Genomic DNA, 144,179 nt, shown 5'->3' with positions numbered 1-144,179 from the left:
AGATCTCCTTGGAGACTCAGTGCCCAAGGTTTTGATTGTGCACGCAGGCAGCCTCTGCCTGGAACAAGCCCAAATTCCAGACTCTCAGAAGGAAAGCGGGGGTTGAGCATAAACCACGTTGTTTGTATAAACAGTTTGGACACAGCAAGCCGGTCTTATCAGTTAAGGGTGGGAACCTCCTTAAAATCTATGTTCCCAGACACCAGCCAAGGGCCAACCTTGCAAGCAGACCTCTCCTTGTAGAGCAGTTTAGGCCTGTGTATTGGTTTCACATGATTTCAAACCCACTTTTTTTTTTTTGATCTAACACTGAAGTTTTGATCCAAGAGTGAAGTTGTTTACATTGAGGAAGCTGTGTCCTGATGTCATAAACATCTATTGTCGTCTCTAAGCGCTCAGTAGCTCAGCTGTCGGCAGGCACTGCTGGGGGCCTATGGATAAGAACGCGTGAGGAGCCACTCTGGCTAGGGGACATTTCAGCCTTAAACACCAAGAGTGGGTGAGGACTTACCAAGACCATTCGGTCTGGGCAAGGCTACCCTTTGCTGATCTTAATAGCTCTCTGAAGACCTTGGGGCACTAGCCCCTGCCTCGGCAAGGTGACTCTTCGCCAGCAGTGGTGAAAACCGTGCAGCAGCCTCATGAAGGGAAGCATCTTGCCCGCCAACACCAATGCTTTCATCCCTAGCAACAAGGGACTTCCGCTTCTCTAGCAGCTGGAAGTCAGCTCTTGGTTGGCTAAGCTGACTATTCTGAACCAGCTCGTGTAAAGGCACACCTCACCTAAATTTGGACTTTATTCATTTCATCTCCCCCTTACCTGGAACAATACTGTAGTTAATCTATCACTGGTTTGGACTATGTTATTTTTTTACTGGCTTATTAAGAGACTTATCCTGTATGCTACTGGCTTGTGAAATTATTATAATTCCCACAGTGAACCTATGTTAAATAAATTATTGGCAAACACATTCTCAGTCTCTGAGCATAATTTGTCTGAAAATAAAAGAGCCTGCTATGTTAACTCTTTTCTGCACAAATATCATCAGAAGAACATCAATAAGCATGATAATGACATTAATAAGTCTGAAGTTTTTTCCCCTAAGTTGATGTCTAGTTCCTCTCTTTGATCATTATGTAATTAACATTTATGGAGTCCTTATCACATACTAGGCACATGGTTTAAGTCATTTAATTTTTACAGTAAACCTAAAAAGCAGGTCATGTTTTTGTCCCCACTGTACAGATGAAAACATTTATATCCAGTGCAGTTAAGTAACTTACCCACTCTTACAACTAATAACTGGTAGTACTAGGATTGGCCAGGAAGGTCTGACTCTAGAACATGTGCTCTAGGGGGAGTTCTTAAAAATTTCACTATACCACTTCGATATCTTCTCTTTCTTTAATGTGGTCATTGAAAAATCTACACACATACACACACACACACACATCTATATCTCTCCATGTTGTACTAGTAGGTCACAAGGACAACCAAGAACAGAACCTGGTGTGGGCCAGCCTTTAAAGACATACTTAAATGAACAAATGATTAACCTTAACAACTGAATGCCTAGTGTTTATGAAATTCATCCTTAAAAATAACATCATGTTGATTCTTGAAACTCAGCAGAAGGAGCCCAATGCAAGAAACCTGGGCCAGCCACACGCATAAGTACTTTCCTTACCTGTCCATTTGGACCTTCTGTGAATTGCTGTGTATTTTTTAAAGTTTAGAAGACTTAATATCTTACAAAATAATGCATGTATTTTTCATCACTTTTTGAGTTTTTCCAACATGTAGGCCACAGGATTTCCGCTTTTTTTTCCTAAAAAACAAGAGCCATGAGCAATGGAAAGTGTATTGGAGGCCTGCCTATACACTGTTCACAGATTTCTCTGGAGCTCAGCTTCCGCCCAGGTGAGGCCAGAACACTGTTGTTATACAGCACAATTTGATTTGTGAGAAAGTCACGTTGGCAACCCCAGTGCCTTTTGAAAGAGGCCAACTGTCCTAGAGAGGTTGTAAAGGGCCTGGAGGACCCAGCATCTGGGTCCTAGGGCAGGGAGGAAAGCAAGTTTGAAGAAGAAGAACCAAGAAGCGTGAGGCTGCCAGGAAATTAGAGTTGAAAAGATTCCAGAAAGTATGAAACTGAGGAAATGATAATTGTTTGCTTCTTTGTAATCGATTCTTTCAGGGCTCTACCCCAAGGTGATAAAAATACCTAATTTTTAGATGGTGCTTTACTGTTTTTTCAAAGTACTTTCGCATTCATCATCACACATCCACCTCAGAGCAGCCTGGAAGGGAGGCCACATCTGTATTATTATGCCCATTTTGCTGATAAGAAACTAAGACTCAAGGATAAGGTGACTTTCCCAATACCTTGGGACTAGTGATTTATGGTCTTTTAAGCTTGGACAGTGCTTCTCAATCTTTAATGTGCAGTCAAACCACTGGGGCTCAGTAGGTCTAGTAGGTCTGAGGTGGGGTCCAGATTCTTCATTTCTAACAAGCTTCCAGGTGACATGATAAGAAATGAGAATGCAGAAGGCACTACTTTTAAATTATTTTTTTATGGTGAAATAAAACCTACATTCACAAAAGTATGCAAATTACGTGCAGAATGGGAGAAAATATTTGCAAACAATGCAACTGACAAGGGATTAATTTCCAAAATATACAAACAGCTCATATCAAAACAATATCAAAATAACACAGTCAAAAAATGGGCAGAACACGCGGAGCGGCTGGGCCCGTGAGCCATGGCCACTGAGCCTGCGCATCCGGAGCCTGTGCTCCGCAACGGGAGAGGCCACAGCAGTGAGAGGCCCGCGTACCGCAAAAAAAAAAAAGGGCAGAACACCTAAATGGATGTTTCTCCAAAGAAGACATACAGATGGCCAACAGGCTCATGAAAAAATGCTCAGTGTCGCTAATTATTAGAGAAATGCAAATCAAAACTACAATGAGGTATCACCTCATACCAGTCAAAATGGCCACCATCAAACATCTACAAATAATAAATGCTGGAGAGGGTGTGGAGAAAAGGGAACCCTCCTACACTGTTGGCGGGAATGTGAATTAGTGCAGCTGCTATGGAGAACAGTATGGAGGTTCCTTAAAAAACTAAAAATAGAATTGCCATATGACCCAGCAATCCCACTCTTGGGCATATATGTGGAAAAGATGAAAACTCTAATTTGAAAAGATACATGTACCCCAATGTTCAGAGCAGCACTATTTGTAACACTTAAGACATGGAAGCAACCTAAGTGTCCATCGACAGATGAATGAATAAAGAAGATGTGGTGTATATATATATATATACATGTACATATATATATATATATATATATGTATAATGAAATATTACTCAGCCATAAAAAAGAATAAAATAATGCCATTTGCAGCAACACGGATGGACCTAGAGATGATCATACTAAGTGAAGTAATTCAGACAGAGAAAGACAAATATCATATGATATCATTTATATGTGGAATTTAAAAAAATGATACAAATGAACTTATTTACAAAACAGAAACAGACTCACAGACATAGAAAACAAACAAGACCAGAGGGCAGGCAGCAGAAGCAAGAAGAACTACAATTCTGCAGCCTGTGGAACGAAAACCACATTCACAGAAAGATAGACAAAATGAAAAGGCAGAGGACTCTGTACCAGATGAAGGAACAAGATAAAACCCCAGAAAAACAACTAAATGAAGTGGAGATGGGCAACCTTCCAGAAAAAGAATTCAGAGTAATGACAGTGAAGATGATCCAGGACCTCAGAAAAAGGATGGAGACAAAGATCGAGAAGATGCAAGAAATATTTAACAAAGACCTAGAAGAATTAAAGGACAAACACCTAGAAGAATTAAAGAACAAACAAACAGAGATGAACAATACAATAACTGAAATAAAAAATACACTAGAAGGAACCAAGAGCAGAATGACTGACGCAGAAGAATGGATAAGTAACCTGGAAGACAGAATGGTGGAATTCACTGCTGCGGAACAAAATAAAGAAAACAGAATGAAAAGAAATGAAGACAGCTTAAGAGACCTCTGGGAAAACATTAAATGCAACAACATTCACATTACAGGGGTCCCAGAAGGAGAAGAAAGAGAGAAAGGACCTGAGAAAATATTTGAAGAGATTATAGTCTAAAACTTCCCTAACATGGGAAAGGAAATAGCCACCCAAGTCCAGGAAGTGCAGAGAGTCCCATGAAGGATAAACCCAAGGAGAAACAAGCTGAGACACATAGTAATCAAACTGACAAAAATTAAAGACAAAGAAAAATTATTGAAAGCAACAAGGGAAAATGTCAAAATAACATATAAGGCAACTCCCATAAGGTTAACAGCTGATTTCTCATCAGAAACTCTACAAGCCAGAAGGGAGTAGCACAATATATTTAAAGTGATGAAAAGGAAGAAACTACAACCAAGATTACTCTACCTGGCAAGGATCTCATTCAGATTCGATGGACAAATCAAAAGCTTTACAGACAAGCAAAAGCTAAGACAATTTAGCACCACTAAACCAGCTCTACAACAAATGCTAAAGGAGCTTCTCTAAGTGGGAAACACAAGAGAAGAAAAGGACCTACAAAGACAAACCCATAACAATTAAGAAAATGGTAATAGGAACATACATATTGATAATTATCTTAAACGTGAATGGATTAAATGCTCCAACCAAAAGACACAGGCTTGCTGAATTGATACAAAAACAAGACCCATAAATATGCTGTCTATAAGAGATCCACTTCAGACCTAGGGACACATGCAGACTGAAAGTGAGGAGATGGAAAAAGATATTCCATGCAAATGGAAATCAAAAGGAAGCTGGAGTAGCAATACTCATATCAGATAAAATAGACTTTAAAATAAATAATGTTACAAGAGACAAGGAAGGACACTACATAATGATCAAGGGATCAATCCAAGAAGAAGATATAACAATTATAAATATATATGCACCCAAAATAGGAGCACCTCAATACATAAGGCAACTGCTAACAGCTATAAAAGAGGAAATTGACAGTAACACAATAATAGTGGGGGACTTTAACATCTTACTTACACCAATGGACAGATCATTCAGACAGAAAATTAATAAGGAAACACAAGCTTTAAATGACACAATAGACCAGAAAGGTTTAACTGATATTTATAGGACATTCCGTCCAAAAAAAACAGATTACAATTTCGGGTCACAAATCAAGCCTTGGTAAATTTAGGAAAACTGAAATCATATCAAGCACCTTTTCCGACCACAATGCCATGAGATTAGAAATCAATTACGGGGAAAAAAAAGTAAAAAACACAAAGACATGGAGTCTAAACAATACATTACTAAATAACCAAGAGATCACTGAAGAAATCAAAGAGGAAATCAAAAACTACGTAGAGACAAATGACAATGAAAACACGACGATTGAAAACCTATGGGATGCAGCAAAAGCAGTTCTAAGAGGGAAGTTTAGAGCAGCACAATCCTACCTCAAGAAACAAGAAAAATCTAAAATAAACAAACTAACCTTACACCTAAAGGAACTAGACAAAGGAATAAGAACAAACAAAACCCAAAGGTAGTAGAAGGAAAGAAATCATAAAGATCCGAGCAGAAATAAATGAAATAGAAACAAAGAAATCAATAGCAAAGGTCAATAAAACTAAAACCTGGTTCTTTGAGAAGATAAACAAAATTGATAAACCTTTAGCCAGCCTCATCAAGAAAAGCAGGAGAGGACTCAAATCAGTAAAATTAGAAATGAAAAAGTAGAAGTTACAGTGGACACCACAGAAATAAAAAGCATCACGAGAGACTACTACAAGCAACTCTACGCCAATAAAATGGACAACCTGGAAGAAATGGACAAATTCTTAGAAATGCACAACTGCCGAGACTAAATCAGGAAGAAATAGAAAATATGAACAGACCAATCACAAGTAATGAAATTGAAACTGTGATTAAAAATCTTCCAACAAACAAAAGTCCAGGGCCAGATGGTTTCACAGGTGAATTCTATCAAACATTTAAAGAAGAGCTAACACCTATCCTTCTCAAACTCTTCCAAAAAATTGTAGAGCATGGAACACTCCCAAACTCATTCTACGAGGCCACCATCACCCTGATACCAATACCAGACAGAGATACTACAAAAAAAGAAAATTACAGACCAATATCACTGATGAATATAGATGCAAAAGTCCTCAACAAAACACTAGCAAACAGAATCCAACAACACATTAAAAGGATCATACACAAGGATCAAGTGGGATTTATCCCAGGGATGCAAGGATTCTTCAATATATGCAATTCAGTCAATGTGACACACCATATTAACAAACTGAAGAATAAAAACCATATGATCATCTCAGTAGATGCAGAAAAAGCTTTTTACAAAATTCAACACCCATTTATGATAAAAAATCTCTAGAAAGTGGGCATAGAGGGAACCTACCTCAACATAATAAAGGCCACATTGGGGCTTCCCTGGTGGCGCAGTGGTTGAGAGTCCACCTGCCGATGGAGGGGACGCAGGTTCGTGCCCCGGTCCGGGAGGATCCCGCATGCTGCGGAGCGGCTGGGCCCGTGAGCCATGGCCGCTGAGCCTGCGCATCCGGAGCCTGTGCTCTGCAACAGGAGAGGCCGCAACAGTGAGAGGCCTGCATACCGCAAAAACAAAAACAAAAACGAAAACAAAGGCCACATACACGACAAACCCACAGCAAACATCTTTCTCAATGGTGAAAAACTGAAAGCATTTCCTCTAAGGTCAGGAACAAGACAAGGATGTTCACTCTCACCACTATTATTCAACATAGTTTTGGAAGTCCTAGCCACAGCAATCAGAAAAGGAAAAGAAATAAAAGGAATCCAAATTGGAAAAGAAGAAGTAAAACTGTCACTGTTTGCAGATGACATGATACTATACATAGAGAATCCTAAGGATGCCACCAGAAAACTACTAGAGCTAATCAATGAATATAGTAAGGTTGCCGGATACAAAATTAATGTACAGAAATCTCTTGCATTCCTATACACTAACAATGGAAGATCAGAAAGAGAAATTAAGGAAACAATCGCATTCACCACTGCAACAAAAAGAATAAAATACCTAGGAATACCTTGTACTTTGTACTCAGGAATACCTTGTACTCAGAAAACTATAAGACCCTGATGAAAGTAATCAAAGATGACACAAACAGATGGAGAGATAAAGCATGTTCTTGGATTGGAAGAATCAATAATGTGAAAATGACTATACTACCCAAAGCAATCTACAGATTCAATGCAATCCCTATCAAATTATCAATGGCTGGCTTCCCTGGTGGCGCAGTGGTTGAGAGTCCGCCTGCTGATGCAGGGAACGTGGGTTCGTGCCCCGGTCCAGGGGGATCCCACATGCCGCGGAGCGGCTGGGCCCGTGGGCCATGGCCGCTGGGCCTGCGCGTCCGGAGCCTGTGCTCCGCAACAAGCGAGGCTGCAGTGGTCAGAGGCCCACGTACCACAAAAAAAAAAAAAAAATTACCAATGGCATTTTTTATGGAAGTAGAACAACAAATCTTACAATTTGTATGCAGGCACAAAAGACCCCAAATATCCAAAGCAGTTTTGAGGGAAAAAAATGGAGCTGGAGGAATCAGACTGCTTGACTTCAGACTATACTACAAAGCTACAGGAATCAAGACAATATGGTACTGGCACAAAAACAGAAACATAGATCAATGGAACAAGATAGAAAGCCCAGAGATAAACCCACGCACCTATGGTCAACTAATCTATGACAATGGAGGCAAGGATATACAATGCAGGAAAGACAGTCTCTTCAGTAAGTGGTGCTGGGAAAACTGGAGAGCTACATGTAAAAGAATGAAATTAGAACACTCCCTAACACCATACACAGAAATAAACTCAAAATGGATTAAAGATCTAAATGTAAGGCCAGATACTATAAAACTCTTAGAGGAAAACATAGGAAGAACACTCTGTGACATAAAACACAGCAAGATCTTTTTTGACCCACCTCCTAGAGTAATGGAAATAAAAACAAAAATAAAGAAATGGGACCTAATGAAACTTCAAAGCTTTTGCACAGCAAAGGAAATCATAAACAAGATGAAAAGACAACCCTCAGAATGGGAGAAAATATCTGCAAATGAATCAAGGGACAAAGGGTTAATCTCCCAAATATATAAGCAGCTCATGCAGCTCAATATTAAAAAAACAAACAACCCAATCAAAAAATAGGCAGAAGGCCTAAATAGACATCTCTCCAAAGAAGACATACAGATGGCCAAGAAGCACATGAAAAGCTGCTCAACATCACTAATTATTAGAGAAACGCAAATCAAAACTACAGTGAGGTATCACCTCACACTGGTTAGAATGAACATCATCAGAAAATCCACAAACAACAAATGCTGGAGAAGGTGTGGAGAAAAGGAAACTCTCTTGCACTGTTGGTGGAAATGTAAATTGATACAGCCACTATGGAGAATAGTATGGAGGTTCCTTAACTAAAAATACTACAGTGATCAAGACAGTATGGTACTGGCACAAAAACAGAAATATAGATCCATGGAAAAGGATAGAAATCCCAGAGATAAGCCCACACACACATGGTCAACTTATCTTTGATAAAGGAGGCAAGAATATACACTGGAGAAAAGACAGCCTCTTCAATAAGTGGTGCTGGGAAAACTGGACAGCTACATGTAAAAGAATGAAATTAGAACACTCCCTAACACAATACACAAAAATAAACTCAAAATGGATTAAAGACCTAAATGTAAGGCCAGACACTATAGAACTATTAGAGGAAAACATAGGAAGAACACTCTGTGACATAAAACACAGCAAGATACTTTCTGACCCACCTCCTGGAGAAATGGAAATAAAAACAAAAATAAACAAATAGGACCTAATGAAACTTAAAAGCTTTTGCACAGCAAAGGAAACCATAAATAAGACGAAAAGGCAACCCTCAGAATGGGAGAAAATATTTGCAAACGAAGCAACTGACAAAGGATTAATTTCTAAAATATACAAGCAGCTCATGCAGCTCGATATCAAAAAGACAAACAACCCAATCCAACAATGGGCAGAAGACCTAAATAGACTTTTCTCCAAAGAAGATATACAGATTGCCAACAAACACATGAAAGGATGCTCAACATCACTAATCATTAGAGAAATGTAAATCAAAACTACAATGAGGTATCACCTCATACCGGTTAGAATGGCCATCATCAAAAAATCTACAAACAATAAATGCTGGAAGGGGTGTGGTGAAAATGGAACCCTCCTGCACTGTTGGTGGGAATGTAAATTCATACAGCCACTATGGAGAACAGTGTGGAGGTTCCTTAAAAAATTAAATATAGAACTACCATATGACCGAGCAATCCCACTACTGGGCATATAGCCTGAAAAAACCATAATTCAAAAAGAGTCATGTACCACAATGTTCATTGCAGCCCTATTTGCAATATCCAGGACATGGAAGCAACCTAGGTGTCCATCGACAGATGAATGGATAAAGAAAATGTGGCACATATATACAGTGAAATATTACTCAGCCATAAAAAGAAACGAAGTTGAGTTATCTGTAGTGAGGTGGATGGACCTAGAGTCTGTCATACAGACTGAAGTAAGTCAGAAAGAGAAAAACAAATACCATATGCTAACACATATATATGGAATCTAAAAAAACAAACAAAAAACGGTTCTGATGAACCTAGGGGCAGGACAAGAATAAAGACACAGATGTAGAGAATGGACTTGAGGACCCGGGGAGGGGAAAGAGTAAGCTGGGACAAAGTGAGAGAGTAGTATTGACATATATACACTACCAAATGTAAAACAGACAGCTAGTGGGAAGCAGCTGCATGGCACAGGGAGATCAGCTCAGTGCTTTGTGACCACTTAGAGGGATGAGATAAGGAGGGTGGGAGGGATGCACAAGAGGGAGGGGATATAGGGATATACGTATGCATATAGCTGATTCACTTTGTTATACAGCAGAAGCTAACACAACGCTGTAAAGCAATTATACTCCAATAAGGATGTTGAAAAAAAAAACAACAACCTAAAAATAGAACTACCATATGACCCAGCAATCCCACTACTGGGCATATACCCTGAGGAAACCATAATTCAAAAAGACACATGCACCCCAATGTTCATTGTAGCACTATTTACAATAGCCAGGTCATGGAAGCAACCTAAATGCCCATCGACAGACAAATGGCTAAAGAAGATATAGTATATATATATACAATGGAATATTACTCAGCCATAAAAAGGAATGAAATTGGGTCATTTGTAGAGACGTGGATGGACCTAGAGACTGTCATACAGAGTGAAGTAAGTCAGAAAGAGAAAAACAAATATTGTATATTAATGCATATATGTGGAATCTAGAAAAATGGTACAGAAGAACCGGTTTGCAAGGCAGAAATAGAAACACAGATGTAGAGAACAAACATATGGACACCAAGGGGGGAAAGTGGGGCGGGGGTGGTGATGGGATGAATTGGGAGATTGGGATTGACATATATACACTAATATGTATAAAACAGATAACTAATAAGAACCTGCTGTATAAAAAATAAAATTTTAAAAATTAAAAAAAAAAGAAAACCAACCAAAAGAGAAGAGGGTGAGGGATAAATTAGGAGTTTGGGATTAACAGATACACACTACTATATATAAAATAGATAAACAAGATCCTACTCTATAGCACAGGGAATTATATTCAATATCTTGTAATAACCTACAATGGAAAAGAATCTGAAAAAGAATGCGTATATATATATAAGCTGAATCACTTTGCTATCCACCTGAAATTAACACAATATTGTAAATCAATTATACTTCAATAAAAAAATTACGTGAATACTTTAAAAAATTGCTATGCAGCAAATGCCATGTGACTCAAGCACTCAGGTAAGAAATGGAGCATCACCTGAAACCTTCTCTCTGTGTCCCTCCCTGATCATTAACCCGCTCCCTTCTCCTGGGAGGAAACCCTATCTTGACTTTTGTGATTGTCATTTTCTTGCTTTTCTTTAGAAAACTGAATTTTTGAGGTGATGCTTTTTCATCATCCTGGTTCCTGACACTTTGGAGTCACCAGTGTTTCACACATGATGATAGTACACAGGCCAAAGTGACAGACCTTGTCTTTGGAAATCTTTAGTAGGAGAAGATCCCTTAGAGGAGCCTGCTATGCAAAAGTGTGCAGAAACAGCGGCACCCCGTCCCCCAAAATACTCACTATGGGAATGGAATGTCCTGGAAGAAATGGATCCTGGATCCTCGCTACTGTACCAAGTCAATATTTAACACATCAGTTACAGTTGGTCAAAGTCCGTTACTGATGGTGGGACAGATAAGAAATGTCAGTATCCAGAGGAGACAGTGAAACAGAGGAGGAGGGTGTTATTAAATGTTCTGTCTGCCTTTGGGTGGCCTTGCTCATGGGGGTTCCAATTCCCCTCACTTCATGGAATTATCAGTCCTGATTTTCAGTAAAACACATTTTCCTAAAACCACTGTTTGTAAATACGAATCTTTGCTTTGTGCAGCCCCTAGTCTGATTAAAAATTGGACTGGCGGCATATTCAAAGGGGCTAGAACATTGGAGCTGCCAATGCTTATGTTCAGCACTAGGTGTCCAGGAAGTATTGGTGTAGCAAAGAGATTGAAACTTCCCAGATAACTTGTGAATAGGGCTGAGGATGAAAAAAAAGGGATGGGAAGGCTAAAAAAAGGCTCTTGCTTCTCTATAGACTGACCCTTCCCATGCAATCTGTACTTTATGTGTATTAGGTAGCAATTGCTGTATAACAAAGCATCTCAAAACTTAGTGGCTTAAAACAATAACGCATAATTTCTCATGCTTCTTTGGTTTGGCTGGGAGGTTCTTGTGCTGGTCTCACCTGGGCACACTTTGGCTGGAGAGTCAGGTGGGCTGGAAGGACCAACAAGATTTCACACACATAGCTGATGGTTGGTACTGGTTGTCATCTGGGGTACCTCAGATTTCCTCCATGTGGCAACTCATTCTTTTTGCTTTTTTTTTTTTTTCAGCTGTACCACGTGGCATGCGGGATCTTAGTTCCCTGACCAGGGATTGAACCCATGCCCTCTGCAGTGGAAGCAAGTGTGGAGTCTTAACCACTGGACTGCCAGGGAAGTCCTGCAACTCATTATTAAATGTTTGTCCCAGGACAGCTAAATAGTCGGGATTTTTGTGAGCTAGTTGTAAAACCTTCGGTGGCTTGAAATCAGCCACAGTGGGAGTGTTTCAACTATAAAAATTGGCAAATGCTATAAATCAGGGCATCTTTTCTGGAGTGCTGGTTTACCAGGGCACTACTACCTACATCTGTGTGGGCCCTGCAGAACCTCAGAGAGTGGGTGCTCAGCATGTGCTTGTTAAATTGAGTCTTTGGTTAAGAGGTAGAGAGTTGCAAACAGTGCTGCAGTCTTATTATCAAAAATGTCAAAAAAACTGTAAAACGAGGGGACTAAATCCAAGATAGCTGAGTTTGTTTGAGGGATGTGATGTGACTACTAAACACACACATCCACACATACCCTGCATATTGTAAAGAGTATCAGCAGCTCTGTTAATTTAAACTGTTATGGTGGGTTTTGGATGGGGAGTTTGTGACTCTGGCATAAATATGTAATTGTATACTTACATATCCTGAAACATACAAGGGAATAATTGAGTTTCCCACAGGACCTTATCCATAAAGCGACACTGATGTTGTATCTGAGAGAGATACGAACTTGAGGAAGAGGTCGCACAGTTCAAGAAACATGCCCCTTTGCTATGTTCACGTATCTTTGTCTCTTCTCACTGTGTTGTCTATGTTCTATAGATTTTGATTTCTGTCCACCTGTGGCTGCCTCTGCACACATCTCTGCCTCTTCTGATGTTGACAAGTGGCTAGTTTGTCCATATTTCTCTGCATTTGTTTGGGTTTTCCTCAGATCTCTGTTTGGGTGAAAGAGGAGCACAGGCAGCAAGGTTGTTTAATAATTTTTTCTCAGGGTTTGCCATGCCACTTTGCTGAGCATCTCCCCCGTGCCCTGGAATGCGATGGGGAACGTCTCACCACTGACCTGCTGTGTTTCTAGGGGTAGTTTGCATCCTGAGAATGACTGATTAGGTCCTTGGGATACCCTTCCATTACCATCCCAGGTAGAGTCTTGATTTCTTCTACTGCTTTTCTTTCTTTCCTCATTGATCAGCCAGAAAAAAAGGAAGAACGAAAGCAAAGTACATAAACATATTCTACCCCTTTTTAACTGTGTTAAAAAATTCCATCTCCTCTCCTGGCTTTCTTTCCTCTGCCCAAACTTAAAAGTTTGTGTTCCCCAAGGTTGTCTCTTCTGAACTTTGGCTTCTGCCTCCCCTCACTCGCTCAATGCTCCTTGGTGACTTAATCCAATCTCAAGTACTGAAAAGGATGATTCAATCCAGGCAGCCCCAGACCCATGTATTCACCTAACGGCTGGACATCTGGACACACTGGAATACCCCAAAGGCTCCCAATGCTCATTACACCCTCATCTACATCCTATATCTATTTCTTTAAACCTCAATTAATGGGAGTCGTTCTAGTCATTTTATTCCTCACCTTCCAACAAATTCTAGTGATTCTACCTATATCAGTTATCCACTGCTGCATACCACAATGCCCACAAACTTAGTGGCCTAAAACAACAACGATTTACTATTTCTCATAATTCCATGGTTTGGCTGGGAAATCCTCTTTTGTTTCTCCTGGGCTCATTACGCTGCCTGCAGAGAGCTAGAGAATGAGCCGGCTGGGAGGTGCAAGTGGCCTCACTCACAAGCCTGGCAGTTGGTGTTGGGGGCTGGTTGCTGGCTAGAGAGCCTCGGCTTTTCCCCACCTGGCTTCTCGTTCTCCATCAGGCTAGACTGGCTCCCTCATAGCAGTCTCAGGGCAATGCTCCAAACAAGCAGCAGGTACCATGCAGGTTAGGCCTAAATTTCAGAACTCTCATGTCACATCTGCTGCATTTTATTTGTCAACCCAAATCCCAAGGCCGACCCAGATTCCAGGAGGCGGAAAAATGGACTCCACTTCTCAGCGTGAGAAGCAGCCAAGTCACATTGCAAAGGAGCATACATACTGAGATGGGAGGAATGTGTGGGCATTAAACAAGCGACCACATGACCATACTAAGGATTAGGGAATTTGTCCTATGTCAAGATCTATCACAATCTGACCTGCATTTTAGGAAGATAACTCTGGTAGATTGTACATAATGAATTAGAAAGGCCAGAGATTAGAGGTAGAAAGCCCGGTAGGGAGTTTGTTGCAGTAGGCCAGGGAAGAAATGTGAGGGCATTGGTCATGGGGTAAGGATGGGGAGTGTGAATAGAAGGATGAGTGTAGAATTTCTGGAGTAGAATTCAGAGAGAGTTGAGTATTTACTATATGCTCAGTACTAGCGTAGGTGATATAGAGAGATGAGATGGAAGATACTAGTAAAACAGAATCCAGCCAATGTAGAAGCACTTAAATGTTTGTATAAGTTGGAACTTAAAACATATTTAGGGGGGCTTCCCTGGTGGCGCAGTGGTTGAGAGTCCGCCTGACGATGCGGGGGACACGGGTTCGTGCCCCGGTCCGGGAAGATCCCACATGCCGCGGAGCGGCTGGGCCCATGGGCCATGGCCGCTGGGACTGCGCGTCCGGAGCCTGTGCTCCGCAACGGGAGAGGCCACAACAGTGAGAGGCCTGCGTACCGAAAAAACAAAAAACAAAGAAACACATATTTAGGAAAAGGAGAAACCTAATGCAAAAAATTAGAGGTGGTAGTGAAGTGTACCCCTCTTTTCTCCTTTTGATAATAGAAGCTTTCTCCTGGTAGATCCATTTGCATGTTTCAGATGGGACTGGTTGGCCTGTCTACATCCTCCCCCAAATACACATATCTTCCCACTCTGGGGGCACAAGGTCCAGCACTGGCCAGAGCGTCCCCCACTCTGGCCATAGTACTGGTTCAGGGATGCACATATGTCCGAAACCTGGACGAGAAGCATCTGCCCCGGGATGGCCCACAGGCACTGTCTAGTAAGACTGTCTCTTTCTGCTGGGCTTGCCAAGCCGTGAGGACATGAGGCTGGAGCTGCCAATGCCATGTTGCTCATGAGGGATGGAAAGACTGAACTCTAATGGTACACTTTTTGCTCCTGGATTCCAGCCATGCTTAAAACAGATGTAGCCAAGATTTCTCTTTTACACAAACCGAGAAATCCTCTTTTTGCTTAAGCCAGTTTAAGTTGCACTTCTTTCACATGCAATTAAAAATGTTCTGACTAATAAAAAACAACCACAGATTGTACAATCAGGGGTCATGAAGATTCTGGTCTGTTACTTCTGTGCACTCCTCTCCATACCATCCTGCACACTTCCACTACATTGTTCTTCTAAAATATTATTTTTTGTATGCAAAAATATTCTGAGCATCTCCATTATTTATATACTACTTTGATTCAATTCAAACACAATCCAGATTTAATTTGCTTTTTTAAAAAAGTCAATGTTCTCCCTGGTATTCTCTCTAGTCAAATTGTTTTTCTGACTATTCCTCAAAAAATTACTTTCTCATTTCTGTCTCTGTTTTCTTACTCAAGCCTCCTATTCATCCTCTTCGCAATGTCCTCCCCATTCCCTCTGCCCATTTGGGACTTCCCTGGTGGTGCAGTGGTTAAGAATCTGCCTGCCAATGCAGGGGACACGGGTTCAATCCCTGGTCTGGGAAGATTCCCACATGCTGCAGAGCAACTAAGCCCGTGCGCCACAACTACTGAGCTCGTGTGCCTCAGCTAGAGCCCCCAAGCCACAACTACTGAAGCCCGCGCCCCTGGAGCCCGTGCTCCGCAACAAGAGAAGCCACCACAATGAGAAGCCCACGCACCGCAACGAAGAGTAGTCCCCGCTCGCCGCAACTAGAGAAAGCCTGCACGCAGCAACGAAGACCCATCACAGCAAAAAAAAAAAAGAAAAGAAATCCCACTCATACTTAATGTCTCAGTTCAAGTACACATCTTCCATAAATGCTCTCTCTGAACATAACAGCCCAAGAGTCTTTCCTTCCTCTGAACACCCACTGTATTTACCTTCCATCCTGCTCATTGCACATGTAATATATTCTGCTTTCTGTTGTTATTTAACCTTGATTTCCTTGTGAGATTTTAAATCTGTGAAAAGTCTAATGATGTGAGGTCAATCACTCAGGAAACTGACACAAGAGGCTCTGTGTCATCTCAGAAGGAAACAAATTCACCAAAGAAAACACAAAAGGAATTAGAGTTGAGGTGTAGTAAATCTTCTTAAAAATACACATAAGATGATGAGTGTTCACAAAGACGACTGTGGTAGCTACCAAATTCTTGCTTCCTTTTCTGTAGTAGAGAGTTGTTGTCAGGAAGCAGCTTCCTGGTCAAGGACCACATTTCTCAACCCCATCATCCTTCTTGATGGAGTCATGCGACTAATGTCCAGCAGTGGAAAATGAGTGGAAATGATGTATGTCTCATCTGGCCAAGGTGGTTTAACAAGATGTGCCTTCTCTACTCTCACTTTCCTTTCTGCTGGCTGTACGTAGAGGACTCAAGCCTGGAGGAAAGTGGATCATAGGATGAAAGAAGCCTGGGTCTCTGAATCACCACATAGTGGAAAACTGGCCCCTGACAAGGAGCCCTGGTATTGGGAAGCTCCCTGAGCAAGACATCAATTCTACTGTGTGCAGCCAGTGAAATGTGCAGGATTGTTTGTTACAGCACTGTATTCATCAGGATTCTCCAGAAAAACAGGATCAGTAGGATGTGTGTATCTATCTATTTACAGAGAGATTTATTTTAAGGAGCTGGCTCATGTGATTGTGGTAGATGGCAAGTTCAAAATCTGCTGGCTGGGCCAGCAGGCTGAGACCTAGGAAGAGCCAACGCTGCAGTTCAAGTCCAAAGACCATCTGCTCAGGGCTTCACTCTTGCTTGGGGAAGGTCAGATCTTTGTTCTAGTCAGGGCTTCAACGGATTAGATGAGGCTCGTCCATATCACAGAGGGCAATCTGCTTTACACGGAAGCAACCAATTTAAATGTTAATCTCATCCAAAAATGCCCTCGCAGAAACACCCAGAATATTTGACTCCGTATCTGGACACCATGGTCCAGCAAAGTTGACACATAGAATTGACCATCACAAGCAGCAAGTATTGCCTTAATTTACACCAAGATGTGCTGAGAATAGGGAGCCACCCATGCAGAAATGGCATATTTCTCATGCCCCCGCCTTCACTCAGAGGCTGTTCCTGCTCTGGTAGAGGAAGACGCGTTATTTTCAAAATATGCTGAAAACATCAAACTTTCTACAAAGGCATAATAAATTATTTGCCAAAGCACTGGAGAATACACTATAATCATTACACCGTAATCCATCATGTCTGCATCAGAAAAGATACAGTCACCTGAGTTTTAATAAACAATTTGTCTCTCTTCCTAGAATCAGGCACAGTGAAGATTATCACCAAGGAGTCTGCCCTACGTGTCCATCTTCAACAGAACTAAGTGATGTGTTATTCTTGTGATGAGTGGTCTTTCAAGTGAGATCACCCGACCCCTGTTGTTCACCACTGAGGATTTCATGACATGGTTCTTATTAGGAAGCTTGTAAGCAGAGGAGAAAAACAGGACTGAAAAGAGGATTGCTGTACATCCGTATCTCAGGAAATAACTTCCTTGCCTTCAACAGCAAAAAAAGATCACTCAAAAGCTAAGTGTCTCACTGCCTCCCATACATCTTATAAGAAAGAGCTGGAAGGGAATTGGTATTGCTTCTTAACGTTTACACAACACTACATGTTGTGTAGCTCTGACAATAACATTGAAAATTTACTATACCCAACATTCTGGTCAATGCCGCATGATGATCTGGCAACTTACTACCTTCTCCCTGAAACCCACCCTAATCAACGCAGAGCTCCTTATTCCAACAGGCATGTATTCATTTATTTAACAAATATTGATTGAGCAGCTACTATGGCTATAGCACTGTATCGGGAATTATAAAGGATTCAAAGAAGTACAAGTTGTAGTCTCACACATCTCAGTAGACTCTTACTATATAATCTCCATGTACGGTAACTTTGTGTGTGTGTGTATACATGTAAAGGATAAGGCTATTCTATTTTAACCGTGTGTTCTGGAAAAAGGGGCCTGTTTTCTGGGTCTCCTCCCTTGAAGGCCATTCCACCTCTCTGATCCTTGAACTGTAATGGAATTACACACTCACGACGTGGACAAGACGGGACATGGAGACCCATTCTTTTGTGGGGTCGGGGTGGGAGTGCCCAGCAGCCCATGGCCCCTTATTCACTTCCCAGTGGCCCCTCCTCGATTCTAGAAGGACATCATGGCAGGTGTGGCATGAGGAGAAAGTCTGTTCACTTGCTGACTTGCAAAGGGTGCTAGCAAAGAACCAGAGCTACTGCACTCCCAGGCAACAGGCAAGGCCACCCCACAGGCTCAGCTTGGTTGGTGCCTGTACAACCTGACTGCTGGAGACCAGATGCTGGAGCAGGAAGCCACCCGTCCGTTGCCTCCCTCCCCTCTTCTTCCTTTTATTTTCCTGTCATTACTTCTTGAAGCTCAGTGGGTCTTGGAACCATGAACCTGGAGCAGATCCTCCTTGTTTGACACCATGGCAGGGATACCCAGGCCTTCAGTGTGCAGGCCTGTCAGCCCGTCCGGCGTCTTTCATGCCTCAGAGAGGAGGGGGCCATTGGGAGGAGACTTCCTACCTCCCCATATGGTGCAGCTCTTGGTTTATTTATCAGACTGAAAGGTTTATATTGAAGTTTAGGTATTTTTGTTGAATTGAACCTTTAAAAACTCCCCTGGCTAGGCTGCAATTCCAACATCTCAGCTTACCAGTCCTTGCTCCCGAATTTACGTGCTGCCCCCCTGCCCAGCCCCGCCCTCACCCCTGCTGAGCCTCAAAAGGGCAGGGCAGCCGGGAAGGCCTGGAGGAGGGTGGGATTCCCGCCCCCCCCTCACATAAACAAGGAAGTGAAGGAAGCTTCTGTACTCTCACAACGCCAAGCATGAAATGCTGTGAGTCTGAGCATTTATATTACTCACCTGGGATTAAGCATGAAAGGCTTTACTTTTTCAAATCAGTTAAGCATGAGCCTCCACGATCTGTTTCAGGACTCCTGGTTATCCCTGTAATTATACTTCAATGCATGCACTGGATGTTCTGAAAAGCTTTAATAAGACAACAACAATAATAGCAGCTACCATTTATAACTATGCTCCTGGCAGGGCACCAGGTGCTTTAATGGGTACCTTTAACATCTCCAAGCATTCTCATTTGTACGGAAGAGACAACTGAGGCACGGAGAGGTAAAATCAACAAACAAAAACTTGCCCAAGACATAAAACAGGTCAGAGGTAGAAGCAGGATTCAAATGTCAGGGCTTCCGTTTTACCAAAGTTCTTTTCATCTACTCCGCTATCTCATAGGAAAAATGAATTAACTCAAATTACACTTTAAACCTACTGAGATTTGCTATCTATAGGACCTGGGGAATCCTTTCATCAAGTAAACAACAGTCTGTGTGTAAATCCAGACTTTATATACATACGTGTATAATACATAATTTTTGGCATGTTTAAGGTGAGCTCAATGTTTGGTCATCCTATTTGGGAAAGTAAAGATGTTTCAAGGTGCACTAAAGAGGGCTTTGTTATTCCTTGGCAGATACTTATCGAGTGTTGCTCTGTGGGAATACAAAGGTGGGAACAGCAGAGGGTCCCTGTCCCCACAGAGTATATAGCTTTTGGCTTCCTGGAGTGCACCGCTCTCTACTACTGGGTTGCTTAGAAAGAGAACGTCCGTTTTATTTGCGGCAACAAGTCAATAGTTTAAAAAACTTTCTTTTCTACTTATCACAGTGATACATCTCACTGTAAAAGGGAAAGAAGCAAACATTACAAGAATATGAAATATACAAAGTTAGTTTCCAGTATTGCCAGACCCAAAGAAACAACCAGAATTACAGATGAGAAAACCTTTCCTATTTGTCTCTTCCTCCAAAGGGGAAACAGAGGATACAGGCTGGTACCTCGTCCCCTGGCACAAGCAGCCCTGCAGGCTTTGTGGAGACTTTGTTTCTAGACAGCTCCTAAGCTTGGGGCAAGCAAAAACCCAGCTGAAAGTAAATACAAAACAAAACTCTGGCCAGCGGGTCCGACAAAGGCTTTTTTCCCCCCTGCCTTGTTAATTTATTTCCATGAAAAGACGCCAAAGACATCTAAAATTGGGATTGTTCTAGAAAATCCAGGGTGGATGGCCACCAGATGTATATGGGGAATCAGGGCACACCACAGTAAGCACTCAACAGATGTCTGCTGAATGAAAGGAGCGAAAACTCTGTCCTGATATTTAGAAAATCAAACCAAAACAACCTTGAAATACAACATGGAAGACTTTACAGGTTTTATAGGTTTTCCGTTTAACTCCCCCGCCCCACTTTTTAAAAAATACACAGCAAAGGGAAAAACAGCCAACCGTTTCTTGGCTGAATTTTAAAATTTTGCTTTCGGTTTCTGCCATTTCAGTTCCGGTATCATGCTCCGAGGTGCACTGAAGTGCAGCAAACCCCGGGGGTACCCAAGGCCGTTTGAAAAACTTTGACTGCACCCCAGGCAGCAGGAGATACTAATAATGGGATGTCAACACAGTCCACACTCAGGAACCTCCGGGAGAAGAACCCAGAGATAACCCTGGGTCTGCGGTACAGAGCACTTTGTGAAAATGCCTGACTGCAAAAGGGTAGCACGGGTTTTACAAGGGCCATGAAGAAATGAATTTGAGTTAGTAAAACTTTTCATTGTGCTGCAATGTGCTTTACATCTATTACCTCACTTCATCTTCAAAACAACCCTCTAAAGAAATCACAACTATAACCCCCACCTTACAAATGAAACAAATGAGGCACAGAGAAGCTCTGTAACTTGCCCAGGGTGAGGGGAAAAGGCAGAGACACGAGGTAAATGCAGGCAGTCTGGCCCCAGACCTCAGCATTAAACCTCTCTGCTACAGGGAACTAGATTCAATATCTTGTAATAACCTAGAATGGAAAGGAACCTGAAAAAGAATATATACACATATATATGCATGTATGTATAACTGAATCGCTTTGCTGTACACGTGAAACTAACACAACATTGTAAATCAACTATACTTCAATTAAAAAAACCCCATCAAGCCAAAAATTAATTAATTGATTGATTGATTGATTAGCGGGACCAAAGGGGAAAAAAAAGCCAACCCCACTCTGCTAGAGGGCCTGTCAGATGACAAAGAAACTTGATCGATTACTGCGTTGCTAAGTTTTAGGTGGTTTTTACCCCCCAAAACATGAACAAAACATAACTGAAATGTAGACAATAACATTTTTAAAAGTTCTTATGCTTAAATCTATCATTTGTTCATTCTTTTCGGGTTTTTTGTTTGTTTTGTTTTTTCGGCTACACCACACATCTTGTGGGATCTTATTTCCCCTACCAGGGATCAAGCCCGTGCCCCCTGCAATAGAAGCGTGGAGTCCTAACCACTGGACCACCAGGGTATTCCCTGTTCATTCTTTTTGACAGCATTTATCAAGTCCCTACTATCTGTCGAGCAATGTGCTAGCACCTGTCGGGAAAACAAAGGTGAATAAAGTGTAATCCCACCCAAGAGTGTTTCGAGTGAGTTTTGGAATCACACCTATGTAGGTTTGAATCTCAGTTCTGCTGCCTATGAGCTGTGGGACTTTAGGCAAGTTTCCCAACCTCTTTGAGTTCAATTTCCTCGCATAGAAAAGAGGGATAGTAGCAGCTCTCTTATGAGGTTGCTCCGAAGAGTAAATGCGCTGAGGTGTGCAGGGTGCCAGCCGAGTGCCTGATACATCGTGCACACAGCAACCACTAGCCAGGCTCTGGCTCAGACCCTTACACCCTGTGAGGGAGGTGAGACTCACTAGACAAAACGAATGATGCCTTCCCTCTGGGATATCCCAGTGTGAGACGTAGAAGACCACTGGGAAGCAAAACCTCAGGGTAGAGAATTCTTTTTTCTTTTCTTTTTTTTGGTACTTAAATTATGCAAGTAACATATAATTACCTGATCAGGGAGAAAATTCAAATACACAGAAATCTATACTCTAAAAAGTGACTGTCCTTCACTTCCCTAATTTTATCTCCTCCACAGTATAACTTTAAATGAAGAAACTGATTTTAATGAAGTCAGTTTTAGAAACTGGTTTCTGGCCTGAGAACCAGAATGACAAAGTTCACGCTTAGCCCTTTGTTGTGTTCTTGTTATCAGTTATTCAGTGATAGGCAGGAGTGTCTTTTTAGCTTTCACTACCATAGTTCCTATCTGAGCTCCAGATATGTAATTGTGTTTTTACTGCATATTCTTTAATGGCACCGTATGCTAAGTCAAGTCAATTGTTCTCACTTTACTTCTTTGGATGAGATGCAGTGGAAAGTAGGCCTAGGAGTTAGGACACAGGACTAACTTTGTGACTGGCTGGCTCTGTGTTTTGGAGTGTCTTTGGTCCTATGTCCTCACCTGTTTAAAAAGAAAGAAAAGTGAAGGTGTCCACTTATAAACCTTCCATCTCGAAATTCCATGTTTCCACATCTGAGCTATTAACTTCTCTGTATGGTACTCACAGAAGACAAATAAAATATCCAATTGAAATAAGTTTTCTTTTGCTGACTGCAAGCAGAATTAGCATATTTGTGCTTTGGCAAACTGTTACTCCTATGGTCTTTTGTTTTGACCCCAAAATGGTTTATTTTATATCTCAAACTTATATTCAAATGATTATATCTGATTTATTTTGCATGTCGGCCTAACCACTAAGCATATGTCATCACATCACTTAATTTATAACAGAACATAAATTTGCTGTGTCGGCTCCTTTAGCTAAAATAGAATCTAGTAATTTACAGTCATCCACAAAAGAATTCACAGGGACTACTAAATAACGATAACAATAGCCAAAAGACTCTGGAGAGAAATTTAAAAATTCAAGGCAGATTTCTGGAAAAAAATTATTTTCTTTAAAAAAATTTCCATTACTCTTCTTTTTTTCTGTCTTCTTTCTTGCATCCTGCTGCCTTCAGAGAAGGCTTTACACACACACACACCCCATTCATTTTCAGGAGTGGGATGATTGAATAGGCACAGAGGGAAAGGAGATAGGTTGTTTGTTTTCTCAAGCCTCAAACTGAAGAAAAGATTTTAAAATAAATAAATGAGTCCTTAAAAAGCCTCAAAATCTTAAATACTTAGTTTTGTTTTGTTGCCTTTTTTGGGGGGTAACAGAAGCGTTACAGAAAATCTAAGGAAAGCTGTGGCCTCTCTTTCCAGAGAATGCATAAATCTCAAAACTTGCAAACGTTTCCATGGACCCCAGTTTAAAGATCCCTGGCTTAGTCACTGAAGAAAAAATTATTGAAAAATATTGGATGTATGGAACTTCCCTGGTGGCGCAGTGGTTAGTACTCCACGTTCCCAATGCAAGGGTCTCAGGTTTGATCCCTGGTCAGGGAACTAGATCCCACAAGCATGCCGCAACTAAGAGTTCGCATATCACAACTAAGGAGCCCACCTGCCGCAACTAAGACCTGGCGCAAGCTAATAAATAAATAAAATGAATAAAATAAATATTAAAAAATATTGGATGTATGATTATCAGATATATTACATAGGTAATAGTGGTAAGCTAAATCCTTAGTTTTCCAAAATATTTAATGCATAATTTGTGTATGGTGTAGATCAATTCCCATTTATTATCAAGTAAACTTATGAAAAAAAATAATGTTTACAGGTTTGGTTAGACAAATCTGGGTTTTAGACCATTATACCCCCTCTCTGGAACAGTAGAGGGAAAAGTAAGGAAATCCTTCCATTGTACTAACTTGTTTCTTTCTCAAAACTTGAATACACCTTTTAACACATGTTGCCTTAAATCTACACATTCAGTATCCTCTGTAAGCCAGGACTCACATGGTGACACTTTGATACTTTGTGTGGACATTCACCTCTAAACTATTGTTAGACAATAGAAGCAGCAACAAATCCATAAAATCCCTGACACTGAATGGGAATTGTCTTGATTAACATCAAGTTAGAACCTCCACAAAAATCCCTGATGCTTATAAGAATTCAGTGACTTCTGTTGTTCAAACCAGATCACTCTAGTCTACGTTGATAAGAAGTATGTGTTGGCAGCCCACCAAAGACGAGTTGCCACTTACCCCATTGTTTTTAGGACAAATAAAAACCTGTCTTGGTTCTTTATGAATTCCTCCAGGGGTTCTCATTGATCTCCAGAGAGGCAGTCTTCTAAGAAAAAATTGTAACATATGGGAAGTTGTAGTAATAATTTGAAACATGGGTACATAAAGAGAAAACCAAAGAGAAAGACAAAAGAGACTCCACTGTAGGGGCCTGGAGTAGCTTTATTAAAGCCCATGACTTGAAAGCATGTTGAGAAGCAGACAAATTACTTCCATAACCAGTATCCTGAATAACCTTTTTCCATCCAAAAAAGGCCTTTGAGAGGTGAGTAGGTCATGAGGCTGGAGCCCTGTGAATGGGATGAGTGCCCTAATAAAAGAGACCCCAGAGAGCTCTCTTGTCCCTTCCACTACGTGAGGTTATATCCAGAACACGGACGCCTATGAACCAGGAAATAGCTCACACCAGACACCAAATCTTCAGGCACCTTGATTTTGGACTTCCTAGCCTCCTGGAATGTGAGAAATAAGTGTATGTTGTTTATAAGCCACCCAGTCTATGATATTTTTTCATAGCCGCTCGAATGGACTAGGACAGAAAACATGGCAAAAATGGAACAGGCATATAGATTCTAATGCCCATCAATATTCTCAACGATGCCACACTTTGGGTAAGAGAAGATGAGAAGGGGCGAGATGGTGCAGTAAGCACAGAGGCTAAAAGCACAGCATCTCAAGTCAGGCACGTCTGGGTCTGAATCCTCAAGCTGCTGCCCACTGACTTCAGGTAAGTCAACGAATGTCCCTCAGTTTCTTCATCAAGGAAAGGGGAATTATAATAGTACCTATTGTTCATGGCTGTGAGGGTTCAATGTAAGTGCTAAGTGCTAGGGGCACCGTGAGTACCTAAAACATGCTTGTTAAAATTATCAGACACTATTATGAATCTAATTTCATTGAATCATAGAATTCTTTTTAAAAAAACTGAGCTTGGAGTCCTTTGAGAGCAAGTGCTTACTTCTCATTTTATATGTTAACATTAAAATAAATGATTAGTAATTAAATATTCCCTAGTCCCCCACCAGCTGCCTTTGGCTGGATGCAAATTTAAGAAGCTGAGACCAGGTTAGATCACTCCATCTACTAAAGGGATAGAATATATCAATAAAGTCTGCTGCCATATCCTCCAGCACCAAGAATAGTCCTGGCAAGTCGTAGGCACTTGGAATAGGGAGAAATCTTGAAGAGGATGGCTCGAGAAAGAAAGGGGCAAAAAGGGGTGTGTGTGTGTGTGTGTGTGTGTGTGTGTGTGTGTGTGTGTGCGTGTGTGTGTGTGTGTTTTAAAGGGAAAAGGAAACAGAAAAAGAGAATTTGGGAGGCTGGTAGAGGAAGAGGGAATTTGGCAGAAAAAAGAAGTATTTAAAGGAAACAGTAAGGATGTTTTGCTGGTGATGTGTGATGCAACCCTCCTCCACCTTCATCTTCAGCAGAAATCAACATTGTCATTCAAAGCCTTTGGAATCATACTTAGGGTATTTTGGCAGGTGACAAGGCAGTCACTGACCTCCAAGACAGTCCCTGGGCCCAGGAAGTTCTATTACATTTGTGTTGTATCTAGATCAGGGGTCCCCAACCCCTGGGCTATGGACCACTACTGGAGGAAGAATGGGCACGTGAGGGATCTAGGTTGTGTGCTCCCTATGAGGATCTAATGCCTGAGGATCTGAGGGGGAGCTGAGGCGGTGATGCTAGCGCTGGGGAGTGGCTGCAAATACAGATTATCATTAGCAGAGAGGTTTGACTGCACAGAGACCATAATAAATCAATTGCTTGCAGACTCATATCAAAACCCTATCAGTGAGTGGCAAGTGACAATTAAGTGCATCTGGTGGCCGACTTTATAGTGGCAAGTGAGTTGTACAGCTGCATCTGGTGGCAGGCTTTAAGTCAGAATCCGACACTTACTTTAGTCCACACACGGCCCGCCCATTGTTTTATTTACCACTTCCGTCTGCGCCTCTTTCCTGCACTGTGCACTTGTCTCAGTCACAGTTTTGGTAAGGCAACAGGCTAACCCTAGCCAAAATGAGTGAAACACAAATGTTGCTGGAGAGTTTCTTTGAAAAGGGGGAAAGACCCAATGATGAGAGCAGAAGACTCAAAGACTGCCAACAGAAAGAAAGTTGCATTTAAAAGAAAAAAAAAAAGAGTCCTACTTAAATTACGGGTTCATTGCAACGGGTGATTCACATTCTCCAAGCCCGCTTTGTATAATATATGATGATTGGCTAGCCAACGAAGCCATGAAATCTTCAAAACTGCTTTGCCACATTGAGACCAAGCACCCTGCATTAAAAGACAAGCCTTTGGAGTTTTTCAAAAGAAAAAAAAGTGAACACGAAGAAGATAAGCAATTATTGAAGGCCACCACTTCATCAAATGTGTCTGCACTGAGAGTATCATTCTCAGTGGCTAACCGCATTGCTAAAGCTAAGAAGCCCTTTACTATCGGTGAAGAGTGGATTCTGCCTGCTGCTAAGGACATCTGTCGTGAACTTTTAGGAGAGGCTGCAGTTCAAAAGATGGAATGTGTTCCTCTTTCGGCTAGCACCATAACTAGATGAACTGATGAAATAGCAGAGGATATTGAGGCACAACTGTTAGAGAGGAAGTCTACCGATGTTGACAACAGGCAACAATGTTTGTTTTTGTTCGATATATTTTTCAGGAAGATGCACATGAGGCTATGTTATGTGCATTTTTGTTGCCAACCAACACCACAGCTGCAGAACTATTCAAGTCTTTGAATGATTACATATCAGGAAAACTGAACTGGTCATTTTGTGTCGGTATATGCACAGGACAGAGCGGCTGCCACGACTGGACGGCTTCCTGGTTTCACTACTCGGGTCGAAGAGGTCGCTTCTGAATGTGAGTCTACGCACTGTGTCATCCATGGGGAAATGCTGGCTAGCCGAAAAATGTCACCTGAACTTAACAATGTTTTACAGGATCTGATTAAAATTATCAACCACATTAAAGCACATGCCCTTAATTCATGTCTGTTCATGCAGCTCTGTGAGGAGATGGACGCAGAGCACACACATCTTCTCTTATACACAGAAGTGAGACGGCTTTCTAAACGTAGATCACTGGCCAGAGTTTTTGAGTTACGAGAGCCGCTCCAGAGATTTCTTTTAGAAAAAGTCACCACTGGCAGCACATTTCAGTGACGCACAGTGGGTCACAAAATTGCTTACTTGTGTGACATATTCAGCCTGCTCAACGAACTCAATCTGTCACTTCAAAGGAGAACGACAACTGTGTTCAAGTCGGGGGATAAAGTGGCTGCATTCAAAGCCAAACTGGAATTATGGGGGCGATGAGTGAACACTGGGATTTTTGACATGTTTCAAACATTAGCAGAGATTTTGAAAGAAACTGAGCCAGGGCCTTCTTTCTCCCAGCTGGTGCATGATCACCTATCTCAGCTTTCAAAAGACTTCGAGCATTACTTCCCAACCACAAGAGAACCCCGAACTGGGAAGGAATGGACCTGCATTCCATTTGTGAATAAGCCAGGTGAACCGACTTTGTCCGTGCTAGAAGAGGATCCACTGCTTTGAGATCGCAAATGACGGTGGCCTTAAAAGTATGTTTGAGACAACTTCAAATCTCCATATGTTCAAGGCGGAATATCCTGAGACTGCCACGAAAACACTGAAAAGCCTGCTTGCATTTCCAACATCCTATCTTTGTGAAGCAGAGTTTTCTGCAGTGACAGCAACCAAAACAAGATTACAGAGTAGAAGCAACACACTTCGGGTGTCACTGTCTCCCATCACCCCCACATGGGACCATCTAGTTGCAGGAAAACAAGCTCAGGGCTCCCACTCTGCATTATGGTGAGCTGTATAATTATTTCATTATATACTACAATGTAATAATAATAGAAATAAAGTGCACATTAAATGTAATGCGCTTGAATCATCCCCAAACCATCCCCACCCACCCACCCTGGTCCGTGGAAAAATTATTTTCCAGGAAACCGGTCCATGGTGCCTAAAAGGTTGGGGACCGCTGATCTAGATGAATAGGGGTCCAGAGAGGTCAAAGGATTTGCCCACAGACCTAATCAATGGCAAGACCAGAACTCAGATCTCCCGATTCCTATCTCATGGGCCTTCCCATGAACTGGTGTGAGGCTCTCTTCATCTGCTGCCATACTTATTCAACCTCACTGTGAAGAAGTTAGAACATGGTCAGTACAACCTATTTCTGGCTCTGCCCACAAACCGGGCCTCTGTTCACAGATGCTGCACTGTGACTGAGTGTCCAAAGATTTCAGACCTGGCTTGATCATGTACCATCTGTGGAGCCTTGGAAAAGTCATAACCTCTCTGAGCTTCATTTTCATCATTTGAAAAATGGAAGCCAAGACTACTTTCCTCTCAGTGTCTTTGCAGGGATCAAGTGAGATGCTGTGAAAGCTGCGTGTAAGACGGTATTAGTGTTTTTTTTTCTGGGTGGGGAGGGCCGAGCTGCAAGTCTTGTGTGACCTTAGCTCTCCTAACAGGGACTGGACCCGGGCCCTTGGCAGTGAAAGTGCAGAGTCCTAACCACTGAACCACTAGGGAATTCCCTAGACACATGTTTATTAAGTAGTTATTTCTATTATTATTTGTTATACTGCTGTATAATATTTCTTAGAAGACATTATGTTTCCTTTTTTCTACTCCCTAAACTAATGGTTCACAGGAATTGTCATTTTTTAAAATCTTATTTTCTTTCATTATGTAATACATAATCAATATAGATTTTTTAAAATTATAGAGCAAACTTCATACATAATTTCTTAACTCAGAGAGAGCCATTTAAAACCTTTTATATGTTTTTATCCCTTTTTAAACTTTGCATATATTTACGTAGATTTTCAAACTGTGCTCGCAATATACACTTATTTGCATCATTTTTAAAAATTTACTTAATATAGCATTTTAAGCATTTTTTACACCATTAAATATTCTTCAAGAATATGATTTTTTTTTTTTTTTTTTTTTTTTTTGCGGTCCGCGGGCCTCTCACTGTTGTGGCCTCTCCCGTTGCGGAGCACAGGCTCCGGACGCGCAGGCTCAGTGGCCATGGCTCACGGGCCCAGCCGCTCCGCGGCACGTGGGATCTTCCCGGACCGGGGCACGAACCCGTGTCCCCTGCATCGGCAGGCGGACTCTCAACCACTGCGCCACCAGGGAAGCCCAAGAATATGATTTTTAATGACTGCACAAATAGTCCATTATCTGGACATATCATAAATTTAATTTATTTTTTTAACAAAGTATAGCTGATTTACAATGCTGTGCCCATCTCTGCTGCACAGCAAAATGACTCAGTTATACACATGTATACTTTCTTTTTAAATATTCTTTTTTTTTTTTTCACAGTTCAGGTCTTTTATTTTCTTTACACCCATCATGCCATGAATTCATAGGGAATGGGCTCCAACAGTTCAGGCTCCTTTCCATTGGTTCTCACGAAGTGTGCTTCTCTGGGTGGTGCAGGCTGGCGCTTCAGTTGAACCCAAGTACCTTTCTCTTTGGCTTCCTTCTTTTTCTGATCATTTTCCTTCACCCGTTTCAGGAAGCTGTCTCGGCTCTTAGAGTGCTTAATATGCTCGATACGCACGTTAATTCTCTTGGCAAGAATCTTGCCCTTAACTTGTTTGTTTACAATGATGCCAACAGCATGCTGGGTAACATTGTAGACTCTCCCAGTTTTGCCATGGTAACATTTGTGGGGCATTCCTTTTTGAACAGTGCCCATTCCCTTGATATCTACAATATCACCTTTCTTGTAGATTCGCATGTATGTGGCCAAAGGAACAACTCCATGTTTTCTAAAAGGCCTAGAGAACATGTAACGGGTGCCCCTCCTCTTTCCTTTTGTGTTGGTCATTTTGGCGAATTACTGGAAGACGGCGGTTCCGGCCGAAAAGAAGCTTTTTTAAAATATTCTTTTCCATTATGGTTTATCACAGCATATTCAATATAGTTCCCTGTGCTATACAGTAGGACCTTATTGTTTACCATTCTAAATGTAATAGTTTGCATCTACCAACCTCAAACTCCCAGTCCAAAATACCGTATGCTAACACATAAATATGGAATTTAAGAAAAAAAAATGTCATGAAGAACCTAGGGGTAAGACAGGAATAAAGACACAGACCTACTGGAGAACTGACTTGAGGATATGGGGAGGGGGAAGGGTGAGCTGTGACAGGGCGAGAGAGAGGCATGGACATATATACACTAACAAACGTAAGGTAGATAGCTAGTGGGAAGCAGCCACATGGCACAGGGATATGGGCTCGGTGCTTTGTGACCGCCTGGAGGGGTGGGATAGGGAGGGTGAGAGGGAGGGAGACACAAGAGGGAAGAGATATGGGAAAATATGTATATATATAACTGATTCACTTTGTTATAAAGCAGAAACTAACACACCATTGTAAAGCAATTATACCCCAATAAAGATGTTAAAAAAAAAAAACTCCCAGTCCATCCTTCTCTCTCCCCACGTCCCCTTGGCAACCACAAGTCTGTTCACTATGGACATATCATAATTTACTAAATGTTTTCCAATTTAGATTGTTTCCAATTTTCTTCTATTATAAATACTACTTTGATAAACCCCTTTGTGTGTAATCTCGGTTCTAAGCTTACCATTCTTTCTGTATCTCGGTTTACTCATCTGTGAAGAACTAATAATATTAGCTACTACATGTGGCTGTGTGAGGGTCGAGTGAGTGAATTCATGCAAAAGATGAAGGATTGTGCCTGGCACATAACAAGCACTCAATACCGTTAGTTACTATTATTAAGACTAACTTTAGATATTTGTGCTTAATATCTAACACAGCTAAATTGAGTACTTGGTACTAAATACATCAAATTATGCCTTCTAAAAATACTGCAAGAATATTTTTATAGCTTTGTTCAGAAATTTGCTTTTTCAAATTACCTATAATTTGCTGGATGTTTCATGATGAATAGTCATTGAAAGCATGTTTGGTTAGATTTTATTTCTGTGCCTCAGGATGTCCTTGGAGGGAAGGTGGGGGTCTTAACATATTAGAAGTCATTTCCTGGTTTTAGAGTTTAAAGGAAATCAACAAAGGCCTACTTACTTGATTGGCCAAACACTTGTTTAACAGGGTTAAAATCTAGTTAAGGTACCTTCCTGATATTCCGTGTTTGGTCTAGCAGTTGTGGGTCAGAAGTTCAGAACAAAAAGTGAAATCCTAGGATTAACTGTCATACTCTTACATCAAATATTTTTCTGTTGAATCAACCTCCCATGGTAATTTTTTCTGGATGAGGCTTGGCCACCACTACTGTCTGCCACATTCTTAGTTGGCACCAATAACGTAGTTGGGGGAAGAAAAGCAGCTTAACTGGTGGAAGATAGCTTTTCAGGACCTTCCCTGCATCTCATGAGGCCCTTGGGGATCTGCGGGGTCTGCAGATTTCGCTGGGTGGCAGCATGAAAGGCAAGAGAGCCTGGAATCACAAGGACAACACTCTGAGCCCTGGCTCCACCACTAACCAGCTGTGCGACCTCAGGCAATCACTCAAGCTTTTTGCGTCTCAGTTTCATCCTCTGTAAAAATCGATGGTAATAATAATACTAATCTCATTATTCCCACCCCTAACATTTACAGGACCCCAGCCAAGAGCTTAAATAACTCCCCCCCGCATTGTCCTTCTCTTTCTACCTCATTCCACCGAGGAGTTTTGTGCCTTGTGTCCTGCCCCCAGCCTGCAGGGCCTAAAAGCCTTCCTTACTCATCCCCACCGTAAACCAACCTGGGAGGGCACACCTGAGGAAGAGGACCCCGCAAGTCCTAGAAGCAGGCCTGGGCCACTGAGGCAGGGGATTCTGGGGTCCTTGGCAGCCAGAGCTTGGTCCAGAAAGGGAGTGTGGGCTCGGGTGGTCGCACCCTTCTGGCCCCATAAGGAAGGAGTGGCAAGTGGAGGGGTCTCTATAAAGTGTGGGAACTCCATTGCCTGGGTCTGAGGATTAAATGAGTCACTGCACGCACTGTGCTTAGTGCAGTACCTGGCACTGTTGCTAGCATGTGATAAATCATGCAAGCTACTGTTACTATTGCTGTGGTGGCAGTGCTGTTGGAAGGGATCTCAAAGATGATCTCGTCCAAATCCTTCATGTTACGTACGTGGTGAGGAAACACAGATATATTACAATTAACCGTGATTAAACACATGCATAGGGCTTCCCTGGTGGCGCAGTGGTTGAGAGTCTGCCTGCTAATGCAGGGGACACGGGTTCGAGCCCTGGTCTGGGAGGATCCCACATGCCGCAGAGCAACTGGGCCCGTGAGCCACAACTACTGAGCCTGCACGTCTGGAGCCTGTGCTCCGCAACAAGAGAGGCCGCGATAGTGAGAGGCCCGCGCACTGCGATGAAGAGTGGCCCCCGCTCGCCGCAACTAGAGAAAGCCCTCGCACAGAAACGAAGACCCAACACAGCAAAAATAAATTAATTAATTAAGAGTAAGGACTTCAACATATTTATTTTAAAAAAATAAATAAATAAAAATAAACACATGCATAGTGGCAAAGCCACAACCTGACCCAGGGCTCTTACCATGCAGCTGCCTTTCCTCTGCTCCACAATGCCATCTCCTCAGCAGCACGAAGACTTTAGGGTCAGCACTGACTTCAATATTCCCAGTCCACAGAGGTGACTTGTGCTCTTGCCGTCTTCTGGATAGGAGCAAGGAGTGTGTCCTTGGAGAAAGGGGACACCTTCAGTGGGAGTCAGTGCCGGGAGCCTCCTGTGAGGGTCTCATCAAGTTGAGGTGGGAACACCTCAAATATTTACTGAACAATGAGAAGCACAGCCCTTACATGGATAAAGAAGAAGGTGACATTCTGTACTCCAGAGCAGTGTAGTGAAAGCTCCAGGACTGAATATTCTAAGTCAGAAAAACGTATTCTGGTTCAGAAATCAGATGTGCAGACTGACTGAATTTTGAGTTAAATACGAACAAATGTAATTTGTAAATTTCCTTCCTTGTTCTCATTTTAAAACCTAGTTTGTTTCATTTTACCTGTAATCAATATATTCTTTGACTGTTTCGCAGTTGAAGATTGCTAACATGATTTATATTTTTGAAACTTTTAATTATGGAAATGCTCAAATACATACAAAAGTAAAGGGAATAATATAATATGATGAAGTTTGGGTATAATGATGCCCAGTGTACCCACTGTCTCCTCCGCCCCAATTCCAGGGAGATCACCTATGGCTAATCCTGTTTCATCTGTAAACCTGCCTTCCTTCCCCACCCTGGCAATGAAGTTTGCCAAAATCTCAGGCCTTTTATCATTTCATCCATAAACACTTTGTTTTCTATAAGATTTTGATGAATTTTAAGCTCTTTCTCCATCTGGCCGCTTTAGACTTTAGTTTGTTCAGCTGGGGAATCAACGGACCAAAGCTTAGGCCCTTCTAGAGGCCTTGCATGGTCATAGGTCCAGAAAGTTCAGAGCAAGTCAGCTTGAAAATGGAGCCTCTATCATTTGGCTGCCAGGCTGGAACTGAACAAGGCAACATTTTGGATACTTTTTATTCCTTGCTGAATTTCTGCCAACTCTGTATATGGTATTTCCATAAAAGTCTTGTTTTCTTTCTCTTTTCTTTGAAGAATGAAACTTCTTTCCCCTTTTTTCAAAAGAGGAGAAGACTGTCATTCCAGATTCCATCCCTCCTGCTGCTGTCGCCTTTTCTTCTGTTTGATTTCCGCACTAGTCTCAGTTTGCAAATTCTGGGGTTTGGCAGTTCACAGGAGGACCCAGGGATGGGGAGAGTGGCCCTACTCAATGTCATTGAAAGATTACTGTACTTCAATCACTGGAGCTCAGCTGAAAACTCTGAAAAGTTCTCTTCATAATCATTGAATTTTAAATAATTCTCCTAAAAAGACTGAGGGAAGAAAAAGGATGCCAAGTTCACATTTCCCTGCCAGAAACACTGTTCTTATTTTCAGTTGAATGGCTTGGCTATTAATTAAGGCTTCGTGCTCCGCAGCTATCTCTTTTTCTACATTCTTGCCGCTAATCATCATACATGTGACACATGACTTCTGTTTAAATGCTAAAGTTTATTAGAGTGGAAAAAAAAATCAGTTATACAGGGAAGGAAGAGAGATTAGTCATCAAGTCCAAGCATTTGCTTATTCATCTGCATATGGTTAAAAGATTTAAAAGAATCCATTGGTTTCTATTTCACTGCTACATGCAGGCCAAGGAGCAAGGAGAAAAAAAAAAAAAGCCTTTTCCTATCCATGGTGTAGAAATACATTTTCTTCCTTTTGCCTTGGAGGGAGAAATCGTCTCCTCTCCTAATATTAAGCCAAAGTAACCAAACTTTAGAGGGACTGGCTCCTTCTGAAAGGTCATTGTTCTAATTACCTATTGCTTTGAAATGAACTCCCCGAAAACTTAGTGGCAGAAAACAGCAACCATTTAATTCTGCTCATGGACGCTGTGGGTCAGAAATTCACTGGGCACAGAAGGGAGGGCTCTTCTCTGCTCCGTGGTGTTTGAGCCTCAGCTGGGAGGACTAGAAAGGCTGGGAGTGACTCAAATGGCGGGGCTGGAATCATCTGGAGGCTTCTCCCCTCACACGTCTACCACCTGGATTGAGATGACTCAAAGCCTGTGCTTAGCTGTGACCATGACCCTGAACACCTACACCTGGCCCCTCCGTGGGGCTTGCGCTTCTCACAGCCTAGTGGCTGCCTTCTGTGACGGCATCCCCCGGGGGAATGTCTGAGTTAGAATGTCACTTCCCACTCTCGCTGCAGTCTGGTGGCCGGTTTAAATTCCAAGGGAGAGCAACCAAACTCCACTTCTGAGTGAGGAAGCAGCCGGGTCATACTGCAGAGCATGTGGCTGGCCAACTTTGGAAAATACAATTCACCTCCGTGGTCTGGGTTGAGGCCCTTTAGGGAGGAGGTGGGAGAGGGAGTTACTGCGTGCCAAGGCCATCTTCTCCCTCCAGGCCCCCCACTGGCTCTTTTCACCCAGTTCTTACTCAGCTCTTCCCCAGTGGCCACGCTTTGTCCCCAGACCTTCTGTCTTTGTTCAGTCTCTGGTCATGGGCAGAGATGGAATCACAATAAACAAAAACACTCCCTGTAGCAGCTTCCTGGCTGCTGTGCTTAGTTTTTGGTTTGTCTTTCTTCATCTGTATACACAGCCACAAATATCTAAGGACAGATTCCCTGACTACTGATGATAGCTTTTTTCATTGAGAAATAATTCACATGCCATACGGTACACCTTTTTATAGTGTACAACTCAGTGGGTTTTAGTATATTCATAGTTGTACAACCATCACCATTATCGAATTCTAGAACATCTCACTTAAAAGAAAACCCCACATCCATTTAAAGTCACCCTCATTGCCCCTTCCCACAGCACCTGGCAACAATGAATCTACTTTCTCTCAATGGATTTGCCTATTCTGGACAGTTTATGTAAATGGAATCATACAATATGTGGGTTTTTATGATTGGCTTATTTCCCTTAGCATGTTTTCAAGGTTCATTCATCTATGCTGTAGCATGTCATGAATTAGTCACATCCTTTTTGTGACTGAATAATATTTCATCATACAGATATATCACTTTTGTTAATCCATCCATTAGTTTGGTGGACATCTAGGTTGTTCCCACCTTTTGACTATTATGAATAATGCTGGAATGAATGTTTGGGTACAGGATATGTGTGAACATGTTTTCAGTTCTCTGGGGTATACACCTAGGAGTGGAATTGCTGGGTCCCATGGTAACTTTAATTCTTTGAGGAACTGCCGAACTGTTTTCCACAGCTGCTGAACCATTCTACATTCCCACCAGCAACGTATAAGGGTTTCAATTTCTCCACATTCTTGGCAACATATGTTATTTTCTGCTTTGTTTGATAAAGGCCATCCTAGAGGGTGGGAGTGGTTGCTGGGCTTAGTCTAAGGAGAGCCTTCCTTTAGGCCACTACATACCAAGGAAGCCACCTTGGTTGCCTGGAGACATAAGGTAACTGAGGGCTTACTATGTGTTAGGCTCTGTGCTAAAGGCAGTACATGTATCATCTAGTTTGGTGTTCACAACTCTAGAACTAGGTACCATTATTATGCCTATTTGACAAGTAAACAAAGTGAGGCACAGAATAACTTGCTAGAAAAGGGACGAGGTTTGGAAGACACGAATTTCCTGTACTAAAAATAAGTTAGAGAACTTGGATACTAATGAAGGAGTCTGGTGGTCTAAGTAAAAGTTAAAAAAAATTTTTTTTTCAAAACAAAACAAAAAACGCCAGGTACATTGTAGCTGGCCAAATTCGAAGCCGGCCTCCAGTATTCTAACCATGATGCCCACACCCCGTATGACCCCCTATCCTGAAGTAGAAATGGGACCTATGAATATCATGGGCTATTGCTCTCCTGAATATGTTATATTAATATGGCAAAAGGGATTTTGAGGATGTTATTATGGTTCCTAGTCAGCTGACACCGATTTAATTAAAAGGGAGAGAGATTACCGGAGGTGTGCCTGATCCCAGTTACGTGAGTCCTTAAAAGAGACAAGGTGCAGTAGAGACTCTCCTGCTGGCCATTAAGAAACAGGTCACCATGAGCCCTACAACTGCAAGGAACTGAATTCAGCCAGCAACACCCTGAACAAGTTTGGAAGATCTAGAGTTCCAGATCAGAACTCAGTCCCGGCTGTCACCTTGATTACAGCCTGTGAGACCCTGAGTAGAGAACTAGTTAAGCCCTGAACGGGTTTCTAACCTACGGAGCTGTGAGATAATGACTGTTACTTTAAGCCACTAAGTTTGCCGCACTTTGTTACACAGCAATAGAAAACTAGTACACAGAGCACAGACTGACTAAAGGCTGCTAGAGGAGATGAACTCATTGGTGTGTCATACATAAAGAACAGCACTTCTCAAAATGTGGCCCAGGGACCCCTGGGGGGCCTCAAGGTCTTTTCAGGGCTCCACGAGGTCAAAACTATTGTCATGTGATTAAGGCATACTGAGGTGTTATCTGTCTTTTTCCTTCTCATTACTTTATAGTTTTCTAGATGCTACAGGATGTGTAATGATGTCATTGCTCTGATGGTTAATAGTGTCCCCGTCTATTCCTATGTTTAAAAAATTTCTGGTTTAATTTCTAATGTGGTAAATATTGACAAATATAGCCCCCATAAACAAAAGTTCATTGGGGTCTTTCAATAATTTTTAATGAGGTCTTGAGACCAAAAAGCTTGAGAGCCACTGGTCCAGATGAAATGGAACTAAGTAGGCCTAGGCAAAGTCTGAAAGTATAAGAATTTATATACTTACTTAATGGCTACATTCTGTCCTGAGCTGTAGTAGGTGTGACCAAGAGTGGAGCAAGGGCACAAAAGTAGCATGAGGTACAGTCCCTGAAGTAAGGCAAACATAAAGAATTAATTAGCAAAAGCATCCGTGTCTTCCCTTCACAGGTGTTTATGTAAGTACAAGGTACTGTAATATAATGGTACATAATCTGTGCTAACCTTAGGTGTGGGCAGCTAGGACACAGTGTGTAGAGAAGAAGTTGCTGAAACCAGGCTATGGGGGAACAAGGGATATTTTACTGGAGAGGTGAGACGTAAGTTGGGAGGGGAAGTGGGAAGAGGACAAATATTTCAGGCACCCTGACTCAAATCTTAGCTGAAATGTCGCTTTCTTAGAGAGGCCTTTCCTGATATCCCTGTCTAGAGCAGTCAGCACTGTGCTCCCTTCACAGCACCCTGCTGATTTCTTTTCTAGCACTTTTAAAATTTTAAACCTAACATAGCTGTTCAAATAAGTCTGGCTGGAGCTACAGTACCTTGGTTCAAATGCCAGCTCTGCTACTTTCTAGTTGTAAAATCTTAGATAAGTTACTTAATCTCTTTATGCCTCAGTTCCTCAAAAAATGTGCTAACAAAGCAAGGAATTTATGTTAAAGCGTTAGCTTAGTTGTGACCATGGGACTAAAAAGGAAGGCTGGATATGAACTAGTTCAAACGCAGAATCAATGGGTGAAATCAGATGACAAGGAGAGAAGAGGATGAAAAGATAAGGGAAAATTCTGGGGATATTAAAAAAAAAAAAGGCAACCAATTATACGTAGATTAAAGAAAGAGTAAAAAAACAAAAATTATTCCAAAGTTTGCTGTTTGAGCGAGATGGCAGAGCCTGGCATCAGGTGACTGCTTTGAAGGGAAAAGGAGGAGGCACGTCAAATCCACGTTTAAAGTGAGTGGGAACAAGAACACAGACCACTTGATTTGAGAGTCCTGGGGTGCTGGGGCTTACAGAAGCAAGCTCATGGCAGATGACGAAATCTGGATGTCTGCTCATCGTCTGCCAAAGCTGAAATCATGGGGAAGAAACTACACAAGGTCCCCAACACCAAGCTGTATGGAGGACGACCTTCTTTAATATTCACGATGGCATTACTGTGGATAAAAGAAGCTTCATACATTGCTATCAAACTCTTTTTGGTGAGATGGGGCTTTTTAGGAGATATGAAGCACAGATTCAATGCAGGGAGCTGCACAGTAAGAGGTGGCACATTTCCCAACATTAACCTATCTTGGTAAAGACAATTAAACAGTGTGTTTCCAGATGCTTTTATACGGGGAAGCTTGGGTCATCTCTCTTCTACCAAGGACCTCTTGCTATTCAGTTTAAAAGTGTACAACATTCCTCTTGTTGACATGGTTTCATAGCACTCTTCGTTCCCGGCGAAAGCTTCCTGTGATGACTTTTGGATGTCCCTTCTGAAACATTTAGGCTTTGACCTGGCAAGCTGCTGAGACCCATTAGGACAGCTGAACTGTAGATAAAATCTTCCAGGGAAGTAGGTGTGGGCAGGATGTGTGGTTTCCCTGCCTCTCATTTAAAGACTGATGCAACAAATTTTTCATGAATAGTCTCTTCCAGTAAGAGTTGCATTCCAGAGTGCCTCAAGAGAAATTGGAAAGGACAAGTTAGCTACTGATTTCTTCAGTTTCAGTTGAGACTAGAGCACTAGCTTTCTTCATGCCGCAGAAATGCACAGCAGGGATACAGCCCCTACTGCAATCTCAAACCAGCTCCCTTTGCTAGTGTGACCCTGAGGACTTGAATTAGCCATAACAATAAGACACAGGGGAATAGGCATTTGTTTACCAAATGATCTGGAACTGAGAAAGAAGGCATGATCACATGTGCCTCAGCTGGGCTCTGAAACGTGTGCATAGCAGCCCGAACCCAGGAAGATATTTCTGAACTTTCAGTGATATAACACACACAGATTCTTTCTCTGACATTCCAGGCTAACCACTGTCTAAGTTAAGGCTCTGCAAAACATCTGGGACATACGTTTCTGGAAAAAATCATGGCTTCTTTTCTACAATTCTCCATGGCCTAAGCATTGTAAGCTCTGGCCCGACAGGAGCCAATGCAGCAGGCTTAGTTGCGGGGGCCCTGGGACAGCTGCCCTGGAGCACAGACAGGCATTAACTGCACTGAATACAGTCCACTCATCAACTACTCACCTAGTACCACTCAGGAACAGTGACAGAGAAAAACTTTTCAAAGATGCATAAAATGTACATGCTGCTGTCTCAAAAAAAAAAAAAAATCACTTTCTCCCTAAAAAAGTAGAGGCTTACTTCATCTCCGCTCCCGGTGGAACCACACGAATATGGTACCTGATATTTCAGACCTTTATGTCAGGTGACACAGAGCCTGAGATCTGAGATTTAAAATCAAAGCACAGTGAACTAGCGCTTGGCTGCCCCGCTGGCCACCGAATCCAGAGGGCAAAGTGCTTTCACTATTCTGAGAGTCTTCTGCCATGAGTTTCTCCAGGCAAAAACCTGGGAAAATGTCCTGACAGATGAGCCTACTTTACTTTATTCAGAGAAAGAGAATTTCTAAAAGAACAAGAAAGGCTAGGGTAGCCTCAGCATTTTAATTTTATGTCATCTTAGGTGATCAAGCCTCTTTTCACCAAAAGTCAACTTCTTTGTTAATTTCTTACCATTTCTTTATTAGATTTATATCATACTTATAAGACAGATTTAAGAGGAAAAAAAAACCAAACAACTTAAACATCACAAGAGGTCTTCTCATTGTTTGTTGCCTTGTTAAAATAGCAGGGAGGGGAATGGAATTCCTGTTTATTGCAGAGCTGCTGGGCCAGGCCCTGCATTAGGTGTTGTACTTCTGTTGTAGTTGACATGGCTCTTTAGGAGCACAGATTCTCAAGCAGGGCCAGCTAAATAATCGGCAAGGTCCAGTGCAAAATACAATGTGAGCCTCTTGTTCAAAATATGCTAAGAAATTCAAGAGAGAGACAGCAGAGTATTAAACCAAGTGTCGGGCCCTCCTAACTATGGGTCCCTATGTGGCTGCAGAGGCCACATGCCCATGATACTGGCTCTGCTCTTAAGCTTGGGCTCGAATTCTCGATTTGGCACTTACTAGTCATATGAGCTTGGAAAGTCATCTGTAAAATGGGGGTAATTACAGTCCCTACCTCATTGAGTTGTTATTAGAGTTAAATGAGTTAATATTTGAAAAGTGCTTAGAAGAACATCTGGCATACAACAAGCACTTAAGTAAATGTTAAGTCAATATATACTCTCCTGAGCCTACACATCTTAAAATGCCAGAGATAGCTATAGCCACAAAACCGTGAATTTACCATAACATTAAAAAAAATGTTTTGAGAGTTCGGCCCTGATAAACAGAACCATGTTTTTACTCGTATGACAGTAGTCACCTTTTCATTTATTTTAACAAACAAAAGATTTTAAAAGATATCCTGGAGTAAGGCCAGCTACTCACAAAGCAAAACCAGAGAATAAAAACAGATACTGGTTTATGCGCTCAGTTCTGGAAGCCTGTGGAGTGCAAATTGTCATGAAGCCAATTTAATATAACTGCTTCCTTTATGCTGAAAGGATTCACTAGGGACCTCTCTGTTTCCATACAGGAAATAAAGCCTGTTGTGTCTGAACAAAAACTAAGAAATATTTTTCTTTTTCTTTCTATAATGCAGAATACTGTAAAAAAAAAAAAAAAAGCTGTAGAACAGGAAATGTGGCTAATCATACAAATTCTATATTTAGTTCTAGAAAATATTAGTAAAATATTAGTAAAACAAGTCAGAAGATAACTTGCAGGTAGTGGTAAACACCTGTATATAGAACAGAAATTTGGAGCACAGAGGCATAAACACTTAATGGTTTATTAATGTTTGTTTTATAAAAGCAACCTCAGTTTCCTCACTGGGTTACTTATACATTTCTCTACTCTTGACCACCAATAATTCTCAGGATTCTCAAAAGCTTTTACAATAAACATGTAGTTTTTTGTTCCCCATTTATAGTAAATATTGTTGACTGCAAAATTCTAAAGAAGTAAGTTGTCATTCATCAAACAATTCGCCCGAGGTAGACAGATTTGGGATATTTCTCCTTAAGAGTCGGCCACTGAACAATGAAGTAATCGGAGAGGTGAAACAGAATCTTTCCGGACAGGGATAAATGTTCCACTCGGCAGATGCTTTCAACGTAGACAATGATCACTTTCTTTATTCCTAGTATCCCAAGGAGAAGGGCAGATATACAGATAGGAACACATGTTCCTGGTCCGTTACATAACACCTTGAAAAAAAAAAAAGTTGAAGGTCAAATAAAAACACAGAATACTGCTCTAATTTTAAATGAAAAACAGTCCAATATTAGGGAGGATTTTTTTATTATGCTAAGTCTTGAGCGATTCCTTGTTAAGATCCGGTCTGTAGCAAACTCGTGCAGTTAGAAGCCAGGTGGGGCTGTGTTGTCGGCTCTCCTGCTTACCAACTGTGTGAGTTGGGACAAATCAGTCCACTTCTCTGCACCTGGGTGGCCTGCCCTGTGCCACAGGACGTGTGCACACAGTGCCTGGTGCTCAGCCAGCACCCACAGGATGGGTGCGTGTTGCTCTTCTCCGACTGCTTTGTGGATCTTGAATGTCACACAAACATATGGAAAACAGATAAACTCAGTTGTGATTCACTGTTTTCTCATATAGTGACTTGTTCGTGTTGATTTTTTAAAGTAATCTAATTAATAGTTGGAGGACTGACATGTTAAGATATAGGAGAAAATGTCTTTAAATGACTAATTATGTAGAATATTTTTGTTGGAGGTAGAATCACTGTAGGAGTTCAATCCAACACATGGGATATTCGAGAGAAGGTTACTAAATGAATGAGATTTTCCCTCAAGAGAATTTTATCCACACTTGTGATCCCGAGAGTTTTAATGCTTTTGACTTCTGCTAATTTTTATAGAAAGCCATTGATTAAAAACAATTTAGTTGGTGAACCTAATAAGAGAAATAAAAATTTAACTCATAGAGTAACTGCAAAGAATTTTTATAAGTTTTTTAAGAAAATGAGGGGAAAGCTATTACACAGAATTGTTGGTAAGATAATTTACTATTCTTTTCAGAGGAGAAAAAGCATTTTGCACAACATCTCAATCATATGCTCGTGCTGACTGAATTAGTACAAAAAGCATTTTTTACTCCACAAGTCATAAAACAGGAGATCTGTGGTTGTCTACACACGCCTACTGGGTATTACCTCCAATGTCACATGATCGCTCCAGCACAAGGCCCACAAAACTTATCAGACATCAGAGAATCTTAGAGATGAAAGGGTCCCCAGAAATATTGTCTAACCATCCCAGCATTGCAGGGACCTTCCCCAACAGATGTCTGCTGGGGCTGTGAGACAAGGTGAGGGATATAACGGTTTGGTAAAGGTCATGTGAACTAAGCCCCGCCCTTCCTGGAGGCAGGACCACCTGGAACACCATTCACAGAGCTTTGGAATCAGAGACAGTAGCCTGTTTCAGGTAGGAACCAATCCTTTTTAGTCTCCCTTAGCTCCCACCTACGAGTTAAATCCCCTGCCTGTCTTTTATGAAGAACTTTTGTTCAGACTTTCTCCTGAAGAACCAGCTACTAAGCTGCTCTCCAGGCCAGTGCTCTTTAATCCCCACTGAGTTGCCCCTATAACCTTTCTTCATAGACCCTCAATGGAGCATAAAAGAAACAAAATGGGACAGGGAGTCCGGGGTTAAACAAGCTGTGTACTAGCTCTGTGACCTTGGACGACGGTAATCGTAATTACCACCTCAGCTCTCACTACCACTATTTATCAACAACACATCGTGGTCTGGTACTGTACTGAACATTTCACATGTATTCTTTTAGTTAATCCTCACAGCAATCATTTGAGGCAAGCTTTCATATCCCTTTTTGCAGAATAGGAACCTGAGGCACAGAGAGATTGGGCCAGCTGACTGATCACACATCTAGTCCAGACTAGATGACCTCTCCTGTTAGCTCCAGGATTTGATAATTCTTTGAGTCTCATTTGTTTCTAGTTTTGTCTGAAGCCTAAGTTACAAGATTGTTCTGAATCCTTTCAGGATTTAGAATTCTAAAAATCCTATTAATGCAAGGTTTCTCTAATAACGGCACTATTGACATTTTGGACCGGATTATTTTTCTTTGTGGGGCCAGTCCTGTGCATCGTAGAATGTTTAGCAGCATCCCTGGCCTCTATCCACAAGATTCCAGTAGCCAAGAAGATCAAGAATGTCTCCAAGCATTGCCAACTCTCCAGGTGAGAACCACTGTGTTCATGTATTCCCTAATCCTTGGATTATCTGTGTTGCTTTTCTCAATTTTTTTTCCCATAGTACAGAACAAAATAAAACCTACAGCTAAAAGGTAATATAAAGGTTGCACATTGGATCTTGAATGTCACAAAAATATTTTCATGTTTGTTGCCTTTAAAAAAAAAGTACACATCCACATGTGTTCCTTTCAGTGTCTGGTCGGCCCGCTATACACAAGTTGTGAATACATTAATAGAGATGTCCGGATACAAGAGGGGAAGTGACTGGGCACTGGTGGGAGATGCTTTAATAACCTGCCATAGATCAGAGGCAAAAGGTAAAAGTGGAAATTAAAGGTATTTTGTTTATCTCTGTTGTATCTCTATTTTGAGGTACTTTACTACAAAAGTCCCAGAAACAATAAAATCACAAAACCCTAAACCAAGCATATGAAAAAAAAAATCTTAAGGAAAACTTAGGCAAAGGAAAGCTTCTTTTAATTAACCACAGGTTTTAACTCTGAGTTTTACAGTAGCCTGGGTAAAAATTTAAAAATTGGGGATTATGGAGTTTCTATTATTTCATGGAGCATACCAGAGAGACTTATTCCAAGCACTAAACAAACTAGAATTTACTGAGATAGCCTGGGTAAAGACTTTAAACAATATAATGGTTGAAGTTGTCTTTTTAATTTTATAAAAAACACAGAAATACTCTTCATATTTCTATTTCTTAAAACATAAGTTCTCAGTAAACGTGGGTGCACTGCTCTTACTAACTCTCTACCTCATTACTTTGTAAGCTCCTTATAAGCAGGGTCAATTTCTAGGACAATCTATGTTTTGAACTTGGAACAAAATAGGCACTCACTAAATTCTGCTGAAAGGAAGGAAGGAAAATGATTGAAGGATAAGGGAGGAGGGAATCCTTTGCCTATCATATATAAGTCAAACGTTCGCTTTGCCAGACTTGACCCTGTTTGTATCTGTATCATACACATTTATCATGAACATAATGGCTGTGACTGACAACTTAAAACTTTTTTACTATCTCAGATCCATCGCCTTTTCCTCAGGGGAACCACTGTATCCCTTGCTCTCAACTTAAATGTTTGAATAGAGTTGACTCCACGCTCAACTATAAGGAGAGGACATATGACTCCAGTCTGACCAGCCAGATCATCGAATTTCCCTGGTCAAAGTCATCCGTTCAGGGAAGAGCATATAACCCAGTGAGAAACCGCAAGACGTAGTGGGACATTCGTTGGGGCTACTGAGAGAGCAGTACCTTTTCTGTTGTACTGGCACCTAGGAGAATGTGGACCTGGCAATGGTAACATCTATCTTGCCACCATGTGGAGGGCTTGAGAATGAAGCCATGACAAAGCAGAAGAGAGCAGAGCTGAGAGATGAAGACAGGCCAGGTCCCAAAGATAGCATTTAAGATCCATGAATCCAGCTGTGCCTAAAGGAAACCAGATCTACCCCTAGACTTGCCAGGTATGTGAGGGAATATATTCCATTTTTGCTCAAGCCAGTTTGAATCAGGACTTCTGTCATTAGCAATAAAAAGCATCCTGACACAGCCCTTTATTTTGTCTAACTCCCTGACTAAGCTCCGACTGTCTGCAGTGCCAACCGGTAGGTGTTCATACGTGCCTGTTGGATGAATTAACAAATCAATAAACTTCTCTGAGAGCAGGAAATCCAAGAGATGTACTAAAGATAATATAAATTATGGGTCTAGAAAACTGCAAGAGGTCAGGGCTAAAATAAACATGAAGTCATGAGGATAGATGAGCCCGATCAAGGATCAAGAAGAGTTACAAGAGGATTGTTGTTCTGTAGATTTGGGTCACCACAGGTCAAGTCCTGTTGGCTGAGACATGACATCAGCATGCACGAAAAGACAAATTTAACTAGGGTAGTCTGAACTTAATTCTTAGCCTAGTAGGAACCCCATACACAGAATACGGGCCAAGAACTTTGGGGTCCTGGGTTGGTTTGAAAGTCAGAGACCATAAAGTTGTGGGTGATCCAAGCATATGAAGGTGAGATTGAAAGCCAGACGAAGAGTCCAACTAGTCTGTAATCTAAAGAGACTGGACAGAAAAGCGGAGTCCAACTCTGAGACACTGGCCTGAAAACCAGACTTTTGGACACCAGCCTCTGGCTGGTGGAGGAGGATGCTGGAGAGAGCTAACAAACTGAGGAACCCAGCTGCAGGCAAGGTTTTACTGAACTTCCAGGGCCATGCAAGAAGCTGGAGAACTAGAGCCCACAGTCAAAGCTGAGCTGGCTTGGGAAGACAGTCTCTATGGAGGTCACAGGTTCTGTCAAAACCAACACTTCCATATATAGGATATTGGTTCCATTATGTAGACAGGTAAAAGGGGAGATGAGGAAGGCAGTAACCACTGAGATGTAGAACTACTCAGGAGTCACAGGAAGAGCCTTACAGGGGCTTCCCTGGTGGCGCAGTGGTTGACAGTCCGCCTGCCGATGCAGGGGACACGGGTTCATGCCCCGGTCTGGGAAGATCCCACATGCCGCGGAGCGGCTGGGCCCGTGAGCCATGGCCACTGAGCCTGCGCATCCAGAGCCTGCGCATCCAGAGCCTGTGCTCTGCAACGGGAGAGGCCGTGACAGTGAGAGGCCCGCGTACCACAAAAAAAATAAATAAAAATAAAGAAGCCTTATAGGTAAGTTGCTTAACAATGCACCCTTCTTTTTTTTTCTTTGTATTTTATTGAAACCCTTTATTTATTAATTTATTTTTTAACATCTTTATTGGAGTGCAATTGCTTTACAACGTTGTGTTAGTTTCTGCTGTATAACAAAGTGAAACAGCTATACGTATACATATATCCCCATATCCCATCCCTTTTGCATCTCCCTCCCACCCTCCCTAGCCCACCCCTCTAGGTGGTCACAAAGCACCGAGCTGATCTCCCTGTGCTCTGTAGCTGCTTCCCACTAGCTATCTACCTTACATTTGGTAGTGTATATTTGTCAATGCTACTCGCTCACTTCGTCCCAGCTTACCCTTCCCCCATACCGTGTCCTCAAGTCCATTCTCTACGTCTGCATCTTTATTCCTGTCCTGCCCCTAGGTTCATCAGAACCTTTTTTTTTTTTTAAGATTCCATACATGTGTTAGCATACGGTGTTTGTTTTTCTCTTTCTGACTTACTTCAGTCTGTATGACAGACTCTAGGTCCATCCACCTCACTACAAATAACTCAATTTCCTTTCCCTTTATGGCTGAGTAATTTTCCATTGTATATATGTGCCACATCTTCTTTATCCATTCATCTGTCGATGGACACCTAGGTTGCTTCCATGTCCTGGCTATTGTAAATAGTGCTGCAATGAACATTGTGGCACATGACTCTTTTGAATTATGGTTTTCTCACGGTATATGCCCAGTAGTGGGATTGCTGGGTCATATGGTAGTTCTATTTTTAGTTTTTTAAGGAACCTCCATACTGTTCTCCATAGTGGCTGTACCAATTCACATTCCCACCAGCAGTGCAAGAGGCTTCCCTTTTCTCCACACCCTCTCCAGCATTTATTGCTTGTAGATTTTTTGATGATGGCCATTCTGACCAGTGTGAGGTGATACCTCATTGCAGTTTTGATTTTTTTTTTAACATCTTTATTGGGGTATAATTGCTTTACAATGGTGTGTTAGTTTCTGCTTTACAACAAAGTGAATCAGCCATACATATACACATGTTCCCATATCTCCTCCCTCTTGCGTCTCCCTCCCTCCCACCCTCCCTATCCCACTCCTCCATGTGGTCACAAAGCACTGAGCTGATCTCCCTGTGCTATGCGGCCGCTTCCCACTAGCTATCTACCTTACGTTTAGTAATGTATATATGTACATGCCTCTCTCTCGCTCTGTCACAGCTCACCCTTCCCCCTCCCCATATCCTCAAGTCCGTTCTCCAGTAGGTCTGTGTCTTTATTCCTGTCTTACCCCTAGGTCCTTCAGGACATTTTTTTCTTAAATTCCATATATATGTGTTAGCATATGGTATTTGTTTCTCTTTCTGACTCACTTCACTCTGTATGACAGACTCTAGGTCTATCCACCTCATTACAAATAGCTCAATTTCGTTTCTTTTTATGGCTGAGTAATATTCCATTGTATATATGTGCCACATCTTCTTTATCCATTCATCCGATGATAGGCACTTAGGTTGTTTCCATCTCTGGGCTATTGTAAATAGAACTGCAATGAACATTTTGGTACATGACTCTTTTTGAATTTTGGTTTTCTCAGGGTATATGCCCAGTAGTGGGATTCCTGGGTCATATGGTAGCTCTATTTGTAGTTTTTTAAAGAACCTCCATACTGTTCTCCATAGTGGCTGCACCAATTCACATTCTCACGAGCAGTGCAAGAGTCTTCCCTTTTCTCCACATTCTCTCCAGCATTTATTGTTTCTCGATTTTTTGATGATGGCCATTCTGACCAGTATGAGGTGATATTTCATTGTAGTTTTGATTTGCATTTCTCTAATGATTAGTGATGTTGAGCATCCCTCCATGTGTTTGTTGGCAATCTGTATATCTGCTTTGAAAAAATGTCTATTTACATCTTCTGCCCATTTTTGGATTGGGTTGTTTGTTTTTATGATATTGAGCTGCATGAGCTGCTTGTATATTTTGGAGATTAAGCCTTTGTCAGTTGCTTCGTTTGCAAATATTTTCCCCCATTCTGAGGGTTGTCTTTTCGTCTTGTTTATGTTTTCCTTTGCTGTGCAAAAGCTTTTAAGTTTCATTGGGTCCTATTTGTTTATTTTTGTTTTTATTTCCATTTCTCTATGAGATGAGTCAAAAAGGATCTTGCTGTGACTTATGACAAAGAGTGTTCTTCCTATGTTTTCCTCTAAGAGTTTTATACTGTCTGGCCTTACATTTAGGTCTTTAATCCATTTTGAGTTTATTTTTGTGTATGGTGTTAGGGAGTGTTCTAATTTCATTATTTTACATGTAGCTGTCCAGTTTTCCCAGCACCACTTATTGAAGAGGCTGTCTTGTCTCCAGTGTATATTCTTCCCTCCTTTATCAAAAATAAGGTGACCATATGTGCGTGCGTTTACCCCTGGGCTTTCTATCCTGTTCCATTAATCTATATTTCTGTTTTTGTACCAGTACCATACTGTCTTGATTACTGTAGTACAATCTGAAGTCAGGAACCCTGATTCCTCCAGCCCCATTTTTCTTTCTCAAGATTGCTTTGGCTATTTGAGGTCTTTTGTGTTTCCATACAAATTGTGAAATTTTTTGTTCTAGTTCTGCGAAAAATGCCAGTGGTAGTTTGATAGGGATTGCATTGAATCTGTAGATTACTTTGGGTAGTATAGTCATTTTCAGAATGTTAATTCTTCCAATCCAAGAACATGGTATATCTCTCCATCTGTTTGTATCATCTTTAATATCTTTCATCAGTGTCTTATAATTTTCTGCATACAGGTCTTTTGTCTCCTTAGGTAGGTTTATTCCTAGGTATGTTATTCTTTTTGTTGCAATGGTAAATGGGAGTGTTTCCTTAACTTCTCTTTCAGATTTTTCATCATTAGTGTATAGGAATGCAAGAGATTTCTGTGCATTAATTTTGTATCCTGGTACTTTACCAAATTCATTGATTAGCTCTAGTAATTTTCTGGTAGCATCTTTAGGATTCTCTATGTATAGTATCATGTCATCTGCAAATAGTGACAGTTTTACTTCTTCTTTTCCAATTTGGATTCCTTTTACTTCTCTGACTGCTGTGGCTAAAACTTCCAAAACTATGTTGGATAACAGCTGTGAGAGTGGGCAACCGTGTCTTGTTCCTGATCTTAGATGAAATGGTTTCAGTTTTTCGCCATTGAGAACGATATTGGCTGTGGGTTTGTCATATATAGCCTTTATTATGTTGGGGTAAGTTCCCTCTATGCCTACTTTCTGGAGAGTTTTTATCATAAATGGGTGTTGAATTTTATCAAAAGCTTTTTCTGCATCTATTGAGATGATTATATGGTTTTTATCCTTCAATTTGTTAATATGGTGTATCACATTGATTGATTTGCGTATATTGAAGAATCCTTGCATTCCTGGGATAAACCCCACTCGATCATGGTATCTGATCCTTTTAATGTGCTGTTGGATTCTGTTTGCTAGTATTTTGTTGAGGATTTTTGCATCTATGTTCACCAGTGATATTGGCCTGTAGTTTTCTTTCTTTGTGACATCTTTGGTTTTGGTATCAGGGAGATGGTGGTCTCATAGAATGAGTTTGGGAGTATTCCTCCCTCTGCTATATTTGTGAAGCATTTGAGAAAGATAGGTGTTAGCTCTTCTCTAAATGTTTCACAGAATTCACCTGTGAAGCCATCTGGTCCTGGGCTTTTGTTTGTTGGAAGATTTTTAATCAGTTTCAACTTCAGTGCTTGTGACTGGTCTCTTTATATTTTCTATTTCTCCCTGGTTCAGGCTTTGAATGTTGTGCTTTTCTAAGGATTTGTCCATTTCTTCCAGGGTGTCCATTTTATTGGCATATAGTGGCTTGTAGTACTCCCTCATGATTCGTTGTATTTCTGCAGTGTCAGTTGTTATTTCTCCTTTTTCATTTCTAATTCTGTTGATTTGAGTCTTCTCCCTTTTTTCTTGACGAGTCTGGCTAGTGGTTTATCAATTTTGTTTATCTTCTCAAAGAACCAGCTTTTAGTTTTATTGATTTTTGCTATTGTTTCCTTCATTTCTTTTTCTCTTATTACTGATCTGATCTTTATGCTTTCTTTCCTTCTGCTAACTTTGGCGTTATTTTGTTCTTCTTTCTCTAACTCCTTTAGGTGTAAGGTTAGGTTGTTTGAGATTTTTCTTGTTTCTTGAGGTAGGACTCTACTCCTATAAACTTGCCTCTTAAAACTGCTTTTGCTGCATCCCATAGGTTTTGGGTCATTGTGTTTTCATTGTCATTTGTTTCTAGGTATTTTTTAATTTCCTCTTTGATTTCTTCAGTGATCTCTTGGTTATTTAATAGTGTATTGTTTAGCCTCCATGTGTTTGTATTTTTTATAGTTTTTTTTCCTGTAATTGATATCTAGTCTCATAGCATTGTAGTCGGAAAAGATACTTGATATGATTTAAATTTTCTTAAATTTACCAAGGCTTGATTGTGATCTATCCTGGAGAATGTTTCATGAGCACTTGAGAAGAAAGTGTATTAGGTTGTTTTTGGATGGAGTGTCCTATAAATATCAAGTAAGTCCATCTTGTTTAATGTGTCATTTAAAGCTTGTGTTCCTTATTTATTTTCATTTTGGATGATCCGTCCATTGGTGAAAGTGGGGTGTTAAAGTCCCCCACTATTATTGTGTTACTGTCGATTTCCCCTTTTATGGCTGTTAGCATTTGCCTTATGTATTGAGGTGCTCCTATGTTGGGTGCATAAATAATTACAATTGTTATATCTTCTTCTTGGATTGATCCCTTGATCATTATGTAGTGTCCATGTCTCTTGTAACATTCTTTATTTTAAAGTCTATTTTATCTCATATGAGTATTGCTACTCCAGCTTTCTTTGATTTCCATTTGCATGGAATATCCTTTTCCATCCCCTCACTTTCAGTCTGTATGTGTCCCTAGGTCTGAAGTAGGTCTCTTGTAGACAGCTGATATATGGGTCTTGTTTTTGTATCCTTTCAGTGAGCCTGTGTCTTTCGGTTGGAGCATTTAATCCATTCACGTTTAAGGTAATTATCAATACGTATGTTCCTATGACCATTTTCTTAATTGTTTTGGGTTTGTTTTTGTAGGTCCTTTTCTTCTCTTATGTTTGCCACTTAGAGAGGTTCCTTCAGCCTTTGTTGTAGAGCTGTTTTGGTGGTGCTGAATTCTCTTAGCTTTTGCTTGTCTGTAAAGCTTTTGATTTCTCCATCAAATCTGAATGAGATCCTTGCTGGGTAGAGTAATCTTGGTTGTAGGTTCTTCTCTTTCATCACTTTAAATATGTCATGCCACTCCCCTCTGGCCTGTAGAGTTTCTGCTGAGAAATCAGCTGTTAACCTTATGGGAGTTCCCTTGTATGTTATTTGTTACTTTTCTCTTGCTGTTTCAATAATTTTTCTTTGTCTTTAATTTTTGCCGATTTGATTACTGTGTGTCTCGGTGTGTTTCTCCTTGGGTGTATCCTGTATGGTACTCTCTGTGCTTCCTGGACTTGGGTGGCTATTTCCTTTCCTATGTTAGGGAAGTTTTCGACTATAATCTCTTCAAATATTTTCTTGGGTCCTTTCTCTCTCTCTTCTCCTTCTGGGACCCCTATAATGCGAATGTTGATGTGTTTAATGTTGTCTCAGAGGTGTCTGAGACTGTCCTCAATTCTTTTCATTCCTTTTTCTTTTATTCTGCTCTGCAGTAGTTATTTACACTATTTTCTCTTCCAGTCACTTATCCGTTCTTCTGCTTCAGTTATTCTGCTATTGATTACTTCTAGAGAATTTTTAAATTTCATTTATTGTGTTGCTCATCATTGTTTGTTTACTCTTTAGTTCTTTAGGTCCTTGTTAAACGTTTCTTGTATTTCCTCCATTCTGTTTCCAAGAGTTTGGATATCTTTTCTATCATTACTCTGAATTCTTTTTCAGGTAGACTGTCTATTTCCTCTCCATTTGTTTGGTCTGGTGGGTTTTTACCTTCCTCCTTCATCTTCTACATATTTCTCTGTCTTCCCATTTTGCCTAACTTACTGTGTTTAGGGTCTGCTTTTCGCAGGCTGCAGGTCTGTAGTTACCATTGTTTTTGGTGTCTGCCTCAAGTGGATAAGGTTGGTTCAGTGGCTTGTGTAGGCTTCTGGGTGGAGGGGACTGGTGTCTGTGTTCTGTTGGGCGGGGCTAGATCTTGTCTTTCTGGTGGGCAGGGCTGTGTCCGGTGATGTGTTTTGGCTGTCTGTGAACTTAGTATGATTTTAGGCAGCCTCTTTGCTAATGGGTGGGGCTGTGTTACTGTCTTGCTAGTTGTTTGGCATGGGGTGTCCAGCACTGGAGATTGCTGGTCGTTGAGTGCGGCTGGGTCTGAGCATTGAGACAGAGGTCTCTAGGAGAGCTCTCACCGATTGATATTACATGGGGCTGGGAAGTCTCTGGTGGTCCAACATCCTGAACTCAGCTCTCCCACCTCAGAGGCTCAGGCCTGACAACAGGCTGGAGCACCAAGACCCTCTCAGCCACACGGCTCAGAAGAAAAGGGAGAAGAGAAGAAAGAAAAAAAAATGTTTTAATAAAATAATTAAAATAAAAAGATAAAAAAATTATTAAAATAAAAAAGGTAAAAAACATTAAAAAAAAAAAGAAGAGAGAAACCAAACCCATAAACAAATCGACCAATGATAACAAGCACTAAAAACTATACTAAGATAAACATAAAAGTCAGAAACAAGTCAGTCGCAGACAACAAACTCCAAGTCTACAGTTGCTCCCAAAGTCCACCGCCTCAATTTTGGGTTGCTTCGTTGTCTATTCAGGTGTTCCACAGATGCAGGGTACCTCAAGTTGATTGTGGGGATTTAATCCACTGCTCCTGAGGCTGCACAGACAGATTCCCCTTTCTCTTCTTTGTTCGCACAGCTCCTGGGGTTCAGCTTTGGCTTTGGCTCCACCTCTGCATGTAGGTCGCCCTCAGACATCTGTTCCCATCCCAACAGGACGGGGTAAAAGGAGCGGCTGATTAGGGGGCTCTGGCTCACTCACACCAAGGAGAGGGAGGAGTGTGGTAGTTATAATTGGAATGCGGGGCAAGCCTGCGGCGGCAGAGGTCAACATGACGTTGAACAGCCTGAGGCGTGCCGTGTGTCCTCCCGGGGAAGTTGTCCCTGAATCACGGGACCCTGGCAGTGGCAGGCTGCACAGGCTCCTGGCGGGGGTGGGGGGCCGGGGGTTGTGGGTAGTGACCTGTGCTTGCACTCAGGATTCTTGGTGGCTGCAGCAGCAGCCTTAGCATCTCATGCCCATCTCTGGTGTCCGTGCTGAGAGCCGCGGCTCATGCCCATCTTTGGAGCTTGTTTAGGCGGTGCTCTGAATCCCCTCTACTCTTGCACCCTGAAACAATGGTCTCTTGCCTCTTAGGCAGGTCCAGACTTTTTCCCGGACTCCCTCCCGGCTAGCTGTGGCGTACTATCCCCCTTCAGGCTGTGTTCACGCAGCCAACCCCAGTCCTCTCCCTGGGATCCGACCTCCGAAGCCCAAGCCTCAGCTCCCCGCCCTCACCCATCCCAGTGGGTGAGGAGACAAGCCTCTCGGGCTGGTGAGTGCTGATCTGCACCGATCCTCTGTGCGGAAATCTCTCCACTTTGCCCTCCACACCCCTGTTGATGCGCTCTCCTCCGTGGCTCCGAAGCTTCCCCCACCCACCCACTCCCCGTCTCCACCAGTGAAGGGGCTTCCTAGTGTGTGGAAACTTTTCCACCTTCATAGCTCCCTCCCAGAGGTGCAGGTCCCATCCCTATTCTTTTGTCTCTATTTTTTCTTTCTTCTTTTGCCCTACCCAGGTACATGGGGATTTTCTTGCCTTTTGGGAAGTCTGAGGTCTTCTGCCAGCATTCACTAGGTGTTCTGTAGGATTTGTTCCACATTTAGGTGTATTTTTGATGTATTTATGGGGAGGAAGGTGATCTCCTCATCTTATTCCTCTGCTATTTTGAAGGTCCTCCCTCTTCTTTTTAAAATTTTTATTTATTTAGGCTGTGTTGGGTCTTCGTTGCTGCATGTGGGCTTTCTCTAGTTGTGGCGAGCAGGGGCTATGCTTCGTTGCAGTGCGCGGGCTTCTCATTGTGGTAGCTTCTGTTGTTGCAGAGCACAGGCTCTAGGCGTGCGGACTTCAGTCATTGTGGCACACGGGCTCAGTGGTTGTGGCTCGTGGGCTCTAGAGCTCAGGCTCAGTAGTTGTGGCGCATGGGCTTAGCTGCTCTGCAGCATGTGGGATCTTCCTGGACCAGGGCTCGAACCCATGTCCCGTGCTTTGGCAGGCGGATTCTTGACCACTGCGCCACCAGGGAAGCCCAAAAATGCATCCTTCTTATTTTAGAAAATAAGAAAACCACAAAGTCACTTGCCTTAGCCGACAGAGACAAAATCTTCAGATTTGGGTAAGAGAAGGGTAATGCAAACCCCAGAGATGCCTACTTCTGTGAATCACTGAGCTAAAATACGGTGAGGGGAAGATGAGCATGAGGGAGGGAAAGCTCAGATAGGAGCTGGGTGAGCTAAGCAGGGCTGGGAAAGGCTTACAGAATGGAACGAATGATCTATACGTGAACATAAAGACTGCAGGAACGAACTGGTGGTGAGGGAGGAACTGATGATATAGAAAAAGTGAGTTCTTTCAACACCAGGAGAAAAGAGTAAGAGTTCAGAGTATTTGAGATTGGTTTGGGAAAAAATGTACCTTCTGAGAACATGACAAAGGATAAAAACGGTGGCACAGGAAGTTTGCCCTCAACAGATTTTTCTTTCAATATTTATAACTTTCCAGCTCAATGTGAAAAGTGCGGAAGAGCAAAAAGAAGATAATAATCCTTCTAATTTCATCAATCTGTTAACATTTTGGTGTATTATCTTCATATACACATTTATATTTCACTATAAAATATGTTCACGTATGAACATATATAATCTGAGAGCTTATATATAAATATTGTAAAGTGTTTTTTTGAAGTGTTGTTATATTTTTGTGTGTTGTGGAAAATTTTTTAAATTCATGATTTTTAATGACTGCATATATTTAATCCTATGGATATCTCATAATTCATCTAACTATTCCTTTATTGTTGGAAATTCGGGCTGACTCCTTTTATTGCTATTCTAAATCACGCTGTTATGAACATTTTTGTATATAAATCTGTGACCCCTAAGGTTTTAATTTTGCATTGAACTGTGTTCCAGAGTTCTTGCTGAGTGAGAAGTCAGAAGAAACAGCTTCAAGGACTTAGGGAAGTTGTAGAAAGTTTAATAAAACAACTGTCCTGAGTTGGGGATGGGCTATGTGGCCTTTTGTTTTGTTTTGTTTTTGTTCCTGTGTGGAAACTGAGTGATTTCCCACTGTATGAGTTGTGACAGCAGGCAGAGCCCATCTCACAAGTGAGATACTCCTTTCTGTGTTCCCTCTGCAGCTAGTGGATGGGCCGTGACTTGGCCAGATGTTTCTGCCTAGGTCTGATCAGGAGCTGGTGGTGCAGAGAAGCAAGGCCAGAGGAGAATCTGTTCTGGTGGCAAAGGTGCCACTGGCAGAGTCTGGCATCCAGTACCAGCGGGGCCAGCTACACTGTTCACTATCCAGCAGTGGTGGCAGCGGTGTTCCCCCAAAGCAGCTCTGAGGCCATGGAATTTGGGCTGTGGTTCTAGCTGTTCAGCTCCCACCTTGTCACTCCACGTTTACTAATCCTATTTCATTAGCTTTCCCAGTAACTCCGAGAGCTCTCAATAATCTTTCCCTAAATTCTTTTTCTGTTGCAGTCAGCCAAAGTGGATTTTTATGGTTCGTTACCAAGAACCTGACTGGTACGGAACAAAACAAAGGCTTTGAGAGCAGCAGATGCAGAGTTAGAGAAGGAACAGGTCACGTCAGAACAGTCACAGGATTTCCTCAAGCAGGGCTCAGAGCGCTGCACGGTGAGCACAGGAAGAGGCAGAGTGAAATAAGGATGAGGACCAAGCAGCAAAAAGCACCCAGGGTGAGTGTTTTGGCGTAGGGAAAGGATACTCAAAAGTCCTCATCCAAGAGAGGAGGAGGGCAAGAGCCGTGGGATAAAAGCCGTAGAAAACTGGATAGAGAAGCATCTGTGAGTAATAAAGAGAGTGAGGAAGAAAATGCAGTTGGAGGGCAGGTGGTCTATAACATGTAGAGGATATCGTCAGAGGACTGGAAGGCTGGGGGTGCAGCCTGAGGAAAGGCAGCACTGAATGTCAGCGCTCAGTGGAGGTGGACAGCAGGAAGGAACAGGACGCAGAGCAGATGGGATGACGTGTTCGCTTGGCTCACATTACAGTACACTGTATTTCTTCTTTTTTATGTGTATTTAATCATTTGAGTAGTAACAGTTAAACAGGAACATTTAAATATCAAGACCAACATGAAATAACCAAATAAAGCCCTAAACACCGGAATCACCAACTATTTATGAACTTCAAGGTCTCTTACAATTCTATTGCTAACACACAGAGTCTTCAGAGTTGTCATCACTGTGTGTATAGCATCTTGAGGTCTACTTTTCTAAGTATACCACTCTTCCTTCCATGTTGCTATATAGGCCTCAGTTGCTTCACTGCTTGAACATGTCACAGTCCACCTAGCCCCTTCCCTACTTCTCCTTACCCAGACATAGCTTTCATCTTCTTTTAAATCATATCAAAAAGGTAAGTAAAGCTATAAATTGTTTTTATCTAGGCTAATGGCTTATGTTGTAAAGACGCTGAATTTATTGCTGGCTCCTCGAATATCAGTTACTTGCATTTCATTTGATAACAACTGGACCCAATTCTAATGTGCGTACGCGTGCGCACGTGTAGGCTGCCTCACAACAAACAATGCTCTGGACACCAGCTGGTTGTCCTACAATTTAACTCAATTCTGACACTACCTACCTGGATATAGAATCAGATTCCACAGGTTAATGGCTCAGTCCCAAAGACTGCCCTCCCCCTTCAGATGCCTGTCACAAGCCCTGGCTGCCACCTCTACTTCTGGCTATAAGTCAGAGGTTCCCACGACCCACTCCTTGAGATCAATTAATACGCTAGAATGGCTCACAGAACTCAGGAAGGCCCATTTACTCACTAGCTTACTGATTTATTACCAAGGATATTAAAAAATACAAACCAACAGCCAGAAAAAGAGATACATAGGGTAAGGTATGGGGCAAGGGGGTGGAGTTTCCATGCCCTCTCAGAGTGTGCCGTTCTCCCTAAGTCTCCACATGCTCACCAACCTGGAAGCTCTCCCAACACCGTCCTCTTGGGTTTTTATGGTGGCTTCATTACATAGTCATGATTGATTAAACTACTGGCCATTGGTGACTGATTCAACCTCCAGGCCCTCTCCCCTCCCCAGAGGTAGAGGCTGGGGGTGGGACCGAAGTTCCAACCCTTTAATGACACAGTTGGCTCCAGTGGCAACCAGTCCCCATTCTTGGGTCCTTTCCGAAAGTCACCTCATTAACTTAACAGGCACCTTTATTGCTCTCATCACTTAGGAAATTCCAAGGGTTTTAGGAGCTGTGAGTCAGGAACTGTGGATGAAGACCAAATATATACAAAAAATATATCTGGTCATCTGAATAACCAAATATATATTTTTCTTTTAAATCACATAATCATATAATGTAATCAAATAAAGAACAGTAAACTTTGGCCCTGTAGGATCTTGCCCAATTGGTAAGTCCCTTATACCAACACCCCAACACTGATTACTCCCAGTCAGCCAGAATATTCTTGCTCCTGCTGCATTCACATAATCCATCAAGGAGCCGAGCAACATGGTGCTTATGGGCCAGGGCTTTGCAGTCACACAGATCTGGGCTGTCTGCTTAACAGCAACGTGAGCAGTCCGTTCTATGTCTCAGTTTTCTCATTCATGGATTCATTTGTTCAAGAAATAGGTACTGAGCAAAGATAATATGCCAGGTACTTTCTGGGTATTAGGGATCTACTAGTGAACAAAGGTCCCTGCCCTCACAAAGTTTACATTCCAGTGGGAAGACAAAAAATAATAGGTATATGTTTATATAATGTAAAGCAGGATAAGGGAACAGGGAGATATGGAGGTCAAAGAAGATCTGGGAGGAGGTGACCTGGAAGCCAGTAACTGATGAAGTGGTATGGTATTCTGGGTAAATCAGACAGCAACTAGAGCAAGACGGAGGAGAGAAGATGATGTAGATTTTGTGAACTGACCGTAAGTCTGGGCCAGCAAAAAGGGTTTAGGAGGTTGGGGAGGGGTGTGGGCTTGACACAGATTATAATTTAACAGAGCTGTTAGGTCCAGGTAACACTCTCTCTCAGGGGCTTGAACTTCTTGTGGTGAATAAGGTAAACAGAGACATATATATAAGGGCAAGATGAGACTGGTCCTGATGGTCCTTCAGGGGAGGTGGGCAGTAAGTTCTGATGGTCCTTCAGGGGAGGTGGGCAGTAAGTTCTAATATATCCTCCTTCTTGGGAATTAGCAACAGTAAGGTAGAGAATGTCAGGAGTGGGGAATGGTAATCCAACCAGAAACAAATATAAACACAGAGAAGACAGTATATCTACTTTTTAGTATTGCTGTGGAGATCAAATAAGATAACACATGTAAAGCATTTAACATAGTGCTTGGCCCATGGTAAAAATTCAATAAATGGTAGCTATTATGTATATATGTATTTTAAATTATTTATTTCTTTATTTTTGGCTGTGTTGGGTCTTTGTTGCAGTGTGTGGGCTTCTCATTGCGGTGGCTTCTCTTGTTGCTAGGGCACGGGCTCTAGGCACGTGGGCTTCAGTAGTTTTAGTACGTGGGCTCAGTAGTTGTGGCTCGCAGGCCTAGCTGCTCCGCAGCATGTGGGATCTTCCCAGACCAGGGATCGAACCCGTGTCCCCTGCATTGGCAGGCGGATTCTTAACCACTGCGCCACCAGGGAAGTCCCAGCTATTATTATAATCCATCCAAAAGTCAAGTACAATACTTGTGGCATTTTTCAAATTCTTAAGAGTACTATGTGGCAGAAGGCTTGTCCCTCACTCTGTCACAGACATGGCACTGACCCGGCATGATCTATCCTACCCTTCAGAGGGTACCTTATAAGACTGACCCAACCATCCATTTTAGCCTCTTTATCTTCAAGTCACATTTTTTGCTCTGCCTGATACACTCCACGTGATGCTTATGTAAAAAAATGACAGAAGGAGCCTGATTATCCGGAGCGGTGTTTTCTCTTTTTCCACACATGGTGAATGACTGAAGGATTCTTGAGCTCCCCTGCTCTGGATCTAGGGAGCCACTGTAGTGTCCTTCTCAGCCAAATGGCCATGAAAGTCCGTGGCCATAACACGGTAAACAAGCCTGATGACCTGGTGAGTAAGGCTGATCTTGTTCATTTCAAAACAAGGGTCGGCTATTTTGCCCTTGTATGGGGAAACTAGACTTCCCAACCTTCTGCGACCACCCTGATTTGCTGCGTTTGGGCTGAGTTACAGGGGTGGAAGTTACGTAGGTGTAGACACACAGACAGCAGACTCCAATGTCCCCTCCACCAACTCTGGGATGCCCACCTGTAGTCTGAATGCATGTTAGCAAGATCCTACAAGACCCAGGGCTCCACACAGTTTGGCCATTCCATGTATGTGCAGAGTAGGCAAAAGAGCTCAGAGGTTGTCGGTGCCCACACTGGGGTGACATTTGATTTTCTTGCCCTGATGATCCATCATAAAAGATATATAGATAAAATTAAAACTTAAAAAATTTTTTTTCTCTGAATGGTTAAGCTGTACCTACTTTGCATCATCGTTAAAGATCAACGTCAGGCCAGCCAAACATTGTTTTCCTAACCTTCCTGGCTGATTCTACTTTCAGTTGATGAAACTGAATCTTTTAGTTTTCCTGTTCTCTGGGCCAAATGGTCAAGGTGACGACTTCCTGACTTCTTGGTCTTTTTGTGTTTTCACTGTATTTTCAACACTCTGAAATGTGTTCACGGAGGTCTTTGAATCCTAGTAATCCAGTACTTTTTCCTTTTGTTTTCCCCACACCGTATACTCAGCAGCTCTCGCAGAAGCCCTGATTGCTAACGCTAGATGCAGTCTCAGGAGTCACTTAGTTCGATCCTTGCCCTTTAGCTTGAGAAGGAAGGCAGAGACCTTGACATTCACAGGGCACATACTACTTGCCAGGTCCAGAGCGTAAGTGTGGCATTCTGCGTAATGAGCCTTTTCTTAAACCTTACAACAGCCCTTTGAGGTGGATGTCTTTATCCTCATTTTTTAGACGAGGAGACTCAAGACCAGAGCAATTAAGTGATGTATGAAAGATCACACAGCTGAAACTCAGACCAGCTTTAGAAAACAAGCCTGGGGCTCTCCTGTCCCCCATCCTGGTCCTGCACCTGTCAGTCAGGACAAGCATTAGTTGGAAGTGGGTTGAAGGCAAGGTAGGCTCCAGGGCAGATGTGACACAGGGAGTTTAATTGAAGGCAAAATTCTGGCAATTGTTATTAATATTTTATAGCTTTAATAAAGAAGTTAGTGGCAGACTATAACATGCCATTGGACTAAGATGGATTATGAAAGCTTTTCAGCAGATAAAATGGGGGCAAATGGTTAACATTTTCAAAAGAAAAGGGAGTATCCTTTCAAAACAGGAAGAACTGGCTCGGATTCAAAGCAATTATGTAACTCCTGACTTCTGTCAAGGCCCTCTCTTAGGCAGATAAGTGATATTTTATTCGTGATCCTTCCCTAATTTTTTTTTTTTTACATCTACCTATGAATAAAATTGCTATCTTGCTGAACTGAAAACTAGTCAGCAGTTTTCCTTAGATAATTTCTTTATGTACAGATTATGTTTGCAGTATTAAAAAAGGCTTACAAATTTTTTTTATGGAGGAGTATCTAATTCCTTAATTCTAAACCAAAAGGATACATAAAAACACTTGTTTGTGAGTTTCTGGTTGTGTGTGTAGAAAAGAGAGGTAGACATAGATGCTCAAAGACAGACAATGAAATGGAGGCAAGAAGATAGAATTCAACAGAGTGAGATGCGTTAAGGAGCTGTACCTCGTTGTGGTTAAAGAACATGGTACTCTGGAGCCGAGCTTGGATTCCACACCTAGAATGAACGGGCAGGGTTCTCCATAGAACATGTGCTTCACTCTGTGCATTCAGGCATTCACAAGGTGTTTCCCTTTCATCGTCCACCACGCATTTATCAAGATCTTAGCATTGGTGCACCTGACTCCATTGGTAACTTGCAGAAGTAGAATGACACTTCTTGTCAAAATCAGGGTGTCTCTTGGAGGTTTTTATTGCCTTCAAGCTTAGCTGAGTTTTGCTAGGTGTGTTTGGCTGTACTAATGACTCTCTCTTATTATACTCTTAGAAGACAGGAGCATTGATAGGAACTGAGAGAAGTGGTAGGTTTGTCCCAGTTCTATTCAGAGAGGACCCCTTTAAACCAGCAGGTAGAGAAGTTACTCCATGTTAGTATTTTGCAGGCCTTCACATCCCATTCACCCAGGGATACCTGTCAAAAATGCAGATTCTTGGGGGAGGGAAGGGGATGGACTGGAAATCTGGGATTGGTAGTTGCAAACTATTACATTTAGAATGGATAAACAACAAGGTCCTACTGTATAGCATAGGGAACTATATGTAATCTCCTGGGATAAACCATAATGGAAAAGAATATTTTTAAAATGAAGGTATATATGTGCAAAACTAAGTCACTTTGTTGTAGAGCAGAGATGGGCACAACACTGTGAATCAACTATACTTCAATTTAAAATAAATAAAGACATAAATAAATAAAAATGCAGATTCCAAGTCAGAATCTCTGGGTCTGGGGCCCAGGAATACGCATTTTAAACAAACTGCCAGGTGTTTCGGTACAAATTAGCACTTGGAAACCTCTGCCCACCACTACAGGAAGGGGGCTGGCACTCTTCATAAGTGGTGCCTTGTCTACCTTCCTGCAAAGGGGTCTGTGTGTGCTGAGGGAGAAAGCAGCGGCGGAGGAAACGTGGGGACTGGTAAGCCATCAAAGGCCATTCTCTCTCTCATCCTGCTCAAAACCACTTCGGGGACAAGCAGCCCAGCTGAACTCATCTGGAAGAGCTTTTCAGTGAGCCTGAGGTTCCTAATAGCAGTGAGAACTGCCAGGAATTGAGGAGCTCCACCATGACGCCCCTCCTTCCCTCTGTTGTCTAGATCTAGAGACTACCTCTTAGAGAGCCAGCATCCCTGGGAGGAGTCCTATCTTAAAGACTAGAAGTTAGCTCCTTAATTATCTGTTAATTCTTTAAAAATGATTAGTTGACAACATTGCGAGAATAAGGACAGGTTACAGGGAAGGAAGGCACCTGAAGGACGGCAGAAAGGGACATTAGTAGGGAGGTGGCAAGGCGGCATATCCTCTGCCACTCAAAGTCACCCTAGCTGTCAAGGTGCCCCATCCCACTGGTGCTGAAGGAGCATCTCTGCAGACGTGGAGAATGGTTTGCTCACGCTTCTCTGCATCACAGTCTGGGTCTTTGGGGAGGGGAGGGCTGGACAAGCAGGGCCTCAGTGGTGGGGCTCAGTCTGTCAGTAGCACCAGAGTGAGTCCTTTACCACAGTCATCTTAAGGGCAGGGCAACAGGTTTTAATCCAGCAGGTGATCTGGGAAACATCTTGCTTGACCAAAAGCCACATTTTGTTAAGAAGAGATTCTTAACCACTATGGAGAGAATACCAAACCTGCAGGTTTTCTAATTCAAATGTGGAGCACCCCCCCCCCCCCCCCCCGTTTCTTGAAACAAGCTTCTGTCTTATGGTAAACAAGATGGGGTATCTGAGTCATTGACAGTCCAGGGAAAGGGCAGTGATGAGAGGATGGACCCTGGAGCCAAACCACCGGGGAGTGAATCCGGGCTCCACTGCTTCCTACCTGTGTGACCTTGGGCTAGTTATTTCACCTCTCTGTGCCTCAGTTCCCTCATCTGTAAAAGGAGGATTCAAGTAGTGCTTTCCACATAGCATTATAGTGAGGATTAAGTGAAACAGAGCTTGACAAGCACTTAGAACTCAGCAAGTCCCTTATGCGTATTTGCTGCTATTATTTTTCTTAGTCTCTCTGCCTAAGGCTGCTTCACGACAAAGACCAAAAGAGGGGTCTTGGAGTTGAAGGGGGAACAGAATCCTTGTGTCATCTGTATGGCTCATGTTCTTTCAAGATCAACAGTGGCTCTTTTGACTGAACTGCAGTCTTCTCTCCCACAAATCCTGCTGAGGGCACTGCTGGGCCACAGTCCAAGCATCTTCTGTTGGGGCAGCAGGTTCTCAGGTCCTCTTTTAAGAGCCTTTTAAGGGAAAAGGAGGTGGGACGGCAGATGAATCAACCCCCTATTTTGTACAGTTCAGCTAACAGGGCAAATAATGTACACCGAATTATTACTGGTAGGGCTTCCCAGGGCAAGACTGAAAATAAAATTGTTAGAGGGACAGTCCATTCAGGGTATAAAATGGAATTATCTTCACCAGGATTAAATCACACTTCCTGACTGTGACAGAGCGTTTCCACGGAGAGTAAGCGCCGTGCAGCCCTTAATGCCACTCGTTCATTGTTGCTCATGACTCCTACCCCCACTGGCTGTCTAACCCCATTCAGCCTCCCCCGCCTGACCCACTGCGGTTTGAGTCTTTGAAACAGAGAGCTGGGTGCGGAAACAAGACTAGACTCCCTCTGGTCCGGGGAAATGTTGGCAATGGGAATGCTGGAGGGGAACTGGAGCCAGACACTCACACATGTTACAGATGCTAACTTTAAACTTGATGTTAATTATAATCAAGTATGTTTAAAATCCATGTTGTAATTCTAATAACTACCACTAACCCATCATTCTGCGTGGTCTCATCTGTATGACCCTATTAGGAAATTTATTCATAAATTCAATAGTTACGTCCCGGGACTTCCCTGGTGGCGCAGTGGTTGGGAATCCGGCCTGCCAGTGCAGGAGACACAGGTTCGAGCCTGGTCTGGGAAGATCCCACATGCCGTGGAGCAACTAAGCCCGGGCGCCACAACTACTGAGCCTGTGCTCTAGAGCCCGTGAGCCACAACTACTGAAGCCCGCACGCCTAGAGCCCATGCTCCGCAACAAAGACAAGCCTCTGCAATGAGAAGCCCGCGCACTGCAATAAATAAGTAAATAAGTAAATAAATAAATAAGCTCACAACTCAGCCAATGAAAACTCCTCCGATGGACTCTGTTTACTATCGCCCTTCCAGCTTCCTTTCCCCCTCTTTAAAAGAGTTCCCCTCTCCTTGTGGCCTGGCAGCAGGGATCTGCACATAGTTGACCATGGTTGCAGACCTTCAGATTGCAATTCTTTGCTGATCCCAAGCAAACTCATTTTTGCTGGAGAAGTAACTGGCAGTCTGTTTACGGTCAACAGGTATCATAATGATGCTTGGCATTTTTCTCCGCACTTGGGCCTGGGAAGCTGAGTAAGCAATCAGGGAGCCCACAATCTAGAAATGTGGCACTGCATTCAGCCCGTCAAGCACTTTGCACAAAACCGGCACACAACAAAAATCTTAGGGGAGCTGGCAGAAATTGCTGATTCACTGCTGGGTCTCTCTAGTTGTGGTCAGTTTAACATAACAAAATACCTCAGAAAAAACAATGGTTTTAAACATTGCCTCTACAAATATTGAACAAAACCCTTTTATAGTATGTCATTAGTTAAAATTCCCCGCTCCAATACTGAGTCTTTAAAAACTAGGAAATGGCGGGAAAAACTTTAGTCTTTAAACAGATAGAGAAAATAGTTTTCCATTGTTTTATGTAATCACTTACAAAACTAAAATATATGTTCACCATGGATATGCCCAGTACTGCTCTGTTATGAGGGGCACAGAGTGCTATGTCCAATTAATACAAACTATGGATATGAAAGGGTGAGAGAAGAACATCATGGACTGTTCTAAAGCCATAAAGTCGTTCTCCTTTCCTTCCCCTTCCACCTAGCAAAAGTATTCACTGATCTTTTCTTGTTTACTGTTTTCAGACCCTTGTTTTAAAACTGAAAAGTTCTATAACATCCTATAAAAACATACTACAAGGAGAGAACCTGTCCCAGGGATTGAATTCTCTCTATCCCACGCAATAAAAGAATGCAATGAAAAAAACCCAAAGAAAATATAGTTCACAATACAAAAAACATCTAGCTTAGTATCCACCTAAGTACTTTTGTTAGACCTGTTTTTTGGAAAAACTGAAATAAGGCTTCATGTGCCTTATTGTGTGAATGGTTGACATAACTATGCACGAGGCAGGAGAATCTGCAACATCATGGCACTCTTGACAGTGGCCCCCCAAAGCCCCCAACACTTTGGCTTATTTCTTTTTCTGCCTTCCTTTTTCCTCCTCTCTCTTTCCCGTTAGTGGAAGGCAAATCTGTTATGCCATACCGTGCAGCTTTAACCTGCCAGAGGGCTCCTTCTCTGCTCTCTCCTGGGGGACTGGTCCAGCCCCTCTTACTGGCCAAGTTAATCTCTTTTGGCTCTGACTCTCTCAGGCTGGATTCCCCATGTTAACCCTCTGATCCTGCTGGGGAAGGGCACTGCCATTTGAATTCTTATTATTTTAACTTTAGAAAACAGCCCTCTTACCAGATACATTTCTCTCTTCCCCCCTTCTCACCCAAACCCTGCCAATTCTACTCCTAAAGCCTCTTAAATCTGGGCGCTGCTGTTGATCTCCGCTACTTGGTGTGGGCCAACTCCCCTCTCACCTGGTTCACCTCCTCCCTGCTTTGCATGCCCCGCCCTCTCCTCCGTTTCACTCTCGTAGTGCTGCTACATGGCTTTCTCCTAAAATACAAATCTGACCCCGTTAGCATTTATCATCAGTGGCTTCCTGCTGCCCTCAAAATAAAGTCCAAATACCCTGAATTAAAAATTATTCCCGGGGCTTCCCTGGTGGCGCAGTGGTTGAGAGTCCGCCTGCCGATGCAGGGGACACGGGTTCATGCCCCGGTCCGGGAGGATCCCACATGCCGCGGAGTGGCTGGGCCCGTGAGCCATGGCCGCTGAGCCTGCGCGTCCGGAGCCTGTGCTCCGCAACGGCAGAGGCCACAACAGTGAGAGGCCCGCGTACCGCAAAAAAAAAAAAAAAAAAAGTTTTTCCCTAAAACTCACTACCTGTACTGTTTTCCTTCATCATTGTGGTTTCAAGGCTCACCTGCAGTATTTTCTATGGTAATAGAGAAACTCATGAATATCGTTTAAGTTAATATAATAATAATAATAAATGTGAGGAATCAAGACATACATTTCTCATGTAATAATATACCTGTTTGTAGCCATGTATTATACTTTGGTGACCCTTTAGGAACAACTAGTTTTGTAGTTCTAAAGTAGACTTAATTATCCAAAATGCTTGCTTTGTCCAAATTAATGAGTCGTGTAACACATATGCCAGGGTTAGAAAAGATCTGGCCAGTGTGCTTACTGGAAATCAAAAGCTTTAGGACCAGTATTCCTTCCCATTTTTTTTCTTTTTTAAGCAGTAGTGAGGAGGGGGAAAATGACCAAACCGGGGTTCAAAAAGAGAAGATAGAGGGCAACAAAGACATATCAAGCCACTGAATGACTAATTCTACTTTAGGCTGGTCCTGGTCAAAGAATGACAGCTAACAGGTACTCATATTCTTTGTGAACAGTATCGCATTTCATCTTAGTCTCCACAGCCACAATAAGAGATGGGTAAGATTATTCATATTTTATAGGTGAGGAAATAGACGGGCAATATTTGTCTCCTATGGTAATCGCTGGTTAAGTATACCACTTAGAGTTTTAAGGGCAAATACTCAACCTTCCTGTTTCCCTGGAAGGAAGGGAGCTTCCAGGTCCCAGGACGGAGGAGTGAAGTTTCTGCTCGGTCTTCTCACTCAGCCCTTCCCTGGGGGAGGAGTGGCCTACCCCTCAGTGACTAGGTTAGGAGAACAGCTGACGATGCACAGCTCAGCCAGGCCCCCTGGGCTTTTTTCACTCTCTTCTTTTCAGCTTGTCTGTCTTCAACATCTGTCCTCTATACCTGGCTTGTGCGCTAAGTAGAGAGGCGGGCCTGTGGCCTAATTTAGCAGAGACGGAAACCCACGGTGGCTGCATATATTAGCCACATCGTCCAATCCGGCTTTCATCAGTTGATAAAGCTAATATTTTGATTTCTACTGTCTTATTTCTCAATTGGTTGAGAACATAAGAGAGGAAGACAGAGGCTCCCTAAAAGCCAAATACAGGCACATAAGAGGCACTCAATAAATATCTGTTAAATGAATGAATGAATTTGTCCAAGGCCACAAAGCTAATAAACCACAGAGACTTGAATCTATGTCTGACAGAAGAGCCCATGGTTTTCTAAAATTCCCACTTCCGTGCTTCTTGTAGAGTGTTCTATTTCCAGGCTTCAATTCATGCTTCAGCATGGCTGCCAGGAAACTGGAAACAAAGGCTGGTGTAGGCATTAACTACCTTAAAAACACATGTCTGCCTAAGAACTTAGCTGATAATCTGTCTACAGCAGTGACTAGGGACGAGTTCAGCCTGTCTGCCTGTTGTCCGCTGTACTCACTGAGCCCTCAGGTACATGAAGAGGGACCTGGAGGATGACAGAGGCAGTGCAGGTGGCACCAGCAGTGCATGTAACAGACCAGGGAGGAGAAAGGCAGGCAGCCAAGCATGAAGCAGGATGTGCACAAAAGGGGCAGGGCAAGGGCCTGGGGACCAAGGGGAGAATGAGGCCCAGAGGGGTTTCAGGGAATGGAGGATGGGAAGGAGGCAGGGGAAGGAAGAATGAACAGAAAAATCCCAGGAGAACAAAAGGCCATAGAGACAGGAAATAAAAGTATGTCCAAACAAAGAGCATAAAGTGGAGGCAGATAAAAGAACAAGAGTAAATCACTAGCTATGAAAACAGCCACAAACTGATTTTCCATTTCATGTCAAGATGATGAAAAGTGAGGGCTGTCCTGTGTGCCAGCAGCCTTCAGGAACTAAGAAATAAAACACCCAGGTTGAAAATAGTTTGGGGAGCCAGAGGATGACAAGATTCCTCCTGCAGGCAAAAGTGAAATTAAAGGAATGACCGCATCTTCTACCCCTTTTCTCCACCGATCCCCCTCCAGTCACAAAAGAGGGAGGAGCTGCTTGGCGGGCAACCACGTATGACCTCAGCGGGGACCCTGTTCTGACTGAGCTAATATAGTTGCTTTTTAAGAGAATCTGGTAGAACTCAGGATTGTGTGTTCACAAACACCATATAAAAAACAGGGTCATCGCTGCCTTCCAAGCAGTTTTTTTCAGTCTGTTTAAAGGCCGGCCTTCGTCTTTTTTTCCCCTCACTAGAGCAGCACACAAAGAATTCTCTGACACACTGCACCCACTGCAGACGAAAGTGCTTAAGTGTGAGTGAAAGCAACAATGTTTAGAGTGACATTTACTAGCTGCAAACAGTGAAATCAGAGAGCTCCAGTTCATGCAGATTAAATGTCAGGCTTGAAAACATTTAGCAGAGTATTAGCTATGGAAGTTTTTAAAATTTAGGATTTGGTTTTACACTGCAAACAGCACTTAAAAGTTTTTAAAGCAAACAACTGAGTCATAAGCTGAATAAGAATATGTATTTTGTACTGAAGATGAGACAAGTGTAGGACAGTCACAGAGTTTGGCTCAACAATGCCAGAGGTGCTCGCTGATCTTCACCTGTTCAGATGAATAAGAGAAAAGTGACAATCCCCACACTTCATGTTTTGGAAAATGCAAGTCAAAATCCAGAAAACAGGAGTTTCTAGGCACATAATTTTCCACACTGGGCATGGACTTTACAAGCCCAAGCGTTTTTACATTACTGTTTCAGAATGAATGCTTTTTAATGAACCTATAAAAAGTCAGAGCAGAAAACAGATCCCCTTTTTCTTTTAAGAATATTTTCCATGGATAAATTTATGCATGATAAAATTGGCTATACGTGCCAAATATAACATCCGTTTGAACACGACTAAACAATAAAATCTCCAAATCTGACAATATCAGCAGTCGGTCCTTCCTTCATTCAAAAGAGCTGGTAAAGCACCCTCTCTATTTTGCTTCTTATGAGGTACTGGACAGATACAAAGCCAATGAAAATGATTAACATTTCAAGCTTTGTTCTAAACACTTTATAAGCAGTATATTATCCCCATTTTACAGATAAGAAAACTGGGGCTTCCAGAGGTTAAGGACTTTGCCCAAGACCATAGGATCGCCAAGTCATGTAGGATTCAAACTCTAGCCACTGACTCCAAAGCCTGAGCGATTAACTTCTATTCAAGGAACTCTCAGTCTGGCAGGCACAGGCACGTGAACAAATAAAGGTTAACACAAGAATATGACACAACAAAGATATGAACAGAGATGCAGAGTGAGTAATTCTGTCTCAGGTCTGGGACCCAAGGAGGAGACATTTAAGCTGGGTCTTGATGTATGAGGAGGAGTTTTTCAAGGTGAAAAAGGTAACAGTTTCTCTAGGCATAGGGAACTACACTACCCAAACATGGAGGGCTTGGCATGTCGATGGAATGTTCAGAGTTCATGGTATATTTGAAGGGGGGTGACCATGGAGGCCAGCAAACAAGGATATTATAATAGTCTGGATGAAGATATAAAGGAAGGTTGGAGCAGGGGAAACAGAGGATGCCGTTGTTTGGACAGCAGAAGTGATGGCCTGTGACCCACTGGATGTGCACAGTGAGGGAGATGAATCCATAGTTTCTAGCTTTTTAAGACTACTGTAAAGACTGAGAATAAAGGAAGTAAGACAGATTGAGGAGCGGGTTAGAGAAGAGGAAGATGATACCTTGCTTAGTTTTAGAAAAGCTGAGTTACAGATACTTGAGGGATACCTGGGCATCTCTACTACGCTCTCTACTTTAATAAACACTGAGAGCCTCTTGTACCAAGTACTAAGGAAGTTAAAAGAGAACAAAACTGGGTCTTGCCTTTTCAGAGTTCATGTACTGTATAGTCTGGCTCTCAATGGTGGTAATATATTAGGGAACTAACAAGATCATTTCTGGTTGTTACAGTGACTGAGGGGTGCTACTTGCACTTAGTGGACAGGTGCCAGTGATACAGATATTCTGCAATATTTAGTCTGCTTCATACAACAAAGCACTATCCTGTATCTCACTGGTCATCCATATGGGTGATAATCCATTTACAATTATCTGAGCTTAGAACCTAATTCTGTTTGACAAAGAAAAACAAAAATTGTTTTGCCTGTTTTATATATACACTGAATTTTTCCAAATAGAACTACCATGGAAACTGAAGGAACACTGTTGTACTTTGTTTTGTTTGGACTTTTACCAAGAGTGTTCACTACTTAAGAAAATTACATCAGGAGTTGGGGGAGATGAAAAAGTTCTAGAGATGGAAGGTGGTGACAGTGACACAACTATGTGAATGTACTTAATGCCATAGAACTGTACACTTAAAAATGATGAAAATGATATACTTTATGTTACATATATTAAAATAAAATAACTTATAAATTGAAAAAAATTAAAGAGAAAAAGAAAAAGAATATTACATCATGGGCAGCAAACCTACTCATAGTTTTTGAAAAGTTACCCATGCAATGTGCCTATACCAGTCTGCATTGTAGCTGCCTTAATCGTGCTACTTCCACATTCCAAATATCTACTTTACTGTGTCTCCTGGTGTGGTCATACCTGGAGATACTGTAAAACATGTAATTTGATTACACATTACTTTCTTTTTCTTTCTACCTTTAATTGCAACTAGGGCATTATATTGTATTTTTGAAATTATGTGCTGCGTAGGTGGGTTATATTAACTATGAATTTCATTTCAGGATAGGGAAGGGTGTGTTATATTTGTTATAAAAAGAATACATTAGTTTGAAAGGGTTGAGAATCACTAGTGAGAGAGACATATATAAACTGAACTAAAGTACAAGGAAAACCATGGCAGCACCTCAGAGAGCTAAAAGTACAAAGGAAGAACAGGGGAAGAGATATAACTGGCCATGTAGGGTCTGGGAAGGCCCATGGAGTAGGTGTGATGTGAGCAGGTGCTGACTGACATCCTCTGTTAGAATAATTCCAGAGATATGGGGCTTGGTATCTGCCTCCAATGATGTCCATTCCTTCTGCCATGGCGTTGATTTTTATCCAGTTCTTTCCGATGTTCTTCCTGTATCTCCCCCTCAGTGGCCCTCGTTCTGGGAGGCTCCAGTGGGCAGAGCATGATGAATCCCTAGCCTACGCAGCATCTCTGCCAGAATCTGAAAACTGTGGTCTCTGTAATACTCTCTGGTTAATCTTCTCTTCTTTTGGCTAAATCTCCCTGCTTCCTCCAACTGTTTCTCATATAACTTGGTTTCATGTTCCCTTACTATCTGGGTCATTTTCCTCTGAACATGCTCCAATCTGTCAGTGGCCCTTTAAAAGTGTGGTGCTTAGAACTGTATGTGGTTTCCAGCGCTGAAATATATAACTGTATTTCCTAATATCCCCCCAAAAGGGGAAAATGTTACTGCTCCAAACAGTGAGATCAGGATGGGGGAGGGAACAGGGGAGATCTGTCTTAATCATCATTGTATTTCCAGTATTGAAAAATTTTCCTTTTTTGTTTAAACAAGTTAAATCTGAATTTTTAATAGTCGCAAATAGAGTTCTGATCTCAAAGAGCTTTCTTTTTCTTCCCAGTTTGTTTTTGTTTTGAGGATACAATGAAAATGTGGGTTTGGCTAATAAACACTAACAATTATTTTTATTTGCCAATAGCATCTGTTTACCATCATCTTATAGTCATTTCTTGTCTGCCAATGTCCCAGGTCAATCTAACCAAGACTGGCAAGTGTGCCACCCTTTCCAGGGCTTGACCTGTAAACTGGAATTAGTATTTCTGCATTAAGCATGGACCTGGTGTGTGTGGAAAGCCCCTGCATTCCTGTGTGTCTAGTGAACGTCAGCTTGAGCCCCATCATGCATAATTCCATCTAGGCTCCTGATTTTTCATCCCATTTTGGTCTGAGACTGAAACCTTGCAATAACTTGACTGGCTCTTACCAACATTCTGTCCCCTCGGACTGAAACAGTGCCAGCTCATCTCTTCATTCTAGATGCTAACGACTCTTGAATCACAGTGACACCATTCACTGGTCTGAATCTTTGGAAGCTACAGCAGAACTCTGCAGAAGAACATCACTCTGACATAAATGCCAGCTTGCTATCCACCCTGAATGCAAAGACGTCAACTAGCTGACCAACAAACGGGGACAGGTTAGCCTCAGAAGTTTAAGCACTTTATGTCACATCTGCTGGCTGCCCAAGTCCCAATACACTTTTGCTGCTGAAAAGACCAGCTCAAAGGTAAACTATGTGAGAGCTGGGTTATTTGTCTGTTTTGTTAGTTAATGTACCCCAAGCCCTCGGAACAGTGTTTAGCATATAACAGCTGCTCGACAGATATTTGTTGAATGAATTAATGAAATGACCTGGTATGGCAGATATCTATCTTTGTTTTGCCCAGTATTCTCTTCTTTTGAGAACTGCTTCTTGATCGTGCTGCCAATCATGAGACTGAACAAGCTAGCAAATGGTGTTACGAGTCTGGAGCTTATTGTCTACATATGTCCCTAGCCCCTAGATTCCCTACAATTCAAGCAGGTATCTGCACTCCTTCTTACTTCTGGAGAATCCGAGGCACAATATCAGGAGGTTTGATGAATGTGAGTTGTACATTTTGCAGTTAGATCATTCAGAGGCTAAACTTTATGTGAATGTCAATCACAAAACCCAAGACAGACAACAGGATAAAATGAATCTCTAAGATTATGCTTCTAATATTATTGATCTTCATAACTAATCAAATACTAGTGTCATAATTTACCTTATTCACATTCAAATAAATTTGAGATGAAACTTTTTCAAACTTCTAATGACGGATGAAATACAGTCTTTATAATGTCAGCTTTACCATGATAATGCTATTTAAGGTTTCTCAGAAAAAATTAATCTGTGAAATATGGAAAAAATATATATTGGATTAAAATGATCCAATAAGTGGGGGGTGGGAAGGAGAGCAATAGTTGGATAAGGCTTTTTAAAAATTGTGGTAAAATACACATAACAAAATTTACCCTTTTAACCATTTTTAAGTGTACAATTCAGCATCATTAAGAACATTTATAATGTGTGCAACCATCGCAACTAACCATCTCTAGAACCTTTTCATCATACCAGACAGAAACTCTGTACCCAATAAATAATAACTCCCCACTATCCCCTCCTCCCAGGTCCTGGTAATCTCTATTCTACTCTTTATGGATTTGCCTATTCTAGGTACATCATATAACTGGAATTAAACAATATTTGTCTTTTTTTTTTGGTCTGGCTTATTTCATTTAGCATAATGTTTTCAAGTATAGATGTTATAGCATGTATCAGAATTTCATTCCTTTTTATGGCTGAATAATACTCCATTGTATGTATATACCACATTGTGTTATCTATTCATCTGTTGATGGACACTAGGGTTGTTTTCCCCTTTTGGCTAGTGTGCTATGAGCACTGGTGTGCAAGTATCTGTTTGAGTCCCTGATTTCAATCATTTTGGGTAAACCTAGGAGTGAAATTGGTGGATCATATGGTAATTCTATGTTTACCTTTCTGAGGAACCTACACAAGGGTTTTAAAGATAACTTATAAAATTTAAAAACATATTAATTTAGGAACTATATTCTGCAATAAGAAAGTTATTCCTCACCTGATACTTCACATATCATTACTGGAGACAGAAAGACTGCTGTAGTAAATAGAACAGAGGATACATCATTTCCTTGTAGTGAAGGAGGAGTTTCCAAATAACTATAGATCCCCAAGAAGGTAATATGTGACAATAATTGCAACTTACTAAAATGTGAACACCAGGATTTTCACAAACACGAAATATAGTCTTCTTTAGAAAACTCAAACTTTCATTCAGAAATAAAGAATGAATCCCACTATGTAATCATACAACTGTAGTCTCTGTATGCAAAATAACTGATCAGTTTGCTTCTAAAGTGTAAAGGTTATGAAAGACTAGGAAAGACTGGAGAAATGTCAGAGACTAGAAGAGACGACAGAGACCTGGTAAGTAACCAGGATTGGAATCTCGGATTGGATCTTGAACAGAAAAAGTATGATGACGGAAAAACTCGCGAAATCCAATAAAGGCTGTAATTTAGTTAATGGTTATTATACCAGTGTTAATATCTTGGTGTTGATAACTGTACTATAGTTATGTAAGATATTAATTCCAGTGAAAGCTGGATGAATGGTATACAGGAATTCTCTACTATTTTTGCAACTTTTGTGTAAGTTTAAAATGATTGCAAAATAAAAAGCATTCCATATTTTAAAGAAATTATACCATTTCTCTACAATCTCTTTCAGAGGATAGAACTGGAGGGAATACTCCCTAACTCATTCCACGAGGCCAGAATTTCCCTAGTTCCAAAACCAGACAAAGACTTTACAAGAAAACTATAGACCAATATCTCTCACGAACACAGATGCAAAAATTCTCAACAAAATATTAGCAAATTGAATCCAACACTGTTTGAAAATAATTATACACCACAATCAAGTGGGATTTATTCCATGTATGCAAGTCTGGTTCGACATTTGAAAATCAGTTCATGTAATCTATCACAACAACAGGCTAAAGAAGAAAAATACATGATCATATTAATGGATGGAGAAAAGAAGCATTTGATAAAATCCAAATCCATTCATGATTAAAAAAAACTCTTAGTAAACTAGGAATAGAGGGGGAACTTCCTCAGTTTGATAAAAAATATCTACAAAAAACCTACAGCTAACATTATACTTAATGGTGAGAAACTAGGAGCTTTTCCACTAAGATCAGGAACAAGGCAGGGATGTCCCCTTTCATCACTCCTTTTCAACATTATACTATAAAGTCCTAGCTAATGTAACGGGATAAGAAAAGGAAATAAAAGGTGTACTAATTGGGAAGGAAGAAATAAAACTGTCTTTGTTGGCAGATGGCATGATCTGAAAGAGCTGACCAAAAAATTCCTAGAACTAATAAGTGATTATAGCAAGGTTAATAGGATATAAGGTTGATACACAAAAGCCAATCACTTTTCTATTGGACAATTGGAATTTTAAATTAAAAACACATAACCATTTACAATAGCACACCAATCAATGAAATACTCAGATATAAATCTAACAAAATATGTATAAGATCTATAGGAGGAAAACTATAAAACTCTGAAAAACAGAATCAAAGGAGAATGAAATATATATTCCATGTTCTTCCCAATTTGATCTATAGGTTCAATACAATCTTAGTCAAATTCCCAACAAATTCTCAATATTTTGTGGATATCAATAAACTAATTTTGAAGTTTACATGGAGAGGCAAAAGACACAGAACGGACAACATAATACTGAAGAAGAACAAAGTTAGTGGACTGACACTACCTGACTTCAGTAAGTACGTACTGACTTTGTACTTACAATAAAGCTATAGTATCAAGACAGTGTGGTATTGGTGAAAGAATAGACAAGTATGTCAAAAGAACAGAACAGAGAGCCAGAAATAAAGCCACATAAATACTGATATTTGACAACAGAGTGAAGGCAACACAATGGAACAATGATAGTCTTTTCAACAAATGATGCTGGAACAACTGGACATCTACATGCAAAAAAAAAAAAAAAAAAAAAAGGAGAGAATCTAGACACAGATCTTACACCCCTCACAAAAACTAACTCAAAATGCATCATAGACCTAAACGTAAAACGCAAAACCATGAAATTCCTAGAACATAACACAGAAATCTATATGACCTTTGGTCTGGCAATGACTTTTTAGATATAATACCAAAGGCACAATCCATGAAAGAAACAACTGAAAAGTTGGACTTCATTAAAATAAAAAACTTCTATTCTTTAAAAGACATTATCAAGAAAATGAAGACAAGCCACAGACTGGGAAAAAATATTTACAAAAGATATATCTGATAAAGGACTGTTACCCTAAATATACAAAGAACTTTTAAAACTCAACAATGAGAAAATGAATAAGCCGACTAAGAAACGGGCCAAAGATCTTTACAGATACTTCATCAGAGAAGACATACAGATAGCAAATAAGCAGGTAAAAAGATGCTCCACATCATATGTCATTAGAGAAATGCAAATTAAAACAATGAGAGACCAGTACAAACCCATAAGAACGGCCAAAATCCAGAACGCTGACAACATCAAATGCTGATGAAGATGTGGAGCAACAGGGACTCTCATTCATTGTTGGTGGGAATGCAAAATGGTCCAGCCGCTTTGGAAGGCAGTTTGGCAGTTTCTCAGATAATTAAACATACTCTTACCATATGACCCAGTAATTGTGCTTCTTGGAATTTACCCAAGGGATTAAAAACTTATGTATACGCAAAAACCTGTACACAGATGTTTATAGCAGCTTTATTCACAATTGCCAAAACTTGAAAGCAACCAAGGTATCCTTCAGCAGGTGAATGGATAACTAAACTGTGGTACAACCAGACAATGGAATATTATTCAGCACTAAAAAGAAATGAGTTATCAAGCCATGGAAAGACATGGAAGAACCTTAACTGCATATTACCACCTGAAAGAAGTCAATCTGAAAAGGCTACATACTGTATGATTGCAACTATATGACATTCTGGAAAAAGCAAAACTATAAAGATAGTAAAAAAAAAAAATCAGTGATTGTCAGGAGTTGGGGCAGTGAGGAATGAATAAGCAAAGCACAGAGTATGTTTAAGGCAGTGAAACTACTCTGCATGATAATATAATGGCAGATACATGTCATTATATATTTGTAAAATATATAATGTGTAACACCAAGAGTGAACAATAATATAAATAGCAGGACTTTGGGTGATAATGAGGTGTCGATGTAGGTTCATCAATTGTAACAAACGTACCACTCTGGTGAGGGACGGTGATGACGGGGGAGGCTATGCATCTGTGGAGGCAGAGGGTACATGAGAAATCTCTGTGCTTCTGCTGAATTTTGCTGTAAACCTAAAACTGCTCTAAAAAATAAAATCTACTTTAAAAAAAAAAGTGAGAGAAAGAAACAACAAGCTACCGTATACTGATATTTCTATCAGCCTTGTGACTACTCATTTGTGTATTATGGATTTAGAAAATACCACAAGAATGAGTTAGTTCTTTTTGCCATTCCTAAGTTCTACAAAGAAAAGGAAGTTCTTATTGACTGGAAGGGAAAAAAATATCACCATATCATTCCATATTTAGTGAAAAGTTCTACAAATTTGGAAGAGAAAATTCCAACAGGGCCTAGCAGAAACATAAACAAGCAACATGCTTCATTATATAAACAAAGAAATTGAATAAAGTCAGAGGAATTGTTCTTATCATATACTTAGAATACTGTGTGGCCAGAGGGCCACACTGATCAGAAAGCCAACTCAGAAAAGAATGAGGCGTATAAAAAAAATAAATAAAATTCATAAACAAGAAAAGAATGAGGAATGGGAGTGCATCTAAATTAGCCTAGGGCTTCCCTGGTGGCGCAGTGGTTGAGAGTCCGCCTGCCGATGCAAGGGGACACGGGTTCGTGCCCTGGTCCGGGAGAATGCTACATGCTGCAGAGCGGCTAGGCCCGTGAGCCATGGCCGCTGGGCCTGCGCTTCCGGAGCCTGTGCTCCGCAACGGGAGCAGCCACAGCGGTGAGAGGCCCGCGTACTGCAATAAATAAATAAATAAATAAATTAGCCTAGAAACCTAAAGATTCAAATTTCTTCCATATAAAACAGGATTAAGATTCTTTATTATTCCTTATTATTGAAATTCAAAAACTAAATTTGATCATCGTTTTAGTCTTCACTTCTAATGAGTAAAAGTGATAAAAAGTCTGGGGGAGAATGGATACATGTATATTTACGGCTGAGTCCCTTTGCTGGGCACCTGAAACTATCACAACATTGTTAATCGGCTATACTCCAATATAAACTAAAAAGTTAAAAAAAAAAGTGAATTTTAATTATTATTCCATCATATGAACTTCCATGTAAACGTGGTTTGGATCTTTTGGTGAATGTCATGGTAATCCAAAATCTCTAGTTTAGGGAACTACTATACCATCCAACTTGGTGAGAAGTATAGTTGGAATTAAACTTATATCAACTATTTTCCAGTTGTATTGTCTTATTAGAGAAAGCTACCAAGTTATTATAGTAGAGCCCAGTAAGATTTTGCTGCTCATTAAGTAATAATGAGTTCTCCACTCCAATCATGCCAGATTTGGTGGTCACCAAGGCTATGCTGACAGCGTTAGGGCAAGTTCTGAGGTACCTCTAATCAGGCAATCCTCTGCAGGTCAGTCACATACTACATCATCATACACTGGGTTTCCCCTTGAGAACATCTATACTCCAGGGCCAACAGGGCCTGTACCAGGCAGCCCTGCTTTGGTGGAATTTCCTAGTATATCAAATCAGAATCAGTGAATCAAAGACTCAAAGCTGGAAGGAACCTTAAAGATCAAAAGTGACATCATAGGAAAAAGTATAATTTGGTAAGATATTGTCCAACTCTGTGTCTGCGCTGTTGATTAAACGAAAAAATAAAACAAAAAACAATCCAGGAGAATCTTTCCCTCTCATCAAAGATATTAGTTGCCATATATTTGTAATCATAGAATCGTCTCATTTTTCCAGTGCAGGATAAGTAACAGGCCATATTTGAACTTGACCAAAATCTATTGTTAATTTACAATTTATCCTAACCCTCTACTGCTTCTGATGGAAGTTTCCTGTGCATTATAATAAAAATACAGCAACCAGAACCTGGATGTTTACAGCGTTTTGCCAACAATTAAAACAAACAATCCACCAAAGCTGCACTGGCTCTGTAGACAAAAGAAATCAAACTACTTCAGAGTTCCAAAACTAATTTATTGGTCTAATGAGGACTAGACTCCAACTTGGATATTTTACTGTTTCTGGTCCCCAGTAAGATAAAAGGCTTCAGCATATATTTTTAGAATTATTTTTATTTTAATAGCATTGCCTTTAAATCACTTCTCCTTAAAAATAACAAAACAAAAAACCTTCCAGCATTTCTAACTTTATGATTCTCTAATTAAATTATGAAACTCGATTATGAAACAACAGTTTAGTTTACTTTACCAACTTTTATCATTTTGTGTTTAGAATCATTCTCAGAAATCCAAATTGGCTGATTACTGAACAAGTTCTAATTACTCCCCAGAGACTGTGGGAGCGGGGCTTTTAGCATTGTTCACTGTTTGGCTGGGAAACAGGCTTCCTCTTGTAGTGCCCGATCTGTTATTGATTTAAAAACTGACCTAAAGGGCTATTTGTTCTGGGTTCTTTGAAGTACATTTGCTGCTCCCGCCTTCTGGAACTATGCTGTCAGACATCCTGAAGCCTTATGCCATATTCTTCACTGTGTGGTTTGTGAACGACGGGATAATGGCTCATTAACGTGCTCTCACCACCAAAAGAGGGCCTGGGATTTAAAACACCTCCAAATAATCACACTGGTGTTTCTGTCTTGAACCTTGAGGCCGTCAGTTCAGTTCCCAGTTCACATGATCCCTCCTTCCTAATCCTGGACTTGGGGCAGTGCCTGCTTCCTAAATTATATACTCTTCTGAGCATGAATGCCACCCATTTCTCATGGTCACCTCTATCTTCCATGGTGCCCAGCTCAGGTCTCAGCTCACAGCAGTTATTCAATGTAAAATAATAACACCACTGTAAATTATTTACTTATTTACAGTTATTTATAGACAAATTACAATTATTTGTAAATTTATTTACAGATAATTTTTTATTTGTAAATAAGTTTATAAAATAATAACAAATTCAGGAATAAATGACTTCAAAGGATAGAGATTCAGATTATAACCAGTAAAAAAATCTTGCTCTGATATCTAGGTTTTATGATCCTAAGAAGTGGCATCAGAAAGCAATTCTGCATTGATAGTTTCAGGTCCTCTTAAAAAATAAAAAGTAATTCAACGAATAACATTTTCCTTAAGAATCAAGTGGGTATTTTGGCGGAATGACAGCAGAGGAAGACCCAAGTTCCTCAGGCTTAGTTATGCTTCCCAATCCTTTTCAATACGAAGAGAGCTTTGCACAGTTTTAGACTTGCCACGGCACTCTTAGAAGAGGGGAGGTCCAAGTTCCCATGCTATTTTTTTTTTTTTTTTGCGGTATGCGGACCTCTCACTGTTGTGGCCTCTCCCGTTGCGGAGCACAGGCTCCGGATGCGCAGGCTCAGCGGCCATGGCTCACGGGCCCAGCCGCTCCGCAGCACGTGGGATCTTCCCGGACCGGGGCACGAACCCGTGTCCCCCTGCATCGGCAGGCGGACTCTCAACCAGTGCGCCACCAGAGAAGCCCCCCATGCTCTTTGATAACTAAGAGGAAGGGGCACACCTGGCTAGTGGGGAGGGAGAGAGGCACAGGAATAAAGGTGATCCAGGAGGCAGTTCAAGGGTCTCCTGAATGTCATTCACCTCTGAGTGGGACCTAAGAAGGAAAAGAGGGTGGAGGCCGAGGAGGAGATATTTAACTGGCAGAGAAGGAAGACAGTGCAGCACTCTGGGGTCAGCTGGGATAAGGAGCTGCTAATATTTGTCATGGTGTCTTCCAGTTCCTTACAATCCAGTTACTAATCAAAGACCTCCCTAAGCACCCACACACTGCTAAGCTCCCTGGCGGATAATAATACAGCCAGAAGACTGGTTTTGGCCCTTAAAGTGCTCATAATGTAAGTTGGGGAAGGAGAAAATGAATGGAAGTGAGATGACCAGTGACAGTGAAATGTTAGTCTGAGGAGTTCACAGGTGGGAAAGATCTGGATGGACTGATAGTCCAAGACACAGCTCAGAAGGAGCTTCCAGAAATTGAGGATATGAATTGTGTAACTGAGAATCAGGCCCATGCCCACAAGCTCCTCCTTGAGAGGGGGCAGATTCAGAAGGATGTCGTTGAACGGTGGCCCAGCAGGAGAGAGAACCTGACAGACTGCTTTTAGAAAGGCTGGAGTATGTGACGAAAACACAAGAGGGCCGAGAAGGAAAGGACAGAGAAGCAAATAATCCTTGGTTGTTTTCATGCCTGAAGGGGCTCACTGTGGCATGAAAATCAACATGAAAACAGTTAGACATACCACGTCATCCAAACTGGGCACTGTGCAGACATTCCTTGGCTTAAGTTTAAAAATATTTATTAACTCCTTGTTAGCCTCTCAATTTTTGGAAGAGAATATTGAACCTGGTGATAAAGGGGTGAGAAGGACCTAGGAACCTACCATGAAGGCCCCTTGTGTACATACTAGTTATATTCACATAAGACTATGAAGTAGGTTTCATGGTCTCTGTTCTACAGATGAGGAAAAGGAAGTTTATGGAGATCAAATAGCTCACTTAAGCTTGCCCAAATATTAGAATGGCACACCTAGATTCTGAACCTTACTATACATGCTGCCCAAGCCCATTTACTTTGCTTCATGTAGAGAGTACACACTTGGTTGCTCTTAGAGAGGAAAGAAATCTATGTTTCATTTGTAGTGTGGTCTAGAGCTGAGCCTGGAGCTGGGAGTGAGAAGAACTGGGTTTTTCATCCATGCTTTGCTATTAGTTCTAAGACTCCAGACAAGGCATGCCCCCTCTTGGCTTTATTATCTAAACTTTATAAAGAGGATGTGGGATTAAATGATGGCTAAGGTATTATCTGTGTAAGTTTATGATTCTAAGAGTACAAGTGGATTCCCCACCAGGGAATGACTTAATATGACTGTTCTAATAAAAAGAGGAGGGGGAATATGAGACCCGCATTGATTGCTGTATACAGAAATCCACCAGGATATAAATAATCTAATAAATAGCTCTGCCACAAGAGCACTGGCAGCTCCAGGACTTTAAGGAGTAAGGGTTCAGGGGCGGCAGGTTTGTCTTGCCACTGTGCACAGTGAGCCCACCGCCTTCATGTGCATAGCCTGCATTTAGCCCCCCATGTGGATGAGGCCTACAAACCACCCTTTCGCACTGCTACCACCCATTTTTGTTGCTGGGAAAGGCATGAAAGCTGAACACAAACATAATCCGCTCAGGGAACCTATATAAATGAAACAACCAGAGGTAAGAGAGCATGTACCCCAGACAGAGCAGTCACGACTCAGCTCTAGGTGATACCTGCCCTGCAGTCACCTGCCCTTCCAATTTTTCAAAAAGAGCCAGAAATATGGATTTTTGTGCACCATGAAATACCTGAAACAACCATGTGGTACCAATGCCGACCAGCTATGTGAATAAGACAAAACATGTTTGTATCTACTTGTGATCCAAGATCATCAATTTGCTTCAGAATTAGCTGATAAAAAAAGAGAACGCAGGAGGCCTAGTTTAAATATTTTAAAAAGGGCTCACTGAAGTAGACAAAGAAAAGGCATTGAGAAAGACCTTAGCCATTTTATTTGAATAAAGTCTATCAGTAATGCATAAGCTCTTACACATCTAACTCTGATAATGCTTACTACTTTTGTCAATACCCATCTGTTTCCTATAGTCAGTAGTAAGAGAGCCCTTAAAACAAAGGTGAGTGTGCTAATTCAGGGACAAAAACTGGGAGACTTATGAAAACTTAAAATTTAGTTCTATCCGGGACTTCCCTGGTGGTCCAGTGGTTAGGACTCCAATGCAGGCGGCACGGGTTCGATCCCTGGTCAGGGAACTAAGATCCCACATGCTGCATAGCACAGCCAAAAAAAAAAAAAAAAAAAGTTCTATCTCCTAAGAGACCTAAGGGAAGAAGAATTTCTGCAGAAGTTGATCAAGGCAACTGGAGAAAAGTGGAAGATAATGGGCCAAACCCCGGGGCCATCAACATGAATCCCAATGGGAGGGCAGAGGTGTGCGTGAGAAAGAGGAAGAAAGAGAAAGAAAGGTCAAAGTACGAAAAGAGACAGAAGAGAGAACGCTGCTGTATAGGGCGGGACAGTAGAAGGATAGCTAAGCTTTCGAATGCGTGTGTATGGGTGACAGGTGTTCCTTAAATAAACTATGAGGAACCCCAGAAATACTCTCAGAGCTAAGTCATCATCATAATTTTAAAAATATGTTTTGGGCATCCACTATATCTAAGATATTATGAGGTGCAGGAGCTCCAACCAGCGCCAGTCATTCAGACACCAGGTGAGCAGGAGTTAGTGGTTTTGAATGGTAGGGAATCAATCACCTTCCCAGCAGAGGGAGTGGCCTGTTCAAAAGCAAGTGGATCTGACATCTGTGCTCTGCCTACTGTGCCTTCTTATTATTCCCGTTTGATTGGAGGAGAGGCTAAGCTCAGACAGGCTAAGTGATTAGCTTCGAGTCACATGCCTAATTATTCACAAAGCTGAGAGTAAAACCAAAAACATCCTGATTCCCAGTATGGCATATTTCCTCCTCTACCACGATCAAGGTATAGTGGATGCAAGCCAGAGAAAACAACAATGTGGAAACTTTCAGAAAAAAATGTAAAGCAAATACTCAAAATGAATTCTTGATGAAACCTATGTAACAAAAATGAGGAACTCTTCTTCGTGACCTGAAGACTGGAAGTTTGCGCCACACACAAGCCTCACCTAGTTCCCACAGAGGGGGGGGAAATCCATAATCCCACCCACTCCCAGCCTCGACCCCACCCCAATTCTCTTCTCCCTTCGTATTGAGCAGGGAGGGATTTTTTTTCTCCCTGTGTGACTTCACAGAGATGAATCATGGCTCCTTGAAAAGCTGAAACAGGAAAGTTGGCTTGGGAATAATAAAACAGCAACAGACTAAGTCCCCTGAGCTGTGGGCACTGCCTCCACTAATGAGACTTATCTACAAAATACTGTATTGTGTAAGCAAATCTTTTGAAAAATATCATCTGGAGCTTTGAAGATGTGGACACAACTGATTTGAGCATGACACACCTGTCTTGAGAGAAAAGTAATTATTTAGCCCATAAGCGCAAACCTGTTTTCACAAACTGTCAGCTATAAACATTTTTTAAAAACTGCTTTGTCAAAGATTTGTATAAATGGCTTAAGTATGATTCCAGGAAGACCAAGAATGCAAGACGGTATTCTGCTAACAAATGGAATTTGCTGCCCTTTGCAATTCTACAGCCGATCCCACTGCAGATTTCATTCTTTACGGCAGAATATGGAGATTTTGACATCATATACATACGAAACTTATAAATCTGCTGTTCACATTTCTTAAGAGGCATGATCAGTCATGACATGTTCTTTCTGTAATTCAAAGGTCTTATCAGCAGGGAATGTTTTGCTATTTTTAAGAGAGCTCTCAAGCTCTCTAACCTGTTTCTAATTGGACCATTTTCATTCCTCTAAACAATAACGCTAAAATATCTTTTTCTGTAAGCTGCAACAATGTTTGAAATTTGTAAGGTGTTTATTCCTTCCTTTAGTAAATCTAGAGTAATCACAGTTTCCTCATCCCTGATTATAAGGTCCTTTTCAATATTTTTATAATTATTTGTCCATGTGTCTTAGAGAAAATCAGAGTTTGCCCTTTTTATCCTGTGGCAAGGATCCATGGAAGATGAGAAGCACCTGACTTACATCTCCTATAGAATGCTGTCCTGGTGTAAGTGGAATCTCAAATCTCATGCTCCATGTAGAGAAGTGATAAGCTTTCTGGAGCTGATTGAATTTCCAATGTTTAGCACTAGAAAAAGAAATCCTTGACCAGGAGGCTTCGCTGTATTCACGCTACAAAAAGTAAGAATTATACCAGGAGGCCAGGAGAAAAAGAAATCACCAAAATACAAACTACCAAAGAGGAAATGCCAGCCTAAAAAGGTAAGTTTTACCCAATGATTCGTGGGGAGGGAAATGAGAAATTTAAAAGACAGACTATGAAGAAGATGGCATTTAGTCTCCAGAGGCTGTTAGAAAACACTGACTAGGTTTCAGTCTTCTTTTTAAAATAAAGTAAAAAGGGGATTCCCTGGTGGCGCAGTGGTTGAGAGTCCGCTTGCCGATGCAGGGGACACGGGTTCGTGCCCCGGTCCGGGAAGATCCCACATGCCGTGGAGCGGCTGGGCCCGTGAGCCATGGCCGCTGAGCCTGCGCGTCCGGAGCCTGTGCTCCGCAATGGGAGAGGCCACAACAGTGAGAGGCCCGCGTACCCCCCAAAAGAATAAATAAATAAAAAATAAAGTAAAAAACTCTAAGTGGTTTCATGATACTCAGGCATTAAAGTAAAGCAACTGTTGATGAAAATGTTTTGGAATCTAATACAGGTGGTGTCCAACACCGTGAATGTACTAAATGCTACTGAACTGTACACTTTTAAATGGTTAATTTTATGTTATGTGAATTTCATCTCAATAAAAAAAGTAAAGCAACTGTATTGTGCTTGAGATGAAAGAGAAATTTTTGCCATTTCCTTTTGATTGCTTCGACAAAGACAATATTTAACACTTCAGAAACGTGCTATCAAGAAAATCCTTCGATGAATTCCAGGGATTAATTCAGTCGGTGCAAAGGTTAGCCAAGGAGCAGTTATGCAATGCTTTTTCCCCTATTCTATTTTTTCCACCCCCTTAAAAGTGCTAAGCAGTCATCACTAAGTTTTAATAGCTTCTCTCTTTCCTTCCTATATTCCTCCTACCCAACTTCTCTCCTTCAATATTTATTGAAATCCTACATGCCCCCGAGCACTTTAATAAGTGCTAGGATTGCCAAGATGAGTAACACATCTTACCTTTCCTCAAGGAGTTCACAGTCTGCATTCAAATTTCAAAAACTCCCCAAGCAAATGCCTCTAGTTTTCCAATTAAATAAGAAACTGCCTGCATTTCCTCTTATATATACACATATATAAAATATTATTACATATTATCATGCTAAGTATTTCTCATGTTACTCATGTCCAATTTTCTTGAATATTTTGCTCATAATGGGTGCTGAATTTTGTCAGACTTGTTAAGTATCTGTTAATATAGCTATATGACCTTTTTTTCCTACACTTATTAATATGGCATATGATGTTAATGGATTAGCTAACATTAAAACCACCTCATATTCCTGCAATAAACTCCACTTGATTATGGTGTATTATTTTCTTTAATGTGGTGTTAGATTCTGTATGCAAATATTTTACTTAGTGATTTTGAATTGACATTTATGAGTTATATTTCTCTGCAATTTTCTTTCTTTAACTGTTTTTTAAATCTGGCTTAGGCTTCTGTTTTATTATTTTATTCTTTACTGTCAGGTTTATCAGTTATTTTCAGTATCTTTTAATGTCCATCTATTGCCCGTACAACAATAAGCTTTTTCATTTCTCTCTTTCCTTTTCTTTCTCTCTCATATTTCAGTTGCATTATTTCAAATTTATCACAATACATAACCTTTGTGCATTAGCGTATCACCTTCATTCCACCTCTGTTTTATTCTTACGTGTACATTTATAGAATTTAAAATGTTGACCATCTGTCTTTTTGCTGAAGTCTTCCCAATCACCTTTTGGTTGGTTGATGTCATTCATTAGTAGTTTCCTTAGGAAAGGCTGATGAATGCAGAATTCCTTAAGTTTTTATGTGTTGAATATTGTTTTTTCAGTGCCTTGGTCTTTGAAGGACACTTTAGCTGAATATAAAATCACTGGTTTACACTTTCTCTCATTGAGTTTTGAAAAACATTGTTCCTCTGCTTTTTAGATTGCTTTTAAAATGTCTGACGCCTCAGTCTAATTATTTTGCTTATGTAAATTATTTAATAATTATTAATCATTTAATGATTATTTAATTATTGAAGGCCTTGATGAGTTTATCTTCATATTTGAAATCTAGTAGTGTCTTAGATTTGTCTAGGATGTGTCTTACACATCCTAGACTTTATGAAATATTTCAGAGGCTAGGTTTAAAAATTATCAACCTGTTTGTAAAATTAACATAATCTTGACATGTTAATTTTAAATAAAAATAGTAAACCAACAAAAACAAAAAACAAAAAACTCCCCAAGCTACTTCTTCCACACCAGCTCGAGTTCCAGACATCTCCAAATCTTTAATGACTCCACTTGACTTGGACTGCAGCAGCCCTTCCTAAGCTCTCACATTCCATACTCAATTATTTGTGCTCTGATTGTGCTCCTTTCTTTTCTTTTTTCCTTCGGACCAAAGGGAGATTTTTAAAATTCTAAACAAAAACAGCACTTTAGTGATTTTCAGATACTATAAAAATAGAGCTGTGCTGATTCACATGAAACTTTAAAATAGGCACCGTAAGGCTGTGAAACTGGCTGCTTCTAGGAATCATTATTAAAATTGAAGATCATTTCAAAGATTTTCTTTCTCTTGATCCCACCCTCTGTTCTCACTTAGCCACTGGTGCCTCCATCACCTTTTTGTACAAGGCCAGGTCTCTCTGAGTTCATTGTCTCTGATTACATATCAGTCCTTTCTTGGAAAACAGCTTTGTTTCCATCATGCTTGCTTCCCTTATTCTTATCCTTTCACAACTGAATTTCTTTACCTTCAACTTTTATTTCTGTTTTCACTGTAGCCACATTGTTATTCTTAGGAAAACACACTAGCTTTCACCTTGAAAGGAAGAGGCCCCACCAGGCCCAGATCTCATATGTGCCTGTAATGGGCTGAAACAGTGACAACTCAGAGAGTGATGCAGGCAAAGCGAAACAAGAGAAAAACGGTAGGCAAAGCCACACTGGCTTCTGCAGAGAGGAAAAACGTAATGTTTGCCAAGTGGAAAAAGGATCAACTCGGAAAAGAAAGAAAAATCATTTTCAAGCTTCAGAGAGTTCCCCCAAAGTGGAGAAAAAGAAAAATAATTCAAAGCCGTCTCTAACTGATCATATACCGCCTAATTTTGACACAGATTTTGTTCTAAGGTCATTCAAAATGTGAAACAGAAACCATAACATTTAAATTAAATACCTCATTTGTGGATGGAAGTAGCTACAGGTTGTCACCCAGCCAATGTACCAGTGGCACAGCTGGTAATTTCACCATGCAGCTGGGAAATGCAGTTTGTCAGTCATAAGAAACCAGATATGTGGGAGGATTTTCACATAAAATCACTCCTCATGGTGGACTCTGACCTTCATCAGACTCGCTAAATGAACGTACAATACAGAGCTGGTTCTTCTGTATCTTTATGAAAGCTGCTAAATTTACAGTACATGTAAGGAGGGGAAATACAAACTGGGAAAAAGTAACACTTGGTATTATTTTAATGTGCTACAGAGGACTGGTCAACAGAGGAACAGGAACTGAACAAGCTTAAACAAATGGCTCCCAAGTATGATTTCATTAATCTTGGAAAACAAGAAGCAGTAGATGATTGCGATCTAATTGTTTCTTATTTGACTTGGCTTGAAAAATCTTATTCTCACTTAACTCCATTTATAGATAGGCATCTTGGGCCGGCTGACCTTTTCTTTGTCTAGCTAAGTTTTCTTTGAACATGCTATAAAGGTTTTGATCACCAAAAAATATAATACCAGATGAAGGTCATTACATAAAGAGAATCAAACCAACAGCAATTAAGGGGAAAAACAAAGTTCCTGTAAGGGTTCTCGCATATCAACAAGAAGTTAATTGACTCTTCTTAATGTTTGAAACACATGTCAATCAACAGGGCAATAAAAATTTTATATACTATGCAAACAGTGGTAATCCCAGTTCCATCCAGTTGTGGCTCACCACAGAAAATACCTAATTAAAAGAAAAAATCATAGTATCCCATTTATGGACAACAACCCATTATCCATGTCATCAACTTGCTACTGCTATGAACTTAGGCATTTCACAGCTCAAACTGGATACAGAACATGGAAAAAAATGACTAAGTAAAATAATGGCTTTCTTTCATACAAAGCACGAGTGTACATGTAATAAATACATCTAAATTTGTCATAGTGAATTAAATCAGCTTCAGCTTCAGGCAAAAAGGCAGAGTATTAGGATGAAATGGTCCATTTCTTTCCAGTTTGTTATACATGTAGAATCTGAAATTTATTTTTTTACTTGATTAAAAATTAAATTAGGTTTCATTTTTACACGCAGAGTTCTTTCTTTGAGTATTTCATTTAACAACAGCCAGGTTGGAAGGAAGCCAGTAATCAAACACTTCAGACTTGGGAAACGCTTCTGGTTTTTCAGACTCTTAATAAAGCCTGAGAAGAATACCAGTTTAGGGAGCGGGTGTCTTTGTTTTGGGGATGACTCACATCATTCAGTATTCATTCATTTATTTTTAAGTCATTCCACAAATATGTGGAAGGCACTTTTCTAGGAAGGGACCATGGGAAACACACAAATACATGGCCTTTACCCTCAAGAACCTTACAGATCTTTCCCCCTCAGCATAAGCATTCCTCTTACTTTAGTTCAATGATCAGCAACCTAACAAATTCAACGTTCTCTTCCTCACCTTGAAACAAACAAATTTCTTCTCAGGAGTATATTTTCAAGAGAGTATGAGATCAGCCCACTTATTCAAAGAATGATTCAAAGACTCCTACTTTTAGGAAAAACTAAAAAGACACAATAGAGAAGAAATATTTGGGTTTTGAGAGACAAAACAGTGAACTACAAGGACTACTTAAAATTCATACGACTGTGGGATCAATACGTACATTACACTAGGGGGAAAAGGGCACAGAACGAATTATGAAGGGCCAAGATCAATGAGACCATTTAGACATGGTTTTAGAAGGGCTAACGAAATGTTCCATGTCTCTCACAGTTATCTGTAGACCTATTAGATGGAAAATCAGCAAAGATATAGAAGGGCTCAGTAACATCATCTAATGGGCAATTACAGAACACACCACACAGCAGAATACACATTCTTTTTAAGCACCCATGGACAATATATTCACCAAGATAGACTGTATCCTGGATCATAAAACATTATCTTAACAGGGCTTCCCTGGTAGCGCAGTGGCTGAGAGTCCGCCTGCCGATGCAGGGGACAGGGGTTCGTGCCCCGGTCCGGGAAGATCCCACATGCCGCGGAGCGGCTGGGCCCGTGAGCCATGGCCGCTGAGCCTTCACGTCCAGAGGCTGTGCTCGCAACGGGAGAGGCCACAACAGTGAGAGGCCCGCATACCACAAAAAACAAACAAACAAAAAAAAACACTTTACCTTAACATATATAAAGAAAAGAGTATGTTCTCTGACCATAATGGAATCAAACTAGAAATCAATAACAAAAAGATAATAGGAAAAAAATCTCCAAATACTTAGAAATTAAAGCACTCTAAATAATCCATGGGTCAAAGAAGTATCAAAGGATATAAAAAATACTTAGAACCAAATGAAAATATAACATACCTACATTTGTAGGATGATGCTATAGCAGTGATGAAACAGAAATTTATAACACTAAATGCTTACATTAGAAAAGAGGAAAGGTCTTCCTTCAATCAATAATCTAAGCCCCTACCTTAAGAAACTAGAAAAAGAAGGGTAAAATGAACCCAAAGCAACCACAAGGAAATAGTAAAGATAAGAGAAAATAAATGAAACAAAAAGCTGACTCTTTGAAAACATCAATAAAATTGGTAAGTGTCTAGCAAGACTGACAAATATAAAAAGAGAGAAAACAGAACTTGCCAATATCAAGAATGAAACCAAGGCTATAACCACAGATCCTAAAGCTGTAAAAGAGGACAATTGGGAACATTACAATTCTGTGCACATAAACTTGACAATTTAGATGAAATGGAATAATTCCTTGAAAACCACAAACTACTAAAATTCACCCAATATGAGACAGAGAATCTGAATAATCCTATGTCTATTAAAGAAATATAATCTGTAGCTAAACACTTCTGAAAAAGAAATCTCCAGGACTAGATGGTTTCACTGGAGAATTTGACCGAACATTTAAAAAAGCATTAAAATAAATTTTAAACAGTCTCTTCCAGAAAACAAAGAGGGTGAGTCATTTTATAAGGCCAGTTTAATTTCAATACCAAAATCAGACAAAAATAGTACAAAACAAAAAGCCAAAGACAAATATCCCTCATGAATATCATCATAAAAATTTGCACAAATTATTAGCAAATGAAATCCATATAAAAATGTTTAAACAACATGATCAGGTGGGATTTATTCAGGGAATGCAAGCCTGTTTCAATATTTGAAAATCACTCAATGTAATGTACTGTATCAATAGCTAACAAAAAATTATGATTGTATCAATCAATGCAAAATAAACTTATAACAAAGTTCATTTTGTCATTAATACATTAATTTTTCTATTGTCATTAATAAAAACATTCTCAGTAAATTAGGAATAGAGGTTGTAATGGTTAATTTAATGTGTCAACTTGACTGGACCATGGGTGCCCAGACATTTGGTGAAACATATGTCTGTGAGGGTATTTTGGGGTAAGATTAACATTTGAATCAGTAGACTGAGTAAAGCACATTGTCCTTCCTAATGTGGACAGTCCTCATCCAATCAACCGAACACTTGAATAGAACAAAAAGGCTGAGTAAAATCCTATCCCATTGATTTTGGTTCGGTTTTTCTGGAGAACCCTGACTAATAGAGAAGGGAAAGTTCTTCAATTTGACAAAGAGCATCTATAAAAAACCTACAGCTGACATCATACTTAGTGGTAAAAGAATGAAAGCTTTTTCCCTAAAATTGGAAAAGAGACAGATTGTCTGCTCTCATCATTCATATTAAACATAACACTAGAAGTCCTAGCCAGTGCAATAAGGTAAGAAAAGGAAACAAATTATATACTGGTTGGAAGAGAAGAAATAAAATTTTTTCTATTTGCAGGACATATGATTGTCTAGAAAATCTATTTAAAAAAGCAAGATCTCAGGATATGAGATAAACAAAGCTCAATAGTATTTTGATATGTTAGCAACAAACATGTAGAAACCAAAATTAAAAACACAATACCATTTATAACTTACAATTATTCCAAAAAAGTAAAATACCAAGACATTAATTTAAAAAACATGTACATGATCTTGATGCTGAAAATTACAAAACTTGGATAAACAAAATAAAAGGAGATCTAAATAAATGGAGAAGCATACCACGTCCATTGATTGGAAGACTCAATATAGTAAAGATGTCAATTTCCCCAAAACTGATTTATACATATAATGCAAGTCTTATCAAAATCCCAGCAGAATTCTGTTGTATACATAGACAAACTTATTCTACACTTTTTATGGAAAGGCAAAGGAACTAGAATATCTAAGGCAATTTTGAAAAAGAAAAATAAAGTGGGAGAAATCACTCTACCAGAAGTTAAGATTTACTATATACAGCTATAGCAAACACAGCAATGTGCTATTAGCAGAGGAAAAGACTCAGAGATGAATGCAACAGAGATTCCAGGAATAGATAAACACAAATACACCCAACTAATAACTTTTTTTTTTAAAAAAAAGAATTCCAACTGATTTTTAACGAAAGGGAAAAGCAATTCAGTGGAGGAAGGAAAGGTTTGTTTATTTGTTTTTAGCACACTGTGCTGGGCATCCATAGGCAAAATGAGCCTTCATCTAAACCTCACACCTGATATAAAAATTGATTCAAAATGACTCATACATTTAAATGTAAAACATAAAACTATAAAACTATTATGAGAAAACATGAGGAAATCTTTGGAATCTAGGACTAGATGAAGAGTTGTTAGATGTGACAACAAAAGTGCGATTCATGAAAGAAAATTTGATAATTAGACCTCATCAAAAGTAAAAATCTTTGTTTTGTGAAAGACGCTGTTAGGAAGATGAAAAGACAAGTCATGAACTGAGAGAAAATATTTGTAAACCACATATTAGACAAAAGTCTTACATCTAAAATATACAAAGAGCTCTCAAAACTCAAAAGTAAAACAAACCAATTAGAAAATGGGCAAAGACACGAACAGACATTTCAGTGAAGAAGAGATATTAACGACAAATAAGTACATGACAAGATGTTCAACCTCATTAGCCATTAGGGAAATACAAATTAAAAACACAATAGTGTATCCCTACACATGTAAAAAACACTGATAATACCAAATGCTAGAGAGAATGCAGAGAAACTAGATCTCCCAGACATTGCTGGTGAGATGTAAAAATGGTATAGCCACTATGGAACATAGTTTGGCAGTTTCTTATAAAAGTAAACTTGAACTTTCTATCAGACCCAGCAATCTTATTCTTGGGCATTTACCCAGATAAATAAAAACTTATGTCTATACAAAAACCCGTACATGTATGTTCACAGTAGTTTTATTCATAGCAGCAAAAAAGTGAAAACAATTCAAATGTCCCTCAATGTATGAATGGTTAAACAAACTGTAATACATCCATACAATGAAATCCTATTTAGCAATAAAAAGGAATTATTGATACATGTAAAAACTGAATGGATCTCAAGGGCATTATGCTCAGTGAAAAAAAGTCAATCTCAAAAAGTTCCATAGTGTGTGATTCCATTTATAGAACATTCTTGAAATGACAAACTATAGTGATGGAAAACAGATTAGTGGCTACCATGGAACAGGGACTGGGGATAGCACAGGGGAGTTCCTTTGCAGTGATGGAACAGTTATGTATCTTGATACATGGATAAAACAGCATAGAACTATACACAAACACAACCACACGTGAACACATATGAAATACAGTGAAAACTGAATAAGGTTTGTAGTCTAGTTGACAGAATTGTACTAATATCAATTTTCTGATTTTGATATTGCACTATGGTTATATAAGACCACCACTAGTGGAAGCTGGGTGAAGGGTACATGGAACGTTGTGTACTATTTCTTCAACTCCTTGGAATCTATAATTATTTCAAAATAAAAAATGCTAAAAAAAATTGTGTTCAAATGCTTATTTTTATTTTATTTATTTATTTTTGGCTGTGTTGGGTCTTCGTTGTGGTGCACGGGCTTCTCATTGCAGTGGCTTCTCTTGTTGCAGAGCACGGGCTCTAGGCGCATGGGCTTCAGTAGTTGTGGCACACAGGCTCAGTAGTTGTGGCTCGTGGGCTCTAGAGCACAGGCTCAGTAGTTGTGGCACACGGGCTTAGTTGCTCTGCGGCATGTGGGATCTTCCTGGACTAGGGCTCGAACCCGTGTCCCCTGCATCGGCAGGCGGACTCTCAACCACTGCGCCACCAGGGAAGCCCCTCTAAATGCTTTTTAAAAGAATCTCAAGCACCAAAATAAGCTGTAGGCTGAAGAGATGGAAAAACTATTTCTGATTTAAATAGTTTTTGTTCCACCAACAGAATTACTCTCTATTTCATGCCTACCTGCTACCCGTTGTTTCTTTAGTCCACTTTTCTTGAAGCTAACTAAATATAAGCTTCTTGAGGACACAGCTATATTTTATTCATCCCTTTCAGTGCCTGCTGCAATACAGACATTAAAAAAACAAAACAAAACTACTAGTTAAGTTTTGAGTGAGTTATCTAATTCTGGCAAATCTGAAACATTTCTAAAGAGAACTAGAATTATGCTACTCTGACTAGCTCTGTGACCTTGGTTACTTAGACCTCTCTGGATTCTGAGTTCCTCATCTATAGAATGGCGGTAAAGAGTATTGTGTTAGAGAACTGTTAGGAGAATTAAATGAGTTAATATATGCAAAGTACTTAGAATAGTGCCTGACACATAGGGAGAGTTCAATAAATGTTATTTTTCTAAAAATTTTTAAAAATACAACTTTTAGGTGTTCTGGTCACATGAATGAAAACGATAAATCAGTAAAACATTTAAGTGTCCATTTCCTTTAACTTCTATTGGATTTAAATGAAAAGAAGTCTGTTTATGGGGTTTATAGAGGAAAAGCCCAAAACGCCATCTTAACAGTATCCATAATATTTAACCTTATAAAAATGACTACCTTGCTACTGCATTCAGGTCTTAAGCTCCAGATCCCATTAATTTCTAATAGCAAGAAAATATTATATTTAAAATGCTAATTAATAAAAATTCAGTCTAAAGATTTCAACCTTATATACATTATGTGACACTCACTCAACTGACTTATTAACCTTTCACTCTTCTTAAAATGACCTTTTCCTATTCTCTGACTGATTAACTCTTATCCACCTTTGCTTAAATGTCATCTCCACTCTCAAGCCTTGTCCAGCTCCCCAAAGAGGACCTATCACACTGCAACCACCCAGCTGTGGGCAAGACTGCTGTCCACTGTGCTTACTTTTATACTTCTCACACAGTATAAATCCTGTCACAGAGTAGCGTCCTTGACAAGTATCTGTGAATGAATGAACCACTGAGTTCTTCTTGTGATAGTCCCACAGCAATTTTCACTTACCACCATAAGGCACTTGGCACACTACATTATAATTACTTTCCCATTTGTCTCCCCCACTAGAGTGTAAGCTCTTTGAGGGAAGGGCCCACAGCTCACCCATGCACAGTGACTGGACCATTCATCAAAGATACATACTGTGAGGCTACCAAGCACCAGGCACTGTTGCACCAGTATAATGAACAAGGCAGTTGCACTTTCTTATGGAATGACAAACACATACATAAAAAAGATAGCTTTTTATCGGGATTAGTACTATGAAGAAAATAAAGCAGGGCAGTCTGACAGAGGGATGAGGACATGAGCTGGAGGAAGGGCTAGTATCACGATAGGCCTTTGTGAGGAGGTAACATTTGAGCTCAGAGAACAAAAAGGAACCAGTCACGTTTACAGCAGGGGTGAAGAGCCCCATGCACAGGGAATGGCAAGTACAAAGGCTCTGAGACAGGAATCAGCTGGGTTTGTTGGAAAAAAACAAAAAAAAACAAACAGCCAGGTCTGGCTGGCACACAGTAAACTAGGGGAAGAGAGGAGGAGAAGAGGTCAGAGAAGCAGGCTGGGCTAGAGCGTATAGGCTACACTGAGAAATTTGGACTTTGTTCTAAGAGCACAGAAAACCGCTGGATGATTTTAAGTGTGGAGTAACGGAATCTGATGTACGTTATAAAAGAAATCACATTGGTTGCTAAGTGGTGAAGCAACTGCGGGGGATCATGAACTTCCTTCCATAGGCAGACAAATTAAGAGGCTATGCAGTGTGGGTGGGGTGGCGCTGCATGGCGTGGGGCAGAAAGATGGACAGAAACAGACAGGAATCACAGTAAATTGAGAAGACATGGCTGGCAGGCCTTGCTATTGAACAGAAGTAGGTGTGGCAGAGAGGAATCAAAGATGTATCCTGAGGATTTGACTTGAGCAAGTTTACCAAGATGGGGAGGAGTAGGAAATATCTACTATCTTGAACCAAGAAACTTCCAGATGCCTACTGGGTATACAAGTGGAAAAGTAGTACATGTTAGGCACTTAATATAGACTTTCAGTAACTAACACTTCAAGGATGACAGACTCACCTAAAATCAAACGTAATATAGCATTCCAAACATGACCAACTCTATTTATTGCTTCAAAGGTTGCAAACGTAAAATAATAAGCGATTGAAATGAAATGAACTGAGAAATCTCGGTTCATTTGATAAACTATGTCATTTTTGGCTGCTACTGATGCTCCCTGACCCAGATGTTTAATTCAGCAAAGGTGATGAATTTTATGTTAGAAATTTTAGACAAATGCTGTAACTCGATTCCGGTGGTTGTGCCACTTAGAGAAGGTCTTAAAAACACTGGAGAGGTGAGGTGCCGAGAGGAGCAAGCAATGACTCACCAAATCACTTTTACTCAAAGATAGGTACATGCCATATATGAAGCTACTGCGAACCAAAGGTTTTGATGCTTTTGGCCATGATTCACATTTTAAAACTTATATTTATTAAGATATAAGTTACACAGAGTAAAATTTACCCTTTTTAGTGTACAGGTCTGAGTTACGACAGACGCATACAATTAATATCGACCACCATCACCACCATCACCACTACAATCAAGATACAGAACGGCTTCTCACCCAAAAAAGTTCTTTCAAGTCTTTTTGTAGTCAGTCCCTCCCCCAGCCCTGGAGGCTGAAAACCAATGATCTACGTTCTGTCCCATTATCTTTTTAAACTCAAGAATAATCTTATGACTCTTATTCACAGGATGCCTGGCAAAGCCATATTTCTTGAAAAATATGATATGTGAAACACCAGAACCACCTAAAAAGTATTTAATGCCCTTGTAGAAGAAGAAACCATCCACTCCAATTACTAAGGATTAGATTCAGGCCTCCAAAACAGAGTTTATAACTTTCCTCTAAGATGCTTTTTGTCTAATAATTGGCTTGGATGAAACAAGCATGACTTTCAATATACACTCAACAAGCAGATTTACACATTTTTTCCTCAAAACAACCTGATGTTTTTGATTACTATCTCATTCAAAAAGTTAAATTAAGATATAAAACATTACGTATACTCACAATGGTTTTATATATGATTTTCTATAACAGGAAACCGGTAAATATGAATTTGATTAATTTTCTAAGTCAATCTCATTTGCAAAATTCTGTAATAATATTTTTTAATACTGTTCCTCTTATTTTAATTATCCATTTTGAATTTTAAAAATATTCTATTTTGGGCTTCCCTGGTGGCGCAGTGGTTGAGAGTCCGCCTGCCGATGCAGGGGACACAGGTTCGTGCCCCGGTCCAGGAAGATCCCACATGCCGCGGAGCGGCTGGGCCCGTGAGCCATGGCCGCTGAGCCTGCGCGTCCGGAGCCTGTGCTCCACAACGGGAGAGGTTGCAACAGTGAGAGGCCCGCGTACCGCAAAAAAAAAAAAAAAAAAAATTCTATGTTGACAAATATACATGACACTTAATTTTGAAATATATACTATCATTATTATTCAATAATTGCTATTATTCAATTAGATCAGGCTTTGTTAAATCTACTAAAGCAGATACTTAATTTGATCTGTTGGGATCTATTTAAATTTTACACTCTTATTTAGAGGGAGTGATGCTTAATGTAATTTATTTTAAAAGTAATTTATTAACTTTTTTTTTTTTTTTGCGGTACGCAGGCCTCTCACTGTTGAGAAAGCTAAGGATGCACAAAAACAGACATATGGATCAATGGAACAGAATAGAGCCCCCAGAAATAAACGCAGGCACCTATGGTCAATTAATTTTTGACAAAGGAGGCAAGAACATACAATGGATAAAAGACAGTCTCTACAGCAAGTGGTATTGGGAAAGCTGGACAGCTGCAGGTAAATCAATGAAGTTAGAACACACCCTCATACCATACACAAAAATAAACTCAAAATGGCTTAAAGACTTAAATATAAGACATGATACCATAAAGCTCCTAGAAAATAACATAGGGAAAACTTTCTCTGACATAAATTGTAGCAATGTTTTCTTAGGTCAGTCTCCCAAGGCAATAGAAATAAAAGCAAAAATAAACAAGTGGGACCCAATCAAACTTAGAAGCCTTTGCACAGCAAAGGAAACCATAAATAAAACAAAAAGACAATCTACATACAGGGAGAAAATATTCACAAACAATGCGACCGACAAGGGCTTAATTTCAAAAATATACACACAGCTCATATACAAAAAAACAAACAACCCAGTCAAAAAAAATGAGCAGATATAGATAGAGACAATCCTCCAAGGAAGACATACAGATGGCCAACAGGTACATGAAAAGATGCTCAACACGGCTAATTACTAGAGAAATGCAAATCAAAACTCACACTAGTCAGAATGGCCATCATCAAAAAGCCTACAAATAATAAATGCTGGGGAGGGTGTGGAGAAAAGGGAACCCTCCTACACTGTTGGTGGGAAAACAGTATGGAGGTTCCTTAAAAAACTAAAAATAGAGTTGCCATATGATCCAGCAATTCCACTCCTGGGGATATATCCAGAAAAGACGAAAACTTTAATTTGAAAAGATACATGCACCCCAATGTTCATAGCAGCGCTACGTATGATAGCCAAGACATGGAAGCAATGTAAGTGTCCATCAACAGATGAATGGATAAAGAAGATGTGGCATATATATACAACGGAATATTGCTCAGCCATAAAAAAGAATGAAATAATGCCATTTGCAGCATCATGAATAGCACTAGAGATTATCACATACTAAGTGAAGTAAGTCAGACAGAGAAAGACAAATACCATATGATATCACTTATTTGTGGAATCTAAAAAAATGATACAAATGAACTTATTTACAAAATAGAAACAGACTCACAGACATAGAAAACAATCTTATGGTTACCAAAGGGGAAGGGAGGGGGGGAAGGATAAATTAGTTTGGGGTTAACAGATACAAACTACTATATATAAAACAGATGAACAACAAGGTCCTACTGTATAGCACAAGATATTCAATATCTTGTAATAACCTATAATGGAAAAGAATCTGAAAAAGAATATATACATATGTATAACTGAATCACTTTGCTGTATACCTGGAACTAACACAACACTATAAATCAACTATACTTCAATTTAAAAAAGGCAAAAATATTCAAAAAGAAAAATGAAATTAGTGCCATTTACAATTTTAAAAAAAGAAAGCCAAGGATGAATACAGGAGAGATCTGCATGTTGTTCTTAACCATTAACTTTGTGTGTGTGTATAAGGGAATTTCATTACGTGGGAGTTCATTTTGTGAAGCCAGCCACATCAAAGCAACTGACTGGATAATGTTCAGGTTTGAAATAATTTTGAAAACTCAGTTTAAAACAGAAATAAGTATTTCACATTTCCCCCCTTTTCCCTTTTTATTCCTTTAGAAACATAATAGTCTTTTTTTCCCTTCCACTCTTTATAGGCAAATTTATGGCACTCATAAAATTTTAGACTAAGTTTGAAGGAAACTGAGAGGACATCTGGTCCAATCCTTTTGTTTTAAGGTAGAGAATGATGCCCAGAAGGGAACTAAAATAAAATAAAAGCCAAAGTGAGCCTGGGACCAAGTGTCCTAATGCCCCATCAGTTACTCTTCCTACTACAAGGGTATCAAAATACTTAGGCAGGGCCGTCACCAGAGCTCCTCCATGTCCACAGCAGACATCAGCCATCATGTCACTACTTCCTTCTCACCTTCACACCTTAGAGTCCTAAAGTCACCACATTCAACATGGCTGCTGCCACTGACAGTGGTCATGCCCCCAGTGATTTAGTAAATGTAAACCCCAAATTTCCAGCTTAAAATGTGAAGACCTTTTTTCTTCCTTCCATTTTGTCTCTTAAGTTTCAGAAATAATTAAATCTTTAAGAGTAGTAATGATCTTTTAGGAAAACATCTGAGTTCCACACTCTTAAAATGTGGTTGGAGACTGTGAGATAAACTTATTCTGTCAAAAATTTAAAAATAAATATAAGCAAAATTAATCTATGGTGATAGAAATCACCAGAAAGTGGCTGCTTGGGAAGGGGCAGGTGGGGTGATGGAAATGTTCTATATCTTGATAGAGATGTGGTCAAACTATATACTTAAGATCTATGCATTTCACTGTTTGTAAATTATAGCTTTTAAAAACAATCTAAAGTACTCACGTAGACAATTCAGATTTTTAAATTCTCATCCAAGGGAGGGACCTGAACTGCAATCCAGCTGGTGAAAGGCAATGACCAAACTGATAGAGATCTTTCAAAATCATGGTAGCTAAAGGCATTTTTGTTCAATTATTCATGAGAATAACATCCACTGTGCCAGAACTCATGTATATGGAAAGCAAATAAAGGGTTTCTTTAAGGCTATGCAGATTAATGGATTCTGCCTTAAACAGGAATGAGAGTATTATTTAAGTACTGTGTACACTACTGTAATAACATATCTGCTGATCTGCATTGGCTACTGAAGTGCATTTAGCATTTAGTAATAGAACTTCATCCTAAAGACCACAGAGAACTTAAGACTTTTATAGATAAGGAAGGTAAGGTTTAATACAGTGCACTAAAGCCTTCACATTTCTATTTTCTGTATTATTTTCCTATAAAAACTTGAGTGTGTATGACATTCTGCCCACTGCATATCATTTTCTGGTAACAGAGCTTTTTGTTTTTGTTTCTGTTTTTTTGTGCCTACTAGATTGCTAACTTAAAAAAAAAATTCACTGGGGTATAATTGATTTACAATGTTGTGTTAGTTGTTGTGTTAGTTTCAGGTGTATAGCAAAGTGTATCAGTTATACAAATACACATATCCACTCTTTTTTAGATTCTTTTCCCATACAGGCCACTACAGAGTATTGGTAACAGAGTTTTGACAAAATAAAAAGAGTACTGAAAAGGAATTTTAAAAAACTGGCTCTTCTCTGGCTGACAAGCAAGCACATGACGTTGGCTTAGAAACCACAGGTGGGTAGCAGCACAAACTGCTTAAAGATAGTGCTGGGTTAGTCCCTATTGCCATGAGACAGAGGGGAGAAAAGGGCAAATTTAGAGTTCAAGTTATAGCTAGAAATGCAAGACAAATTTCCCACCTCTTTGAGCAAAGTGCATTGAAATTAATTTTAGCACACATTAGTAAAAGGTCTGGTATAGTATCTGGCACACTGATGAATGGTAGCTGTTCAATAAAACAATATGTCCTGTTACTAATGAAGGATCCACAGGAGAGTGACCTTCTCTCTCCTCCGATGCTCATACGTACCAAATCTGGCTTCACTCGGTGAGTCAGGGGGAAGGAGAGCCACATAGAGTACAAGGTGGTGAGTACCGTGGACAGCCAGGACTGCTGGACCTCCCGGCTTCTGGGAATGCGGTGAATATAGTATTCGGTAAACTAGAAGGAAATAGTGAAAATGCAAATCAACTGGGCCAGTGATACTGAAGTTAAACATAGAAACAGTTAACATTTGTACAAACAGGAAATGCTCTCTCAATTTTAATTTTCATTGGAAATATTTTTAAACTAAGTTATAAAGCCTTTTTCGTGCTTTATACAACACACATCACTGGGTTATGACAAAAAGTTCCTGAATATGATTCAAAATGTTAAAGTCAGTGTTGACAATAAGCTGGAGGAAATTTTCTATAAAATATGTTTCAGGCAAAGACCTTAACATACTTATATACAAAGAGTCCTTACAAATCAGTATAAGTAACCTAGTATCAAGATGGGCAAAGGAGATGGACAGACAATTCCAAACAGAAGAAACACAAACAGCCAATACACATTTGAAAAGATTGTTAACAATTAAACACAAAAGAAAGTAATGAGTCATTTTTCACCTACCTAACTGGTAGAGACTGTGGATACTCAGCGTTTTTGAGGATGTAAGGAAATAGACATTTACATTCCCTGGGCAAATACATTAGAACAACTTTTGGGGAGGGCAATTTAGGAATATCTATCAGAATTTTAAGTGTGTCTCCTTTTGATCCAGCATTACTGCTACCAGAAATACATCCCACAGATTTACCCACATGCTATCTACTTTATCACTGTTTGTATTTGTGGAAATTGGAAACAGCGCAAATATCCTCCAACAGGGATTGGAGAAGTCCATACAATAAAATATATGGAGACACATGAACAAATGACATAGATTTATATGAACAGATATGGAAGATGTGCCCAGATAAGTTGTTAAAGTGAATATACACGTTGCAGGACAGTATGTTTAATATGATCCAGCGTGTATTAACAAATCACAAAGCTGTGTGTGTTTGTATACACAATGGTACACATATCAGTATTTGCATGAAGAAAATCTGGAACTGTTTGCCACAAACTGTATATGATGTGGAAGGGGTTACACAGGGAACTGAATACCAGAAGGTGAGAATCACTGGGAGTTGCTTGCAGCCTGGCTACCACAAACGTTAAGTCAGAGAGTAAAGGACTAAATACCTAATACATTCCTCTCCCCATCCCCCCACCTTTGGCCTTAAGGAACAATACGCTCCTAGAGAAAAGAACAGAAAAACCTTTTCGTAAACTAGTCCAAGACACAAAACTACTGGTCCTAAGTTTTTTCAAATTTAGAAAAAGGTGTGAGATTGTGTGTGGAGGCTTCTGTTATGCTCCAGGAGGGCATCTGTGTAGCTCCTATAAAAATGAAAATGAGGGCTTCCCTGGTGGCGCAGTGGTTGAGAGTCCACCTGCCGATGCAGGGGACACAGGTTCGTGCCCCGGTCCAGGAAGATCCCACAAGCCACGGAGCGGCTAGGCCTGTGAGCCATGGCCACTGAGCCTGCGCGTCCGGAGCCTGTGCTCCGCAATGGGAGAGGCCACAACAGTGAGAGGCCCGCGTACCGCAGAAAAAGAAAAAACGAAAATGGGCTGCACACGTGACCACTCTGTTTCACATATGATGGACAGTCCCTCTTCCTTCCATACTACACCAGTGGGGAAAGAAAGATCTGGACTCAGTATGTTATCCACTATTTTTATTTATTTATTAATTATTTATTATATCAATGGTTTTTTTTCTTCCAAAGGATTAAGGTACTAAATGTTCAACTAGAAAATAATACTGAATAGTTCCCAAACTATAGACCATACAAGGGGCAGTATCCAAAAGGGGGCAAACTTGTAAGGAATCTTGTTGGAAGTTTGTGCTTGCCTAATTTGTGGAGATTATTAATTTAAAAACATGTGATGGGTAAAACAGTACTGAAACTGAGCCCCCCTAACACTGAGTTTCCTTACTGAGCTTATGATTACTCTCTCTATCCAATTCTTTATTCCCTTTCTTGTCCCCTCTGACCTCTATGCTGTGCTAACTGAACACTTATCCACCACAGTCAGATGACTAAAATTGCTGTTGTCCATAACATCGTTAATGCACTAAAATTGCTATTATATATATCATCATTAACATACAAACCCAGGTTGTTTCTCCAGGGCAAGATGAGCTAACAGACCCCTGAGCCACGGACCACCTGGTCTGAGCCTCATAAACCAGAACATCCTGACTCCCGAAACTATGACTAAGAAGTGTCACAAGATAATTAATCCCAGCCTTTGTTCATCCCTTTAAAAAAAAAAAAAAATCCCTAACTCAAAGACCAAGTGGGAATGGATCTGAGGCTTGTCTCCCACACTCTTCCTTGGCCCCTTACAATAAACCCTTACTTTGCTGCAAACTCTTGGCTGTCAGAGTTTGGCCTTCTGCACTGTGGGTACATGAGGCCTTGCTTGGTTTCAGCACTATAGAGCCAGAATGCCTAATCAGAAACCTTCTGGATCAGAAGTGTTTCGAACAGGTAATACAGGACATATACCATATATTACATAATATCCACCGCTGAAGTTTGGAGAAGTAACCAAACATATTAACATTTCTATAGCAAAACACAAACATTCACACTAAGTGGGATAAAGACTATACTCCTCGTGCCAATTCAAACCAGGTTTTACTGTCAAATAAACTTGTGACAAACTTGGAACTTTTTTTTTCTCCCTCAGTTTTCCGAGCTTTCTAGGATTTCAGATCAGAGATTGTGGACCTGTACTACAAAATACATTTGAACCCAATAAGATGTCAGTATTATTATAGTGAAAATAACCCAGTAGGGTCTCATTATAAAGGATTTTTCAGTGTTACTTCAAAAATTTGAGGCCTGATCTTAATATCTGTAATATTTTCTTTAAAAAACCATGGGTGTCTACCATGTCCCTTGAATCTTTTAAAGCTGTGAGCATATAACTTTTAAAAAAATTTTTATTTTATTGAAGTTTAGTTGATTTACAATGTTGTGTTAATTTCTGCTGTAGAGCAAAGTGATTCAGTTATACATATTCTCTTTCATATTCTTTTCCATTATGGTTTATCACAAGATACTAAATGTAGCTCCCTGTTCTATATAGTAGGACTTGTTGTTTATCCATTCTACATGTAACACTTTGAATCAGCTAATCCCAAACTCCCAATCCATCCCTCTCCCCTCCCCCTCCCCCCTTGGCAACCACAAGTCTGTTCTCTATATCTGTGAGTCTTTTTCGTAGATACGTTCATTTGTGTCATATTTTAGATTCCATATATAAGTGATATCATATGGTATTTGTCTCTTTCTGACTTACTTCACTTAGTATAATAACCTCTAGGTCCATCTATGTTGCTGCAAAGGGCATTATTTCATTCTTTTTTACAGCTGAGTAGCATTCCATTGTATATATATACACACCACATCTTCTTTGCTTATAGCTATGTAAAGAAGCAATGAACAGTATTTTTGGGTATTTTTAGTGTCCTGAGGGGCTGGAAGGGGAGGTCAGCCTGACTCTGGCTCTGGAAGCCCAGCTCCCCTGACTCCATCTGAGCTCCAGAGAGGCAAACACAAAAGCCTGGTAGGGCCTACGCAAGGGTCTGGAGACAGCTCTCTTAGACTTGGACATGGAAGAAAAGACTACATCTCGTCCCGGGGAGCAGCCTGAGGAAGCAGAGAAAGTGGGTTCTAGAAGTCTCCAGTCCAGTCCCAGAAGGATGGAAACTAGTGGAGGCATGTTCTGGGGTGCGACCTGAGGGTCCTCCTAGGTGGAGACTAGAAAAACAGGCCTGAGGGTGAGCAAACAAGGTAGTGACTGAAGAGTGATGACCTGTCTTCTGACTTCTGGCTGCACCATGGAAGGAGCCCAGCCTCAGCCTTCAGATCAGATGCTAGGCTGGGGAGGGGAGTCTTGGTTCCACTTGCGGGCTGGAGCTAACTGAGCCAATGACCTCATGCATACAGTGACCCACCACTCAGTTTACACAGGATGGTCCCAGTTTATGTCTGTAGTCCTGGCGTAATTATTAATAGTGCTCCCTTCTGCTCTCAGAAGTATCCCACTTTAAATGATAAAGTATATGGTTACCCACAGGGTGGGCAAGGAGTAGGTTCTTCCTAGTGATAGGGAAGGAAATTTACTCAGAATAGCCCAAGGCAAGGTAATGCAAGAATCTACATTACCATCAAGGACAGAGTCTACGTGGTAGCTGGGAAGAAAGCCAAGCTGGAAGTCCTACCAGTGAGATAAACAGGAAAACAGAGAGTTGGTGACCAGCGTGGGGAAATGCGGGTGGTGAGGATCGAGCCAGGCAAGGGGTCAGAACGATGACCCTGACTGGCAGGAGACCGGGGACGGGGGGCAGGGTCCATATGGTACCCCTCTCTGGCTTATGGCTCTACGCTAGAGAGGCCTATACCTCCAAACCCCATCTAAGTCTTCGCCACATTATGTCGTTTTGATAATAAGTTCAGGGAACTGGAAATCCTACCGAAAAAGAGACTTCTCTCCAAATCCAAGCCTCTTCCCACCCATTCCCCCACCAGATCAGTTCTCAGAGGCACCTTTCCCGACTGACCTTTCTAAATAACCCTGCTCTTCCCACCTGTACGCACACTCCTCTCTCCTCCATCACCAAGCTTGCTTTCTGTTTTAAAATTACTCTATTTCCTCTACTGGCATATTATATGTTTATTTACTGATACCTCCACGAGAATATAACTTACCTGAGAACGCCAGGAACTTTGATCGTTGCAATCTCAGTGCTTGTAAGAGTATTTGGTTTACAGTTGGTGCGCAATATATATTTATTGAATAAATGATTCAGTATGTTTTTGCATATTAATATAAAATAACTCAATCTTCCTGTCACCTACCTGAGATGTTCTTAGACTGGGAATGCAGAAAGGACACAAAGGAGGTAATTTCACAGTGCTTAACCTGGGGCCTTATTTGTAAGGTCCACTCAATAAATGGTTTGAACTGAACGGATGGAATTCCTGGGGCAAGAGGGAAAATGCCAGAGCAAAGCAGGGTATTGAGAGTTTATAAAAAGCCAGAGTCAGGAGGCACCAAACCCTAAGGGGAGATGAGAAGGAACCAAAGACAAAAGCGCCCTCCCCATCAATGTGTCCTAGATACACAGCCTAGAGGGCCTCAAGGAACTTCTCAGCCCTTGTGGGTCCTCTCCCCAGAAAATAAGTCCAAGAGAGAAGACTGTCCTGAGGCTTTGAGGTCTGAGCACAAAGGGAAAGGGAGTCTGCTAGGTTAACGCGACCAGAGCCTTCCACTGTACACCTAAAACTTCTTGAAAAATTCTATGCCCACTGGTTCTGTATTAAACCTGCTATGCGGCGGTGCAGTCAAGCGGATGGAAACCTGGGGCCATCTTGATAGGGACAGAGCCCTCAGAATAGCTATGCCTGATACACAGAAGTTGGTGCTAGGGTATCTGATGTCCTGTATCACCTAGGAGAAATACTGAGAACCAGGCCATGACAAAACCTTAAGAGAGTTTTTATTACTTTATATAGTTTTAGAAGATAATCAAATATATAAAGAAGTCAGTGAAGAAAAATTATCAATAGAATGCTTGTATTTTGGTCTTCACTAAAGTTCCTTTGAAGACAAAGGAATGGGAGAGAGTTTCAGAGAGCTACAATTTAGGCTCGGCTAAGACCAGGCATTCCTAGGGGTTGTGGCATCTAGAGAAATCCAAGTGAAGGCACCTTTATAGACATACTGTTGTTATTAGTCTGTACCTCTGCCTTGAGGAAACTGTCCCTGATCCTCTTCTATGTGCTATTAATGGGATGCAGGACACAAAGGATACGTCATCCATCATTTTACCCCCTGAGCCCCATCTCCAGACCCAACATTTGGTTTCAGAGTGGCCACATGACCCAAGCAGGGTCAGTCTTTTCCTGGATTCTTATAGAGACCCAGGGAAAGCTCTTCCTTTTAGAAATACTGTGGGCTGCTAAACTGGCCCTCAATAATCCATTCCACTGGGGCAAGAAATACATACTTGTTTTTTTTTTGCAGTACACAGGCCTCTCACTGTTTTGGCCTCTCCCGCTGTGGAGCACAGGCTCCGGACGCGCAGGCCCAGAGGCCATGGCCCATGAGTCCAGCCGCTCCGCGGCATGTGGGATCTTCCCGGACCGGGGCACGAACCCGTGTCCCCTGCATCGGCAGGCGGACTCCCAACCACTGCGCCACCAGGGAAGCCCTACATACTTGTTTCGGTATTCCTCTATTCACTAGGCTTTTCTGTAACAACTCAAAGCTGAACTATCATATTTGCCACCAAAACATGCTATTCCTGTGTTCCCAAGCCAGAAACTGACAAATGAACAGTAGAACCTATCATAAACAGGTTTCCTGAATAGATGTGAAGATCATGAAGATCTATGTCGGGACTGGCAGGGATGAGGGTTGGTGGGGAACACTCTGAAACCAAATTTTGGGCCTGGTGATGGGGGTCAGGGGGTAAAATGATGGACGAAGCATCCTTTGTGTCCTGCATCCCATAAATAGGACAATAAAGAGGGTCAGGGGCAGTTTCCTCAAGGCAGAGGTACAGACTAATAAAAACAGTATGCCTATAAAAACTGTCCCCATGTTTCCTTCTTCCAAAACCTCTACACACACTCCTACTTACCACCTATTCCCAACATCCCTGCTACTCTCATGGTCCAAGCCATCACCACCTCTCACTGTGACTATTGCAATTGCCTCTCAAGTCGTCTCTGCTTCTTCTCTTGCTCCCCTTCATTTTATTCTTTACAGAATCTCCAGAGCAATCTTTTTATAATGTACAGCAAATCTTTCTTTCTCCCGCTTAAAACCCTCCAAAGGCTCACCACTGCACTTGGGATAAGATCCAGGTTTCTTACAACTGCCTCCAAGGTCCCATGTAGTCTGGCGCTGGCTTATGTCTCTAGCCGCTCCCTGCTCACTCCCTCCAACCACACGGGTCTTCTTTCTGCTGTCTGAATGTGTCAGACTCATTCCTTCCTGAGGGCCTTTTCTGCTCATTCTGAGCTGTCTGCCCTGCTCCCAGACTGTCTCATAGGAAGCTCCTTCCTGCAAGTCAGGTCTCGCTTGAACATTATCTCCTCAGAGAGGATGCAGTTCTCCCCCACCATCCCCTGCCCCCAAAACATGGTTGCCCTCCACCGCACTGTCTTATTTTACCATCTTCACAGCAATTTATTGGTAACTCAAATTAACTTGCTCATTTATAGTTTGTCTGATTGCTGTCTGCCTGTCTCCCCAGAACGTAAGCTCCGTGAGAGGAAAGGACTTCATCTCGCTGCCTGCTGTGATCCTGATGCACAGAATGGTGTTTCACACGTCATGGGTGCTCATCCCTATTCGCTGAATAGATAAATGACTGTCATTACAGTTTCTAGAAGTTCAGTCTGTCGTCTATGCTGGGGAAGATGCGAACTCCTTATCTCATAACATCTCAGGAATGTAAGAGACCAATTAATCGAAAGTTCTCACTTCACAGGTGAGGCATCTGAACCTTCCCGCAGGGACAGAGCCAGCAATTGGTAGAGCTAGAACCTGAACCCAGGCTTTCCACGTGTCCTGAAAGAGGCTGCTGACTCACCTTCATGAAGGCCGTTCTTGATGCCTGTGCCTCCCTGCTGAGAAGCCTGCCCCCTCCAACACACAGTGAGTTGAGCCAGCTTCCTCTGGAGCTGTGCTCCCGGCTGCCTGTGGTTTCTGTGATAGCCAACCACCCATCCTGACCCATTTCCTTTCCCTTCTCTGCTTTGTAACTCACCAGCCCTATATATCTACAGCCTTCAACCCCCTGAGTGTGCTGTGTCTCTACCTGCTCTATGGGAATTGGGCCGCTGGCCTCCTCTCACCTCTCTGTGCTTTGTGCCCTGCTCTGTGCTATAGGTTTGGCACCACTCCCCCGTCTACCACTGTCACCAATGACTCCCTCCTCTGCCCGCAAGCCTCTCTGTGGAAAAAAATCAGAAAAAAAAAAGGGGGGGGGCTTAGAAATCTTCAGACTTTTCTGTTGAACCTTAGGCCCCCAAGTCCCTTCTGGTAAGTTCTGTTGTTTTGCTGTTGCTCCTACCTGGCAGCCGACTGGGAAAGTATGCTTTAGTTGAGTCCTTGCTTTCTGTGCAGGTCAATGTGTATACCCTGCAGTGTGTGCATATCTTGCAACGTGATCCAGCCTGTTTCACACAATTGGCAGTCATATAAAAGAGAAGAAAGACTCTTTCTCTCTTATTCTCTCTCCACCATGTAGTTAAAGAAACATCCTTTCTGTCTATCTATACAAGCTTCCTAATTAAGAAGTGGCAGGGACCATGTCCTACATTACTGTGTATGCCCACAGAGCCTCCCAGCGTTCCCCACACGTACTTGATTGATGCATAACCAAACCCACAGTGGCAAGACAGACAGCAAAGGTAGACTGTCTAAGAGTTAAAAAAAAAATAATGTGGAGAAATGGATTTTTTTCAAGCTTCTAGTTTGTCTGGAATTATGTGAAACACTGAGTTAAATGCTAATAGTATATGACAACTTGTAACTTTCACAGTATCTTTCAGAATTACATCACTGCTGAAAACCACAAACATATCTGGCCTTAGATTTGTGACAAACTAAATAGAAGTTTATAGCGATTCAGATGGAAATGATTCCACCAAGGAGTCCAAATGGTATCACAAACCACAACAGAGCAGGTCAAGTGGCCGATGAAGTCACTCTCTGCTGTTACCACACACTGAAACATACGGTACATTTATTATTTAGTGAATGCCACGCTATTGCAGAATCTTGGAAACAAGACAAAATGAAAATGGTAAAACTTCATTCAACCAAAACTGGTTTCAGTTTTCCTTCATAACCGCTTTTTTTAAAATAATGAAAAGTACAATATATAGTAAAAGCATGCCGGATGATTCACCCAATCATTCTGAAATCAAGATGACCATAATTTACCACCCAAAAAAAGTTTTTATATGCATGTCCTTCAAGAACTTGGTAGCTGCCCACTTCGACGTAGGTGATGACGAGGTACCATGAAGTGTCTTGGGATGAACGAGCCGTGGGTTCCAGGCTGGGTCCTGCTCAGATAACCAGCTCTGTCACCTTGGGTGAGTTAGCCTCTCTGGACCTCAAGTCTCTCACTGTGAAGCAAGGAGGCCTGGCTGAGATCAGAGATCCTCAACTAGCCATCATGACCCCACTACTGGTTCTCAAGCCTGTCTTGTCAGAGACAGGCTTCCTTTTACCTTTAAAATGGTATGAATTTAAGGACCGCTGTTCCAGGCCTGCCTCACGACTTGGGGCCACTCCTCACTTTACCTTGAGAAGCTCTTCCTTGCCTGGAGGTCTCAGGCTTCAGGGAACTAAAAAAGAAGTTTGTTCTTGAAACACTTAGGGGAGTCTGGCGCAAAAGATTTCTAAAGTCCTTCATAATGAATATTAGTATTCCTCTCTCCAGCCTTTTATTGCCCCTTTCTTTTGCAAGAAATAATCCAATTTTTCCTTTGGGTAACTCACCCTTGCTCACATTTCAGCCAGATGGTTTTGGTGGGATTTCAGCCCCTGTCTCCTTAACCCCTAACCTGTAGTTCCAAGAGCAGGACTGGAATGGCTTAAGCACCACGGAACAACGCTCATCTGTGGCTACGATGATTAGCTGAAAGATGTGAATATAACCCAGCTGGAGACCATCAGGCAGGAGACATTTTCTGGGACTTCTGGGAAAAAGAAGCTTCACCTCTCCCTCTCCTACATGCTGTAAGAGAGCTTCTTCTTCCTTAGACCTTTGGTGCAAAGATATGAAGCCAGGAGGCGCTAATGCTTTTTGCTGCCCTGAGGGAAGAGCCTGGAGCTGCTGGAGGCAGCACCGGGGAGCCTGACGGGAGGATGCTGCAGAGGATAGAGCAGACACACCACTATCCTTGGTGGCCCCCCTGGGCAGCTGGACCAAGTCTTGCCAGAAACAACACTGAATTTTTCCCATTTCGTTAAGTCAAAAAATGCTCTTTATTGTTCAAGCCAGTTTTGAGTTTAGTTTTACGTCACTTGCAGTTGAAATACCCTTCCTTTTAGCTTTAAAATGGTATTAATTAATTAATTTATTTTTAAAATATTACTTACTTATCTGGCTGCACCGGGTCTTAGCTGTGGCACATGGGATTGCCACACGCAGGATCTTTAGTTGCGGCACACGGGCTCTTAGTTGCGGCATGCGGGATCTAGTTCCCGGACCAGGGATTGAACCCAGGCCCCCTGCAATTGAGAACGTGGAGTCTTAACCCCTGGACCACCAGGGAAGTCCCTAAAAATGGTATGAATTTAAAGACTGCTTTCCTCTTCTTAAAAAGGAAAAGATATTAAAATCATAGATGCAACAAGGGTTTACAGCGCTGGCTATTAGAACTGTATTCTTCATTGTAAGCACAGATATACTCCCAAGAGCACCTACCAGCTGACAGAAACTGGGCTAGGAGCACAAGGGTAAATAAGACGTTTATAAAGAACTCACTGCAGTCTGGTAGGACAACACAGGACAACTAATAATTGCAATCAGAGAGACTGATACGATAAGAGACATCATTATTAAATATAATGTTAGCACCAAGTAAGAAATGATGAATTATACTTTGATAAACCCAGTCAGGCTTTATAGAAGAGATACTTTATCTAACTTGGAAGAATATGACATTTACCAGGTATAGCAGAGGAGGAAAAAAGGTTCTTCTGGCGTGTTCACAGCAGAGAGACATGAAATGGCATGGAATTATCTGGGGAACTATATTTTGGCACGTAAAGAGGACAGAGCAGCAGAAAATGGAGCTGGAGAGGTAGGGCCTTCAAAGCCATGCTAAAGAGTATGTACTCAAATCTAAAGGCAAAGAGGAGTTACTGAAGGAAGTTAAAAAAGGAGAGTACTGTAGTCAGATCTGCTTTCAAGAAATACCACTCTGGCAGTTACGAACAGAATGGACAGAAGGGTGGCACCTCAACCAGAGGAGGAAAATCATTTGAGAGATCACTGAAACATGCCAGGGGAATGACGTTGAAGGCCTGAAGCAGGGGTCCCCAACCCCCGGGCCACGGACTGCTGCTAGTCTGTGGCCTGTTAGGAACCGGGCCGCACAGCAGGAGGTGAGTGGGCCGCTCCCCGTCGCTCGCCTTACCACCTGAGCCATCCGCCCCCACCCGCCCCCCGCGGAAAAAGTGTCTTCCACGAAACTGGTCCCTGGTGCCAGAAAGGTTGGGGACCGCTGGCCTAAAGGATATTTACAACACTAAGCTGAAGGACTGGAGAGGGCAAACAGCGGGGAGCAGGGATTTAAGGAGGCTGGGGAGCTTGGGGTGACTCTCAGGTTTTTAGGGGAGTGAATGGTAAAAGGGGAAACAGACTGAGAGCATATCGTTATTCACTGTGGTTCGGTTTTGAGCATAATTTTGTGAGTCAGTAAAACACTCTCTAAGTACAAAATATATCCGTATTAGAGAATATGTACAGGTAATTGTCAGGTTGAAATGGGATAGACAGGGGTTTGTACTGGGAACTTGGGCAATGAATTCACTTGGCAGGTGGGCAGACAGAGCACGACAACTGGGAATCTCAGAAAAGGCAGTGTTGGGAAATCTAGATTCCAGGCAGGCGCTGACAGGTCCCAGGGTGGCCTGGCCTGGAGCAGCGGCCTCGCTTGTCTTTGACAAGTCAGACTTGACAGCCCGTTGTGGGATCAAGGATGCTAGTTAAGGATCCCTGATCTCAGCCAGGCCTCCTTGTTTCACAGTGAGAGACTTAGGTCCAGAGAGGCTAACTCGCCCAAGGTGACAGAGCTGGTTATCAGCGGGACCCAGCCTGGAACCCATGGTTCCTTCGTCATAGGTCACTTCATGGCACTTCACCCTCTACCATGACTCGAGCATCTTTCACATCCTTGAAGGACAAGTGAACACCCTCTGCATCCGCTATTCCACTTTTGCTTCCTTCTAGCACTCGGCTCATTGGTCAATCCTGACTAAAACCACCAGCAGTCACCCTCACTACTTGTAGCGCTCAGAATTATGCTGTCCTGGCGGGATTGTAACTACTGGCTCCAGAATTATTTCTTGGAGCTTAAAGGCTAAAAGAGACCCAAAAAATCTCCATTTGTGCAAAAGGAAGGATAAAAGGAAACAGGCCACATCCTGGTTTTGTGACAACAACAAAAAAGAAATTATTGTATGTACAAGAAAAAGAAATTATTGTATGTTTGGGCCCATAATATAAGTTTTTCATTTTAAAAATACGCTATTTATGGAAATGTTTAAATTCAAACCTTGGTTATTAGAATGTCTTTAATTAGCTTTACAAGAGAAACAATAGCACCATATTGCAAAATGTTACTAGCTCTGCATGTTTTAAGAATCCCATACAAATTTCACTGGCACAGGGAAAATGGTCAAATTACCTTAAAGCTGAAATAACTGCAAGACATTATTCACAGTTATTTCAATACCATCAATTCAGAATCTGACTCAAAGAAAGTTTAACCTAACATGCCTTTGTTGTAGAGATGGAGGATGGGAAAACTAAGATTTGGGAAGGAATTTAAGAGATTAAGCTACTTAAAATACTTTAGAACCATATATAACATCTATCTGAAAATAATCATTTATTCACTGAAACAGCCACATCACAGGATCTCTATGTGCAATAAATTTCAAATACTTTCTCTTTTTCACGCATCTAGAATGATCATCTTCCAACTTAGAGATTTTTTTTTACTTTTACCTATAACTGAATATAGTTAAGGTCCATTATAAAGAGAAAAAGTGCATATATACATTAGTCACACTCTAAACAGGTAAAAATGTTAAACTATAAGTTGTAATACACAATTTAGAAACTGAAACAAAACCCCACAACTGCAATTACATAGTTCACAGACTTATTTCTTTTAGAATTGCTTGGGAATTATGAAAGAGAGATACCAAATGCATTAGCATTAGATTTAGAAATCTCAGCAGTTAAACACAGTCTTAGTTCACTGTGTGAAGTTAGCAGCCCACCTGGTGGAAAATAGCAGGTATTGTTAAACGGAAGCGCATCATGCTAATTTCAGAAGTACTGATAGATAAACCCTGCAATCACGAAACTGTCACTGAATCATACATACATATGGGCTAAAAGATGAAACCAAAAGATCCTTATTTATTAAAGAAAAAGAAAAACTAATATGCTTCCAAAACATAATTATATAATTACACTAGTCCCAAAATATTAGTGCTGACGATATGTGGGTTGTTTAGAAAATTATTACTTCCACTGGGGCTTTTATCTCTTCTCAGCTTTGTTTCTTCAAAAAAAACAAACAAAAACCCAAAAAACTTGCATTGTTTTCTAATTATAACTTAGAAAATGTTCAAACAAAACCAAAAATGAACCACTATTCATAACTCAAAATGATCCCTATACCCTCTCTGTACAACCTTAAAAAATAGATCACTTAAATCCTTTCTGCAACTGAAAACACTCTAAGATGGTCTCAGGTTTCTACAATTGAAATAATTTCTCATCTTGTAATTTAACCAACTGCTTTCCCAATCTCCTGCCACTCCCTCCTCTGCATTCAAAGCAGCACACTGCCTTTTCTCTCTCGAGGCCTGTTGAACATGGCTGTCTTCACACTGGAACTCCCTTCACGGCCATCCTGAGAAATCCCCTTGCTGCTCTCTTGGGCTGGCGCCCAGATTCTGGGACTGGAGTCTTCCTCGTTCTTGGGTTTCCCTTGTTTTGGTGGAGCACATCCTCTGTGAAAGGGTATATGGGGAATCCGTTTGAGGACATTTCTCCACTGTCATTCTGAATGTCATTAGAACCCCCTTTCTGGATGTTTTTGGAATTCTTCTCTTTATCACTAGTTCTGAAATAGGATGATGATATATCTTAGTGTGACTACAGTTTAACTAGGCTGGGGATAGTCCTTTAGTTTGAAGGTTATGTCCTTCCAGTGCTGGGAACTCTGCTTCGGTCTTCACTTGTTTTAAAAAAATTTTTCCCATGTCCTTGTTGTTTTTAGATAGTACACCGCCAAAATCCAGTTTAATTATGTAGTTTTCTTACCTTTCCTCTATTGTTTTTATTTTTTGTTCTGATTTACAACAGAGCTCTTGAATATGATCTTCCAATTTTTTTTTTATTCCTACAGTTACAATTTTAATAGCCAAAGATCTTTCTTATTCTGTGAGGATTTAAAAAGAATAGATCTCATTTTTTTTTTTTAAGACACAATGTCCTCTCATTTCTCTGAGGATACTGTTTTCCTTTAATACCCATCCCCCAGCCCCCCACATTCCTTTTCTCAAAGTTCCTTTCTCTGTTTTGCTTTCTCTTATGAATGGGACTTTCCTCCAATGGCTGGTAGTCTGTGGATGCCGGTTCAAACCAGTAGTTCTCAAGGAAGAGGGGGAGATTTCTCGCCCCAGGGACATTTGGCAAGGACGGGAGACATTTTTGGTCACCCGTCACATTTTTGGGAGTGAGGGGTGGGAAAGGGATGGGTGCTACTGGCCTCTAGTGGTAGAGGCCAGGGATGCGGCTAAACATCCCACAGTGCAGAGGACAGCTTTCCAATGAGATTTATCTGGCCCAAAAAGTCAACAGTAACGAGTCTGAGAAACCCTGGTTCCTATTAAAGAATGAGGCACTAAAAGGAAGACAGAAGCTCTGTGTGCTGGGTAGAACTTGTCAAGTAAAGGATAAAAATAGTCAGGACTTGACCACTTCATTGGGGGAAATCCCAACTGTTGGAATCTATAGTTCTCTTCTACTGAGCAAAGCATTTTCTTCAAAGCTAATCTTTCATCTCCTACCTGGGGGAAAGACATGAACTGATTGGAAAGGAGACCTTAGCGGTGTGTGTTGAGGGGACAGGGGTAGTTATTTACATTCCTTAAACCCTGGGTTTTCAGAGCAATGTCTTATCCCATTCATAATTTGGCTTGTTGTTCCTAAAGCCAAAACCTCTTTATTCAACTTTTCCAGTGGGTAAATCTTGGGTTTTCTATCAGCGTAGGGCAGAGGGGCTGGGAACCTAACTGGTCTACAGGCAGACTTCAACCAAAAGGCTTCTTTTCAGCCCCACCGTGCATTCCAGGCTCCAGAGGTACCTGGTGCCTTTACTATTTTTTAGTCACTAGCACTGCCCAGTAACACTTTTATTAATTCCTAAGGTTTCCAATGTTCATGCTTTTGCCTCTCCAATTGCAACAAAAAACTTCACACAAAGGGCACTTCCTTTCCTTACTTCTTCATAAAACATAGTCCAAATTCTGCATACAGAAACTACTCAATCAATATCCACTTTTGATTTTCAAGAAGGATTTTACTTTTGGGAAGGCTTCTAGGGAGCTGTTCTACCTGTCTCGAACAAAGAAGAGCATATAAAACAAATACACCAGTACTACAACCTCAGCAAGGTGTTAGATGAATAAAGTCTTTAAATAAAAACACTCTCTACGTGGAAAGACTGTTAGAAAGCCATACAGAGCCTTTTCAAACTCAAAAAAGGAAAATCAACCCTAGCAAGGATATATGATGTTTCTAAAAAAAGAATTGGAGACAATCTCTCCTCATCTTCCCCAAGCCAGATTTGTCTGTGATACATCAGCCCATTCTAAAGTTCAGCCCTGGGCTTCCCTGGTGGCGCAGTGGTTGAGAGTCCACCTGCCGATGCAGGGTACACAGGTTCGTGCCCCGGTCCGGGAAGATCCCACATGCCACGGAGCGGCTGGGCCCGTGAGCCATGGCCGCTGAGCCTTCACGTCCGGAGCCTGTGCTCCGCAACGGGAGAGGCCACAACAGTGAGAGGCCCGCGTACCGCAAAAAAAAAAAAAAAAAAAGTAAATAAATAAAGTTCAGCCCTACCCCCTCTCTACTGAGAAGTAATGCAGGTCCCAACAGTGCAATGTTTAGCAGTGCACTGCCACCTGGTGGCAGCACGAGGGAATAACAGCGACATGGGCTGAGGAGGCAGCAGAGTCCAATAACAGAAGTCCTTCAACACCTGGAAGGATTTTCTAGGATGTTTCTGGAGCTTGAAGGACCTTTTGGGGTTGGAAGACGGGAAGGGAGGGAGAGCAAGGGAGGGGACAGAAAAAAGGGAGACAGAGTACAAGTACACAGGACTTAGGAAATGGTTTTAAACTAGCAAAGGGAGGGCCTGGGCACACCCTTTGAATTCCAGGTTGCATCCAGGTTCCTCCAGCCAATGCAGAGGCTGTTGATTCGCTTGGGTGGTATGAAATATTATTTGTAAAGACACTTGGAGACTAGGATACTCCACTGACAGATTTCCCGGGGTCAGTGATGGCAACTCCAAAGTTCTGCTTGATTTCTCTCTTTTCTTCGCATCTCATATCCAATCTGTCAGGAAATTGCTAACTCTACTTTCAAAAAAAATCCAGAATCCAACCATTTCCCCCTATTCCTTATCCCTAATGGTGTAAGCTACACTACCTCTTGCTTGGATTGCTTCAACCAGCTCCAAACTGGTCTCCCTGGTTTCACTCTCGAACCCTAGTCTATTTGCGACACAACAACCAGAGTGATCCGTTTAAAACAGCAGTCAGGCCGCTCCTCCGAGCAAAACCTTCCAACAGCTCCCTGTTTTCTTTGTTTTTTTCTTATTAGTCATCCATTTTATACACATCAGTGTATATATGTCAATCCCAATCTCCCAATTCATCACACCCCCACCCCCACCCCCCGCCGCTTTCCCCCCTTGGTGTCCATATGTTTGTTCTCTGCATCTGTGTCTCAATTTCTGCCCTGCAAACCGGTTCATCTGTACCATTTTTCTAGGTTCCACATACATGCGTTAATATACGATATTTGTTTTTCTCTTTCTGACTTACTTCACTCTGTATGACCATCTCTAGATGCACCCACGTCTCTACAAATGACCCAATTTCGTTCCTTCTTATGGCTGAGTAATATTCCATTGTATATATGTACCACAACTTCTTTATCCATTTGTCTGTTGATGGGCATTTAGGTTGTTTCCATGACCTGGCTATTGTAAATAGTGCTGCAATGAACATTGGGGTGCATGTGTCTTTCTGAATTATAGTTTTCTCTGGGTATATGCCCAGTACTGGGATTGCTGGATCATATGGTAATTCTATTTTTAGTTTTTTAAGGATCCTCCATACCATTCTCCACAGTGGCTGTATCAATTTACATTCCCACCAACAGTGCCAGAGGGTTGCCTTTTCTCCACACCCTCTCCAGCATTTGTTGTTTGTAGATTTTCTGATGATGCCCATTCTAACTAGTGTGAGATGAACCTCACTGTAGTTTTGATTTGCATTTCTCTAATAATTAGTGATGTTGAGCAAATTTCATGTGCTTCTTGGCCATCTGTATGTCTTCATTGGAGAAATGTCTATTTAGGTCTTCTGCCCATTTTTAGATTGGGTTGTTTGTTTTTTTAATATTGAGCTGCATATATATTTTGGAGATTAATCCTTTGTCCGATGATTCATTTGCAAATATTGTCTCCCATTCTGAGGGTTGTCTTTCCATCTTGTCTATGGTTTCCTTTGCTGTGCAAAAGCTTTGAAGTTTCATTAGATCCCATTTGTTTATTTTTGTTTTTATTTCCATTACTCTAGGAGGTGGATCAAAAAAGATTTTGCTGTGATTTATGTCAAAGAGTGTTCTTCCAATGTTTTCCTCTAAGACGTTTATAGTGCCCGGTCTTACATTTAGGTCTCTAATCCACTTTGAGTTTATTTTTGTGTATGGTGTTAGGGAATGTTCTAATTTCATTCTTTTACATGTAGCTGTCCAGTCTTCCCGGCACTGCTTATTGAAGAGACTCTGTTTTCTCCACTGTATATCTTCGGCTCCTTTGTCATAGATTAGTTGACCATATGTGCGTGGGTTTATCTCTGGGCTTTCTATCCTGTTCCATTGATGTATATTTCTGTTTTTCTGCCAGTACCATATTGTCTTGATTACTGTCGCTTTATAGTATACTCTGAAGTCAGGGAGCCTGATTCCTCCAGCTCCATTTTTTTCCCTCAAGACTGCTTTGGCTATTCAGGGTCTTTTGTGTCTCCATACAAATTTTAAGATTTTTTGTTCTAGTTCTGTAAAAAATGCCATTGGTAATTTGATAGGGATTGCATTGAATCCGTAGACTGCTTTAGGTAGTATAGTCATTTTCACAATATTGATTCTTCCAATCCAAGAACATGGTATATATCTCCATATGTTGGTATCATCTTTAATTTCTTTCAGCGGTGTCTTAGTTTTCTGTATACAGGTCTTTTGTATCCCTAGGTAGGTTTATTCCTAGGTAGTTTATTCTTTTTGTTGCAATGGTAAATGGGAGTGTTTCGTTAATTTCTCTTTCAGATTTTTCATCGTTAATGTATAGGAATGCAAGAGATTTCTGTGCATTAATTTTGTATCCTGCAACTTTACCAAATTCATTGATTAGCTCTAGTAGTTTTCTGGTGGCATCTGTAGGAATCTCTATGTATAGTATCATGTCATCTGCAAACAGTGACAGTTTTACTTCTTTTCCAATTTGGATTCCTTTTATTTCTTTTTCTTCTCTGATTGCCACGGCTAGGACTTCCAAAACTATGTTGAATAATAGTGGTGAGAGTGGACATCCTTGTCTTGTTCCTGATCTTAGAGGAAATGCTTTCAGTTTTTCACCATTGAGAATGATGTTTACTGTGGGTTTGTCATACATGGCCTTTATTATGTTGAGGTAGGTTCCCTCTATGCCCACTTTCTGGAGAGTTTTTATCATACATGGGTGTTGAATTTTGTCAAAAGCTTCTTCTGCATCTATTGAGATGATCATATGGTGTTTATTCTTCAATTTGTTAATATGGTGTATCGCATTGATTGATTTGCATATATTGAAGAATCCTTGCATCCCTGGGATAAATCCCACTTGATCATGGTGTAGGATCCTTTTAATATGTTGTTGGATTCTGTTTGCTAGTATTTTGTTGAGGATTTTTGCATCTATATTCATCAGTGACTTGGGTCTGTATTTTTCTTTTTTTGTAGTATCTTTGTCTGCTTTTGGTATCAGGATGATGTTGGCCTCATAGAATGAGTTTGGGAGTTCTCCTTCCTCTGCAATTTTTTGGAAGAGTTTGAGAAGGATGGGTGTTAGCTCGTCTCTAAATGTTTGATAGAATTCACCTGTGAAGCCATCTGGTCTTGGACTTTGTTGGAAGATTTTTAATCACAGGTTTCAATTTCATTACTTGTGATTGGTCTGTTCATATTTTCTATTTCTTCCTGGTTCAGTCTTGGAAGGTTATAACTTTCTAAGAATTTGTCCATTTCTTCCAGGTTGTCCATTTTATTGGCATAGAGCTGCTTGTAGTAATCTCTTAGGATGCTTTGTATTTCTGTGGTGTCTGTTGTAACTTCTCCTTTTTCATTTCTAATTTTATTGATTTGAGTCCTCTCCCACTTTTTCTTGATGAGTCTGGCTAATGGTTTATCAAATTTGTTTATCTTCTCAAAGAACCAGATTTTAGTGTTATTGGTCTTTGCTATTGTTTTCTTTCTATTTCATTTATTTCTGCTCTGATCTTTATGATTTCTTTCCTTCTGCTAACTTTGGGTTTTGTTTGTTCTTCTTTCTCTAGCTCCTTTAGGTGTAACGTTAGATTGTTTATTTGAGATTTTTCTTGTTTCTTGAGGTAGGCTTGTATAGCTATAAACTTCCCTCTTAGAACTGCTTTTGCTGCATCCCATTGGTCTTGGATCATCGTGTTTTCATTGTCATTTGTCTCTAGGTATTTTTTGATTTCCTCTGATTTTTTCAGCGATCTCTCGGTTATTTAGTAACGTATTGTTTAGCCTCCATGTGTTTGTGTTTTTTACGTTTTTTTCCCTGTGATTCATTTCTAATCTCATAGCCTTGTGGTCAGAAAAGATGCGTGATATTTCAATTTTCTTAAATTTACTGAGGCTTGATTTGTGACCCAAGATGTGATCTATCCTGGAGAATGTTCCGTGCGCACTTGAGAAGAAATTGTAATCTGTTGATTTTGGATGGAATGTCCTATAAATATCAATTAAATCTATCTGGTCTATTGTGTCATTTAAAGCTTCTGTTTCCTTATTAATTTTCTGTTTGGATGATCTGTCCATTGGTGTAAGTGAGGTGTTAAAGTCCCCCACTATTACTGTGTTACTGTCGATTTCCTCTTTTAGAGCTGTTAGCAGTTGCTTTATGTATTGAGGTTCTCCTATGTTGGGTGCATATATATTTATAATTGTTATATCTTCTTGGATTGATCCCTTGATCATTACGTAGTATCCTTCCTTGTCTCTTACAACATTCTTTATTTTAAAGTCTATTTTATCAGATATGAGTATTGCTACTCTAGCTTTCTTTTGATTTCCATTTGCATGGAATATCTTTTTCCATCCCCTCACTTTCAGTCTGTATGTGTCCCTAGGTCTGAAGTGGGTCTCTTGTAGACAGCATATATATGGGTCTTGTTTTTGTATTCATTCAGCGAGCCTGTGTCTTTTGGTTGGAGCATTTAATCCATTCAAGTTTAAGGTAATTATTGACATGTATGTTCCTATTTTCATTTCCTTAATTGTTTTGGGTTTTTTGTTTTTTTTGTTTTTTTAAAGAGAGAGAGAGAGAGGTCTCTAGTGGTTTTTTATTTTTTAATTTTTTTTAGGTGTTGGGGGTAGGAGTTTATTAATTAATTAATTTATTTTTGCTGTGTTGGGTCTTCGTTTCTGTGCGAGGGTTTTCTCTAGTTGTGGCAAGCGGGGGCCACTCTTCATCGCAGTGCGCGGGCCTCTCAGTATCGCGGCCTCTCTTGTTGTGGAGCACAGGCTCCAGACGCGCAGGCTCAGTAGTTGTGGCTCACGGGCCTAGTTGCTCCACGGCATGTGGGATCCTCCCAGACCAGGGCTTGAACCCGTGTCCCCTGCATTAGCAGGCAGATTCTCAACCACTGCACCACCAGGGAAGCCCTTGGGTTTGTTTTTGTAGGTCTTTTTTTTCTCTTGTGTTTCCCTCTTAGAGAAGTTCCTTCAGCCTTTGTTGTAGAGCTGGTTTGGTGGTGCTGAATTCTCTTAGCTTTTGCTTGTCTGTAAAGCTTTTGATTTCTCCATCGAGTCTGAATGAGATCGTTGCTGGGTAGAGTAATCCTGGTTGTGGGTTCTTCCCTTTCATCACTTTAAGTATATCATGCCACTCCCTTCTGGCTTGTAGAGTTTCTGCTGAGAAATCAGCTGTTAACCTTATGGGAGTTCCCTTGTATGTTATTTGTCATTTTTCCCTTGCTGCTTTCAATAATTTTTCTTTGTCTTTAATTTTTGCCAATTTGATTACTATGTGTCTCGGCATGGTTCTCCTTGGGTTTATCCTGTATGGGACTCTCTACATTTCCTGGACCTGGGTGGCTATTTGCTTTCCCATGTTAGGGAAGTTTTTGACTATAATCTCTTCAAATATTTTCTCGGGTCCTTTCTCTCTTTCCTCTCCTTCTGGAACCCCTATAATGTGAATGTTGTTGCATTTAATGTTGTCCCAGAGGTCTCTTAGGCTGTCTTCATTTCTTTTCATTCTTTTTTCTTTATTCTGTCCCACAGCAGTGAATTCCCCCATTCTGTCTTCCAGATCACTTATCAGTTCTTCTGCCTCAGTTAGTCTGCTATTGATTCCTTCTAGTGTAGTTTTCATTTCAGTTATTGTATTGTTTATCCCTGTTTGTTTGTTCTTTAATTCTTCTAGATCTTTCTTAAATATTTCTTGCATCTTCTTGATCTTTGCCTCCATTCTTTTTCTGAGGTCCTGGATCCTCTTCACTATTATTCTGAATTCTCTACCTGGAATGCTGCCTATCTCCATTTCATTTCGTTGTTTTTCTGGGGTTTTATCTTGTTCCTTCATCTGGTACATAGCCCTCTGCCTTTTCATCTTGTCTATCTTTCTGTGAATGTAGTTTTTGTTCCACAGGCTGCAGGACTGTAGTTCTTCTTGCTTCTGCTGTCTGCCCTCTCTCCCAGTGTTTAATATTTAAGGGATCTTTTCTCATGATCTTTTCTTATAGTTACTGGCATATAAGAACATTACTAATCTTTGCATATTCCATTCACACGACACCTTCCTGAACTTCTCTTATTCGATAGTCTTTAACTTGAATTTTTTGTTTCGAGATATACTTTATAGAATATGTGACTTTATTTCTTCTTTTTCAATATTTATACCTCTTATTTCACCTTAGGTGGAGGGTCGAATCAAAAAAATCAATGACTAATGCCAGGTATTCTTGTTTTTGGTTCTGATTCTAGTGAGAAAGAATGCCTCAAATGGAGACTGGCTTTTGGCTCCAAACACACTTTTTCATATTAAGGAAATCATTTAAAATGTTAGAATAACAGATTATTTGTGCAATGCAGTGTTTTAGGACGATAAATGTGGGCAGTCATGAATATGAATGTGATGCCGACAAGAAGACAAGAGACCAAAGCAACTGCAGCACATGTAGGGTTTGCATATAACATGCATTCAGTATTGCTGGCCCGAGCAAATTACTGAAAAATATGAATAGAGCACATGGAAGGTTTTATTTAGTGACCATAACAACAAGAGTTTGGGATATCTATTACACTAGGCTCTATTCCACGTGGTACTTTTTCATGTTTATTGCATTTACCTCAAAACAGGAATTCAATCAACATACTACCAGAATGCTATAGTGCCAATGGGGTGACATGCCCTTTCATGTCAGCAAGGTACTTAATTTAGGCTTTTCGTTTTTAATTTTTCTTTTAATCAATGTCACACCCACATCTGTAGAAAATTTGGAAAGTTATAAGAATACTTGCAGACTGTATATAACATAAGTACAAAAATGTTTACTGCAGTATTCAGTGAAAAAGTGAAAACAGCAATAGGGAAAAGACACATCAATACTACAGTCTACTATCCAATCATTAAAAAGTACAAGGTAGACCTACAAGTACCAACATGGAAAACTATGAAGGTATAAAGTTAAATGCAAAAAAGGTGAAAGCAATATATAGGGTGTGATTTATAAATTAGCCATACTCTGCTCCCTCAATGCTGTTTATGTAGTTATGTGTATATGTACATGTAATGTCATAATATTTTGTTATAAGTACATGTATATACAGCAGGAGAAAAAAAGTGATACCAGCAGGGTATGACTCAAGCTGGTACAGTGTTTCCCTCCACAGAGTGGGTTGGAGTGGTTATAGGAAACTCCCATTTTTTACTTTATATGCTTCTTTGCCGTCTACAGTTTTTCAATTAAGAAACAAACAAATTTTGGAAAGAAAAGCATAACGAAACAAAAATAACCACTTACAGTCCTGAGGCAGATATTCTCGGGAATATTCAATAAAGATTTGCTGAAATATCCACATAAACAAAGTGTCTGTACAGAATTGGCACTCATTTAATATTTTTTGACTAAATAAACAAAAAAATAATCTTTCTTGGTGAAACATTATAAGCTTAATCATAGAGGAGTGAGAACTCTAGTTAAGTGACCCAGAAGTAAAGAATGTTGGCTCTCATTTTTAACCCTTCAAATCAGTTTTCACAACTTCTATTGTTTTATATATGAAAAAAGCCCACTCCGTTTTTTTTTTTTTTTTTTTTTGCGGTACGCGGGCCTCTCACTGTTGTGGCCTCTCCCGTTGTGGAACACAGGCTCCGGACGCGCAGGCTCAGCGGCCATGGCTCACAGGCCTAGCCACTCCGCAGCATGTGGGATCTTCCTGGACCGGGGCACGAACCCGTGTCCCCTGCATCGGCAGGCAGACTCTCAATCACTGCGCCACCAGGGAAGCCCTCACTCTGATTTTTATGTGCATTTTAAAAATGTTTTATTCAAATGTCACTGAACTCTTTCCTTTACTGATATGATCTGAAGGTGCCAACTCATGTTCTAACAGAAGTCACCAGGAGTAAGGGTTGTCAAGCGACGTGGTTAACAAATGAGGTGCAGACAGAGAAGCAAATAAAGGATGAACCAGAATCTACAGTGCAATGCCCTGAGCCTCATTTCCCCCCGTGTGTCGAAGGGGTGGACGTCCCTGCTGAAACACAGGCCAACAAGCGGACCACTGCTTTCCAGGAAGAAAGCTCTGGTGAGATTTTTCACTTACTGGCATTTAATATAGCTCTGGTAATTGGTTCTATTTGGAAAGGTTACTATCCAATTTTCCTGAAAGATATTACTTCAGCTACTCTTTACTTTAGAGCTAATCCCAGGGGAAATTACATTTTCTTTAGATGGCATTTCAAGATATTTTTTTCATATAAGTAATTTCACAGCTAAACATTCGCTTGTTTTTTGTTTTGCTTAGCTTTCTGCCCCTCACCTTTCTAATCTCACTTGCTTTATTTGAGTGGGATCGAGATGTTTCTCCCCAGAGATGCCTGTTTCTCTTAAAAAGCTAGTTAAACTACTTAGAGATACACAGACTATAGAGGAGTTAGAAAGTGCACCAGGAATAACTATTTCTCTTCACTCTTGTGTAACTACAAATAAGACGAATTATGTACCTAAAGATTTTAAATATAATTAAAAGAATACACCGAATCAAAGGAATTAGGAGGAATGTGAATGAAGTTTCTGCGACAAAAGTAGGTCATCTCTACCATTCAATTAATAAGATTATATTAATTTAATATTTAACTTTAAAATCTGCTGTATATTTATATCTAGCACAAATAGACAAATATGAACATTTAAATATTTTTCTACAAACTAGCAAAAACATTTAGAAATTAACTAATTCCATATCAGAATAACTTATTAACCAAACAATAGAAAATTCCTATGCTACTTGGGCAACTCCAAGTGATTAACAGTGGGTCATTTGTATCTTCTGACTTCTGGGAAGGTCTTCTTTATGTTTTTGGAAGAGCAGGCTTGTGCTGAAAATGTGGGTTTTGGCTTTCTAACAGAACCAAGTGGGAACTGATGTACTTTTATTCCTAAAGTGCTCTGAGAGATATGGATGAGACACCTTGCCCAGGCACAGAGTACAATTACTGATAATGCTTTAAAGTGGTACAGAGTTTCTGGGCTTACTTAAGAGGTCTGAAAAAAATCTAACTATAAAGAGATGGTCAAGGCCTTTAACCACAGTAGTATTATCTACAGCTAGGAAACTGCAGTTGGTACAGTTACACCAGATTTTAAAAAGTGAGGCGGGACTTCCCTGGTGGTGCAGTGGTTAAGAACCTGCCTGCTAATGCAGGGGACACGGGTTCAATCCCTGGTCCAGGAAGATCCCACATGCCACAGAGCAACCAAGCCCGTGCGCCACAACTACTGAGCCTTCGCTCTAGAGCCCACGAGCCACAACTACTGAGCCCACGTGCTGCAACTACTGAAGCCCATGCCCTCTAGGGCCCATGCTCCGCAACAAGAGAAGCCACTGCAATGAGAAGCCCGCGCACTGCAACCAAGAGTAGTGCCCGCTCACCACAACTAGAGAAAGTCCGCGTGCAGCAACGAAGACCCAACACAGCCAAAAATGAATAAAAAAAAATTTTTAATTAAAAAAATAATAAATAAAAAAGTGAGGAAAATTGGGTGGGTAGGGGGGTGCTATTTACACATATAGTGCAGAATAGGCATCTAAACAGAGGATATGATAAAACTCTGACTTAAACCAACACCCAAACCCTCCTTCTATAAATGGATTAAAATTCTGTAAGATATATACTGAAATACTATTTTACTGAACTGAAAAGAAGGGAAATCCCTACTTGCCAGAAACAAGAAGAAAATGAAATGGCAGCAGACAGCCTGTAACACTGAGGTTTGGGAGGAAGACAATGATGCCAGAAACCTAGAGCTGGAGTTTGAGTGCTCCCCACCCACCCGCCCCCAGTTCTGGAGGAGAGGCATACAGAGGAACAATAAATTGGCAGTCGATATTTCCAGGACAGTAACAGCTCCCCTGAAAGCTAGAGTGCTTTGGGCTCAGTTCTCAGTCGTCTTCTATTTCCTAACTACATTCAATCCCTGGGTGATCTCATAGTTTCCTGTTTTAAGTACTACCATTTAAACACAGATGACTCCAAAATTCATATTCCAGACCAGCCTCCCTCCTCAGCTTCAGACTCATATATCCAACTGCACAGTCCACATCCTTGTTTATATGGTTACAGACATCCCACATTAGCCCTCCTGCTCCCTCAGATAATCTTCCTCATGTAAATGAATGGCAACTCCATTTTCCTGGTAGCTTAGGCCCAAAATCTGAAATGTCGTTCTTCACTCCTCATTTCTCCCCCAACACCTCACACCTTATCTGCCAGGAAATCCTATTAGCTCTTCCTTCAAAATATGTCCAGAATCTCACTACTGCCCAACACATCCACTGTTGCCATCCTGGTCCAAGCCATGTTGGTCTCTCACCTGAATTACTGCAATAGCTCCCAAACTCCTTTCCTTGCTCTGCCCTTCTCCCTTTGAGTTTATTCAGCAGCCAAAATGATCCTATTAAAATATAAGTCAGATGATTATCACTCCCCTACCTATACACTCCCAATGGTTCCCCACATCACTCATGGGGAAAAAATCTAAGACTAAAAATGGACCAAAAGGTCTTAAAAACTCTGACCCCATTATCCTCACTTTGACCTCCATGGCCTCATAACCTACTCAGCTTTCTCTCGCTTACTTTGCTTTGGCCACACTGATCTCCTTGCTATTCTATAAACATGCCAGGCACAGCCCCACCTCAGGGCCCTGCGTTGCAGTTATTGCTTCCTCTTCAAGAATTCTCTTCCCTCAGTTTGCTTTACAGTTCACCTTCTTCAAGTCTTTGTTCAAATGTCACCTTTCCCAGTCACTCTACCCAAAACTGAAACCTCTCTTCAACTCCCCAATACTCTCCATTCCCTTTCCCTACTCTATTCCTCTCCTCAACATTTATCATTAACATATTATACATTTTACTTAATTATCTTGTTTACTATCCCCCCACTGGAATATAGTCACCACAAGGGCAGAGATATTTGTATTCTATTCACTACTGTATCACTAGCACCAGTGGGAATTCAATAAATACTTGTCTTAAAAAAATGAATAAATGTTAAATTCACAATTACAAAGGAAAAAATTCAAACTAGAATTCTAAACACAGAATGCAGTCAAAGGAGGGCAAAACGAAAACATATTTTCAGGCAAACAAAAAACATGGAAAGAATAAATCACTTACAGACCTTCCATGAAAGAACTAATAAAATATATATTTCTGGGAAAAAGACATTGGAAGGCTTCCCTGGTGGTGCAGTGGTTGAGAGTCCGCCTGCTGATGCAGGGGACACGGGTTCGTGCCCCGGTCCAGGGAGATCCCACATGCCGCAGAGCAGCTGCACCCATGAGCCATGGCCACTGAGCCTGCGCGTCTGGAGCCTGTGTTCCACAACGGGAGAGGCCACAACAGTGAGAGGCCCGCGTACGGCAAAAAAAAAAACAAAAAAAAAACCATTGGATCCAAAAGAAAGAAGCAGTAAGGGTAAGGAAAGAAGATACTACATAAATCTAAATAATTACTAACTGCATAAAACAATAATAGTAATAAGTAATTTAAGTGGAATAAAAACAAGGTAGAACCAAAACACTAAACAATAAAATAATACGATGGGAGGAGGTCCTCACAGTTAAAACATTGTAAAAGCTTTTTTTTTTCAGAAGGAGGCTGGAGATATTAAGTTTTTGACTTTAAGGTGGATATCCATGTTAACAGTTTAAGGAAAATGGCTAAGATAAGAGAATAATTTCCATTCTAGGAGAAGGGGAAAAGGGAGGACAATGAAAGCTCAATTAATCCAAAAAGAAGACAGAAAAGGAAAAAAAAATCAAAGAAAAGTATGGTAAATAGAAAGAATCAAATAAAATAGTAGAAATAAATCTAATATATTAGTAATCAAAATAAATGTACAGATACCAAACATGCTTGTTAAAAGACAATGATTCTCAGTTTTGAATTTTAAAATTGTGCTTTATGTCATTTATAAAAGACACAGTTAAAACATAATGACAAACAAAAGTCAAAAGATGGAAAAAGACATACCGCACAAACACTACAGCACAGATTACAAAAAATAGCAAGAGAATATTTTGAAAATATTAATGCCAATACGTTTGCAAGGTTACCAAAATTAAATATGTTCCTAGAAAAATACCTTAAGTTATACTGATTTAAAAAGAAACAGAAATCCTGCAAAGTCCTATAACCATAACAAAAAGAACACATCAGGGCCAGGTGGTGTTATAGAAAAGTTATACAAAACTTAATATTGTAAAGGAAGAAGTAAATGGTCACTATTTGTAAATGACATGATATTATACATAGAAAACCCTAAACACTACACCAAAAAACTGTTAGAACTAACAGACACATTCAGTAAAGTTGGAGGATACAAAATCAACAGGCAAAAACCTGTTGTATTCAACAGGCAAAACCTGTTGCATTTCTACACACTTTTAACAAATTATCAGAAAGAGAAATTAAGAAAACAATACCATTTACAACTGCCTCAAAAAGAATAAAATACCTAGGAATAAATTTAGCCAAGGAGGTGAAAGACTTGCACACTGAAAACTATAAGACACTGATGAAAGAAATTATAGAAGACACTAATAAATGGAAAGATATTCTGTGCTCATGGATTAGAAAAATTAATATTGTTAAAATGCACCACCTGGGGGCTTCCCTGGTGGCGCAGTGGTTGAGAGTCTGCCTGCCGATGCAGGGGACATGGGTTCGTGCCCCGGTCTGGGAAGATCCCACATGCCACAGAGCAGCTAGGCCCGTGAGCCATGGCCGCTGAGCCTGCGCATCCGCAGCCTGTGCTCCGCAACGGGAGAGGCCACGACAGTGAGAGGCCCGCGTACCGCAAAAACAAAAAAAAAAAAGCACCACCAAACCAGCTATATAAGAAATGTTAAAGGAAATTCTCTAGGCAAAAAAGAAAAGGGCACAACTAGAAACATGAAAATATGAATGGAAAAAGCTCATCGGTAAAAGCAAACATACAGTAAAGGTAGGAAATTATCTATGCACAAAGCTAGCAGGAAGGTTAAAAGACAAAAGTAGTAAAAACCATCTATATCCACAATAAGCAGTTAAGGGATACACAAAACAATTATTTGTAAAATATGATATCAAAAACAGTAATCATGAGGGGAGGAGAGTACAAATGCATTAAAATGCATTTGAAATTAAGAGATCAGAAACTTAAAACAATCGTATCACAATCATAATCATATATATCACATACAAAAGAAAAAAGAATCCAAAACTAATACTAAAGACAATCATCAAATCACAAGAGGACAAAAGAAGAAAGGAACAAGAAAGACCTACAAAAAGAACCCCAAAACAATGAACAAAATGGCAATAAGAGCATACATATCAATAATTACTTTAAATGTAAATGGACTAAATGCGCCAATCAAAGACACAGAGTGCCTAAATGAATACAAAAACAAGACCCATATATATGCTGCCTACAAGAGACTCACTTCAGATCTAAAGACACACACAGACTGAAACTGAGGGGATGGAAAAAGGTATTCCATGCAAATGGAAATCAAAAGAAAGCTGAGGTAGCAATACTTATAGCAGACAAAATAGATTTTAAAATACAGACTGTTACAAGAGACAAAGAAGGGCATGACATAATGATCAAGGGAGCGACCCAAGAAGAAGATATAATAATTGTAAGTACATATGCACCCAACATAGGCGCACCTAAATACATAAAGCAAATATTAACAGACACAAAGGGAGAAATCAACAGTAATAATAACAGTAAGGGACTTTAACCCCTCACTCACATCAATGAACAGATCATCCAGACAGAAGATCAATAAGGAAACACTAGCTTTAAATGACACAACAGAACTAATGGACTTAATAGTTATATATAGAACATTCCATCCAAGAGCAGCGGAATACACATTCTTTTCAAGTGTGCATGGTTTGCTACAAAACAAGCCTTGGTAAATTTAAGAAAACTGGAACCATATCAAGCATCTTTTCTGACCACAATGCTATGAGACTAAAAATCAACTACAAGAAAAAAACTGCAAAACACACAGACACATGGAGGCTAAATATTATGCTATGAAACAACCAATGGACCACTGAAGAAATCAAAGAGGAAATAAAAAAAATACCTGAAGACAAATGAAAATGAAAACATAATGATCCAAAATCTATGGGATGCAGCAAAAACAGTTCTAAGAGGGACATTTACAGTAATACAAGCTTACCTCAGCAAACAAGAAAAATCTCAAATAAAAAATCTAACCTTATACCTAAGGGAGCTAGAAAAAGAAAAACAAAACCCAAAGATAGTAGAAAAAGGAAATCATAAACATCAGAGCAGAAGTAAATGAAATAGAGACTAAAAGACAATAGAAAAGATCAAGGAAACTAAGAGGGGGTTCTTTGAAAAGATAAATAAAATTGATAAACCTTTAGCCAGACTCATTAAGAAAAAAAGAAAGTGGGCCCAAATCAATAAAATCAGAAATAAAAAAGAGGTTACAGCTGACTCCACAGCAATACAAAGGATCATAAGAGACTATGAACAACTATATACCAGTAAAATGGACAATCTAGAAGAAATGGACAAATTCCTTAAAATACATAATCCTTCAAGACTGAATCAGGAAGAAATACAAATATGAACAGACCAATTACCAGTAATTAAATTGAATCAATAACAAAAATACCTCCCAACAAACAAAAGTCCAGGACCAGAAGGTTTCACGGGTGAAATCCACTGAACATTTAGAGAAGAGTCAACACCTATCCTTCTCAAACTATTCCAAAAAACTGCAGAGAAAGGAACACATCCAAACTCATTCTATGAAGTCAGCATCACCCTGACACCAAAACCAGACACAGATATTACAAAAAAGAAAATTACAGGTCAACATTACTGATGAACATAGATGCAAAAATCCTCAACAAAACACTAGCAAACCAACTTCAACAGTACATTAAAAGGATCATACCCCACAATCAAGTGGAATTTATCCCAGGGATGAAAGGATTTTTCAATCTCCGCAAATAAATAAATGTGATATACCACATTAACAAACTGAAGCATAAAAACCATACAATCATCTCAACAGATGCAGAAAAAACCTTTTCATAAACTTCAACATCCATTTACAATAAAAACTCTTCAGAAAGTGGGCAGAGAGAACATACTTCAACATAATAAAGGCCGTATATGACAAGTCCACAGCTAAGATCATACTCAATGGTGAAAAGCTGAAAGCATTTCTTTTAAGATTAGGAACAAGACAAGAATGCCCACTCTCACCACTTTTATTCAACATAGTATTGGAAATCCTATCCACAGCCAGAGAAGAAAAAGAAGTAAAAGGAATCCAAATTGGAAAGGAAGACATAAAACTGGCACTGTTTGTAGATGACATGATACATTAAAAAATCCTAAAGACACCACCAAAAATCTACTAGAGCTCATCAATGAACCTGGTAAAATTGCAGGATACAAAATTAATATACAAAAATCTGCTGCGTTTCTATACACTAACAATGAACTATCAGAAAGAGAAATTAAGGAAACAATCTCATTTACAATTGCATCAAAAAGAACAAAATACCTAGGAATAAATCTACCTAAGGAGGTAAAAGAGCTGTACTTGGAAAATTGTAAGACACTGATGAAAGAAACTGAAGATGACACAAACAGATGGAAAGTCATACCATGTTCATAGACTGGAAGAACTAATAATCTTAAAATGACCATGCTACCCAAGGGAATCTACAGGTTCAATGTAATATCTATCAAAATACCAAAGGCATTTTTCACAGAACTAGAACAAATAATTTTAAAATTTGTATGGAAACACAAAAGACTCCAAATAGCCAAAACAATCTTGAGAAAAAAGAACACAACTGGGGGAATCATGCTTCCTGACTTCAGACAACACCATGAAGCTATAGTAATCAAGAGTATGGTACTGGCACAAAAACAGACACACAGATCCATGGAACAGAACAGAGATCCCAGAAATAAACCCATGCGCTTATGGTCAATTAATCTAGGACAAAGGAGGCAAGAACACACAATGAAGAAAAGACAGTATCTTAAATAAGTGGCACTAGGAAAACTGGACAGATACATGTAAAAGAATGAAATCAGAACATTCTCTAACACCACGTAGAAAAAATAAACTCAAAACGGATTAAAGACCTAAATGTAAGACCAGAAGCCATAAAACTCCTGGAAGAAAACATAGGCAGAAGACTCCAACATAAATTTTAGCACTATTTTTATGGATCTGTCTCCTAAAGCAATGGATACAAAAGCAAAAATAAACTAATGGAACCTAATTAAACTTAAAAGCTTTTGCACATCAAAAGAAACCATCAACAAAATGAAAAGACAACCTACTGAATGGGAGAAAATATTTGCAAATGATATGATTAATAAGGGGTTAATATCTAAAATATATAAACAGCTCATATAACAACATCAAAAAAAAAAAAGTCCAACAACCTGATTACAAAATGGGCAGAAGGTCTGAATAGACATTTTTCCAAAGAAGACATCAGATGGCCAACAGGCACATCAAAAGATGCTCAACATCGTTAATCGTGAGGGAAATGCAAATCAAAACCACAATGAGATATCCCCTCACACCTGTCAGAATGGCTATCATCAAAAAGAACACAAATAACATTTGTTGGTGAGGATGTGGAGAAAAAAGAACCCTCCTACACTGTTGGTGGGAAGTACATTGGTGCAGCTACCGTGGAAAACAGTATGAGGTTTCCCAAAAAATAAAAATAGAACTACTATAAACCCAGCAATTCCACTCCTGGGTATATATCTGAAAAAAACAAAAACACTAAGTCAAAAAGATACATGCACCCCAATGTTCATAGCAGCATTATTTACAATTGCCAAGATATGGAGGCAACCTAAGTGTCCATCAACAGATGAATGGATAAAGAAGATGTGGTACATACACACACACACACACACACACACACACACACACGCACACAATGAACAAGAGACAGTAAGTGTTGGCAAGGATGTGGAGAAAAGGGAACCCTTGTACACTGTTGGTGTGGTCACTATGGAAAACAGTATGGAGGTTCCTCAAAAAATTAAAAATAGAACTACTATATAATCCAGCAATTCCACTTCTGGATGCTTATCCAAAGAAAATGAAAACACTAACTCAAAAAGATATACACTACCCCAAGTTCATTGAAGCATTATTTACAATAGGCAAACCATGAAAACAACCTAAGTGTCTACCAATGGATGAATGGATAAATACTGAATATAATGTGATTGATACATACACACACACACACACACACACACACACACACACACACCAGAATATTATTCAGCCTTAAAAAAGAAGGAAATCTTGCCCTTTGTGACTACCTTGATGGACCTTGAGGGCATTATGCTAAGTGAAATAAGTCAGACAGAGAAAGACAAATACAATATGATCTTACTTATATGTGGAATCTAAACAAACCAGAAAACAAAAAACCCAAGCTCACAGATATAGAGAACAGATTTGGTGGTTACCAGAGGTGGGGCATTGGGGGTGAGGGAAATAGGTGAAGGGGTCAAAAGCTGCAAGCTTGCAGTTATAAAACAAAGAAGTCATAGGGATGCAATACAGCATGGTGACTGCAGTTAATAATATTGTAAGAAAAAGAAACTTAAAACAATTACTTCCGTACTTATACAAATTCCCCCAAAGAGCAAAAAGTTGTGTATACCCTACAACTCACATAATGAGACTAGTGTAACCTTGATACCAAAACTAAAGAACAGCATGAGAAAGGAAAAATACAGGGCAATCTCCGTCACGAACATAAACAAAAAAATCCTAAATGATATGTTTGCAAATCAAATCCAGCAATGCATTAAAATACAATGCACCATGAACGAACTGGGTTTATTCCAGGAATTCAAGACTAGTTCATAACCATGTAATTGTCCATATAAACAGAAAAAGTTGGAAAAATTATAAGATCATCTCAGATGCAGAGGAGACATTTGATAAATATCAACAACTATTATTTAAAATAAAACTCAACACATTTTTTAAAGCAGAAAGAATGCAAAGATGACCACTACACGGTTCCTATTCATTACCGTTCCGGAAGTTCTAATAACAAAATGAGAAAAAAGAACTAAAAGATGTAAGGATTACAAAGAAAGAATCACAATTATTACTACTTGTAGATGATAAGATTATCTTCATTAATAACACAAAAGTGTACAAATTAGGATTAGAGTGTAGCCAGGTGGTTCTTATAAGATCACTTTATAAAAATCAATTGTATTTCTATATATTGCAACACAGGAAATATTATTAAAAGTTATACCACTTACAACAATAATAAAAGAATACAAGGTACCTAGAAATAAACACAACAAAAGATATGCCAGACTCTTATGAAGAAAATTAGAAATGTTACTGAAAAGCATTAAAGGAGATCTAAATACTGTAATGGAGAGAAAGGTGATGTTTCCAGATAGGAAGATATCATCAAAGAGATGTAAGTTCTCCTGAAACTGATGGACAGATTCAATACAATTCAACCCAAAATCCCAACAGAGTTCTTTGTGAATTTTTCAAAGCTAATTTAAAAACCTATGTGGGGGGCTTCCCTGGTGGTGCAGTGGTTGAGAGTCCGCCTGCCGATGCGGGGAACACAGGTTCGTGCCCCGGTCTGGGAAGATCACACATGTCGCAGAGCGGCTGGGCCCGTGAGCCATGGCCGCAGAGCCTGCGTGTCCGGAGCCTGTGCTCCGCAATGGGAGAGGCCACAACAGTGAAAGGCCCGCGTACCGCAAAAAAAAAAAAAAAAAAAAGCCATGTCCACCTGGAACCTATGAAAGTGACTATTTGGAAATAGGGTCTTGTAGATGTAATCAAGTTAAGATGAGGTCGTACTGGAATAGGGTGGGCCCTCAATCCAATGACTGGTGTCCTTATAAGAAGGGCCTATGAAGACAGACACAGGAATGGCCCTGTGACAATGCAGGGAGAGACGAGAGTAATGCTGACACAAGCCAGAAAATGCCAAGGACTGCTGGCCACCATCAGAAGCTAGGGAGAGGTGAGGAAGGATTCACTCCAGAGCCTCCAAAGAGAACACGGCCCTGCTGACACCTTAATTTTGGACTTCTAGCCTCCGGAACCATTAAAGAATAAATTTCTCTTATTTCAAGCTACCCTGTGTGTAGTACTTTGTTACAGTAGCCCTAGGAAACTAATACAGTATTGAGTCCTGAAACAGAAATGAAGCATTTTGGCTCATCTCCCACAAAGAAAAAACATACCACTTATTTCTCTATGGCTGAATAGTCATCAGCGCATTCCAAGATTGTTTGATGTGGATTTTCCAAGAACACAATTTAGTAGTGCGTTATTGAGGGATCATGTTTACAAGTGAACAAAACGTAACTAAAGCAGGCTTTAACTAACTAAAAAGGTCAGTGGAGGATGAGTTATATTAGTGGATCCTGACTTCCAAGAAACATAAGAACCACCAAGACAAGGCCCATATGGAAGCAGCTCTGGAGTCAATGAAGGCAGGAGTCACCATCTGGTTTCCCATCTTGTTCTTCCTGTGGATGAACTTCATTCTTTTCTCTAGCTGCAGTCTGTCTTTAGCCAGCAGGTTAAAAATTGACTGCTGGCAGCTTCCAAGTTTTCTTTTACAGAGTTGAACCCCTGAAGAAAGACTACTTTCATTTTCTGGGTCGCCAAGTCCAAAAAGCCTGGAGGAACACTTTGAGTGGCCTGAGCTGGGTCTCCTGTCCACTCCTGAACTACCTGTTGGAGCCCTGTGGCTGGGCAGGTACCAGAGAGAGGGATGGATGGGGACGATCTAACAAGGAACAGCTCTAGTTTCCTTCCTGATTAAGTAGTGCCACTTTTTTCAATTTACCCCAAATTCTGCTATCATGCTAAAACGAAGTGAGCAACCAGGAGCGGAGAAGTAATTTTAAAGGCAGGTACAGATACGATTGGAAGAATAAGAAGTAGTAATAGATAAATCAAATTATCAATACACATAATACACTGATAAAGAACTTCAACGAAGAACCAATAAGCACGTGAACTGGATGCTTTCTGTAAGTATAAATAAAACAATTTTCACAGTTGGAATTACTGAGAAACAATTTTCTCTATTTAAATAATAGAAGAGAATATAAGAAATCAAGCAACCATTTTGATTTGAAGATTTATTTTAAAGAAGTTTCTATATTTGGGTAGTAAAAGAACTATATTTCATCAGCAATAAACAGTTGACTGCATTGTGTGAGCAGGGCACTGAAGGGTCATGAGATTGTTTCTAGAGAAAATTAAATTCAATACATAACTTGTAACTTTTCTTAGACATAGAAATTACCACTTACCATAGCACGGGGGTTTCTATCAGCTCGATTTCCTTCAAAAGAATTTATTTTATGGGCACTCATTTCATCAGTGTCAGCAATGATATAATGTCTAGGAGAGTAAGCATCGGACAAGTTCTCAAGCAGCCTCAGGATCTCAGTGGTATGCCCACCTAGAAAAAAATATTGGAAGGCTTGAGATTCAGAAACCGGTAATGGACACATCCATCTGACTACATTATACTAATACTATGCTTTGTGTATTTCTCAAAACACAGAAGGAATATTTGGAAATGATAATCTATGCCCTTGTATAAATACTACCTTTATATGGGGGAAGAGGATAATAAATGTATAAAAATAAAATCAGCACCAGCAGTAGGTTGTGCTACTGTACTACCTGAGGAAGGTACAAAGAAGTATAAGACACAGATCCTGTTATCAAGAAGTCTGGTGGGGGGCTTCCCTGGTGGCGCAGTGGTTGGGAGTCTGCCTGCCGGTGCAGGGGACACGGGTTCGTGCCCCGGTCCGGGAGGATCCCACATGCCGCAGAGCGGCTGGGCCAGTGAGCCATGGCCGCTGAGCCTGCGTGTCCGGAGCCTGTGCTCCGCAGTGGGAGAGGCCACAACAGTGAGAGGCCCACGTACAGCAAAAAAAAAAAAAAAGAAGTCTGGTGCGGAAGGGACAAGACACACAGATATACAAAGAGTGACGCAAGACAGCAAGAAAAATTAAAATGGGGTTTGGGGGAGGGAACAAGCAAAAGGTTATGAAAAAACAATGTCTTAAGCATAGGGGAGATCCCTGGTAAAGGCTGAAATGACTTGAAAGGTGCAGCTAATGGACAGATATGAGTAGGGAGGCCACTGGGTGGGGGTGGGATTATTAGGACAGGAGAAGGTAAGATCTGGGATGGGTGATCAAGGCATGGTGGGAACACTGGGAAGAAAGAGGAGAGTGAAGTAAGGTCAGGAAAGTAGGCTGGAAAATGGGAAGACAGTTGCTGAAGGTTTCTGTGTTACGAAGTAACATCAGGGAGGCATGAGCACTGACTCCCAGGGCTCAGATCTTCCTAAGGAAGACTTTTGTTCAACAGCTCCTAACAGAGGTCTTAGACCTAACAGAGGTCTCAAATATTTACCAGCTTCACCCAACAACAGTGTGTTCAATTTCTGAAATCGTACAATCTCCAAAATTTCCATACTTTAATTTTAAAACCATGGATTTAAAAACCAACTGTGTTCACTGAGGTTTCCTTCGGGGGAAAAAACCCAAAAGAACATTTACCTATTACATTACCTATATACCAATTAAGCAAAGCAATAAAACTCCTTAAGAATGGGCCCTATCATACCTATTTAATTTAACTGCACGATCCCCTGGCCTCAGCCAGGTTGATGTCTTTAACATTCTCTGTGTTCATCTCATTTGTTACCTCTTCCTTGTCTCTGGTCACACTACAAAGCTCCCCCCACTCACCTCCCTTACTGTTGCAAGAAAGCTTTCAATAGCGATACAGTGAACATATAGGATAATCAAACAAATTATGTGTTTTCTCCAAACGCATATATTTTCTTATAGTAGAAAGGGAACGATTACTCTCTAGATCCCAAAAGGAATTAGATATAGAAATAAAGTCATCAGAGAGTAAGTATAACAGGAATTAGAATCATGCTTTAACTTTGTAACTTGTCAGCCATCTTCTTATGTAGGGCAAGTAATTTACACATCTTATACTCATTTTATCATTTTTGTTTTTAACTTTGAAAAAGTGTGGTGGTTTGCAAAGTAGGTACTTGTTTTCAGAGCTGGAACAATTACGGATAAATCCGAACATATACATCTTCCACTGCTATTAAAACTTCATTTTACCTGCTTTAACAGTCTTTTCTTTTTTCCTTAAAAGGAAACCCTTTTCCCTTAAAAGGAAACTGAATACATTCTTTGAAAAATTAACTTTGTTACTGAATAAATAAATAATAAGAGCTTCATCTTGCATTTTACTTTTTTATTAAGACTTATCCTTTGGGAATGAAATCTTCTCAGTTCTATCTTAAAGTACATCCAGAATCCAATCACTTCTCACCACCTCTTTTGCTAGCACCCTGCTCCAAACCACATCGCTCTCACGTGGATTATCACCAAAGCTTCCTGGTCTGTTCCCCCCTTTGCACTTGTCCATTCAAGTGTCCACTTGAGTCTACTCTCAACACAGCCTCTAGACTGATCTTCTTAAAAAGAGTTGATCAAATTATTTACCTCTGCTCAAAACCCTCCAAGGGCTCCCCTTCTCATATGGAATAAAAGCCTTTTTGTAAGCTGACCCTTATTGTTACCTCTTGGACCTCATCTGCTTCTTCTCCCCTTACTCAGTCTACTCCAGCCATTCTGGCCTCCTTGCTGTTGGGTATCTGTCATCTCCCCAGGGAGACTTTACCTGACAATTCTGATGAAAATGCAACTTTCTTTCTCCTTGCCTCTTCCTAACCCACATTTTTCAAACCGGAAACAGAAGGCTCAGTGAGGTTAACTAATTTGCACAAGATCACCAAATTAGTAAGTGGCAGAGATGTGATTCAACTCTGGTGTTATGTTCATTTAGAAGCACATGGTCCTAACCTCTGCATGGTAGGAAGCAGTGGAATAGTGCCAACAGCTCTGTAGAGCAGGGTTTAAAATACCCTTCCACGATCTGCATGGGGCTTGCCTCCCCACATCCAACTCAGTACAATAGTGCCCTCGCACCTCTGGTCATCCCAAGTGCTATGGCCTTCTTTTCACACCCTCCCAGCCCTCAAAGCCCAGCTCCCCCTTGTCTGGCTACTTCTTAGTCATCTTTCAAGTCTCAGTTTAGACATCACGACTTCCAGGAGCTTCCTGTCTCAAGTTCAGAAAAAGTGGCGCCCAGCGTGAACTTCCATAGCAGTGTTAACTTCCCAGGTTATAGCACTTATTGTGGCAAGTACCCATTCTGCTTTTCGTTTTCTATTCTCCATTTCATTCACTGCTGTGTCCTCACAGCTTTCACACTGCTTGGGACATAGCACTCCACGGCAAGTCGTATTCGTCAGTTTTGTTATTTCCAGGGCTTAGCTTAGTGCCTGACCTCCCCTATGGCTCAAAATACATTAAGTGAATAAAGTAATGAATTACACGTGAACATAAGTTTAGACCATTTGCTAATACCTATAAATATTATGCTATCCGGATGCAATCTCCTGGCATTTCTGAATGTACACAGCATGTATATGTATCGCTCTGTCAAAGCTGTCCATTTAAAGCGGTACGCCTACAGAGCTGGCCGACTCCGTTTGGATTGTATTACCTGATTGCACAGGTTGTTGTTCACCCCCCCCCCCCCCCCGGCACAATATCCTGAAGTGTGTATTGTTCTCCCGTTAGTAGGTAATTGTTTCTATACTCGTGGGCTTTGTATATGTATATTTATAAATGTGACAATTCGCTTTGTCTCGCTTATCATGTAGTATTCGTGATTCCTAAATTAAATCCCAAATGCCTAGATTAATAATGCAAAGCAGTTTTTATTCAGGCAAATTGCATGTTAGCATCACGGGCTTCTGTGTCCTCTCTGTTCACTAATAATTTGTTAGAAAAATATACGCTACAGAGATGCTTAATTACAGACAAGTGTAAGTAACTCATTTGTTATTAAAGACGCGGTCTGGGCCACATCAACAACACACCATCATTTTGCCCAGCCGGGGCTGACTCGCTCCAGTCCCGCAGAGAAACTACAAATCTCAGCATGCAACGCTGCACAAAGCACTTGGGGTCCTGCGAACAGCGCCGCGGTGGACTCTGGGGTTTGTAGTACCCGACCCGAGCCCGCCAGTCACCGCCCGGATACTCACCGGACCCAGCCACCACCAAGAGGCTGAGAGACCGCCGGGGCACAGTGGCGCGGGGACGCAGCACTACCCACAACCGCACTGCCAGCAGCACGGCCACGGCTCCTGCCGCTGCCGCGAGGATAAGGGTGCCACCCATTCGAAGACAAGACGCATGCGTGCTATTCCGCGGCGCCGGCCGCAGGAGCGGTGAAAGTTCAAAACTACGGACGCTGCGGAGACCCAAACTCGAAGTGTGAGCCTCTTGGTGGGCGGGGCTTGTTGGCGGTGGGTGGAGTTCAGGGCCGGAGGCGGAAACCTGGCCTCTGACCACCCCGCTGGGTGCCCCGCGGGATTCTGCGCACGTACAGCCCATGCGTAAACTGAAATTCGCGGATTAAAGCGCTGGAGGAGTTTTGGTTTCGATTCGTGAGGAGGTGAGGCCAGCTGGGCGCCCTAAAAAGGACCTAACAAGTTAGCAGGTGTTCCAAATTAACCAACTTGGTGAATTCCACCTGAGGCCAGTGGCATACGTCGCTTTTTTTTTTTTTTTTTGTTGCCAAGGGAAATGTTTCTGTTGCACAGCTACTGAAAGTGCTTGCCAGTGAAAGGTACCTTAGTACAAAAAATTGAATTTCGGGTTCTCATCCAATTCTCCTCTTTCCCAGGCACTCATATTTTTAATTTTTCTAGTCTTTTTCACAGATCTCAGTGTGACCAGAGTAGCCAGCTGAGGGTGATCACCTCAAGTTACACCATGTTCCTGAGAGCAGTGGAAGTTCAGTGGCTCAAGGTAGTGAGATAGAGAAATAATCGTCCTATTCAGTTAATTTTACCGCAAAGGCAACACCTCCCCCAATCCCAATTTTGCTTATTTTTATGTTTACTTAATCCACATTGTAGCAATATAAAAAGGCTGGGATTAGAGAAGCCCCTTCATCCCAAATGTAATTTGCCTTCAGTCCCCAATGGACCTGGAGGTCAGATAGGACAAGTATACAGATGAGTAAACAAGTCCAGAAAGGTGAAACAGCTTGCTCAAGTGAAATGGTGGCAGATGTAGATTTAGAAACTGGAAACCCTAACTGCTGCTGCATAGCAATTTACGCCACGTATTCCTTTGCCAAATTCAAACTTCCTTGATTTTCAAACTTGCTTA

General features: G+C 40.7%; 2 protein-coding genes across 3 annotated transcripts; both read right to left on the bottom strand.

Moving 5' to 3' along the window:
* Positions 1 to 29,803: 29,803 nt before the first annotated feature.
* LOC114899073 (60S ribosomal protein L21) lies at positions 29,804 to 30,385 on the bottom strand. Its single transcript, XM_029229457.1, has one exon. The coding sequence runs from the start codon at positions 30,330 to 30,332 to the stop codon at positions 29,850 to 29,852; it is 483 nt and encodes a 160-aa protein (XP_029085290.1). The 5' UTR covers positions 30,333 to 30,385; the 3' UTR covers positions 29,804 to 29,849.
* Positions 30,386 to 41,709: 11,324 nt separating this feature from the next.
* On the bottom strand, positions 41,710 to 143,410 carry ALG14 (ALG14 UDP-N-acetylglucosaminyltransferase subunit). Of its 2 annotated transcripts, XM_029229702.1 has the most exons (4): positions 143,045 to 143,410; positions 139,194 to 139,345; positions 102,613 to 102,744; positions 41,712 to 42,138 (listed from the first exon to the last, which is right to left on the bottom strand). In XM_029229702.1, the coding sequence occupies exons 1-4, from the start codon at positions 143,394 to 143,396 to the stop codon at positions 41,908 to 41,910; spliced, it is 867 nt and encodes a 288-aa protein (XP_029085535.1). In that variant the 5' UTR covers positions 143,397 to 143,410; the 3' UTR covers positions 41,712 to 41,907. The 2 variants fall into 2 exon arrangements, with proteins under 2 accessions (XP_029085536.1, XP_029085535.1); XM_029229703.1 differs by lacking the exon at positions 102,613 to 102,744 and having other exon boundaries at positions 41,710 to 42,138; positions 143,045 to 143,405.
* Between the last annotated feature and the right edge of the window lie 769 nt (positions 143,411 to 144,179).

This window comes from Monodon monoceros, unplaced genomic scaffold (genome assembly GCF_005190385.1).
Source record: "Monodon monoceros isolate NGI ecotype Baffin Bay Population unplaced genomic scaffold, NGI_Narwhal_1 Super_Scaffold_18, whole genome shotgun sequence".
Taxonomy (NCBI): Eukaryota; Metazoa; Chordata; class Mammalia; order Artiodactyla; family Monodontidae; genus Monodon; species Monodon monoceros.
This window is presented reverse-complemented; position numbering and strand designations above follow the sequence as displayed.

Coding starts and splice junctions, on each gene's coding strand:
- ALG14 (XM_029229702.1), bottom strand. CDS start 143,396: ATGGGCTGTACGTGCGCAGAATCCCGCGGGGCACCCAGCGGGGTGGTC. Junction 139,346..143,044: donor CTTGGTGGTGGCTGGGTCCG/GTGAGTATCCGG, acceptor ATTTTTTTCTAG/GTGGGCATACCACTGAGATC. Junction 102,745..139,193: donor ATAGAAACCCCCGTGCTATG/GTAAGTGGTAAT, acceptor ATTTCCTTCTAG/TTTACCGAATACTATATTCA.
- LOC114899073 (XM_029229457.1), bottom strand. CDS start 30,332: ATGACCAACACAAAAGGAAAGAGGAGGGGCACCCGTTACATGTTCTCT.